This window comes from Wyeomyia smithii, chromosome 2 (assembly GCF_029784165.1).
Source record: "Wyeomyia smithii strain HCP4-BCI-WySm-NY-G18 chromosome 2, ASM2978416v1, whole genome shotgun sequence".
In the NCBI taxonomy this organism is placed as follows: domain Eukaryota; kingdom Metazoa; phylum Arthropoda; class Insecta; order Diptera; family Culicidae; genus Wyeomyia; species Wyeomyia smithii.
The window spans coordinates 167953737-168097915 of NC_073695.1; the positions used below are offsets into that span (position 1 = coordinate 167953737).

General features: G+C 38.1%; 3 protein-coding genes across 9 annotated transcripts in view; 2 read left to right on the top strand and 1 right to left on the bottom strand.

Annotated features, from left to right (window-relative positions):
- LOC129724426 (uncharacterized) overlaps nt 1–6010 on the bottom strand; it is a 48584-nt gene extending 42574 nt beyond the window's left edge. For 2 of the 6 annotated variants that reach the window (XM_055679328.1, XM_055679324.1), the window contains exon 1: nt 5714–5997. The gene's annotated coding sequence lies outside the window, so the exon portion shown is untranslated. The other 4 variants (XM_055679322.1, XM_055679323.1, XM_055679327.1 and 1 more) reach the window with 4 other exon arrangements.
- Nucleotides 6011–27244: 21234 nt separating this feature from the next.
- On the top strand, nt 27245–31149 carry LOC129724428 (lon protease homolog, mitochondrial). 2 transcript variants are annotated; one of them, XM_055679329.1, is made up of 8 exons: nt 27245–27791; nt 27905–28169; nt 28230–28551; nt 28606–28735; nt 28796–29100; nt 29167–29589; nt 29647–29834; nt 30146–31149. In XM_055679329.1, the coding sequence occupies exons 1-8, from the start codon at nt 27393–27395 to the stop codon at nt 31024–31026; spliced, it is 2913 nt and encodes a 970-aa protein (XP_055535304.1). In that variant the 5' UTR covers nt 27245–27392; the 3' UTR covers nt 31027–31149. The 2 variants fall into 2 exon arrangements, with proteins under 2 accessions (XP_055535304.1, XP_055535305.1); XM_055679330.1 differs by having other exon boundaries at nt 28278–28551.
- A 3799-nt stretch (nt 31150–34948) lies between these two features.
- LOC129724431 (uncharacterized) lies at nt 34949–117919 on the top strand. Its single transcript, XM_055679335.1, has 6 exons — nt 34949–35315; nt 35463–35841; nt 115694–116182; nt 116249–116487; nt 117328–117459; nt 117538–117919. Exons 2-6 carry the CDS (start codon nt 35821–35823, stop codon nt 117698–117700), a joined length of 1044 nt encoding a protein of 347 aa, XP_055535310.1. The 5' UTR covers nt 34949–35315; nt 35463–35820; the 3' UTR covers nt 117701–117919.
- The last annotated feature ends 26260 nt before the right edge of the window (nt 117920–144179 follow it).

Consider the following 144179-nt stretch of genomic DNA (forward strand, 5'->3'; position numbering starts at 1 on the left):
GTTGCCATCTTACAATCCAAAATGTTGCCTGAGGTCGATTATGGAACATATTTGTTACCACTAAAAACAATCACCTGCCAAATATGGTTCCATTTAGTTGATTAGTTCGCAAGATGTGCAGAAATTCGTGCAGAAACATGTGCTTCCAGAAGAGGGAGGGGCGTCGAACCATTATGGACATATTTGTTACCTCTAAAAACATTCACATACCAAATTTGGTTGTATTTTCTTGATTGGTTCATGAGCTGTGCAAAATTTGTGTTTCATTTGTATGGGACCCCTCTCTTTCAAAAGAGAGGGGTGTTAAAACATTATGGACATATTTTTTACCACTAAAAACATTCCCCTGCCAAATTCGGTTCCATTTGTGTGGAACCCCTCCCTTTCAGAAGAAAGAGGGGCGTCCAACAATTAGGGACATATTAGTTAACCCTTAGAACATCCACATGCCAAATTCGGTTTCATTTGCTTGGCTTGTTCTTGAGTTGTGCAAAAATTTATGTTTCATTTGTATGGGACGCCTCCCTTCCAGAAGAGGGAGGGGTCTCAAACTATCATACGAACCTTTATCAGGGCTAGTTGCGAACTTGGAGCAAAATAATAGTGACTTTAGTGACTTTTTTCATTAGAGTAGTGACCAAATAAAGACTAAATAGTGACCAAATAATGACCAAAAATATACAAAAGAGGGTTTTGAAATTTATTGTTGAACCATAAATGAATTAAATTTTATCCGAAATTTGTGTCTTTAGAACCTAAAATGTGTCATGATTTGTTCTCGTAGAAAAAAAGTCTAACTAAAATCTGTGTCATAATTTCACATTGAAATGGTTGTAATAACACCTTGTTCAATATACATTCGAATACAAGTTTTCGAGTTATGAGTGTTTATGAAAGTACGTGAACGAATGTATGCACTCTCGAATACGCATTGGTGTGTTGGTGGTCTGTCAGTTGTATTTAGTTCTTGATGTGCGATGTAACAAATTAATCCAGAAAGTCGTAGTAAAACGATTTTTGGTCAGTGACTGCCCTTGCACAAAACGTGTGAAGTACAGCTTTAGTGATGGTCTCGGGAGCAATTTGCAAGCGAGTAAATTTCCTCTGATTTTCATTTACAAAGACGCCGAATTTAATGCTGTTTATTATAAAACGGTAGTTTTGGAAAAAAAACGCTACCCCGTGTCTTCGAAAACTCTTCAGAGCTAATTACTATATGTTCCAGCAAGACGGTGCATCAGCGCATACTGCGAACTTGACTCAAGGTTGGTATAGGGACAATTCGAGGGACTTTTTTAATAGAAATAAATTGCCGTTAAGTTTACTTGATCTCAACTCAATAAACTTTTTTTTACAAAATCTCCAACTTGTAAAGCGATTATCCAGAAAATCTGGGAATCCGTGCCGCCTGTGACAGCTTCAAAAAGCGTTTGAAGTTGGTTAAGCTAACTAAGGGAGGGGTTTTTCAAAATATATTAAAAATAGCATTGTTCGTTCCGAAAATCGGCAAAAACAATACTGAGCCTGTTTGTCCCATCAATGATTTTCCACGCATATTTAACCCACTTGACATTTTCCAATCAAATTCGTCCCACTAAACACTCGTTTGTTTGATCTGGAGCATGGGACAAATATGCGTAGAACGGGTTATCATTATAGAATTTCGAAATGGGTATCTGGTAAACACCGGTAGGTTCGGATGATTGAAAGCAAAATCCTACGAATTGAGACCTAAACACGACTATGCACAATATAAGCTCGAAATTTTTGAATCCACTTTAACCAGGAGAAACAGTTGATTTGAGACAAGAAAATCAAACTACAAACGTAATTTCACGCACAACACTGGTTTAAGACGCGAGTATCTTATAGAATAAACCTTTACATTCCTTTGCAGCTCTTAGACAATTCGTTCGTAACTATTCTGCACTGTTCACTTCGATGAGAAATTTGAAAACATTGCCTGGCATGAAACTTCTATGATGGAAAAGTTAACAAAAATGCCTTACAAACCGAACTGTCCAAATATTCTGTAAATGAGAAGCAAGCTTTCTAAAGTATGTAGCAATACAACAATAGTTAATTTATACATTTAAAGCTAAAAAAGTGACTTAAGTGACCATTTTGTCGTAAAATAGTGACTTTAGTGACTTTTTAGCGTAAATAGTGACTTTTTAGTGACTAGGCTCAAAATAGTGACAAAGTCACTAAAAAGTGACTCGCTAATAGCCCTGCATTATCGACACCAAAAACCCCTACATACAAATTTTTACGTCGATCGGTTCGGTAGTTTTCGAGCCTATATGGATCAGACAGACAGACAGACAGACAGACCGGACTGCATTTTTATATGTATAGATTACAACATCAATGTTTTAGAACCTAGAGAGTGAATATACATTTATTGGATTGAAGCATTTATGTAAATCTATTTTTACAAATATAAGAGTGAATGAGAAAGGCTGGGTCTGACCGCTAGGTGGATTAATTTGGGTTTTTAATTTTCAATGCATCACTCATAATACAAGCATAACAAACACATTTTCCGTTCAAACCATAATTGCAATTTCCGAAGTTTTACTTACACATTTTAATCCAACATTAAACCTGTACACTGGTTCACTTATGTCGTTTTCGTTTTTGCGGTGTAGCTACCCCGCGGACTACACTTTGTCCTATCACTGTTTTTTTACATTTTCCGGACTATTCTTTTTCTGTCCCGGACAGTCCGCGCAAGAAACAGAGTGCAGTTTTGAAGACACCAACACATTCACACGTATGTGTCAAAGTCAAAAAAAAAATGTGTCAAAATCGGTTTGCTTTGATTATCGTTCTTCGCATGTCAAAAAGGTCAAACATCAGGTTGAATTTTATTTATTTTATTTTGTTATTTTGTCATTTTTCAGTAAATTGGCAAATTTTTCGTACAGTAGCACAAACGCGATAAAAGACAATGGCGATAATGACCAAAACAAAAGTGACAGCTACCTCTGGTATTACGCACACCATTGCAACTGCTCGGAGTGTTTTTTTTTTTCAGCTGCAAAGCGTAGTCCGGGACGGGATAGTCCTGTCGTAAAACCGAATTCGACATTAAATTTAACAAAACATCACCGGTGTAATCTTTCAAAACTGTGTACCTTGTGAAGAATTTCAAAGAATGATATACGCTTATGCATGGTGAAAAACAGAACTGTATAGATCTTGGCAACAAACGGCACAAAACTGTGTTGCCGAAACGATAGATTTTCTCTCCGCGCGACTCATACACATAGACTCTGTTTCGGGGTAGTCCAAACTGGCGTGAAGGTCGCAATACATGTTGAATAAATTAACACTCTCGTTTTTCTGACGTGCATAGAAAGCCCTATAGATAGTATGTACATTAAAGACGCTTTTTACGCGGGGAGACGTGTCGCGTAAAAAAAACCGCGTAAATTCCGGAATCTGTGTAAAAAAACCGCGTACATTCCGGAGTCCACGTAAAAAAAAAACAGGAGGGTTGTGTGCAAAGCCACGACCGCAAGGTTCACACTCAAAACTAGACGGCTCACGTTTTGTCAAAATGAGTCAACTTGTCTTTGAAAGCATTCACTAGTGCCCACTATCGCACGAGACTGCATTTCACTAAAGTGCCTCACTGCATCAGCCGCTATCGATACTGAGATCCGCTGCAACTAGTTCGCTATCCATAGACATGCCACAGTTGTGGCCGCTATACGCTGCCATTGGTATCCACTGTCCCTGCATCAGCTGGCCCAGCTGCTATCATTACTGGAATCCGCTGCAACCAGGGCCGGCGGTTGATGTGGGTAGTATGGGTAGTAGTACCCACTCGGAAAACATCCCTGTGGGTACTTACCCACACGGAATTATTGGACAAAACCAACAAAAATTTAATGTTTTCTATGTTCGAAACAATTTTACCGCGCATAATTTTTTTATTAATATCATTAAGCGAGATATGAAGTTACAGATTTCATGCATTTCTTAAAGATTTCGAAAATTTCAAGAACTACTCTTGTGTTTTTTTTTTTGTTAGTCAAAACAGTTAGATTTTCACGATTATAAGTAAAGTCTAACAAGAAAACTGCTTAAGCCTGAGTTATGTATGGGGACTATTTTTGAGAAGATAAAACTGTTATGCCGTAAAGTTTGCATTAAAAAATGCACGAAAACTGTCGTTTTTCGTGGTTTTACCTTTGCACGTACTGACGAAACTACCCATGCAGCATGAACCATAGTAACCCATGAGTCAGCAGAAAAAAATTGACTCGAATTCTTAACGTGATGGCGAAAAAAGTAAAGCTATTTCGTTCAAAACTGTGCGCGTTCAAGGAACGGCACCGTGCCGCGTCCTATACGGACATCTTGCGGCATTTTTTGGACGCCGGATACACCCGTTCCGGCATCTACAAGACCGTATCACTTTTGGACAACTATCAGAGTATCGAAAGAAAGCCCGGTCCCGGTCGGCCGATGATCCTGGGCGACAAAAAACTCTAAAGGATGCTGAAGAGGAAGATCTAGGGAAAAGTGGTTACATCGCTACGTGCGCTTGGCCGGGAGATCGGTGCAACCGGCCAAACAGTAAAAAAATACCTGGCGAACATGAACATACAACGGCAGTCCCGCCCACTAGTTCCGGAGCTGCAGACAATGACGCAGTGGCAGCGGCTTAAAAATATACCAAATCGATTTTCCCGGCTAAACACACCCTGGATGGCAACGACTGGCAGGGCACTTTGTATTTTACTTCCCCCACGAAGGAAGTGAGCTCCGAGGTGAAGTTCATTTCACACACTAAGTTCCCCACAGAGAAGCTGCTGTGGCTGACAATCACCAAGATGGAGATACATTCCTTTGACATCCTATTGATGATGCATAGGTCGCCCCCCCTGGCTACGTCTTTGTCTCCCATGAACCTTTCCTATTCCTTACTACCCACTCGGGAAAATAGTGTGACGCTGGCTGCAACTAGTGCGCTATCCATTGCTACGCCACAGCTGTGGCCGCTTTCCGCCATCGCTGGTATTCACTGCACTGCTAGTGCTGCTGCTAAGGGAAGACGACTACTGTTGTCGCTGTCTAGAACTATTATGAGCGGCTTTCGGCTGAAACAGGCTCTTATATAGGCCAAATAGCATGTTTTAAATTGCAAGGTATATGATTCTGTCGACCGTGCTTGGGAAGCAATCAAATAACGACCAATCGGAGGTCGAATTTTTCGTTTTGACAAGGCTTGACTATTTTCAATAGTACAATAGTGTAAATAATAAAATTACAATTATCTCCTTTTGTGAAGAATCTTAGAAGATTTTCCAATCTATTGCTGCAAGAACGAAGGAAATCCATCGAATACTAACCGATTTATTAGCATTTGAAATTGGACATATTCTTCACTTTTTTCGGTTTTAGATTTTCATTTCACATCCCTATGTAGCCGCACTTCCTGAGAGAAGTATTCTACTTCAAAACCTCCTAAAAGGCGACCTTAGTGTTCCTATGTATAGTGATGATTTGAGATTACAAATTACCACCATATTTTACCCCTGCAAGGTATTTTACAATGATGTTGACAAAAGTACTTACGATTAAATACGAAGCATAAGGGATATATCACAAAATATAATTTCATAACAAACCGACACCAGTTAAAACTTCTAAGAAAGAAGCTCACTCATACATCTAAGGATATGAAACCACTACATACCGTTGCACAAATAATTTGACTTGGTTCACACGCTGCGAAAACCGCGAGAAAACTGGTACAAGAAAAATGTGAGGTTATTTTGTTTCTTCCTAACATTCACTTTACCGCAATTTTTACTTTTAACTTTTTCTGAACTACACAGTTTTATCCTGCAAGTAATCGATTGAACCTCAGGTGAATAATGAACGCAAATAGCTTACATTAACAACCAGAATTCACGGCCAACTAACAAAATATGATACAGCGATTAGACGCAAACACCCGCTCTCGAAGAAAATCGCAATTTATTAACTTTTTAGGTTTAAAAAGATACCGCGTTGCCAGTTGTTTTAAAAATTGGTAGCATGAAACGTTACACGTTTGTTCTACGTAACTCAAAAATGAATAACTATCAACCTGTTTACGCTCGGCCATTTTTACTCTAAATTGAGTAAATTTTGACTCAATTTCGTTGAAAGTAAATCTACCCCTAAGCGCTAAACAACTATATATTCACGAAATATATTTCGATAATATCACTCGATATTGGTTGATATATTTTGATATTCATCGATAATCTGTCAGTTGACAACCCTTCAACGATAAATTAACGTCAATGAGCTAAGATAAAAAGAGAGGGGTGCCCATAAATGCAACGATAAATACTTTGTAATATTGAATATTGAATATATCAATAGTGTCTTGCACCAATATCTACCCTAAACCTAGGGACAGAACGTGACAAAAGAAACCAAAAATCACCCAAAGTTCTGTCGAAGTGAAAGCCCTCTCTGATTGGTCGAGATTATTTAGCGCACTGTTAAATTATATTATTAAGCATGTTCCAAGCGAAGTGAAAAATTTGACAAGTGAAAAAGCGTTAATTTTTGCTTGCGAAATCTGTCGTGAAAACCCGTTTGTGGAACACGCGGGTAGTTCACCAGCCTGCAGTTTACAGTTTAAGTGAAGCGAAATTCACGAGTTTACACTCCGAGCGAAATGAAAATTGGTTGCAACTGACAGAATATAAACGCACGCAAGTTTTCCCCAGTGAAAAAGATGAGATCCACAACCTTCGATTTCGCTGGATCGAATTTTTTTACAGTTCCAAGTGAAGTAACATTTTTGCAGGTTGCATTTTTCACGAGCGTGAAAAAATGAACATTTTGTATGAGATTTTCACTTCGCTTAGAACTCTACACACCAAACTTTTCTATTGAAATTCAGTAAACTATTAATGAATTTTGCCACGCTGAAACTTCAGTAATCCTTTCAGCAATGGAAGATTACTGAACATTTCAGCAATGTGAAATGTCATTCTGTTTGACGATAATTTACTGAATTTTCAGCAATATGAAATGTCATCCATGTTTGACAGACTTTCACGAAATTTTCAGCATTATTTAAAGCATTGCTGAAAACTCAGCAATATCGGATATAATGTATTTTGACAGCATTTTACTGAGAACTTAGCAAACGATTACTGAAATATCAATTAGGCTGGAATTTTTCGTATGGGTCTTAAAACTCGTTTGGAGGGGATTCTGCCTGAAATTTATTCGATTTTAACCTTTATTTTATATTCCGCTGATGTCTATCCGATGGCATTTCGAAATATCCGCCAGCACCCTCTACCGCACATCGAACTGAAAAAAAAACAAGAAAAGGTAAATTTTCCACTAACCAAACAGTTTTAGCACGTCCCAACGATCGGCTTTCTGGTACTGCAGCACTTCTCCGGGCTCTGAATTATTTTTAAACAAAATTCTTCCCTGCATCACAAACTTTAACGTGCACTAAGCACATTGATAACGACTTTTTTTTGACAGCTGCGGTGCACTTTAGTCAACGAAAGATGCCGAATATTCAGCAACCGAAGCTAAAAATACTGAATGTCGGTAAATCAAAACTAAAAGCTGAATACTCAGTACACAGCTAGGTTGCTTAAATTTCAGTACATGGTTTTTATTGTTGAATTTCAGTAATGATTACTGAATTTGGATTCGAGAATTTTGTGTGTAAACCAGAGCTGCCAGATTTCAGAAACATCACAGTTTCACACCGAAACTAAAAAAGTTTCGATTGCTGAAATTCTGTACAAATCTATATAAAATATCAAAATTCTGTATGAATCCTGTATTCTGTATCATTTCTGTATCGTGGTTAAAAATCTGTATAATACAGAAAAATCTGTATACTTGGCAGCCCTGATTGTGACTATTCGTTTCAGTTATTACTTTGCCAACTGGATTTTCTGCTCACTTCTTCAAGCACAGTTGGATCCGTGCACTATTGTTGCCAGAAAAGATTGAGTAACACTAATATACTTCCTTCGGAATCTGGTTGAATCAAACTCTAACTAATTTTTTAAAGTGTTCAACCAAGAGAGGAATTTAGTTAATGTATTGCGTAACATTTATTAGATGTCCGTACATGAATAAATTATAGCATCCACAAACAAGATATTTTAAAATTTCCAATATTTTTAAATTTTTTTTCTAATAATGTATTTTAGCAGCACTGCAGCACACGAATGAATGCAAACTGTCAAAAAGTATGGTGGGTAATGGTAAATTCGTTTTTGCGGTGTAGCTACACTCGTGTTACACTTTTTACCTTGTAACTCTGGGAACGGTGTAGTACCATCGCGAAAACGAATTCATAAGTGTCAATGAGCACTTTGATGCACACTTCTTTGTTGTAGCACTTTCAAACTGTGCAGTATATTTCAATGGGAAGTGCACAATACCAAATCCAAAACCAAATCCATGTACGAATGAGCGAAACAAACAGGGAACTGTTTAATGTCTAGTTTTTGTTTACAGCAAACTGATATAAAATGAACGGTTACCCAAAAGTTACTAAAACTGGAAAATATGAAAACTGAGTGAAAGTTACTCAGTTTTGTTAATCAATGTTTCTCATTTTTTGGCATTTTGAATCAAAATACAAAAGTGAGTACTTCCTACTCAATTTAGAGTTCGCTCTGACGGATTTACGACGGTGCTGCCAACTTCAATTTGTTTACTGTATGAGTGCAGAGGATAGAAATTTTTATCAAGGGTGAATGTGATAGCGACCTGATTACATTGTATTATATTGCACTACACAGTAGGCATGGCCGTTGACAAGAAAAATGTATGGAAACCATTTTTAAAATGGTGGATATCATTTTCCAGGATTCTTTTAAGTACTGGCTGTGTTAGTGTAGACTAGACTAGACTAGACTAGGGTGAATGTGATAGCGAGCATTTTGGTGATTCTCCCTAAAACTCGCTTACGGACAGTTCTATGTGTGTGAAGGAGATGATTTAATTCCGTCAGGGCGAATCAACTCACTAAAAATACTCAAAGCGAATTTCTTTATTCCACAAGCTCACCTCATTTTGACCTGGAAGCAACCTAACTGCTGTCAAAACCCTTCTTTATTCGCTCGATTTTGACCCAGTATTGACCTGGCGTGCTGCCCAAAGCGCAATGTAAAATTTGTCAGTTTCAGCCCACCACCGCACGTGCTTAGTTCGTAAACAATTATCTGGCATCTCTTTCTTACTTGCGTCGTAAGTCCCGTTGTCGTTTTTTTATTTTGCCCTGACGCAGTGGAATAAAGAAATTCGCTAAAAAAGAGAGATATTGGCAGTGAAAAACACCGCCAGTTTGGCAACTAGGTTCTACACGCTCGTGAAAAGTAACACGGCGAATGAATAAGTTTTAATTCAATTTCATAAGTTGCATGGAAACGTCAAAAAATGAATACCGCATTTGGTGATTCTGTGTAATTTTTACACTGATTTTAGATTAATCTAGAATAACTTATTTTTGAATTTACCACTATAACTCAATTTTGAGTACTAAGCATGAAAAAACGACGCCATTATTTGACACGAGTGGAAAGGCGGCACCATGATTCAACATTTGTGCGCCATTATTTAGCCTTTGCGGCCGTGTTATCTGTTCTTGTGGCTGTTTGAGTGATTCCAAAAAATGAGAAAATCGCTGAGAAGGTGGTCACGGACATTTTAAAAAGCTTTAAGGTACACATATAAACTTATTTCATTATTCATTCTAAGGAACCAAAAGTTTTCAGGTTGTTCGTGTCATCAGGAAATTTGTGGGAGAGTTAAATATCAAGTGATTATGCATCACAAAAAAAGAGCAAAATATACTTAAAAAATAAATATAATTAGACACCGTTCAGATAGAATGTAACCTAAGTTTTGTTTTGTTCTGACTGTTACTGGCACAAACCTCCTTTTCTACGCTAACATCACATTTAAAACTGAGTGGTTTTCCATTCTTAAACTGAGTACTTTTAAATTCTGAAAATGGTTAGTCTTAAATTCAAAAATGAATATTTTTCTATTCGAAAATTTGATAGTTTCAAAATCTAAATCGGTGTAGGTTTTAATTTAAAAACTGAGTAGTTTTAAATTCAATAAATGGATAATTTTGTACACATAAATTGATATTTTTTAAGAACTAAATGAGTTTTATTAAACACAAAAAATGAGTTCAATTGTATACATCATTCTGAATAATAAATACACAGTATTTGCCCATACTATGGTTACACAATTTTGAATAACAACAGAGTTACTCAATTTTCGTGTTGTTCCACTTTTTATGGAAATGAATTGTTTTCTAATCATTTTTGAATTCATTTTAGGGAGCGTGTATACACTCTCGTTTTAATAGCGTTAATAGCTAGGACAGGATGTGACAAGAGAAACCATAAATCACCCAAAGTTCTGTCAAAGTGAAAGTCTTCTTTTTTTGTAAGATTTTGACCACTACGACCATTGTTTTGATCTTTTGTGGTAGTGAAAGTCTTCTCTGATTGGTCGATTTTATTTAGCGCACTGTTAAGTTTTATTATTAGTCGGTATGGTTGGCCGTGCTGCAAAAACTTTTGATATTTCTGGTTGACACTGTTTCTGTATACCAAGTGGATGAACTGTGTTTCGTTCAAAAACTTTTCGGAACATTTTCATACACCGAATCTGTGAAAATTAACATTCGAAATATTAATCATTTTTTTAAACTACTCATGGTGAACGATTGCAGATTTAATTTAAGAAAAGCAAGAGGAATAAGTTGGAATTATGACTAGTTTGAATAAATCCAAAATATACCTTCAAATCAATTCAAGATTCACTGAGTAACCATTATCAAGTAACTAATTATAATAGGGTGTTTTAGGGGTATGTATATTATTTTTTCTTTTGATAAGAAATGTCAAAAGTAATACATATTCTAGTGACTTTTCTTAATTGAAACAGCTGATTTCTCGACGGCAGGGTTTGTCTTGAACCAATTACAGTTGTTAAAATCCGAAGTCATTTTTTTTTCAATAGTTACTTACTTTACTTTTATGGCGACAGATCATTAAGATCCTATGCCGAATCCAGAATACGTCTCCACAAAACTCGGTCTTGGGCTGCTACTCTCCAGTCTCACACATGCAGCGCGTGCGCGGTCTGCCTCGAAGTCGTCGGCCTCTATCCGGTTCTCTACTAAATATGATCTTTGTCGGTCGCTCATCCGCCATCCGTGCTACATGGCTAGCCCACTGTAACCTGCCGTGTTTCATCAGCTTGACAATATCAGCGTGTTTGTATACTTCGTACAGCTCGTGATTCATGCGCTTGCGCCACACCCCGTTCTCTAGTTTGCCTCCGAGTATTGATCGCAGGATTATACGCTCGAAGACCCCAAGCGCTCGTCGATCGGCCTCCTTCCACGTCCTCGATTCATGTCCGTAGAGCGCCACCGGGAGAATCAGAGTCCTATAGAGCGCCACCGGGAGAATCAGAGTCCTATAGAGCGCAAATTTCGTACGGATCTGTAGGCTACGGGACCTAAGCTGGCTACGCAATCCGTAATAAGCCCTATTCGCCGCCGCAATTCGCCTCTTCACCTCGCGGCTAACCTCGTCACGAGAGTACGAGAGTCACACGTCACGAAAGTACCAAGATAAACAAATTTGTCGACCACTTCGGAAGTATCCCCATCCATCTCCACCGCAGCACCAACACCCGTAGAACTACCAAGCTCTCTGCCAGCCACCATGTACTTCGTTTTGGCAGTGTTTATGGTGAGTCCAATTCTCGCAGCTTCCATTTTGAGAGCCGTAAAGGCCTCCTCCACTGCTCTACGGTTAACACCAATTATATCAATGTCATCCGCAAAGCCCAGAAGCATGTGAGACTTAGTGATGATGATGCCGCTCCTTTGCACACCTGCCCTTCGTATTGCACCTTCCAAAGCTATGTTGAACAGCAAGTTCGAGAGCCCGTCACCTTGCTTCAGACCATCCAACGTCACAAACGCTTCCGAGAATTCGCCCGCTGTCCTGACGCATGATGTGAAACCGTCAAGCGTCGCACGTAACAGTTTAATTAGTTGTGTAGGGAAACCAGGTTCTAGCATTATTCGCCAAACCTCGTTGCGTTTCACTGTGTCGTACGCCGCCTTAAAGTCTATGAACAGATGATGCGTCTGCAAGTTGTGTTCTCGAAACTTGTCGAGAACCTGTCTCAAGGTGAACATCTGGTCCGTTGTAGATCGCCCCACTCGAAAACTGCATTGATATTCTCCAACAAAGGCTTCCTGCAACGGCCTCAGTCGCTGGAACAGGATACGGGAGAGAATTTTTTAAGCGGAATTGAGGAGGGTTATGCCTCTATAATTACTACAGTCGAGCCTATGTCCCTTCTTATAGTCCGTAGGTAGTTGTTCCTCAGACCATACCCTTAGGATAATTTGGTGAATTGCACTACACAGCCGCTCGCTCCCAACTTTGAAAAGTTCGGCCAGTAAGCCGTCCTTCCCAGCGGCTTTGTGGTTCTTTAGCTCTTTGCAAGCATTCTTCACCTCGTCCAATGTTGGTGGGTCCACAGCTTGTCCGTCCTCCCCAATTTCTATCCTATTTCCTTCGACGGCTCTCCTACCTTCCTAACCGTTCAACACCATTTCAAAATGTTGCTTCCAACGCCTGGCCACCTGCGATTTATCTGTAATCAGGTTCCCCTCCCTGTCAATGCACATGGCTGGTACTGGCACAGTCCGGTTCCTGGTATTTCTCCCGCATCTGACGCGTCACACGATTAGCTGCTACTAACGTGTTGGCGTAGGCTCGGTTCTTCTCCTCCGTCAGCTCTAGGCACTCAGCATCGAACCACCCACTACGCGTGGTTCCCGTTGTCATGCCTATCACTTCTCGCGCTGTTTCGCTGACCGCATCATGGGTGTGCTCCCACTGCTCATTCAGGTCCACTCCAGTTGGTTCACCGATCCGTCCCAACAAACAATTTTGTTGATTTACGGCTTGTTAAGCTGTTGTTGAATAGATTTCAGCTGAACTAAAGATTAATAAGCTGTTAAGCAACGAAATTGTTTGTTGGGGTCTATCAACTTTCCGAGTATACTCTGCAGCAACTCCTTCCGCTGATAACCTCTGGATGTCCAGATGTATCTTCCTCGCCGATTTCGATTTAAATACATTGGACAACTGGGCACGAATCTTGCCTACCACGATATAGTAATCCGAGTCGATGTTTGGCCCTCGAAAAGACCGCACATCTATGACGTCTGAAAAGTGCCGGCCGTCGATCAGCATGTGATCGATCTGGGAGCAGGCCTCTCCATTGGGGTGTCTCCAGGTTTGCTTTCGAATGTTCAGACGTGCAAAATGGGTACTAGAGATGGCCGTTCCCCTGGCCGCGGCGAAGTTCACTAACCTCAAGCCGTTGTCATTGGTGGTAGAGTGAAGGCTTTCCCTACCAATAACGGGATGAAAGAACTCCTCTCGTCCGACTTGTGCGTTCGTATCTCCAATGACGATTTTTATATCGTGCTGTGGGCACTCTCCATACGTTTTCTCGAGGAGCTCATAGAACTCCTCCTTTACGTCATCGGTTTTATCGTTTGTCGGCGCGTACACGTTGATAAGGCTGTAATTGAAGTTTCTGCCCTTGATCTTCAATACTCATAAACGGTCATTAATAGGCCTCCACCTAATAACAGGCTTCATTTGGTTTCCAAGTAGCACGAAACCGACGCCCCGTTCCGCTCTATCGCCGCCACTGTAGTAGATGTGATACTTGAAAGATATGCCCGCGGTCGGATCAAACGCCCGGAATTCACGTTCTCCGGTTTTAGGCCAACGCACCTCTTGTATGGCTGCTACCTCCACATTTGCCTTCCGTAGCTCTCTGGCCAAGATGCCCGCGTGTGCCGGTTCGAGCAGAGTCCTAGCATTCCAAGTACCAAGTTTCCAATCGTTGTCATTTTTCGTTTGCCTAGGTCTATACCGATTGTTCCGATTCGTATCATTCTCTGGATTGTTCGTAGTATGTTTATTTTCAGCATGCTGCCTTACTAGGGCTGCGATGCCTAGTCTCGCGACGGGGCCGCCGTCTTGGTAGCTGGCGAGACACCGCATTTCATAGTTCAGCCGTCCGCTCCGGATCAGTCGCTTTTTTCAATAGTTCTGCTGTTTAAATTAAAAACAAGTCAGTAGAAAATGAATTTCTTTGACATTTCTTATGAAAAGAAATAATATACATACCCCTAAAACACCCTATTAGGTATTCGCATTTTATTAAGCTGTTGCGTTGTTTTCACCAAATTTAGTACGTATTATTTACCTAAATTAGTGAAAACATAGACCTTCCTATCTGCGCTTGTATTAGTGGTCGATTTCACTAATACAGCCGAAATTCGTTGGTTGGAACACGACTGCCACCCAGCTAGCGAACCGTGTTCGTTAGTTGGATGAACTGACAACTTTGCAAATTTTTCAAAGGGGAGCGCCGATTGTTTATTTTCTTCCTGCTTTGAAAAGTTTTTCTAATTTCATTGCGGTAAAACTATGTCAAAGAAAATGAACTTTGCTCATCTGTCTTGCTGCTGTAGTAAATATTTTATGTATTTGGTTATTACTCTTCCATACAAAAAATCCAACGAGAAGCCAAATGATGAAGTGCAAGCACATCACTCTACTTCTTGCTTAAAAAATGGAGGATCGCTACGCTGGATATTTCCGGTGAAGGCGCTGAAGATCATTCCCTGGTCGAAGAAGATCATTCCCTGGTCGACCGTCGAGGCGAATAGTTCGGCTTCTCTTCGATCTGAGTTGGACCCCACCAGTTGGAAGGAATACGGCCCGAAATTGGCACTGGGAGGAAGGGACCATTGGAAGACTTGGAAGCCGTTTGGGTGCTGCCGATAGTGGAGGTATGGTGTATCGTATATTAAGCGTGTCTGTCTGAGTAGCGTGTGGGTGTGTATGTGTGGGTGTGTGAATAGCGTGTGTGTATGTGTGAATGGCGTGTATGTGTGAGTAACGTGTGTGTGTATGTAAAAGTAACGTGTGTGTATGTGTAAGTAACGTGTGTGTATGTGTAAGTAACGTGTATGAGTATGTGTGTGCGGTTTTTGTGTGTGTGTGTGTGTGTGTGTGTAAGTAGCGTGGGTGTGTCTGAGTAGCGTGTGCGTATGAGTAGTGTGTGTGTGAGCAGTGTGTGTGTGTGTGTGTGTGTGTGAGCAGTGTGTGTGTGTGTGAGCAGTGTGTGTGTGTGTGTGTGTGAGCAGTGTGTGTGTGATCAGTGTGTGTGTGTGTGTGAGCAGTGTGTGTGTGTGAGCAGTGTGTGTGTGTGTGTGTGTGAGAGTAGTGTGTGTGTGTGAGTAGTGTGTGTGTGTGTGTATTACGTGTATGTGTGTATAACATGTGTGAGCAAAAATGCTTTTTTCCGACGTAAATATATTTATGACAGAATACTTGTATACTGCCGGTACCCGGATAACTGTCCCATAATGAAAAACAACATGTTGAGAAAACGGCGATTTAATATTACCCGTGAATTTTCTGATTTCCAGCTATTTTAAGCAAATTCACCTAAAACCAATGACCAGAACAGTTTCATGGCACCATAAGTTTAACGTTGAGAACAAAAAACCATGGATGGAATTGGTTTTACGTTACATAATTCGAGAAAAAAAACAATATGGGACAAAATATGCGGGTACATTTCAAAAGTACTCGCATATTTTGTCCCATCACATATAAATTCAACCAGCAACCAGCAGTATCACTAACGTAGACGTATCACTAACAACGTAGATTGTACTACAGTAAAACAACATTAGTATAGTTAATTGAATTATATACTTCTATATGCCTAAAGTTATCCGATATACACTAATCTGGAGCAAAATTATCTGTTCGCGTTTGTACCACTATGCAGTGGGACTGTAATGCGGGTACTTTCAATATGGGACCAACACAACTTGGTATTTTTTCCATGTTTTTCCATACAAAAAGATCAATTTCAGATTTTTTCGGAAAATATGATAACAGTTAAGTCGATTCCCGATGATAACTTAAAAGTGACAAAAATCATTATGGGACAGTTACGCGGGTACCGGCAGTATAGGCAACAAATTATTTATTTTTCCTATTAGTACTTCAATTGGTATTTTATGATAGCGACGTTAATTTTATGCTAGTTATTTTCAGCACTGAGCTCGTTTGGCGTTTATTTGTAATATGGGACTGACCAAAATTCATATTTTTCTAATCAATTTAGCAACAAAAAGCTCTTTCTTGCGATTTTTTGAGAGCACCGGGTATGTGAAGAAGTTTTTGAAGTTTAAGCAAAAAGTGATTAGAAATTACATGGGACTGTTATGCTGTGGTTTATGACAGGTTTATGTGGTATTTGTACGTTTGGTGTGTGTCATATACTATGGCTATGGCAGATTTAAATTTTAACACCCACCATTGGCCCTGACGACTCTGTTTATATTGGTTCGGTTTTTACTTGCGAAAGTAAAGGAAGGAAATATTTTTGCTTTTCTTTTCACACATAAATTAACAATTGCATATGAAAATTCGCGTAGGTGCGAACAGCCTTAAAAATCTCTTTTACTTGTGTCAGCGGCCAGCCTACGTTTGTGCACTCAAGCACATACCCTTTAAATTTTTACTACAGAAACACAAAGTGGTCCTGACAAGTTCAGGGCGTGGCGTTATTGAATGTGAATTGCCAGATGGCTTTACCGCAGAACTTTTTTGCTTTTTAATTATTTTAAAAATAGATATATTAAAAAGACTACACATAGCGCAGGTGAAGCTATAAGAGTTAGAAATGCACGTTTTGAGCCGAAGTTTCAGTTGCTTAGACTCATTACTTCGTGTGAACAAAAAAAAAATTTGGATTCTAAGACAACGTTTCTATTGTAGTTTTCGGGAAAATAGTTTAAGTCAGGTTTTTTACGCGGGGGATGCGTTCCAAATGTGTATGGAACCGCGTGAAAAAAGACTAAATTGAGTTGAAAAACTAACAAGTGGTCATTCTTGAGGCCTAAATGCAATATCATAAATTTTCAGTATTTATACCAAGAATTGTGATTTTTTTTTAAACTAATATATGATTACTTTTGACCCGAAACAAAAAACGTGATTGAAATGAGGTCGATATGTAGTACAGTACCTCTTCGATTTTATCACGGTTAAAAAAAAAATTTACCGTTAATTTGGCAAAACCGTGAACTAAGCGAAATGATAAAAACTGAATTTTTTGTGTTGGATTCAATTGAAATTTATGATATTTTGAGTAAAATGATGCACTTGCATAGTTGGATGGAATAGAAGTTCAAGATACAAATGAATAAACAAGAAAAGGTTAGGTTTTGATATTTTTCTTCATTGAATTTTTACGGACTTTCTCACGGCTATTATACATGCAATATCAATATGATTTGTACTGCTCATTCTTTAGCATAGCCAGCAGAGCCTAATTTGTGGTAATTGTGGAACCGCTAGATTTTATAATTTTTGAAACCACGCTCTATGAGGATCAAACTGTAGGGATTTTTAAGTAGTTAACAGATCTTCTTTCTAAACTGCCCGAATAACATGTAATTTTTGCTTCAAAGTCAATGAAATACGTATTTCACGGTTCATTTTTCTCAAAATTATGACACAAATTATTTGTAACAGATATGACACTTGGTTGCCTCAGAAAATTGATCAAATACATTGAGTTCATAAAACTAAGACACAAAGTACAAATTAAAATGATGTTTCGAATACATTTTCTGCAACTGGAAGTACATTATTCTTGATTTGAAGTTTTTTTTAAAAAACGTGAGAAAATCGAGCGTGAAACCACTGTACCGTTTTTTAGTTATTAAGAAAACCAACCCGCGTAAAAAACCTGACTGTATTCGGGAAAATATTTTCGGAGAATAACTTCCGGGGACTTAGTACATTCTGAAAAAAATCTTCCAGAAAAATGATCTTCAGTGAATCAGTACATTCGGGGAAATATCTTTTGGAGAAACAGGTTTCGGAATAATGGTTTTCAGGGAATTGTTATACAATCATTCAAAATCTAATTTAGAGCGTTTCCATGCCAAATGATCTGGAAATTCGAAAAAAAAATTAAATTTTAATTTACAAAAACAAAGTGTTGATTTTTTTTCAACGAAACTAGAAGTTATAAGGCAACTTTTTATAAAAATGAACTCTTTGATGTCAAAGAATAAATTGTGTTATATCGGTTATATATTTTGATAAATCTATGTTTGTTGCTGGAGAACTACAAATAACTTACGAAAAAGCGTATTTTCATGAAAATCTTATTTTTAAAACTTTATATTAAAATATCTTAAAAACGGATACATGTAAAAAAAATTTGTAAATATGCGTTAAAAAATATATTTTTAATTCATTTTTATTAAATGATCGTGACCAGTATAACATTAAAAGAGTAGATTCTTAAAAATGTAAATTTATAAAAGAGTAAAAGTAATGGACAAAAAATTTTCAAGCATTCGCGGCTTGTGGAATTTTTTGTCCATTTACTAAGGTTTATCCAGAATCTACTTCTATATTTCAATATTGTTAGATGATATTTTTTATTTTTAACTTAACAAATACGTATATTAGCTTTCTTCGTAATATAGTGAATGTAATTGTTGGTAGGTAAATGAAATACCTTTTCAACCAAAAAATCGAAAATGACATTTTATTTTTAGAGAAAGATTCATATAATAAATTTGATTTAATTAGAAATAAATAAGACAAAATCATTCATTATAATAGCGTAGGTATTGTTGAATTTGAGAGATTTTTCTGGGATTTGGTTTTTGAGGAAGTAAAACTACGCTTGTTCTGTGTCAAATGAATGTTTCTAGAACAAAAAAGAGCATTACAGGCACAATATCGCCAAGGAACAATTCCACCAAAAATGTACCAGTTTTCATATATTTTTCAAATTGTCATTTTCGATTTGGCTGAAACTTTTTTTTTTCCTCACAAATATTTGGCTGAAACTTTGCATCGAAGTTTGTATGGGCAAAAGATGCTATTCTGTGCTATTGGTTTATTTTTTTTAACCACGAATCATTTTTGAAATGCTATGTAGGGAAGGTATTGATTACAAATATGTTTAGAACAAAAACGGTTTGTTTGATCGGTGTGACATCTTCGGCAAAGTTGTAGGAAACAATTTTGTCTCTCCAAAAAAAAAATTACTATTAAAAAACAAAGTTGAAACAAACATTCAAAATCAATTATCTAAAAAGCTCATTTTTGAAACATCTGATTTTTTTTTCATAAAAACTACAAAAGACATGCTAAACATTGATGGAGAAATGAGAAACGAAAAAGGTGAAGTTTCCCAAAAAAATGGAAAAAAATTGAAGCCAAAACGGTTTGGTTCATTAGTGCGATATCTCCAGCAAAGTTGTAGATAGTAATTTTGTGCTTCCAGAAAAAATATACACTGTGAGAAAAAAGGGTACGTTTTAGAAAGAAAAAAAAAACAAAAATATAATTAAAAACTGAATATCTCTGAACACTCACTCTCTATGAATCTATTTTTTTCCACAAAAGCTACACGTTATAAGCAAACTCAAAATATATAACTGAACATGGAGAAATAAAAAATAGAAAAACTTAAAGTTGTGAAATAAAACAAAAAAATACCAATCAAACAAACCGTTCAAATGCTAAATATATTTTTCATTGAAAAAAGACTCAGCACAGGAAATAGCAAATAGTAAAAAGGAAATAGTCGCGACGTTTGATTTCTGGCAGCACAAAACCCAGGACATCAAGTTTTGAGACTATGTTCCGCGCGGATTGTCTAATTATGATAAAAATTTTTAGCATCTGAACGGTTTGTTTGATCGGTATAGTTTATTCGGCAAAGTTTTTTTTTATTCTCGCTTATTTTCCGTCGGTCTAGTTCCGCCACTGTTGTGGCCAATCACCGACGCCCAGGGAGGCGACTCCACACCCAGGACCCTAACTCACGACCCGTTTATTAACGGATCGGCGCCAACGGCTTTACTTCCTCATGCGATGGAAGGCGTGATCCCAGAGATTTTTCGCCTCAGAAAATCTCCCGGTGTCGGCTAGGATTGAATCTAGACCAGTTGTGTTGGTTGTGAGTCGATCACGCCACCTCACAACCATCGACACCTATGTCAGCGGTGGGATTCGAACCCAAGCGTCGAGCGTGGTTGGCGGAGACGTTACCAACCACACTAGGCCCCCGCTCCCCATTCGGCAAAGTTGTAAATAATAATTTTGTTCTTAGAAAAATATACACTGTAAAAAAACTGAACTGAAAAAAGACAAAAAAAAAATTAGTTTCATTTGATGTTTCATTTGATTTGATTTTTTTATTTTCATTTTCTCCAAATTTAGTTAAATATTTTTAGTTAGCTTATAACGTGTAGTTTTTGTAGAAAAATTCATATTTATAAAAAGCGAGTGTTTTGAGATACAGTCGAATCCCTCTATAGTGACACTTTTTATAGTGACAAATCTCGCTATAGCGACAAGCTCAACAGTCCCTTCTGTTTTATACTAAAATTCTTCGTTTTATTGCGACATTTCGCTATTACGACCTCCTCCGGCATACCAAAACTAGACCTTGTCATTTTTTATTGCGACAATAGTACAGTCGAATCTCTCGATAACGACATTCTCAACGGTACCTTTTGTTCTACATATGCAAACATTCTTCGTATTATTGCGACATTTCGCTATAACGACAGTCCCTTGCGATGTCGATATAAAGGGATTCGACTGTATATAATTTTTAATTACATTTTTAGGTTTTTCCAAAAGATACCCTTTTTTCTCACAATGTATATTTTCCCGGAAGCACAAAATTACGGTCTACAGCTTTGCTGAAAATATTGTACTAATTGAACAAACCGTTTTGGCTCTAATTTTTTCCATTTTTCTAGTAGTTTTTTTATGAAAAAAAAAACAGATTAAAAAAAGAGCTTTTTTAGTTTGTAAGCAAAGATAATCAACCTCGGCATAAAAAACAGTAATGGCTGCAAGCGTTTTAGGCGAATTTCCTTCGTTGGAAAAACACTACAATTAGCTCTGAAACAATAAAAGAGGTAAATACTTGAATACATTCATTATCAGTAGAGACAGTGGTAATTCGCGGCAAAAAATTAAAAATTCGCGGGTGGCAAAATAGAAAATATTTAAAATTCGCGGTTATTTAGCGGCTACCTACTTTCCTGGAAAACCCAAAGTAAAGTATTTTTTTTGGTAGAAACGAGGAACAACTGTTTTATTTAATTTAATATACGGTAATTTAACCGTACGATTCATGATTTCTTTGCATTACAAAAAGTAAAACTAAACAAAAAGTACAAACTGTGTCAAATTACGTTTAGTCTTATTTTAGTATCGGCAGGTCCGTATTAATTAAGTTTTACTGGCTAACGCTGCGTTCCGTATATACCGAGTTTCAGGGAATCGCTAAATATTTTTCTGCAAGCTACAACAAAATGTCAGCGATTTGAATACCTACCAAATCATCTCACTGTCGAGTATTTTAAAAAAATGCTCGCTGGTTCAGCTTACAACTTCGATTTTAAGGCTGCACACTTTGAAATTCTATAATGCAGTGACCTGCAATCGCCAAAATTATTGCTCGAAGTGGATCTAGTAACCGTACCGTCCGAAGACAATTCAACCCAGGATGACAAAAAGACGACGCGTTGCCATCGAGGTGCCCATTAATTTTTAGCTTTATCCGTGTTGCTGATTTTCATTAATTTCGCTGGTTTTTAAATCGAAATGCGTCGTGATTGACATAGCATGCTGCTATTTTTCATAACTTTCGCGGCATTTCGCGGGTTTTTGTAAAATTCGCGGCCAATGCTGAATTTCGCGGGATTCGCGACTTCCGCGAAATCGCGATCAACCACTGTCCCTAATTATCAGATAACGATTTCCTAAATGATAATTCTAAGGACCTCTGATGAAGTGTTAATTTTAATATATTATTGTAGTTCATTAATTCAACTCGCTATTAAAAAAGCCGCGCTGTACACAGCCGCCATAACAACTTAAATGGTACCGCACTGTTAAGGATGCCCTTAGGGGGCTAAAATCGATACAGCTGTTGCTGAAAAAATCGAAATAGTATATCGACCTACACTTTGTTACGAAACTTTTGAAAGACCCTTCGGATCGAAATAATACAGCACAAGACCTTTCAAATGCAACCGCAAGCTTTCAAACCGGTCCAGGCTTGGCTCACGAAATGAAACTGAGTCGTTTCATATTTATAACAGACTAGCTGACCCGGCAAACTTCGCCCCGTCCATTTGTTTTCTTTATTTGAACATTTTTAAACATTCTAAATTGATTCCTTATACATTTAAAGATTGACCTTGCGATATGTTTATAGTCTGCAAACGCATGACGCATCGGATGTTGGATAGGTTGTAACTAAAAGAACAAATCATTTAAAATGATTGGTTTTATCATATAAAAAAAACATTCACGCGTTTAGGCTTCAGTACATCATATTATTTCTTTGAATACCTATATTGATTGGTATTCGGTAATTTTAAGCTGTTTTCCAGAAACATGAAGTCGTCATCATGTCTTTCAAAATGGGATGTGGAGTAAATATCGAACCTATGGGCGTCATTCTGGTTTTGGGGTTATTGGGTGATAATCGGTCAGTCGACTGTTTTCCAGAAGCCGAAAGTCGCCATCTTAAAATTTAAAATTGTATCTGGGGTCGATTTCTTCAGTATGCAGCATCCCAATTTAGTCATTATCGGCTGTTTCACGAACACTGGAAGTCGCTATCTCAGATTTTGAAACGGTGTTTTAGACCGATTTTTGGTTTTCATGCATCATACCAATTTCGGACATATCCGTATTGGGTATTTGGTAACTTTCGGCTGTTTTTAAGAAATCAGAAGTCGCCATCTTAGAATTTAAAGTAGTGTTGGAGATCAATTTTTCGCTTCTGTGCATCATTCTGGTTCCGTAGATACCCATATTGGGTGGCATTTGATCGATTTTTTTCCATACACCGGAAGTCGCTATCTTAGAACTCAAAATGACACCTGCGGTCGATTTTTTGTTTCTATGTATCATCCCGGAAATTCGGAAACACTCATAATAAGTGATACTTGGTAACTCCCGGCTTCTTCCCAGGAACCGGAATTCGCCGTCTTAATATTCATAATGATGCCTGGGGTCAATTTTTGACTTCTGTGCATTATTCTGGTTTCGGAAATACCCATATTGTGTGGTATATGATCAATTTTTGCTGTTTTCCATCGACTGGAAGTCGCCATCTTAGAATTCAAAATCACGCCTATGGTCGATTTTTGCTGCTATGCATCATTCAGGTTTCAGGAATACCTGTATTGGGTGGTATTTAGTCATTTTGGGCTGTTTTCCAGAAACCGGAAGTTGCCATATTAGACTTCAAAATGATACCTGCGGTTGATGTTTTGCTTATATGTATCATTAAAGTACCGGAAACACCCATATTGGATGGTATTTGGTAATTTTTCGGCAGTTTTCCGAACACCGGAAGCTGCCATCTTAGAATTGAAACGGGATGTAGGGTCGATTTTTTGCTCCTGTGCATCATCCCGATTTCGGAAACACCTATACAGCCGCTCCAAGCATAACTGTCCCAGCGTCCATAAGGTTTGCACAGAATATGGGACAGTTTTGCTTGGAGCGGCAGTATATTGGACGGTATTTGATCATTTTCGGCTGTTTTCCACCCCTCTCTTCCATAAAAAGAAAGGGTGTCAAACAACCATGAAAATATTTCTTGCTCACGAAAACCTCTACATGCCAACTTTAGTTCAATTTGCCTAATTAGTTCTCGAGTTGTGCAGAAAGTTGTTCATTTGTATATGTTCCCTCTTTTTCTGATGAGGGAGGGGTGTCGAATCACCATGGAAATACTTCTTGCTCACAAAAACCTTCACATGCCAAACTTGGTTCCATTTGCTTGATTAGTTCTCGAGATGTGCAAAATTAGTGTTCCATTTTTATGAGACCCCTCCCTTTCAAAAGAGGGAGGGGTGTCGTACCACCATGGAAATATTTCTTGCTTCCAAAAACCTCCTTATGCCAAATTTGGTTTCGTTTGCTTGATTAGTTCTCGAGTTGTGCAGAAATTTGTGTTTCGTTTGTATGAGACCCATCCCTTCAAAAAGAGGGAGGGGTGTCAAACCACCATGGAAATATTTCTTGCTCACAAAAACCTTCAGATGCCAAATTTGGTTCCATTTGCTTGATTCGTTCTCGAGTAGTGCAGATATTTGTGTTTCATTTGAATGAGACCCCTCTCTTTCAAAAGAGGAAGGGGTGTCAATCCACCTCGAAACTATTTCGTGCTTCCAAAAAGTTCCACTCTCCAAATTTGGTTCGATTTGCTTGATTAGTTCTCGAGTTGTGAAGAAATTTAAGTTTTATTTGTATGAGACTCCTCCCTTCAAAAAGAGGGAGGGGTGTCAAACCACCATATTGCTTGCACCACCATATTGCTTGCTTCCAAAAACCTTCACATGACAAATTCAGTTCCATTTGCTTAATTAGTTCTCGAGAAGTGCAGAAATTGTGTGGAGGGGTGTCATACCACCATGGAAATATTTCTTGCTCCCACAAACCTTCAAATGCCAAATATGGTTCCATTTGCTTGATTAGTTCTCGAGTTTTGCAGAAATTTGTGTTTCATTTGTAGGGGACCGCTCCCTTTCAGAAGGGGGAGGGGTCTCAAACTATCTTAGTCACCTTCCCCGGCCCCTAAAATCCTTACATACAAATTTTCACGCCGATCGGTCCAGTAGTTTCCAAGTCTATATGGATCAGACAGACAGACAGAACTGCATTTTTATATGTTTAGATGGTCTGAGAGGTCTGTTTAGAAAGCTGCTTTTTTGTAACGAATATGAATGATTTTATTAAACCTATTGCCTTTTTTTCTTTTTTAGAACATGCACGAGAGGCCCTAAGAAATGGAAAACATCTTACTAACCGAGAAATCAGGATTCAGATTGAACCACGCGATAACGTGGATGCTCGCATTTCCCCTGATAAAATGGATAGAGGTATGTATCGAAAAAACTCACTTTTATTTATCTATCTTTAATTTTTTTTAATAGTATTTCATTTTTAACAGGTTACGATACATTTTCATGTTGAGAAGTTTGCCAACGCCGAACCGCACGTTGTTTGATGCCGAAATGAAATGAAGGGATCATTATCAAAAGCCGCCTGTGCCGGTTCTTGCTCGTCTGATAGTGACGTCAGGGAGTACGATGATGGAGCCAGCCAGATCTAACCGTATTTGGAATTGCTGTTTAAAATTCAAGAGGACAAGTACAATTACGATAACTATGTGAAATCTCTGGTTCATGCTTAGTAAGTGTGTAGTTTTTCTTTACATTCATGCTTTTTAATGATATCCCTACATTCGCAGTTAAATGTCCGGCCTGGATAAAACTCGGCTAAATTGCGGCAATCGGACTCAATCTGGGATACGTTATTCAACGTACGAGTTGCATACCAACAAGGGTCGTGCCATTTAGAACACCTTTTGCGAGGATTATCTGATGAAAACTAAAAAGTAGGACTTACGAGGTTGATAATCTGGCTATTTACTAATTTGTTTTCGTTTTAGATTTTAATGCGTTCAAAAAGATTGGTGCAAATGGTTCAGCAGGTGGTCGAAATTCTTTTAAAGAATATGGAGAATTCGTACAATGAATACAAACTGCTTGGCGAAAAGCACGAAGATGTCGCGAGTGTCGTTCCGTGACTTAAGATTATAAAGGAAGTTGCGACGGTGAAATCTCCGGCTCCGGAACTGGCTGTGAAGGTATGGCTGGAACATTTAACGTACCTGCGTAGACTTGCTTCCTTGCCTTTTGAGTAGGAAAAAAACAGCCCAATACAGTGAAGTGTTTATATTTTATTTAAATTATTATATCGCTGACTCGTTAATAAAAAATGGTATATTTATTATTTTTAATGTTTTGATTTTTATTGGAGAAAAAAAACGAAATTTTTCTATTTTTTCTGTAGAAATTTTCAATGCTTGAGTTGGGTAGTTTGAACTTAATTTTGGGTAATTTTTACTAGAAACCCTGAACTCATCATTGTGTACTTTTAACCCAACTTGTAGTTCATACCGGATTACCCAATTTTGGGTACTCTGCATTCAACCTAATTTTAGGTAGCTGAAGTAATGGTCCGAATTGAGTAAAAAGAACTTAATTTTGGGTAATTTTATTTTTCTGTGTGTTTCATAGCAAAGAAGAAGAGAAAGAAGCCACTTGGCCACTCTTCTCTTAGGCAACGACCGGCGTGAAAACGGGTGAGTGAGCAAAATAGCCGCGCTGTACACAGCCGCCATAACAACTTAAATGGTACCGCACTGTTCCAAGTATGATGACAGCTCTACAAGGTATGCTACATTTTTGTCTATCCACGCACACAAACAAATCTCGTTATGAAAAATTTCGCGTTTTGTATGGAATTCAGAACATTTTTGGAAATTTCTCGTTTTATGTTGTTTTATATCTGATTTTTTTAGTTGGAGAGTGAATCTCCAGTTTAAACACACTAGAAATTGATATTAATTTAGATTTAGTGTGAAAAATTGCGACAATATGTCGAAATGAAATATATAAAAATGCTATATTTCTGATAGTTGTAGCATAATCTTAGTCATTGTCATAGCTCATGACTTTTGTTACTGTATGAAACATAAGCGACTCTATTTAGAAGCGCTATTAGAGTACAAGAAAAAAACGAAAAGTGCAAAAAGGTTACCGGCAAATTGATGAAAAACAACATATTTTACCTAAACCGCAGCATGTTTATGTATTCCCCACAAATAAAACATGTTTCAACATCATTTCTATAACTTTTCAGAAAAGTATGTGTTCAGTTTAGCTTAAAATGCAAAATCATTTCAAATTTCATACAAAATTGGAAAAAGTTCATAACGATCACTAATACTAATGCATCGACGTGAATAGCATACCTTGTAGAACTGTCATCATACTTGGCCGCACTGTTAAGGATGCCCTAAGTATACGACTAAGCCTGTATTGGTGAGATCTGGCGTAGAAAGCTCTATTCAGGTTTACGAATTTAACGTTGTTTGGTAATATATTTTTTGTGTGTAGTTTAATTTTTTCAAAACAAATCTGGCTGCTCTGGTGTCATTTCAGGTTGTTTACAAGGGAAACATGCTGGCTGTTAATCGTTAAACCGACTGACCTTTCTAGTAGTTTCTGATGTAACATTCAAGATTGATCAACTTCGAAAAGAATTATTATTGTTCCGATTGCTATATATATATGAATTATTACTGTAAAAATGAATCGACTTACCTGTGCTTTTACCCGATTTCCGATAAAAAAGGCAAATCGTGCTTTATATTTTAAAATGCTAAAACGATCTTTGGTGTTCTCACCAAATAACGGAACGGCAATAGGCAATGTATCGAAGCGGAGCCTACCTCACGGCTCTTTACCGCAACAGTATCAAAAATGTCTTCTGCGTAGACCAGTTGCGTGCTCAGTTGACATTCTTAGCTTCAGACTATTCTGCAGTAAACGTGACCATGAGGAAATGGAAGATGAGGTAGAACCAGAGCCGGTTTCATTTTCCAGCCAATTACCTGCTACAGTTGCTATCCCAGAAGTTTGGCCTCATTTGCCAGTGATTGCAGCGAAGCGAAATCCGGTATTTCCGAGATTTATGAAAATTTTGGAGGTAAAATATATGTCCATTTCATATTATATAGGTATATATTTATATTTATTATAAGTAAATACACATATAAAGATATATAAGAAAGCAACATATGACTTTTATGATAATTCCAGATTACCAACCCAATGCTAATTGATTTGATCAGAAGGAAGGTAAAACTTAACCAGCCTTACGCAGGAATCTTCTTAAAAAAAGACGATGATAATCCCAGTGAAGTAGTTAATGATCTGTCGGAGATATACAACGTAGGAACTTTTGCCCAAATTCAGGAAATGCAAGATCTTGGAGACAAGCTACGTCTCGTAGTTACCGCCCATCGGCGAATTAAAATAGTTGGACAACTATATGAAAATCTTGATGCCTTTCAGGACGATAAACGTAAGTATCAAAAATCCTATTGCCCGCTTGGTTAGTCTATTCTGTTCCAACATCTCATAGAACTTACAATAAAATATCCGTTATTTAAAACGCAAATTCATGTAACAGTGGAGGAAAGCGATGCAGAGAAACGACGACGAAAACACAAAAATCGGAACAAAAGCACAAGGAACGCTAATAACGATAGTACTACAGATGGGCAACCGATTGCAGAATTACCGAAAGGTCGTTTACTGAAAGCAGGTGAACAACAACCTGTTTTTATGGTAGAAGTTGAAAACATTAAACATGATGCTTTTAAGCATACGGATGAAGTTAAGGCCCTTACCCAGGAAGTAATCAAAACAATTCGGGATATTATAACAATGAATCCCCTTTATAGGTGAAACATTAATAATTGGTTTTATTGTAAGTCAATACACATGTCTGTTTTTAGGGAGAGCTTACAGCAAATGTTACATCAAAACCAGCGTGTTGTTGATAATCCAGTATATTTGTGTGATCTTGGCGCATCTTTATCTGCTGCAGACCCACCAGAGCTACAGGAAATTTTAGAAGAAATGAATGTAAGTGTTGGAATTAATTCATTCGTAATAATATATTCAATTTCATTCAATAAAATGCAGATCCCTAAACGACTAATGCTGTCGCTGTCTCTATTGAAGAAGGAACTAGAGCTGTCAAAGTTACAAGCCAAAATAGGCCGCGAAGTGGAAGAAAAGGTTAAGCAGCAACATCGCAAGTATATTTTACAGGAGCAACTTAAAGTAATCAAAAAAGAATTAGGCATTGAAAAGGAAGACAAAGATGCTATTGGTGAAAAATATCGGGAGCGAATCAAAAATAAACTCGTCCCAAAAGCTGTTGCTGATGTTATTGAAGAAGAGCTAAACAAGTTAAATTTTTTGGAAAGTCATAGTTCAGAGTTCAAGTATGCAAATCTGTTGTTTTCTGTTTCGATAATTTCAACTATTCAATTTTTTTAAACCACCTCCAGTGTTACACGCAACTATCTTGATTGGTTGACCACTTTACCGTGGGGAGTTACCAGTGAAGAAAATTTGGATATCGATCGGGCAACTGAAATCCTTGATGCTGATCATTATGGTATGGAGGATATCAAGAAGCGAATTCTTGAATTTATTGCCGTCAGCCAATTAAAGGGAACCACACAAGGGAAAATAATCTGTTTTCATGGGCCACCTGGTGTAGGAAAAACCAGTATTGCACGATCAATTGCAAGAGCTCTAAATAGAGAATATTTTCGATTTAGTGTCGGTGGTATGACCGATGTGGCAGAAATCAAAGGGCATCGAAGAACTTACGTAGGTGCAATGCCGGGTAAACTTATTCAGTGTTTAAAAAAAACGAAAACCGAAAATCCGTTGGTTTTAATTGATGAAGTTGATAAAATTGGCAAGTAAGTTGAATGGAACGTATGTGAAATGAAAATCTGTGTAATGATTTGTGTTTTCAGAGGTTACCAAGGGGATCCTAGCTCAGCGCTCCTGGAACTTTTAGATCCCGAGCAAAATGCTAATTTCCTGGATCATTACCTCGATGTAGCAGTAGACTTATCAAAAGTTTTGTTTATTTGTACTGCCAATGTTATTGATACAATACCTGAACCGCTAAGAGACCGCATGGAAATGATCGATATGTCAGGTAATTTTGTTATTTGTCGTTTCTAATACATATACTGGAGTCGCTTTTTCGGGGTGGTTGCATACCACGTAAATTGCGAAGCCAGTGTAAATATTGCGTGAATGTCAACATTCGAGATTCTCACTAACAACAAATTGAAACAATACCCACATACCGAGAAATAAACTACTTCTCCGGAAAAACCTCATAAATTTGGAAACCCATATGTGAGTTTCGAAATTTGTGTAAATCCCAAAAAACACGCAAAATGCTGCATAGAAAAAACGCCTAAAAACAATTTTAATTTATTATGATGTTCCAATTTACTTTAGGTTATGTCGCCGAGGAAAAAGTGGCAATTGCCAAACAATATTTAATACCACAGGCGAAAAAAGATTGTGGTTTGAAAGATGAACACATAAGCATTACCGATGACGCATTAAATATGCTTATCCGTAACTATTGCCGAGAATCAGGAGTACGCAACCTACAAAAGCAGATAGAAAAGATTATTCGAAAAGTTACGTTTAAGGTTGTTCGGAAAGAGCTTGAAAGAGCGGAAATAACGGATAATAATGTTGGTGATTTACTGGGGAAACCAATTTTCACTCACGATCGCATGTACGAAACCACACCTCCTGGTGTTGTCATGGGTCTTGCTTGGACTGCTATGGGTGGCTCAGCACTCTACATTGAAACTGCCAAACGTAAATTGGTCGATCCTATCAAAAAAGATGGTTTAGGTGATGGTTCGTTAGAGTTGACAGGGCATTTAGGTGACGTGATGAAAGAATCAGCTCGAATAGCACTCACAGTCGCGCGAAATTTTATAAAGCAAGAGGATAAAGAAAATGACTTCCTTGAATCGAGTCATATCCATCTACACGTCCCCGAAGGAGCTACACCGAAGGATGGTCCCAGCGCTGGAGTGACAATAGTAACCGCGTTACTTTCACTAGCGAAGGGAACTGCCATTCAACAGAATGTGGCGATGACAGGAGAAATTTCTTTGATGGGTAAAGTACTTCCCGTTGGTGGAATAAAAGAAAAAACTATTGCTGCTAAACGTAGTGGTGTGAACTGCATAATTCTGCCGGAGGAAAATAAGAAAGATTATACTGATTTACCCAAATTTATAACCGACGGTTTAGAAGTGCACTTTGTCGATCATTACTCAGATGTGTATTCAATAGTGTTTCCTAAAGGACGGTGAGTTATATTCCTAAGAAAAGTATGTACTGAAGCGGAGTTAATTTAATTTTATTTACAATTTAAACTAGTTCTATGAGCTTAATTGACTGCAGATACACAAATATAAGTATTTTTGTTAAATGATTACCTATGTGTATTATTGATTAATATTGATTATTAAAAAGCGTCTATTTCATTAAGGTGGATTTGTGTTGAAGTCACAAATGGTCGATTTCGAGTCACCACGTGGTCGAGGTAAATATTCGGTAACTAGCTGACCCGGCAAACTTCGTCCCGCCTATTTTAGTGTTTAATTTAATAATTTTAAACATTTCGAATCCATTGATTCCTTGCGATCTGTTTATATCGTTTGAAATGATTGGTTTTATCGGAATGACAACATCCTCGACTTTTGGCTTTTGTACATCACCTCTATTCCGGGAATATATTGGGTGCATTTCAGTTATTTTCGTTGTTTTCCAGAAACTGAAAGTGGTCATCTTCGAATTCAAAATGGTGTCCAAGGTCAATGCTTGGCTTCTTTACATCATTTCTATTACGGACATATCCATATGGTTATTTTCGGCTGTTTCCCAGAAGTTGCCATTTTACAATTCAAAATGGTGTCTGAGGTTAATTTTCAGCTCCTTGTATCATTTTGGTTCCGGTGATACTCATATTGGGTGGTATTTGGTCACTTCAGGCTATTTTTCAGAAACCGTAAGTAGCCATCTTGGATTTTAAAATGGCATTTGGAGACAATTTCTGGCCCCTGAGCGGCATTCTGGTTTAAAAAAAACACCAATATTGGGTGTTATTTGGTCATTTTCGGCTGTTTTCCAGAAACCAGATGTCATCATCTTAGGATTCAAAATAGTGTCTGTGGTCGTTTCTAGTTCCTGTGTATCATTCTGGTTCCGAAGATATTCATATTGTATGGAAATCGGCCATTTTTAGCCGATTTTTAGAAACCGGAAGTTGATATCTTACAATTCATAATGTTGTAAATTTCTGACCTCTGGGTGTCATTCTGGCTTCGAAAACATTCATATGGAATGGTATTTGATCATTTTAGGCTGTTTGCCAGCCACCGGAAGTCGCCATGTTTGAAATCAAAATGGTGTCTGTAATCGATTTTTAGCTTCTGTGTATCATTCTGGTTGCGGAGATACTCATATTGGATGGAAATCGACCTTTTTTGGCTGTTTTCCAGACACCGGAAGTCGCCATTTTACCATTCAAAATATTGTCTGAGGTAAATTTGTGGCTTCAGTGGATCATAAAAATTCCGGAAATACCCATATTGGGTAGTGTTTGGTGATTTTCCGCTGTTTTTCAGAAACCAAAAGTCGCTATCTTGTAATTCAAAATGGCATTCAGAGACAATTTCTGGCCTCTGAGCGTCATTCTGGTTAAAAACACCCATATTGGGGGGTATTTGGTCATTTTCGGCTGTTTTCCAGACACCGAAAGTCGCCATTTTACAATTCAAAATGTTGTCTGAGGTCGATTTGTGGCTTCAGTGCATCATAACACTTCCGGAAACACCCATGTTGGGTGGTATTTGGTCATTTGCCGATGTTTTTCATAAACCGGAAGTCGCCATATTGGATTTCAAAATGGTGTTTGGAGAAATGTCAGAAGAAGGAGGGGTGTCAAAACATTATGGACATGTTTGTTACACCTAAAAACATTCACCTGCCAAATTTGGTTGAATTTGCTTGATTGGTTCTCGAGCTGTGCGAAATTTGTGTTTCATTTGTATGGGACCTCTGCCTTATAGAAGAGGGAGGGGTCGCACCATTATGATATATTTGTTACCCCTAAAAACATCCACCCGCCAAATTTGGCTCCATTTACTTGGTTAGTTCTTGAGATGTGCAGGAATATATGTTTCATTTGTATAGAACCCCTCCCTTCCAGAAAAGGGAAGGGTGTCGAACCAATATGGACACATTTGTCACTCCTTAAAACATCCACATGCCAAATGTGGTTCCATTTGCTTGATTAGTTTTTCGAGATGTTTATGATTTTGTGTTTCATTTGTATGGGACCCCAGGTTAAACAATAGGGTTGGCGCTGGGGTGGCAGGCCCTGGAGTCAGTCTATCAATACCTATGGGAGAGTGGCCAACAGTATTTCAAGCAGAAATACAGGCAATAATTGAATGCGCTACAATATGCTTACGACGTAACTATAGACATACAAATATATGCATTTTTTCGGATAGTCAAGCTGCACTAAAAGCACTGAAATCCGTTTCCTGTTCTTCGAAATTAGTATGGTATTGTATTCAATTGCTACAGCAGGTGGCTAGAAATAGTAAAGTAAACTTATTCTGGGTACCTGGGCATTGCGGCCTTGAAGGGAATGAAAAAGCTGATCTGTTGGCGAGAAATGGATCAATGCAGTTGTTCATAGGGCCAGAACCGTTTTGTGGGATCTCAGAATGTGCCCTCAAAATGGAACTTAAGAAGTGGGAACAATCAATGATAGAAAACATTTGGAAAAACAATAATTCAGCTCGACAATCGAAAAAATTTATTGCACCCCAAAAAACAGTAACACAGCGATTGCTCAGTATCTCAAAAAAAGACCTTTGTACCTACAGTGGCCTTGTAACGGGACACTGCCCAAGTAAATATCACTTTAAACAGATAGGTAAATTGCAAAATGATGCCTGTCGCTTTTGTAACCTAGATAAAGAAACCTCGGAACATTTATTATGTGACTGTGAAGCACTCTCTCAAAAGAGGAAGCAATTCTTTGATAAACACTTAATACAACCATTAGATATCTAGATGACTTCTCCCAATAAGGCAGTGAACTTTATTCGTTCAATAATACCTTATTGGGACGATGCCTATATTCAGCAAGTGGAAACCATTCAACCTAATAGTGGTACGACACCCTGATAAGGCTTACATCAAATAGGGGCCCGCCACAAAAGATCAAATCTCTGGTCGCAGTGTAAAATGTACCCAACAGGAAAAAAAAAATGGGACCCCTCCCTTCCAGAAGAAGGATGGATGTCAAAACATTATGGACATGTTTGTTACCCCTAAAAATATTCACCTGCCGAATTTGGTTCCATTTGTTTGTTTAGTTCTCGAGATGTGCAGAAATTTGTGTGTCATTTGTTTGAAACCCCTCCCTCACATAAGAGGGAGGGTTGTCAAACCATTATGGACATATTTGTTACCTCGAAAAACATTTACATGCCAAATTTGGTTCTATTTGGTTGATTAGTTCTAGAGCTGTGCGAAATTTGTGTTTCATTTGTATGGGACCTCTCCCTTATAGAAGAGGGAGGGGTCAAACCATTATGGATATATTTGTTACCCCTAAAAACATCCACCCGCCAAATTTGGTTCCATTTATTTGTTTAGTTCTTGAGATGTGCAGGAATTTGTGCTTCATTCGTATGGAACCCCTCCCTTCCAGAAAAGGGAAGGGTGTCGAATCAATATGGTTAAATTTGTCACTCCTATAAACATCCGCATGCCAAATTTGGTTCCATTTGCTTGATTAGTTTTCGAGATGTTTATGAATTTGTGTTTCATTTGTATGGGACCCCTCCCTTCCAGAAGAGGGAGGGATATCGAACTATCTTAGTCACCTTTCTCGGCCCCTAAAACCCCTATATTCAAATTTTCACGCCGATCGGTTCAGTAGTTTCCAAGCCTATATGAATCAGACAGACAGACAGAGCTGCATTTTTTATATGTTTAGATAAGCCTGATTCACTAAGGTCCCAGTTGACCAACAATACCCCATTCTACGGTATAGACAAAGCTTTTGCCTCTCATTCTAAAATAACATTTTCTCTCGCCACTCATTCCCTACGTGATTAATTTATCTTTACAGCTTTGGTAATTCTATAAACACGACGCGTTTGCCGCCTCTCAGCTAGTCGCTCGGCTACCTTTACCTAGCATAAGCTTTTATTTATTATAAAGTTGTTTTATTTATCATTCTGTCCATTTTTGCTCTCACCGGAGAGTCCAATGCCTGCGCAAGTTGCTCTTGTAATGCGTAACAGCTTTCCGAAACTCTTCTGCAGACTTGCAACGCGGGAGCCACACTTTCGTTCAACTTTGGATATTGGAGTGCGTGCGTTCAGTATCCGTTGAGCAGTTGAGTAGTGCGGTGTTGGTGTTCCTAAGTTTATCATATCCGGAAAATGATTGACTACGTCATACTTCTCGATCTCATTTAGTTAACCCGGGCCTTTCACTCGCTAGGCGCTTGTGAAACAGTTAATTACATCGAGGGGACGAAACGCTTGAGCGACGTTGCCGTGAATCACCTGTGCGCAGATACCAAACCCGTTGCCGGCTCATTGAAAGAGCCTCATCCGAGCCGGAAATAGAAAAAATAAAACGTACTTTTATTGTTTTTTTTTTGTTTTAATTGATGCAGTTCTTGTTTTTTTTTTTTTGTTTATGTGAATGCAAGAAATTAAGATTTGAGAGTAGAAAAGAGTGCAGTTTAAATGAACAATTGTTCCGACTAAAAACAGGGGGAAGAGAAAACTTAATTGTTCTGAACGTTTTATTAGATGTTTAGATGTGATAGAAATATCTGTTAGCTGACGGTTCAACAACACTGTGTTTCTTATCGGATAGGAATAATTTGATCAGCTGATGTTGATTGGTATAAAAGGAATTGTTAGATAAATAGTGTATTAAAGAAACAATTTAAAAAATATAAAAGGAGTTACGTGCTGATGGCTTATTAGATTCTGGGTCATAAAATCTAACCTAATTAACTACAACCAAGATACATTTTGTAAAGGCTAAAAGTGAATCACAAAATGAGGCAAAATGGTGTAGAGGTAAGTGAAATGTATATTTATTTTTATTTTATTATATTGCTCCAAAAAAATATTGCGAATAATCTTTGCAAGCAAACGTTGACATGAAAGGTAGAGAAGTTTTATCCTATGAATGAATATTCCCAAAAAATGTGTATATTTTATTGAAAATATAGGTCGCGCTCGATTATCCAGAGTCATTTTTCTCTACAATTTCGGATTTTTGTCGTTTGTATTTTTGGTTCTATGGTTCTATGTATCTAGAAATGCCAACTTTGATCAAGTATTTTGCGTTTTATCCTGCGTATATAATGGGTCACTGCGTATATAATGGGACACGGTTATATGGGAAAAAAAGCAATGGTGTTATTTGTTCGCTCTCATGCACTTTTCGTGTTTCTTATGGGTCCTATAACAACTGTATAACTTTTTAGATCGATCGGTGGATCTATATTTTTGCGCCCGATTTTTAAAGTTTCCATGCGATTTTATATGGAAAAATACACTTTTTCAAAACTTAGTCTCCAGAGATGTCCAGTTGGCTTCTAAAAACATATCGATACATGATATTAGTTGGAAATTTTCCTAGGAAAAACTGTTCTAAAGACCGTAAAGAGCAGAATCGCGCCAAATGACCTATGGTCGAATATCGACCATTTTTTATCTGAATGAAACTTTGCACACGTATTTGGCTTAGCAAACTGAGCATTTTTCACAGATGGAGAGATATTTTACACCCATGAGTTATATTCTAAAAAGGCGTATGCTTTTGGTATAGGTTTTATTTGAAACTTTGTAGCCCAGAAACCGTTGTATAGAAAAACTGTCTTAGAATGAGTTGTAGGGAATTAAAAATGCATCATAAAAAATATACACTGTAAAAAAAAATTTCTGACCAAAAAAATCAAAAAATAACATTCAACTTCAGATTGTATTCAATTCAGAATTCTCGGGAATAGTACAAACATCATCTTTCACTTTGATACAATATAATCTACACGAATCACAAATTGATAAAGACGTATTAAAATGAGCTTGACTGTTCAATATTTTTAATTTTGCAACAACGTTTTCGCACTTGGGCTTGGTGTATTTCATTTTCACTTTATTCATCTTCACAACATGCAAACTGCTACTAACACTTTTGGAAAAGTGCAATCGTATTTATATACGAAAATAGATATTATAGGTAAGTGGTTATTGGTAGCGCACTTTATAAACAGTTATTATTAGTAAACAAGTAGGTAAAAACATTCGGCAAGGGGGAACGTGTAGGTAGGCTAAGGTACAGCGCCTGAGTTATTTATCGAAGAGTTTTGTTGTCAAAGGATGAATTTTATATTTTTGATCAAGCATTCCAAATGAACGTATGGTTTTGCTGGAGAAACACGGACAAATAAAGAAAAACGTGTATTTTCCTAAATATTTATAATTTTTCGAGCTTAAATTCAAAATAACTCGAGAACCGATGCTTTTAGAATGTTAACTACCAAGAGCTTTTTGATTGAAAATGACTTTCTGCATCATTTAAAATTATCAGAATACAAATGTTTTGAAAAATGTTTGGATTAGAATTTTTATAAAAAAAATAATGTACCATAAAAAAATATTTTTCATTCCTCCATCCCGGATTTTTTTTTAAAGTTGCGTATTAACCTCAAATTTCTTTAAAAAAAATCAACTCCTTTTTTTTCTTTAAATAGAAATTTAATGTTTATTTTTAATTTTTTTTTTGGTTAGATTTTTTTTTGTACAGTGTATACTTTTTTATGATGCATTTTAATTACCAGAAAGTTTTTCTATACAACCAAATTAAAAAAGGTCGATTAAATTTTCGCGTATTTCCAGATCATTTATCGCGATTCTGCTATAAAGCGTTACGATGCTTGTAGAAAAAGTTATTTACCTCAAACTGATTGAATATCTGACAAACGGCTCATCATTGGATTTTTCTAGCAATACTGCTGCAGCATGCAGCTGTTTCAAATTCAACCATGTGAAAAGAAATGATATCGCGTAAAATTTATCTCGGAGATTTCTCCGAAGAACCTATGAGCAAAAATCACACTTTTAAGCTTAATTCCACGCGAAATTATTTCTCATCCTTGAGCAAGTTTGCAATAGCAGCATGCTGTAGCAGTGTTGCTGGAAAAATTCAAAGGTGAGCCGTTCGTCAGACATTCAATCAGTTTTGGGTGAATAACATTTTCTACAAGCATTGTAGCGCCTTACGGTCTTCAGAAAAGTTTCTCCCAGGAAAATTTCTTGCAAATGTTATGTATCAATATATTTTAAGGAGCCAACTGGACATCTCTAGAGTATAAGTTTTGAAAAAGTTAACTTTCCCATATAAAATCGGGCGCAGAAATATAGTTCAACCGATCGATCTGAAAAGTTATACAGTTGTTATAGGACCCATGAGGAACACGAAAAGTGCATGGGAGTTAAAATTTATTTTTGGTTCCAATCTAGTATCTAACTCAAAGATCTGTAAAGAGATGTGGCAGGATTAAATCATCTCGGTATGATTGAATTTTCTATATTTTAACGATTACCATATCCGTCGCATGCACTTTTTTTCGGAACAAATCTTAGTCTTTTTCTTTGATCCGTAGTTTATGTAGTTGGTTTCAGAAAAACCGGAATGCTGAAAAATTCAGCAAACAGATACTTGTGGATAGGATATCCAAGTGTTCTGGTTAATTCATGTTTCTGTTATGACTAATTCGAAACTTGTTTAGTTTAATACCTATATATCATACAGTCGTTACAGAAATTTCAAAATACATATAAATACATATAAGCAATTCTCGCTGAAACCAGCCTGTTAGGTGCACAAAGTCTTTAGAATTTGATGTAAATGCAAATAGTTGTAAGAAATAGAGAAAAACTGATGCCATTTTTGTTTGATCGAGTTTTGTATCAGAAAAATGCAATTTTGGCACTGTTTGCAAATACCGATTAGCAATCTGAGACAAGAATTGGAAAGCTAAGAAAAAATGCTATAGGATGCAATTGAAAAACTAGGTGAACATCGGTGTTAACCTACCAATTGAACCAATTTTTCTAACGAAGTTTCAAAATATTCAATGCATTCCTCGCAACCAACTTAGTAGCCATATGCTGAGACCAACTGCATGTGCATGTTATAACCCTACCATCAGAGCCGTAGCTACTCCGTTTTGCGTGGGGGGGGGGGGGGGGGCTGAGAACTTTTGTTCAAAAAAACGTTATTTTTTTGTGGAGTATGCAGTTTAAATCCGTTAAGGTGCTCGACAAAAAAGGCTCTTTACGCGTCCAACGGAGTACCCGGATACTCACAAATTAAAATTCTTATACCGTTTGCAGTTTTCGTCCCATTTCGATTGTTTTAGCACCTAAAGATTCAGAGGCTCATTATTTTCAAATAAGCGTTGGCGGTGTCCCGTAAGAATTATTTTATTCCGGTTTTCCGGGTTTATATTCCGAAAAAAAAACGAAACTGCGAATGTGCATATAATTGAAATAAAGCAGAGATATAAACTTTATCATTTCTGTCTTACAGTGGCGAGCCACAGTGGTTAAAAACCTCCTTATTAAAGAAAAAAAAATCTACAAATTTTAATAAGTTTGCTAACCTAAATGAGCAGGTTTACATTGTGTAATTGAGTTTCAGGGGACCAATTGCAGGGTGGCCACCCAACCGGGAAAACCGGGAGAACCGGGAAAAACCTGGAATTGTTTGGAACCGGGAAAAACCGCAAAAAAACCGGGAATTTCACTGAATATTACAAGCCGGGGTGAGATCATCAGCTATCTCATGGCGATCACAAAACCGGAATTTCCTGAATGAGTTTTCTCGAAAACTTGACCAAGAAAGACTGGTCTCTGACCCGGAAAAGATGGCTGATAGGTCACGGGCTGGATGGCACAATCTCACCCCGGCTGACAGTATGTTCAACTTATTTCCTACAGTGCATTTATCAGTTTTGTTTTTATTCATCTTTCTCTTGGAAGCTAACTTGACCATGGTAAGCTTCCCGGAAGTAGCAGTCAAACGGCTCGAATTTTGCCTAGAGCAAATGGTTCACAAAGATAATCTCGCGGGAACTGTAGTTGACAGATTGCATTCGACGAAGACATTGCTGACTTCCTACAGCCGTAGCTGTAGAGATCTGATAGCTGGTTTAGGCAAGAAACTTCATAACTTGACCGTGTTTTTTAAGAAGATTTTGATGTACGATGCTGTACAGGATGCCGGTGGTGGAGACGAAATTGATATCACCAAGTCGTTAATCCATTACGCTCGCGTTTCACACAGCCGATATGTTGAATTGTTGAAGACAAAGAAGAAGGAACATTCAGATCAAGATGAAGAAGCCCGGTAGAAGGCCCGTGCTCTTGAAGCTAATGTGTTTAAGTATAATGTGAATATGATACGAGCTAACAAATCTGAAGGTTATTCCCAGACTTCCTGAAATCTCGCTCGTACAAAAAAGAGACAACGCGCTTTGCGCTACAAGTCTCGTTTCTCATTCAGTCGTTTTGTGCTGTGTGTCACATGCGAGCGAGAGAACTTGTAATACGTACGAGCCATGTCTCGTCGCATGGAATTTCTTTTGCGACATACACGAAGATATCTCGTCTCTCAACGTAACGCGGTGCATGGGCGTTGCGCACACGAGACAGCTTGCGCGCAAATTCTCGTTAGCTCGTCTCGCGAGCTAGTTTCACATATTGCTTTGCGCTGATGGCGCAAGGAAGAAATTGATTTTGCCCAGAGGGATGAAGGCAGGAGATTTTATGTGATTTCTTATTTATGGTGTTATAGGAGCTTTCGTCAGAGCACCGTTTGAATAATGAATGGTGTGTAAACTAATTCATTTGTTTATCAATTCATATGTTGATTAATCCGACTTTTGTTAACAAAAATGAAGAACGTTTTGTTACCATATTTACAGTCAGGTTTTTTTACGCGGTTTTTTTACGAGGTTTTTTTTACGCGGATTTTTGAATTACCGCGGTTTTTTTTACGCGGATTTTCGAATAAACGCGGTTTTTTTACGCGGATTTTTGAATTAACGCGGTTTTTTTTACGCGATACCGCGCTAATTCAAAAAAATTTTCACGAATTTCCGAATTAACGTGGGTTTGGAACCAGAAACGTTTAAGTGTTTATCTAGTAAAAGGCTTAGTCCAAAAAATACTCTCCGCCCACCGAAAGATCCGGAATGACCGTCAAAGAGGACAATTTTAAATACTGGTTCTAGAGCGTCTCGGGTTTTTTCTAAAGCCCTTCTTGCTGGACTACTTTACACGGATTTAAAAAAAACGTGGTTTTTTTACGCGGATTTTTGAATTAACGCGGTTTTTTTACGCGGATTTTTGAATTAGCGCGGTTTTTTTACGCGGATTTTTGAATTAGCGCGTTTTTTTTACGCGGTTTTTTTTTACGAGGTACGTATCCTTCGCGTAAAAAAAAACCTGACTGTATATATTATTATTTTCTTTGCGAACGGTATAAAAATGCATAGTATTTTTAACTGAAACAAATATATTAGATGCAGAGTGTTATGTTGGTTAACGTGGAGATGCTGTGAGTTTCTGTCGTCGTTTAAGATGTCATTAACTATTATATTCCAAATAAAATCATATTCAGTTTTGTACTTATAAGATTAGTTGTGATTTTTAATTCGAGTACAAGTCTTTCGGGAGTTAAAAATAACAGAACCACTAAACCAATATAATCAATTTTATATTTTTCGATACATGTTGGGGTCAAAAGTGTTCGATAGAATTTTCAAATAAGGTATAGATATTGCAAATCAGATATATGATTCTAAAGCCACATTAACTCTAGTGCGACTATATATACTCGTATTTATAGTAATCTGATCTTTTTTTGCTGTTAGGGGAATATTACATTTTGCAACGATGTGAACTTTTGTAATAATATTAGGGGCCATCCACATACCACGTGGACAGCTTTGGGGGGGGGGGGGTCTGGGTTATGTCCACGGTCCATACATTTTTTTTAGAATTTATATGGGAATTTGTCCACGGAGGGGGAGGGGGGGGGGGGTCAAAATCGTTACAAACCTGTCCACGTGGTATGTGGATGGCCCCTTAGTGATATTGTTTTATGAAATTTTCCAACTAATGCACCTCCAGAAGGGTCTAAGGGCTCATACAGTATCGAAGACACAAATCTTTGGGTAACTGTGGGAGACGCGTTGCTCGAATCATGTCGCTGATACATGATGCTTTCGATACCGGAGACGAAAATGCAATTCAATGCTACGGTATTATATTATCTAGTAAATATATGTTTTATAATGTGCAACATGGGATTTATGAATGAATTTCAACCATTTCGACGTTCGATTCGTCAAATGCGGAGTGTTAATTCTAGAAAGATAGTCTGCGTCAATTTGAGTCCTGGGTGTTATCATGCCAAATGACCTATCATCATCGAATATCTACCATTTTTGATTTGGCTGAATCTCAGCACACATACCTGACTTAACAAACTGAATAGGGGTCTTCACATCGAGCTCGTATACGAATACCGAGCCGTAAACTGTGTATCTTCCATTACTCGTCAATGGAGGTGAGTATTTTTACGGCTGGGTATTTCTTTACGAGCTCGACATGAATCCCCCTAATATTTTTCGCGGGCGGGCAGTTTTTTCAGACAGATTTTTTTAAAAGAACATAAGTATTTTGGTATATGTTTGATTCAAAGCATTGTAGCACAGAATCCTTCAGTTGTACAAAATAAACTGTCAGAGAATGAATTGCAGGGAACTAATAAGGGGCCATCCACATACAGATTTTTAATGATTTTAACCCCCTCCCCTCCGTGGACAACTGCTCGTATAAATTCTAAAAAAATTGTGTGGACTGTGGACATTAGCCACCACCTCCCCTCCCCCCACAAAGCTGTCTACGTGGTATATGGATGGCCCCTAATGCTTACAAAAAAAACACACCGCGAAAAAAACTTTTTTGGTTAAAATAAATTATAAACAAACACCTTAATTGACAAACAAAAATTAAAAGTTAATTTTTTTCTCATTTTCTTTTCGAAGAAATCCGAAGTTATAACAAATTTTCTGGTTTAAATTTCAGGATGGTGGAATGAAATGTAAAAATTTTTTTTGAAGGTAAAGTTTTATAAAAAAAAAATCAAATTAAACATTTTGCAAAACATTCATGCTCTCATGAGGCGGGGCGGGCATGAGGTGGAGGCGGGCATCGCACTTTTTGGACTAAAATGTCTATCTAAATAACTTATTTTGAGAAAAAAAGAACTGAGAAAACCGATTTTGTAACCCTTTCCCGTTCACATGTTTTAAAAATACTTTCGGGTTAATTCAAGCAAAATACTTTGTAGACCAGTTAAAGTGAGTGTAAAATATTGCTTTTTAAAGAAAAAAGTTAAATTTGAAATGGTGCTTCAGAGCATCTTTAAGCACGACAGGAACTTTTTTATTCATGACTCAAAATTTTATTCCTAATATTTAACTATGTGAAGTATTTATTAAAAATGATTTAAAAACGGACGAAAACCAGATGTAATTTTCCAAGAAAAAAAAGTTTATGATTTTAAGAGGTTTTAGTAAACATTTTCAATCAAAAAGTTCGACTAGCTTTTGTTGTCAAAGCATTTGTTTATACGGTTTAGCAGAATGAACAAAATCTTAGAACATCTTAGAATCGTCGAAACATTACAGAAAAAGTTATGGACAAAAAACTAATTTTGAGGGGAGTTTTCCTTTCATTCAATACTCGGTTGGATACAACTAGAAACAGTTGAACTCTTATGAGTAATGCATTTCTCTTGACAAACTTTCAAATGCATACAGTTTGGTTTGCTACTATCTGCAACCTTCGGAGAAATATGGACTCAAAATATGGTTATTTTTAGCAAAAAAACTAGAAATATCTTTACAACAAATAAAAATAGCAAACCAATATATTCTACAAAAATGAAAGGTTTAGCAGAATGAACAAAATCTTAGAACTTTTTGAATTGTTTCGTCGATTACAGAAAAAGTTATGGCCGAAAAATTAATTTTGAGGAGTGTTCCTCGTAAAACTCTGCTTCGTCATATCAGACGTACAGTTAGAAGATTACAGTGTTCAGCAATTCTTTTTCTTATATATTTTCCTTCAACTTTGCTGAAGAAAGCAATCTGGTATTTTCAAAATTAGAAAAAACAGTTTTTATATCTAACTACTAGGGGGATTTATAAAAAAACCGGAAATGCCAAAAGAAAGGCCTTGTTATATGGAATAAACTGCTGAAGACACTGGGTACATACAATCAATATTTCACAGTCGAATCTAAAACGATCACGGTTTTTCGAGTTTAGACCACTGTGGGTTGCTTTGAAAAAATTTACTATTTAACTTTATTTTTTGCTAACCAAGATCTAATGTTCATTAACAATTTACTCTGGCCCAAAAAGTTTAAAAGAATACACAGTTTGCCAAGTCTAACACGAGTGCAAAGTTCCATTTAAATCGAATAAAATTGACTTTCCCTAACAGAACAGCACAAAATCAGTATTACTTTGAGTCTGGTACACGAGAAAGTCTCACGAGCTCTGGCGCACGAGCTGTATCATGTATGTACAGTACAGGCGTCTCGCTCAATTCATAGTGCGACGAAACATCGCTTGCGCATCGCAATCCGAACCTAAAGAGAAGCGAAAGAGCAACCTGCAAATCGCATGTGACGTTATCTCGTCTCGTCGCACGTACATGGAAATTCTACGAGCGAGAGAAAGATTTCTCTCGTCGCTTGAGAAAAAAGCGCGTGCACAGGAAGTCTGGTTATTCCACTGGAGCTGCTCTTTTAGACATAGAAAAAGCATTCGACAGTGTTTGGCATAAAGGTTTGATTGCGAAATTGCAAACTTTTAATTTTCCAATTTTCCTAATCAAAATTTTAAAAAATTATCTTACTGATCGAACTCTGCAGGTTGTCTATCAGAATTCAAAATCTGATAGATTTCCTGTCAGAGCAGGTGTACCTCAAGGTTCAGTCTTGGGTCCAGTCCTGTACAACATATTCACTTCAGATCTTCCTGATTTGCCTCCAGGATGCACAAAGTCATTGTTCTGCGATGACACAAGCATTTCCGTAAAAGGAAAAAGTCTTCGTGTCATATGCAGTCGATTGCAGAAAAGTTTAGTTATATTTTCTTCCTACTTGCAAAAGTGGAAAATCTCTCCCAATGCTTCTAAAACTCAAATGATAATTTTTCCGCATAAGCCTAGGATATATATGCGTTTTTTTTTTATTTTTAAGGAGGGGATTTGTTAGTAGCTTAGGTATTTATGATAAATATTAGTAAATAATGAGTATGTGTGTCCAATCACAAATGGTGTCTTCTCAACACTGTTAGTAATTTGTAATTTCAATTGTTAGGATTTGTTTGCTTTCGCAATTAGGACTTATCATTCGTAGGGATTTAAACCTACTTGTCCAGAAAGGAAAGTAAACTTACAACTAACTTAAATGCTAACTTATTGGCTATAAAGAGAGCTTATCGTAGCAATTGAGGATTGCTACGATTTTTGTCAAAAATTGTTAATAATTTTATTTGACATTTGAACATTTGACATTTGACATTTGAAAAAGTCTTCGTGTCATATGCAGTCGATTGCAGAAAAGTTTAGTTATATTTTCTTCCTACTTGCAAAAGTGGAAAATCTCTCCCAATGCTTCTAAAACTCAAATGATAATTTTTCCGCATAAGCCTAGGGCTTCTTTCCCCAAGCCAAACAATAATCACGTTGTCAAGATGAATGGGGTTATTTTAAGTTGGTCTGACAAGGTTAAGTACTCGGGACTAATTTATGATAAAAAACTTATTTTCAAAGAGCACATTGAGAGTATACAAGCCAAGTGCATCAAATATACGAGATGTTTATATCCTCTCATTAACAGGAATTCTAAACTTTGTTTAAAGAACAAACTTTTGATTTACAAACAAATTTTTAGACCAGCAATGCTTTATGCTGAGGCGGGGGCCTAGTGTGGTTGGTAACGTCTCCGCCAACCACGCTCGACGCCTGGGTTCGAATCCCACCGCCGACATAGGTGTCGATGGTTGTGAGGTGGCGTGATCCACTCACAACCAACCCAACTGGTCTAGATTCAATCCTAGTCGACACCGGGAGATTTTCTGAGGCGAAAAATCTCTGGGATCACGCCTTCCATCGCATGAGGAAGTAAAGCCGTTGGCGCCGGTCCGTTAATAAACGGGTCTTGAGTTAGGGACCTGATTGTGGAGTCGCCTCCCTGGGCGTCGGTAATTGGCCACAACAGTGGCGGAAATAGACCGACGGAAAATAAGCGAGAATAAAAAAAAAATGCTTTATGCTGTACCGATCTGGTCAAGTTGCTGTTCAACAAGGAAGAAAACGCTCCAAATAATTCAGAATAAAATTCTGAAAATGATTTTGAAGCGTCCTCCTTTGGTTTGGTACACTCGAATTACATAGACTTACTGGTGTTGAACCATTAGAAGCTATGTCAAATAAAATTATTAACAATTTTCGACAAAAATCGTTGCAATCCTCAATTGCTACGATAAGCTCTCTTTATAGCCAATAAGTTAGCATTTAAGTTAGTTGTAAGTTTACTTTCCTTTCTTGACTGGTAGGTTTAAATCCCTACAAATGATAAGTCCTAATTGCGAAAGCAAACAAATCCTAACAACTAAAATTAGAAATTTCTAACAGTGTTGAGAAGTCACCATTTGTGATTGGACACACATACTCATTATTTACTAATATTTATCATAAATACTTAAGCTACTAACAAATCCCCCCTTAAAAAAAAAATTTAAGTATAATGTGAAGTAATGTGTTTTAGGTGTTGTGAGAATCTGATTGGTCTGATCAATATAAATTTTGTTTTGCAAGAAACGTGTAACATAATTCTTTCATATATTGAATCTTAGGTGGTTGAGGTAAAAACGGTTCCTACAAACTTAATTTGGCCTAGGAGTCCCTGGTAGTGAGTATTATATGCGTTTTTTTTTTATTTTTAAGGAGGGGATTTGTTAGTAGCTTAGGTATTTATGATAAATATTAGTAAATAATGAGTATGTGTGTCCAATCACAAATGGTGACTTCTCAACACTGTTAGTAATTTGTAATTTCAATTGTTAGGATTTGTTTGCTTTCGCAATTAGGACTTATCATTCGTAGGGATTTAAACCTACTTGTCAAGAAAGGAAAGTAAACTTACAACTAACTTAAATGCTAACTTATTGGCTATAAAGAGAGCTTATCGTAGCAATTGAGGATTGCAACGATTTTTGTCGAAAATTGTTGATAATTTTATTTGACATAGCTTCTAATGATTCAACACTAGCAAGTCTATGTAATTCGAGTGTACCAAACCAAGGAGGACGCTTCAAAATCAATTTCAGAATTTTATTCTGAATCCTTTGGAGCGTTTTCTTCCTTGTTGAACAGCAACTTGACCAGATCGGTACAGCATAAAGCATTGCTGGTCTAAAAATTTGTTTGTAAATCAAAAGTTTGTTCTTTAAACAAAGTTTAGAATTCCTGTTAATGAGAGGATATAAACATCTCATATATTTGATGCACTTGGCTTGTATACTCTCAATGTGCTCTTTGAAAATAAGTTTTTTATCATAAATTAGTCCCAAGTACTTAACCTTGTCGGACCAACTTAAAATAACCCCATTCATCTTGACAACGTGATTATTGTTTGGCTTGAGGAAAGAAGCCCTAGGCTTATGCGGAAAAATTATCATTTGAGTTTTAGAAGCATTGGGAGAGATTTTCCACTTTTGCAAGTAGGAAGAAAAAATATCTAAACTTTTCTGCAATCGACTGCATATGACACGAAGACTTTTTCCTTTTACGGAAATGCTTGTGTCATCGCAGAACAATGACTTTGTGCATCCTGGAGGCAAATCAGGAAGATCTGAAGCGAATATGTTGTACAGGACTGGACCCAAGACTGAACCTTGAGGTACACCTGCTCTGACAGGAAATCTATCAGATTTTGAATTCTGATAGACAACCTGCAGAGTTCGATCAGTAAGATAATTTTTCAAAATTTTTATTAGGAAAATTGGAAAATTAAAAGTTTGCAATTTCACAATCAAACCTTTATGCCAAACACTGTCGAATGCTTTTTCTATGTCTAAAAGAGCAGCTCCAGTGGAATAACCTTCAGATTTGTTAGCTCGTATCATATTAGTAACTCTGAGCAATTGATGAGTTGTGGAATGCCCATGGCGAAATCCAAACTGTTCGTTTGCAAAAATTGAATTTTCGTTGATGTGTGACATCATTCGGTTAAGAATAATTCTCTCAAACAGTTTACTTATTGAAGAAAGCAAACTGATTGGTCGGTAACTTGAAACCTCAGCTGGATTCTTATCCGGCTTTAAAATTGGAGTAATTTATGCATTTTTCCATAATTTGGGAAAATATGCAATTTTGAAGCAGCAATTGAAAATTTTCACTAAAAATTCCATTGTGCTCTCAGGGAGATGTTTGATTAGTATATTAAAGATTCCATCGTCACCAGGTGCTTTCAAATTTTTAATAATTGATTTAATCTCATTCAAGTTAGTTTCAATTATTTCTGCAGGTAAAAAATTCTGGGAAGAAATTAAATCAAATTGACGTGTGACTTCATTTTCAATTGGACTCACAAAATTCAAATTTGAGTTATGAACACTCTCAGACTGCTGAGCAAGTCTTTGAGCCTTTTGTTCATTGGATACAAGAAAACGTTCACCATCTTTTAAAACTGGAATAGGCTTTGAAGATTTCTTAAGAATCTTCGACAGCATCCAAAAGGGTTTTGAATATGGTTTCAGTTTTTCAACTTTAGTTTCAAAATTTTGATTTCTCTGAAGAGTAAATCTATGTTTAATCTCTTTCTGTAAATCTTTATAAAGAGTTTTAAAAACAGGGTCACGAGAACGTTGATATTGACGTCTGCGGACATTTTTCAAACGAATTAGAAGTTGAAGATTTTCGTCAATTATTGGTGAATCAAATTTCACTTGAGCCTTTGGAACAGAAAAACTCCTGGCATCAACAATTGCTCATTTTAATGCTTCCAAAGCGGAATCAATATTCACTTCGTTTTGCAAATCAAGCTTATTATTGAAATTTCTCTCAATATGAGTTTTATATCTTTCCCAATTAGCCTTGTTATAATTAAAAACAGAGCTCATAGGGTTTAAAACTGATTCATGTGATAAAGAAAAAGTTATTGGAAGATGGTCAGAATCAAAGTCAGCATGTGTGATCAAATCACTACATACGTGACTTTGATCTGTTAGCACCAAATCAATTGTTGAAGGGTTTCTTACAGAAGAAAAGCATGTAGGACTATTCGGAGACAAAATAGAATAGTATCCTGAAGAACAATCATTGAATAAAATTTTGCCATTGGAATTACTTTGAGAATTATTCCATGACCGATGTTTAGCGTTAAAATCGCCGATTATAAAAAATTTCGAACGATTTCTGGTGAGTTTTTGTAAATCACCTTTAAAATAATTTTTGTGCTCGCGTGTGCATTGAAATGGTAAATATGCTGCGGCAATAAATAAAATCCCATGTTCAGTTTGAACTTCAATTCCCAAAGTTTCAATAACTTTCGTCTCAAGATGGGGAAGAGCACGATGTTTGATTCGGCGATGAATAACAATTGCAACTCCACCGCCGGAACCCTGAATCCTATCATATCTATGAACCACGTAATTGGGATCATATTTTAATTTAATGTTAGGTTTCAAAAATGTTTCAGTAATAATTGCAATATGCACATTATTTACTGTTGAAAAATTAGAAAGCTCATTCTCATTGGCCTTCAATGAGCGAGCATTCCAATTTAAAATTTTGATCGGTTTATTTAAAATCATTGCTAAATTTTAAATTAGAAACAATTTTAATTGTAAAATTGGTACCTATTTGAATGGCTTCAAACATTGATTTTGCCTGCAACATGGCGTTCATGAGATCGAACATTGCCTGTTGCAGAAAAGAAAGCTTACCTGCCGTAATAGGCCCCAGGCAGTTGACATCAGAAAAAATATTTTCGGTAGTAATATTAGCTGGGGTAATGGTGTACAATTATTTTCTAGCGTGTTTTGCTTACCCATATTAACGGTAATTTTCGAACTACCAACATTAGGCGGTAGAATGTTCGAATTACCTGTAACCTGTGCATATGTTAAACGGGTATGCAGAGGAGTAGGTAAACTATGCGTCACTGGTACGCTTGGAGAATTTTGTTTTGAAGCTTGTTTTAATTGGGAAATTGAATTTTGTTTACCTTGCCTTGCCTTAACAATTGCTAAACGGACACTTGATAAAAATTCGACATATGGTTGCCGTTACAATTCGCACAGCGAAAATTTTTACTCTCTTTCACAGGACATGTGTCCTTTTTGTGAGAAGAGTCTCCACAAATCAGGCATTTTTGGTCCATGTTACAGAACTTTGAACCATGACCATAACGTTGGCAAATACGGCATTGGGTGATATGCTTTTCACCTCCACCAAACTTCCTATAAGCTTCCCATTTTACACGCACGTTATATAAAGCATGTGCTTTTTCAAAAAAATTTAAGTTATTAACCTCACTGCGGTTAAAATGAATTGAATAGTTCACAAGGGAAATTCCAGTTCGCTGACTGTTTTCGCCTCGTGATTTTTGTTTCATTAGAATTACTTGGGTAGGGGCTATGCCAAGGAATTCTGTTAAAGTAAGTTTGATCTCATCAACGGTTTGATCGTTGGTGAGACCTTTCAAGACAACCTTGACCGGCTTTGTACATCTTGTCAGTTAAATACTGAACAAGACGATCACGACCCCTTATGGAGTCGGCTAATAAGCGGCATTCACCTCTACGGCCAATTTGATAGGTAACTTTAACGTCAGAAACAAACGTTGAAAGCTCCTTTTTGAATATATTAAATTCAGAAGAAATAGTTACCACAATAGGTGGAACTTTCTCCTTTTTTAAAGATTTTACATTTCGTATAGTTTCATTTCACCAGCTTCTTGCTCAGGCAAAATATCAAAAGGATTGTCACTACAGACACTCGAAGTGTCAGAAAGAGATGCCTCTCTTTTCCTCCCCGCAGCGATGCGTGGTTTCTTTTTTCGTCCAGCCATTTCAGGTGATACGAAAAAAGTTAAAACAAATGTTAAATTCAAAAGTAGGTAGTTTTGAGAAAGACTGATGGGAAATAATTTTCAGGTAGTCTTTAAAAGACACACTGACAAAACACAAACTTTGAAGCTATAGGCAGTCAAAGACCAGTCCACAAGCAACCGAAAACACGTCTGACCTGTAGGACAGCTCAAGACGCACTGTATTATATGCGTTGTTTATAAGTTACTTGTAGACAACATAACGTTTGCGGTAAAAAAATGGACTTTTTTTGCAGATGGTGATGAAAAAAAAAACTAATACGGATAATTGAGTTGGATTAATTTTCCATTAGTGGTAAATATATTATCTTATTTGCAAAAAAAATCTACGCCCTTGCGAGCGACCTTCCGGCAGTTAATCGAAACATTCGCCATGGCGGACGAAAACATGCATGTAGGCATGTTTTTAAACTCTTTCTTCGTTTTTTTTATTAATTCCTCCTCCGTTTTCGCGACAAAATTGTTGGAATAGATCTTGCGCTTCAAGTTTGCCCAAAAATTCTCGATGGGACGCAGCTGGGGGACGTTGGGCGGATTCGCCAACTTCGGTACCACATCGATATTCAGTCGCTCCATCTCCTCCAACGATCGCTTCGAGCAGTGGGCCGACGCCAAATCTGGCCAGAACACCGTGTCTTCGCCCTTATGGTATTTCTTGATGAACGACGCAACTTCTGGCAGGCACTTCGTACTATAAATTTCCCCGCTCACGGCCAGCCCGGAGCGAATGAAGAACGACTTTGACATCCTCTTCTCGCTGATTGTCAGCCACAGCCGCACCTTCTTGGGGATCTTGGTCTGTGAATAAACTTCACCTCGGTGTTCACTTCCTTCGTGGAGAAGTAAAATACGAAGTGCCCTGCTAATCTTTGCCATCCAGGGTGAGATAAGTCTCGTCGTCCATCATCACTGCCACGTCGCGATTTGCCGGGAAAATCGACTTGATCATCTTAATCAACCGCTGTCGCTGCGTCATTGCCTGTAGCTCCGAGACCAGTGAACGGGACTGCCGCTTCCTGACATGTATGTCCATGTTCTCCAGATACTTTTTCATTGTTTTACCGCATGCACCAACCTCCCGGCCAAGTGCACGCAAAGATTTAGCCACTTTTCCCTCGGTCTTCCTCTTCAGCATCCTTTGAAGCTTCTTGTCGCTCAGGGTCGTTGGCCGTCCGGAACCGGGCATTCTTTCGATGTCCAATAGTGTCAAGATGTTGTAGATGCCGGAACGGGCATACCCGGCGTCCACAAAGTGCCGCACGATGTCCGTTTTTGACGCGGCGGGATATTTTTCTTTGAACACACACTTCTAACGGATTTGCTTTACTTTTTTCGCCATCACAGTTATAGTTTGACTGATGGAGCTGTCAATTTTTTTTTGCTAAATCATGGGTTACTATAATTGATGATGCATGAGTAGTGTTTTCAGAACGATTAAAGGTAAACCCATGAAAAATCGACTATTTTTGTCCATATTTTTTACCGCAAACGTTATCCTCTTGGAAAAGATGAAGTCCGTCACATTTTTCGAATTTCTGCAACAATATCTCTAGATTTAAATAAGCCTGAACACGTTTAAAAAGTGACTTTGAGCATATTATAATGTAAATCGAAAATCATGCTTTTTTTATCCTTAACTGTATGGAAACTGCAGAATTCAGAAGTACAAATAACCGGGCAAAATATTTGAACGACCCGGAAAAAACCGGGAAAAAACCGGGAATTTACTTTCGAGTTTTCAGTGGCCACCCTGCAATTGTTTACTAACTGAGTAAGAGCTTCGTACATTTGCTTTGTATTCATATCGAGCTTGTATTCAAATACCCAGCCGTAAAACTACTCACCTCAATTGATGAGTAATGGAAGATATACAGTAGGGCGCCAGTGAGATGTATGAAAAAAGGTCATTCGAATATCGTTTAGCAGTAGGGTTCAACAGTCCCCATGCAAATTTCAGCTAAATCGGCCTTTGGGAACACGTCCCTCAAAGCGATCAATGTTTCAACTTTCTGACTGATGAAATGCACAGGTAAAAGTTCATGAAATCGTCGATATAGAATTTTTTTATGCCAAATGTCTAAAAAATGCATGAAACGTCAAGATCTGGTGTACCTCATCGAAAAAAAAAATTTTGGATGATTTTTTTCGAGAAGACGAAACTTTTGAGCCCTATCGTTAAACGAAATTCGAAAAATTGATTTTCATTGGCACCATAATACACAGATAACGGCTAGGTATTTGTATTCGAGCTCGACATGAAAACCGCTATTGATTAGCGTAACTGTGTATCTTTTGGTTCAAGGAGTAAATGTAGTCATGAAGGTAGAAACTTGAATTAACTGAAAATATGATTGAACCCACAACTTCCAAACTGTGTATCTTCCACTTAATTTTTTCAAATGTCTTGAGGGTGCGATCATGTGCAATCGAAGAATTAAAAACAGAAGAGAGTTTTTAAAAGTTCTACTCTAAAGCAACAAATGCATTGAAGGAAAAACAGCGTTATAAATCCAGCTTCGAGAATCGCCGATCGATGTCAACCAACGATACTGAGAGAATCTATTCGCGAAGAAATACTGAGAGAATGGAGCGAATCAACCGTCAGCCCGAATTCTAAATTTTACGATAGGCTTTGTTTGATCAGTGTTTACCATCAGACCAAGTAGAGTGTGGAATGCCAAGTCCAAAGTGCGGTCAGACTACAATTTTTATAGTTTGATTTTATTTCGGACCGAACCGGAACAGAGTTGTCCGGGCCAGGTAAAATACTGGCTCACCGAAAGATTGAAAAATTTATCTGATATTTATCTGATACCGTTAACATTAAAAAGACTGGTGACTATTCAATAATGCTTATTGCTAATATTTCAGATTTTTCTTTTGGATTTTTTCACCTAGTATCAATCAACTACATGAGAAAATTGCGTGGTGGGGCAATACAAACGCGTGGGGGGGGCTAAGCCCTCCCTAGCCCCCCCGGTACCTACGGGCCTGCCTACTATATCAATATACCAGCTGAATATACCCGGTCTTACTCGTGTTAAAATTTCTCTTTTTCTATAATTCTTTTTATTTTTATATATTGTTAACCAACTTATAATTTCTAATATATTTTTTTCTTTTTTTAGTTATGAACTTGTTTATATACCACATTTTTCAATTCTCCATCAGGAGCTAAAATGCATGAATTTACAAGTGTGTCAACCATTGAGCAAACGACATATAATTGACCGAGGAAAAAACACAATGATCTTAAATCTACTCCGCATTGTTGAATGGATTGTCCCTTTGATTTAATTATAGTAATAGAGAATGCAAATCTTGCAGGGAATTTGAGCCTCTTGAATTTGAACGGGAGAACGAAAGGCATAGGTGGTATCCTTGGTGTTAAAACTGTTTCACCTTCGCCCTTTCTTGTTAAGATTGTTGCTTCAATTATATTTTTGAGCATCTTTATAACTTATAGCGTTCGATAAATTTACTTACGCTTATTTGGAGCCATAGTGTTGACTAAAAACTTAAGTATTTTATTGTTACCTTATTATATTATATTATAATATATACCTTTATGTTTAGTTAGGTGCCACAGAAATTATAGGCTTACAATGTACTCAAATTACACTGAAATTACATAATCAATAGCCTAAGCTCACCTCTGAAAGTAAAAATCAATGCTTGCTATGTCTTCTGGTTTTACTTCTCTATGCAAACAATATCAATATCATCCTTATGGTTGAACATCAGTCTTCATGCATTGATTAAAAGTTTAGAGATAAGGGACTATCTCCACATTTTCCTCAAGTTTTGAATTACTTTCCATGCAGAAAAACAACCTCCACCATGATACAACACGTTCGGACACCTGTTTAGTTGAGGTGAGTCAACTCTGAGCAACAAACTTTATATCAGGGAGTATTTGAATATTTGCTTTTGCTTTTCATAGTGTTCCAGATACCAAAGGAATTTGAAAATAGCGTTGGACACCCGTTGTCATATTTTGAACATAGTTCTCTTTCTAGAAAAGTCTACATTATTTGAACATTTTAGTCAGTTTTACACAGCTTGGCAGAAAGCAGAAATCGCCAAACTGATTTCAAAATAACGTCCAAGTCTTCTTATCTATTTTAGCAAGCCTTCCAGAAAATGTAAGTCGTCATGTGGTATATGAAAATTGGCGCCGGACATGATTATTTGGATCCACAGTTTTATACAGCATCCCAGAAACCGAAAGTCGCCATCTTTGTTTTAGAAAAATATCGGACATTATATACCAGTCCCCAGACATCAACTTCTGGCCATGACCGACGGAGAGCATGAAAATTATCGTACTCAATCAAAATGCTCTCATAGTGCACAAATTGCCTAACATTCTTATCAATTCAGACCCCCTCCCTCTTTAAAAGTTGCCTCTCCCCGTTTTCGACATCATACTCCGGGCTCTGGAAATCAATTTGTTAGGGATGTTACGGATATTCGCCTCCAGACATGACCAGAGGCTTGAACGTTATCGTATTCAATTAAAAAGGTCTCATAATGCATGAAAAAACTTTATTTTCTTATCAATTATTTCACATTAGGGACAAAAAATGGAAGCTAAGTATTGTTTCAATGAACTACTTTCGTGCTTTCGAACTAGTTGATAGTGATTCTTAGCCTGTACCCGATTTCGAACAGAACATTTTTTTATTTTGTTCAGCAATTTATTACTAAACTTATTAATATCCGGAAATTTATCGCATTTCAAAAAATAACACTGGAAGGAAGAGTTTCTACATATGGGTATTACGTTGATTATGCGGAATGCATTGATTATTTCAAAACTTCATTCGTAAAATTTGTTCAATAGGTAGGTTAACACTGATGCTCACCTAATTTTTCAATTGCATCTTATAGCATTTTTTATAAGCTTTCCAATACTTGTCTCAGATTGAAAATCGGTAGTTGCGAACAGGGTCAAAATTTTTCTGGTATAATCCAAGATTGCGGTCAAATTCAAGATGGATGCCCGAATTCTGATCACTCCATATGGAAGCCAAATCATTCTTCTTAACAGAGATGTGCTACTTGTAGTAGGTTCCATAACGAATTTCAGAGATATATAGGGTTACCATTTGGTCAAAGTTTAAAATCAGGACAACTTTTTTCCAGCAAAAATTTGATCTAAGCTATTTTTATTTTTTGAGGTATCAATAAATAAAACACGTGTTTTGAGATTTGCACTTCAAAATATTATATTTAACGTATTTCTCGAACGATTCAATTTTGCAACTTTGATTCATTAGTCGTTAGTAGATACCTAAAAAATGCAACACTAGTAAACTGTTTGAAATAAACCTTAGAATTGTCAAAAAACGTTTAACGGTTTCAACGACTAGACAATTTCTCTCGTCAAGATTCAACCAAAGAAAAAATTCTTTCGAAATAAGTTCGTTTCTTCCCGGAGTAAAGATGTAAATACTGAACAATTTGCTACTTTTTTGAATATCCAGTAGGCTGTCCCAAAAAAAAGTCAAGGTGCTCAGCCCTAAATTGAAAGATAGTGTTATCTATAGCATTTTTGTAGAATATTCGACTTTCTAAAAATCGTTTTCAGGTTGCCCAAACGTGATTCATGAACTTCTGCACTTTTTTCAAATCTGTTCAATTTCTATATTTTTCCATATATTTTTTTATTTTTGTGGGGTTGTTTTTGAATATTTTGCATGGTTTGGTTCAGCATTGCGTTCAATTATTTGACTCACAGAGCCCATTGAACATCACAAAAAAAGTGAATTTTTCTCATAATTTCAGATAAAACCCTTCAAAACACATAGAATTTTTTTTTTAATGAGGAACTGAAATTTTTACTGCAAAGCGGAATTTAAGACGAAAATTTACATGAAAGAAGATCCTTGATATCTTATCGGGGGGCTGAGATATTGGCGTTTTTACATGTGATGGAAAACTATGTATCTTTCAATGTAGAAAGAAGGGTGATCAATCCACCAATAAGTGAGATAAAAAACTTACTTTTCAATCAGAATGAGATAGATGCAAGGTGTCTTCGACAAAGTTTTAGGTTATTTTAAAACAAGAAACTTTACCGAAAACATCATGTTTCTATCTCTCACTTACAACGAGCAACATTGAGTTTTCTTCTAGAAGGCACTAAAAATCACAATTTTAGTTCTAACTTTTTTCGCAGATTTTTACAAATTTTTAAGCCTTCCACTAAGTTATCAGCAATCCAAAAATGCATTTGTTTTCTGAACATTGTTATTTTTCATCTCCTCCCAAAATAAAACAGTTATTTAACATATTTGTCAGAATGCATAGTTTTCCATCACATAGAAAAATGCCAGTATCTCAGCTCCTCGATAAGATATCAAGCATTTTCTTTCATGTAAATTTTCGTCATAACCCGCTTCGCAATGAAAATTTCAGTTCTGGATTAATGTTTTTACTTGTGTTTTGAAGGGTTTTATCTAAAAAATTAAGAAAAATTATTTTTTTGTAATGTTTCATGGGCTCTGGGAGTAAAAAAAACGAATGCAATGCTGAACCAAACCATGCAAAATATTCAAAAACAACCCCTTAAAAATAAAAAAAAATATGGAAAAATTTAGAAATCGAACAGAATTGAAAAAGGTGCAAAAGAATGGTTAAAAAAGTCGTTTTTTCATAAATCATGTTTGGGCAACCTGAAAACATTTTTTTAGAAAGTCGAAATGTTCTTCAAAAATGCTATAAATAACAATATTTTTCAATTTAGGGCTAAGCACCTTGACTTTTTCAACATCGATTTGTTTTGGGACACCCTAATATCCAGCATCATTCAGAAAAATCAGGACAAATGCTAAAATATGAAAAATAAATCAGGACTTTCCAAATGGACATGTCCCGCTAAATCAGGACGGATGGTATCCCTAGAGATATAGCTCGAATAAAACATTAAGAATTGCTAAAATTTCAACTTTTCTTGAAACTATTTCACCCCTTGGTGACCGAGGGATCAACATTGGCATTGTGATTAATGGTTGAAATTATACTGAATTAACGTTTCATTAACACAATCGCAATTTATTAATTTATTTTGTGTTACATTAAAGCGGAAATGCATTTTACGTTCAGTTGCCTTTGTTCGGTGAGATGCATGCGAGTGCATGGCTCCACTAATAAAGTAGATCCGCCATTTGAAGGAGTGTTAGATTATGTTGTAGTAAAACGAAAAAAAACATCGGTGGGAAAATACTTTATATAGTGTATATAAGTTCAAAGCAGAAACCATTGTTTCATGACCGTGGAAGGCAACTCTAAGAAACAGCTTAACAATTCACTGCCATTATACAGTTGCCTAGGCAGTGCGTGAGAAACTTGAGCACCTTCCGAGTTAGTGAACGCTTTTATACTAGAGATTTATTAGCAAAAGTGTCTAACAATCATGCTACTAATCATAATTATTGATACAAAAGATGATATACATGTTCACTTCAATGTGTATGAAGCGGACAATGTTTGGCCACGGAGGGGTTAAAAAACTGCAATTATATTGTGGAGTACCCGATTTGGTCACATTTATATCACAGTAAATAGACTAAAACAAGTCATAAACACATGAATATTTTACGTAAATTGTTAAATTTCAGAAATTGTTGGCCATACATATTAGGGATGTTACGAATATTCGCATCCGTAAATGCTGATGTTACGCATGAACATTGACATCCGTATTCACATCCGCATTAGAGCTCACAGTTACGCATCCGCATCTGCAGATGTCCAAAAAATAACATCCGTAACATCAAACTACCAAAATTTTTATTTGATAACAAATAACTTAACAAAGTACACTATGGACGATTACATGTATAGTATGTCGTATTTATGGATGAGTAAATCAATATTTATTTAAATAGGATTTAATTTTTTTTTCAACGTAGATTATTAGATATGGTTACACTGCCGCTAGATAAATAATACAGGTGAATACAGGTTTTGCCATATAGCTTTGACTGGAAAAAAATTAAAATTATAGCTTTTTAACCATTCCCATAAGCCCAACGTATAAGCGACGAACCTGGCGAGCACTTACTGTGTGGCACTTCTGTATTAGAGATGGTCGAGTTTCGAGTTTTCAAAGCCGAAACCCAAACCCGACCCGTACCCGTCCAGCTCGGATCGGGTTCGGGTTTGAAACATTTTGAAAGTGTCGGGTTCGGTTCGTGTTCGAGTTTGAAAATTTTTGAAAGTGTCGGGTTCGGGTTTGGTGAAAAAAAATTTCGGGTTCATGTTGGGTTCGGGTTTGAAAATGCCGGGTTTGGGTTTGCAAACCCGAAACCCGACTATATCAAATAAGCATTTTTATAAGATAAGGATATCTAATTTCATGCAACTGTAAAAATCACTAACATCTTAATATCATTCGAGACTCAAAGCTTCAGGGCAGCCTCAAATTGGTTAGAAAAATTGACCTCGAAAAAAAAATCTCGGGTTCGGGTCGGGCTCGGGTTTCACAGTTTCAGGTAGGGGTGGGCGAAATGGCAAGAGCGGCTCTGAACCGCTCGCTCACCGTTCTGAACCGACTCATATGAACGGCTTATGGTTCACAATGATTCACAAGCGTTGATAGTTCGTGTTGTTTTGGTAAACTTCGGGTTTGGGATTGGACGCGATTTCAAGGACCCCCATTGCTTAAAGGCATTATACTGCTCTCTGGTTCGTCCCATGTTGGAAAATGCAAGTGTAGTTTGGATTCCGCATCATCTATCGTGGAATTCAAAATTAGAGCGTGTGCAGAGAATATTTGTCCGTTTGGTTTTGAAGGATTTACCTTGGTGTGATCCAGCTAATTTGCCTCCTTATCCGGATCGCTGTCGTTTGCTGGGACTCGATACGCTTGAACGTCGCCACAAGATACAGCAGGCATTATTCGTTGCAAAACTATTAGCTGGTGAAATAGATTCTCCGAAATTGCTATCTATGATTATTTTCCGGGCATCACAATGCATGCTGAGATCATCTTCGATGCTACAAAATATATTCCACCGCACGAATTATGGTTAGGTACTTCGAGCCTGCAGCGTACATGATTCGAATTGTCACAAGTGTTGAACAAGCTTTTAACTTTGGTGAACCTTCACATATATTTAAACAGAAGATTATTAGGCTTAGATCTTTTTAACTATCGATTCATTGAGACAACTGTCAGATGATGTAAACAATAATGAATAAATAAATAAATAAACCGTCAGTTCTAGTGCGCTCAAAGAACCGTGGTTCTTTTTCGTGAGCCGTTCGTTCTTTCGCTCTTCTAAGAACCGGTTCATATGAACGGCTCGAAAGCCGTTCGCCCATCCATCCATTTCGGGTTCCGGTTTCCCAAAAATAAAATTTTCGGGTTCGGGTCGAATTCGGGTTTCATCGAAAAAGAATTTCGCGTTCGGGTTTCAACCGAAAAAAAACTCGGGTACGGGTTAAAAAAAGCCAAACCCGACCATCTCTATTCTGTATACACTAGGGGCTGCAAAGTTCACAGGACTGGATAAAAAGTTATAATCTGTTTAGAACAACTATTTTTAGCTTTAGGGCAACTTTTTTTCGCTTTTGTCAACCAGTGTAATTCTCACATTCAAAGCTACAGTAGACGTTTTGCTGATATGCATCATATACAATTCTGCATAGGGTATCGAACGTCTTCAGCTGGTTTTCTACAGCAGTTTTATTCAAAAACGGGGCGAAGAAAATCATTAATCGGCTCTCTGTAAAACTGTAAAATGTTTTTTCTTTGCGACATACCGACGTTACAATGCGAGAAATATGCATCCATTCTTCACCCGTAATAATACTATGTCAACTTTTAAAATAGTAGGAGGGTGGTAACCATGACACGACCGCATAGTTGACGTAGGACTACAATAATTTTATAATTTTATTTTGAAACTATGTTTGATTTGAGCTCATTTTACTTTTGTAGTTTGCTTGATTTATTTTACCCAATTTAAGCTCAACATCTTCCAAAAGGAAGATGTTTTGGTTCCGGTGGTAATATCAAGTATCTAGGTCGTCAGCCCAAATTCATCAAGCGACACCTCCAACGACTTGGAACTAAAACTAGTTCATTGGTGGCCATTTCTACTGTTAAGGTCGTCTTTGACCATTTAAAAAGTCAAAAAAGTCATAAAAAAACCGTTCATTATTGGCATGGTTCGATTTTGGCAACAGAAAAAAATCTGAGGTGTTGCCAAAATCGAACGGGGTCTGTATTTTGATTATTTCTTTGCAGCACTCTATCTTAGAAGAAAAAATATTCTCTTTAACATTCACAATGGTCCAGAAACCAAATTTAGGAGAAAATTTGGGTCTAGAGCTCTATAGCAATGTTTTAGAAAAAAACTTTATTTTACAAAGTTGCTTAAAATTACTGGAGCTATAAAATTGTAAAACAAGGTTTTCTATCTACAAAAATAAAAAAGTTAGATACTTGATTTTCCCCTAAATTTGGTTTCTGGACCATTGATGAAAACCTTTCATTCTAATACAGCGAATTTTCTTTAATGCGCGAAAAGGCAACCTTCTATAAAATATTTAATTGAGTACGATTTAGTAGAAATTAAACTTTCTTCTATATCTATTTGTCTTGTTGAAGTTGGCTCACTCACCGATCACAAAGCGGCAAAGATGTCACATAAATTTTTTTCCTGTAATTACAAGCTCGTGGAAAAAATATCGATAACGAATTACAGTTTTAGTAGAAAATGTATATTCACAGAAAATTTAAATTGACATAGAATTTTATGAACATGTTAACATTCAATTCAGGTCAATTTAAACATTTTATCAGTATACAGAATCAATCAGAAAAAAATTTGATCAGTTTCAAGATACCAAAGAACAACGAAGATACCATATTTGAAAGTTATATGTCCGTTATCTTCGAAAATAAAATGGGCTAGAGTGATGCACAACATTAGCCTCAGCAATTAATGTTTGCATAGCGTTGTTCAATTACAAGTAAGGTTATGGAAAGTAATATTTTCTTGCAAATGCTAATTCAAAAAAAAATCAATTGAAAAATACAAACACTAACGTCGGAACTCTAATATCAAGATGAAATGAATTTGGTTTTTCTCTAAACCGCCACCGCGTGATGCAACTAGTATTGTCATATTGGACTAAATTCATTTAGCTAGTAAAATATAATCATCAGTACAGCTTTTTTAACTACCTATTCAAAGATCTGTACGGCGCATTTTGGTTTTCTATTGTCTTTTAAATACCCTATATTCAGTTATTTAAATAAATCTAAAAAAAGGCAGAGTGTTAAGTTCAAAAATAAACAACGCATTTTGTTGTCCCCGGCGGCGCAGCCTATTTTGCGACATCCGAAAAATCATACTGAATTCTGATATTTGCTGCTATACGAAACAAGAAGAAGAAGAAGACAATTCAAACGGCAATTCGATTGTGTTCCACGCCCCACTGTGCGTCAACAGTGGCAATGTAGTTTTCACTTGGCTTGACTGCACAAAAATGAATATCAAGTTTTCCTGCACTGATAGACGACGAGGAACCAGCGCTCTGTTCATACATTACTTGGTGCAGTACTGTTGCCTGTGCCATCATACTCTCCTTCAAGACATCAGTTTTATTAACATTAACATATTTGTTAACAGCAGAACGTAAAACTGTCTGGTAGTGGAGGTGGTTACGAACTTTCCGAAAAAGCTTTACCTTCAAGACATCAATTTAGTCTAGGCTGATGGAAGCTAACATTAGTTGACCTATTGGGACGGGGAGATTCTGTCAAATTTTTTTTGCCACTGCTGTACAGGATATCACTGCAGGCAGTTGGTGTCTATTCATGAAGTCTGTGCTAGGCGTGCTCGCATATGATTGGTACATTGTTGGTGAAAATTCGACCTTGAAACTTTTATTCAATTTTCACTGTTTAACAATGAAGTGATTATGAAAATTGAAGAATCACAAAATTGTCCATCATTTTATCAATCCAACGACATATCGATTATTGTGGTCCATCTTGTGGTTACATCAGTATAACCGTTTGAAATCTTTCATTCCGTCGTTACATCTTGGTTTTAGTTTTCGCGGAATGTATCTCGGTATAGTGCGGTTAGACGTAGTCCTACGTCAAAACAACATTGAAACATGATAAATGCAATACCGGTCGGTACATACCGAAATAATGCATCCCCAGGATGTAGGGTAGGGAACGGCTTAGGCAGTAGCGCCTATTTTAATCAGTCGAAGAAAGCAGGCCCTTAACTCCTGGATTTTGATCAATATCGACAATTTCAATGATGGAAACGAAAACTTCGATTGTCTAGCTGTCTTACGAATATAAGAAATGCCGTTAATCACAAAGAAATCACACAGAAATCACCATTCGAAACAAGTCGACCTATATTGCAGCCATTCAGGAGCCACTTCGGGTGCTGAAAAAATACGCCTGCAAAACAGATGGAAACTGCTTAAAATAGGTTCGGGGTGATTGGAATTGTGTCCCTCGATTGGTAACTTCAATTGATTATTGTTAAAGTTTGCTAACTTAGTTTTACAATCTGAAAACAAGTTCTGACAGAGAAAAAGATAGAGAACAGATCGATATACTTCTGTTTGAATTTCACCCAACACATTTCGAGTATTTCATCTCAATACACAGGCGGTTCCTAAAGCTGCTTAGAATATGTTCCCTACCCTACAGTTGATAATACAAAATTAGACAAATCGTTCATGTATGGTAACGAGCCCAAAATTTTTGCGCTTTATCAGGCTTCAATGTTTCCAAATAAATAATATTATATTGGGGAAATGAATACATGCCAAATTGAATGCAATTGGTGCGATTCATGCAATTGGAGTATTAAAAAAAAGACAAAAATCAAATTGTCTAGGTCATCAGTGCTCGGATGAATTTGAAAACCACTGTCTTGAACTAATTAGATGTGTTTAAATCGTTAACCAAAGACTAACAGATAACTCTTTGAACAAATTTTCAATAAATTATCGTTCGGATGATACCAGTACTTCACGTTACAACACTAGCACCATCTGCGCTAGTGCTAGTGATGTCCAATCCAATTTGATTTGCACATATATCCCAGTCAGGCACCACACTTTGAATAAAGTATAGTATCTGAGGAAAGCTTTTGTTTTATATGTCGGAAAGACTTAGGAACTCTTACCAGGGCATAATCTTTCTTGCAAATTTTCAGCAAAAAGAACTTGAAATTGCTAAGGACATCAGTTTGATCAGTGGCTTTATCGAATATTCGCTTGGGAAGCAGCCCATAACCCATCTTTACGTACGTTCTATCTTACAGAATTGTTTGAGGGGGCTGCACACGGACGATCACCGTAATTTGAACGACTTCGCGATTTATGGACCTGACCGGATTTTCTAGCTGGTCAGCTTAAATTAACTTTCGCGGTTTCCATCAATTGGGTCCTGAGGCTATACCAGTTTTATATTTCATTTGAAAAAGACATTTCTTAAACATCACGTTTTGTTCAGAGAATTACACTATTTCAGCTGACACATAAAAATAAGAACAGCGTGTAAAATCTAAGGACCCAATAACTTTACAGTCAAACCTGTTTTTGTGCGAGGGATAGGGACCGCATAAAATAAATCGCATAAAAAAATCATTTGAAACTTCACGTGCAGCTACAAAACAATATATCCCCAGCAATATCGAAAAAAAAAACTTTTTTTATGCGGTGGATAAGGACCGCATAAAAAAAATCTCAGTTAAAAAAAACTCGAAAATTGTTGATTCTGATTTAGAATCCTTATGAGAACAATTTTAAAACATCGGATTGATAAACGAAATTTTTTTTAACATACTATTCCTTTCAACCGTTTTCCTTCGTAGGCAAGCAATTCGTGACTTTTCCAACGTAAAACTGGCTCAAATAGTAATTTTTGGACGCAACACTTCTGTAATGCGTTGGAATTCATTCCAAGAATCGGAAAAATTAAATGGCTGAAAATGTTGTCGGGAGTGGTCCTTTTTCATATACCGCACAAAAAAAAATCGCACAAGAACAGTCGCACAAAAAATAATCGCATAAAAAAAGTCGCACAAAATAAATTTCGCACAAAAACGAGTCGCACAAAAACAGGTTTGACTGTATTAAATCAAAATATATCGTGACAAAAAAGAAAACATTTAAAAAGAAACCGCTGCCTATACAATTAAAATCCGACCACTAGGAGCGCTGCAGTAAACAAAAAGTGTGTCCAGATATTAAATGATTCGAACTTTAAAACATATAAATGCAGTTATATATTTGATACGGTGATAATTAATGTATACAGCAAATGAAAGAAAAAAAAATAAACATAATAAGTTCACCTAACACAATTTTCGATGATTGTTGATGTTTTGAAAATAGTGTCAATTTTTTTTGTATTTTCATTTGTGGCTCAACAAAAAACAAATTTTCAATAAAATAATCGTTCGGATGATAACCAAAGATTACGTAGTTTTTTTTCTGGCGATGGAGCTAGGCTCCAGGTTTACGCATGTTAGCCTGTGTTACTAGTATACATTAAATACCATCGGTTAACAAATAACTCACTATATGAAAAAAACCTAATTGTTCCTCTTAATTTGTATTTCTCAGTGGTTGATAGTCATGAAATCTTGAAAGCAGAAGTTGCGCGTACTGGCAAAAGCCGTTTTGCAATGTTTTTGTTGATTTCTGTTGGTCCATTAGCATCGATCTTAAATGGCTCTTATCTAAAAGCATAACACTCTTTCAGACGTCGAATCAAAAACAAAATGCAATCTTCAAAACGTGCATCACAAGTTTTCGATTCATAACTGCCTATGATTGTGAAGTTTTACCAGCACTTGTTTTATGTACCAACTTGAAAAAGATGCTCCGAAGAAATATGAACAAAGAAAGATATGAATATATAGAGCAATGAAAACCACCGCTGGTATAGGGTTGAGGTTTATACACTACAATGTGCGCTTAGACGATTTTTTAGTGGAGTGTGTTCCTTTCCAACTTATAGACCCACGGGCAATGCTGCAAACTTTCGACATTGCAAACAAAAATGACAAAAAGCGTATTTTCACTGTCTTAAGTTGAAACGACCTTCAGTGTCACCGGTGTCAATTTTTCAATGAAGGTCTGGTCATTGAAAGAAATGAGATGTTTTATTTTAATATCGAAACTATTTGATTTGAGCCAAATCATTGCATGAAGTCAACGAACTATATAAGCATCTACATTCTCAACCGCATAAACATCGCCAAAGCAACACAGCGTATGCGAAATCACAGAAATGCTGCTAGCCAACAATCATTGTCAACTTCATTCAACTCTTATTCTCAGCTCGTTCGTTGAAATTCAAAGATTTCAATGTCAACTGTAAATCCTTTCATGACAGTGAAAGTTTACAGCGCTTACGGGACATTTTGAATAGTAGACTAGAGGGAAAACCCTAGTTCACACTAGAGTTTCCTAAGTGGCGCCAGAGAAAAATCATATGTAGAAACACTCCGCCATTTGTGTCCACTGCCATCAATATTCCTTTAGTTATCTACTGGAAAAACTCTATGTAAATCGTGGGTTTAACAGTGGAAGATAACAGGAGAGGAGAGTGATGTTAAGTGAATGTGATGATTTCCTAACGGATGGTTGAGGCTGCGGGTAGAGAGCGAAAGATTAGAAACTTTTGAGGGTCATGTTATAAGCAAGTGTTACCAACTTAGTCACTATGCTACACACTGCGGGATTTTGAATTAAGGGACAGCGTTATTTGGAAATAATTAACAGTTTTGAATTAAATGGAACGAATTTCCAAAAACGACAGATGGACAGAAATTGTAAGTATTATATTTATAGCTAAACATGTACTAAATAACTAAAGGTATGCTGCAGTTCTACTGATAGTTGTTCCATATTAATAGGTAACTCCCTAGAAACTGGGTAAAGTATGGCTAATTCAGATTTTAAAATCAATGTAAACTTATGCTAGTGTATTACGCCGACTACACTTTATATTTCTATTTTTAGTGTCGAAACAAGAGTGTTACATTAGCATCAAAACATGGCTCTTTGCTCATCTTTCCTGTGTTTTACTCTAAACGCAATGCTTTCGGTAGGAGGTAAAGTAAAAAAACTTTCCTGCACCTGCTAATGCCGGCAGACTTTTGCTACAAAAAGGCGCTGCACGGCAGTTGCCTTTCAATTTCTTGCCATCCATCTCACTTTCGTTCGCTTGATTACACATTCATTTGCGTACGATGCGCGGCTGCACAATCTTTTGCTGTTTTTAAACATTACTAACTATTAAATATGCGATAAAAAGGTACTTTAAGTTCAGATTGAAAGTAAAGCCGAAAATTTTCTCTGTACTTGCTTACTCTTTTATAGACACTAAACATTTTACGGAGTAAACGGTAAGCAAGTAATAATAATAAAAGTTACTCACTAAGTTACTAGTTAATTATTTGTAACTAGTTGACCCGTAGTGGCTAGCCACTTTTAAAAAGCATGTTGGACTATTATTTCGACTCACTACAAATACTGGTATTTATTTTAAAATGATGAAGCTTCTTCGAAAAATCTAGTTTGGAATTAAGATTCAACTATGACAATTCGATACAGATGATTAACGCTAATTTGAAACTCAAATGTTAACCTTAACTGTGAGAAACATCCTTCTTTCAGTGTATCATGGAAATGCTTGGATTGATCGTTTATTTGAAGACGAATGCATATCTTGCCTCCCATACGGAACCACTGCACAGAACTTTTTTTTCCATTATTTAACCATTTTCGAAAAAAAATTTTAATGATTTATTAATTTTCGTTCGACGTTGTATAATAAGAGTTCAATTCAATTCAATTGTATGAGGTTACATTTCAAGTAAAACTTACAAACAAAAACAAATGTGATCGAGAAAAACATAATTTGCAAAACAGTTGCCTACGATAAAATACTGAACTAATCCAGAAATCATTCACTCGTGCAAAAGTTTGACTCCGTACTCTATAATAGTCATGGCAAAGCCTAGAATTCGGATTCCACGCAGATTTTTCAGAGAAGTCGTTTTTGACGCGAAATTTTTTAATGGCATTTCATTTTAAAATCGCTTATTCAGAATGTCTAAGGATCGTTTGTTTTATATTTTTCCGTGATGTTCAGCTCATTTCGTAGGTGGAAAGGAAATAACACTGCTGTTAATCCTTTTTCGAAAGTATTTAGCAGAAATGGTTAAAAACCTTTAGCAAATAACGTTTTCTACGCGAATTTCGGAATTCAAACGGTTTTTTACGTCGATTTCGGAATTTGTCTTGTTCTTTTTTTTAACAAATCAAATGCTTGGTTTTTGTGGGACAGTACCTATGTTGGATTTTAGAAAAATCGAAAACTACATGGCGATATTTCAAACATCTAAAACAAAAACCGTTAATCAAGTTTGACATCATGTTTCAAAATAACGATAAATAGTGTAAGCTTATACTGTATCTGTATTTATAAAGCAATGACATAATATCTTATTATTTAATAACGTATTGACTGGTGATATTTTTATATATCGGCAAATGAATTATCGATTCAACCTTACAGTTTGAACGTCAGAGTATAGTTAAAGGATTACGTTGGAGCTTTTGTTTTAAATAACCCATGATGTACTTGACTTTTTCATAGTCGGATACTGTCTAATGCCATCACTTAACAACCTAATTTTGATGAAGCTGTATGATGTTACAGGACTAATTGTATATGTTACTATAGATTGACGTTCATAATCAACTGATAGTGGTTTGGTCAATTTCAAATCTCTTAGACATGTTGATTATTTACGACACTACGTTCCTTTTACATCCCGAAATCATCTTTCTCTGTCTTCAGCGAAACATTATATTTCTGGCGGTTTTTGTCGATGCAACTGGATCAGAACATTTAGCCATGTGCGAATAATAACACGTGTGTCTAAGAAAGTTAAAACTGAGTTCACTCTGATTTCCTCACGCTTCAATGGGCCCGTATCAGGCGAGAGGAGGTGTGTAGAGGACTAAACGCAATCAATGGTAACTTGTAGTTGCTACACATGAAAAAATAACAAACTTTGGTGTACCTACCTCAGGTTCATAGTTTGCTAGGAAAGAAGACAGTTTTAGTAACTCGCGTTTGGCGTGTGCGTGACCACTGACAGCTTACAAAACTATATATATTCCGATGTAGTTATAGTCTACTAAAATATTACACTGCTTAAACCTACAGCCATTGGATATCTAGTATGTATTGCTAAATGATTTTTAATCTCGTTGCAATAATAACGAAAATCTTCTTTCACTAAGTAAAAGTCTAAAAATCTTTACTACAATAATTCTAGTCTTTACTACAATAATTTATTTTTTATTTTTTTCACACCTATCCGTAATAGTATGCGAACATTATAACTTTTTCAGCAGCCAGCATTAACTTACTAAATCCAAAATTGCCTAGCTTGAGCTGCATCTCTCTGAAACATGTCTCATTTATCGAATAGCTGGTTGTTCTAGACCCGTATTATGTGGATTTGGTGACCGAAGGTTTTTGTTTAGTTATCTATTCGGGGTAAACGAAAATTTTCTAAACGACCTTTATTCTCTCCTTGAACCACTCGCCAATTTCACTGTGCTACAGCGATTTAGAACTTCTGAAGTGACCTAGTGTAGGTTGAAGGTTTTGTTGAGTATAATATTCGCTCATACTAGAAATTTTCCAAACACCCTCAAAATCTGAAGTTATGGTCAAAATACGGTTTTTTGGACCTCTGCGCATATAATATTTTTTAACTCAGTCATTTATCAACCGATTTTCAATATTTAAGCAGTTTTAGGAAGAAGACAAATAGAGTTTTCAAAACATATACAGGTTTTTACTAATATCAATAAAACATTATAAGTTATTTGAGTTTAAATATAATTTTTTAGACTTTTTCACGCAATTTTTCAATTTAATTTTAAATTTGCCGTCTATTTTTGTAAGAAAAAAAAGCAAAGCCTTGGTGCTACATTCCGATTCGGTACTTGACCTTCTGTTTATTTATACACAGACTTCGCAGCCGACTGTTAGTGTACAGGACAATTGCGGGGCTAGCGCTACGATCCTACTGACACTAACAGTCTCTTCCGAGCCGAGACTCGACCCACGACGACTGGCTTGTTAGGCCAGCATCGTACCTCGAGACCATCTGGGAGAATTTTTGTAAGAAACATACCACAAATATACTGTAATTTTGAAAGTATTTTCTAATTCAAATCAATTGAAAGTAGTTTTGTGAAAATCGGTTGATATTTGGCTAAGTTATATATTTTTTAAGAAAACCAGAATTTTTGGCTTCTATCGCACAGTTATTTCACGGAGCTAAAAAAATGCAAGAACTTTTGATGTGACTTAGTGTGAGTTGTAGCTTTAGTCAAATGTTACTTGCGCGTTTACTTGAAGTTTTTCAAATACCCCAAAAATTATTAGTTATGGTCAAAACCCTGTTTTTTTACCTTAGCTCACATTTTTATTAGTTATTATTATTATATTTCATCTTCGACATAAACGTCGTACAGACAATTTAACTTATGTACTAATTCTTAGTCTAAACACATATCTAGAGAAACATTTCAAAAGGTCCTATCTGCTTTGTCGATTTTTTGATCGATCACTTTCATTCAATCGACACAACTTATTAAACACCTTTTATGCCACGTTATTTGCACGAGTTGATAGTGAAGGGATTACTCTAGCCTTCTGAACGAAAACCACGCTTGGGAAAGTTACTAAAGCTGAACCATTACCAAAATAAAAAGACGCTCCGGAAAAGCAGATAGGACCTTTTGAAATGTTTATCTAGATATTTCGACACACCAAATCAAACATGTTTATCACATCATTAAAATAATTGCAACAGACATCCAATGGTTTGTTCATTCCATAGAGAGTGCGGTGATTTGGTCGGAGGGAAAACTCAGGTTGACGTAGCAATCGAAGGGGTGTGTTGAATCGCAATTTTCCAAGAATGTCCGCGCAATCAATTCGATCTGTTAGCACATCAAATACAAACGTTGGAGGAAAACTCGTCTACTCGACAATGTGGGCAAATCGATCAACATACAGCGGCTTTCATACGATGGTAGGTTAGTTCTGTCCCTCCAGTTGAGAGATCGAAGAGCGTATCGGAGAAAGTGTTTCTGAACTTGTTCTAATGTTAATGAACAGCTCTACTTACGGCTGTTCATTAACCTACGGCAAGGCTTTCCTTTCTTTTGGAGGATGTTGAGCTTAAATTGGTTAAAAATCAAGAAAACTAAAACATGTGATTAAACATGATCGCTCGTTTTTGGCACATGTGTGCCAAAATCGAACCGTACCTAAGTAAAACGAGCTCAAACAAATAAAGCCTCGAAAAGAAATATAAAACTATTGTAGTCCTACGTCAACTATGCGGTCGTGTCTTGGATACCACTATCCTACTTTTTTGATACTGAGAATCATTTTCATGCAACTGTGTGAAATGACGATGTTGCACCTATGATAGCAGCAAACAAAGTTTTTTCTCATACTATAATTCAAGTAATGCTGTTTGAAGTAATGATTAATCCATATGAGGTTTATGAAGAACAGGACAGTTCAAATTTAGTTTATATGTATTCTCGCTCAACTATGTAAAGAGATTAGCATTTATCAATTATCGATACTAACTTTTTCGCTTAGCAGGTTAACGATTAGTTACGAGATATATAAAGTAATAATATACTGCCTATAATCGTATATCAGTCTCATATGAATTTTCATCATGTTTTAGTTAAATATTAGATTTCATATATTTCTTGCTTTACTATCGATTATGAATACAAAAATGTTGTTTCATTCCAAAAAGTCAGAAAAAAATGTGAGGTCAAATCGCCCCATCTTAAAAAATAATCGCATATCAGTCCCACAACAAATTTTCCTGAGTACGGCCGTATTTTTTTCTTCAATCCATATAACAAATATTTGGTGTTGTTTTATGTTGCTACTCGGTGGCCTAAAAAATCGCATATCAGTCCCTACCGTGTTTTTTCATTGCAATTTTTTGATAAAAAAGTTATAACAGGTCTTTTTGATTAATCATGACGAAAGCATAGGAACAAACCATCCCAAACAGCTGAATTACCCAAAACAAGAAAAATATCTTCAAGCGCTGTTTTCTCAAATCGATGATTTTTTAGATTGGACTGATTTGGATTATAGGCAGTATATATAATATTTCTCGTTTTTATTACCATGGTTCACTAAACAAACATAACCATGATTCTCTTCATTGCGCCCTAGTTTCGCTGCTCCTATTTTTATTTATAGGGTAATGCCACAAATAGTGCATGTAGGAACGGAATAAAACAGAAATTGAATAGTGGGACCTAAGCATTAGAAACCATGCACCCGAAAATGGGAAATATTCCAGAAAATATTATCACTAGTGTTCGACATCGGCTCGAAAAGTTGGGTCCCGTCCGGTTGAAAATCGCGAGCTCGTTCCGTTCCGATTGGCTCCGTTCCGGTTCCGGTCCGGAGTCTGGTTCAGAAGTTGAGAACAAAAGTTGCCATTTTTTTGAGATCGTTATTTTAGTGAAAGAAACAATCATAGAGTCATTTATGCATGCTGGAAAGTGTTTCATTATACATAAACTTCGATTAAAAAAACTGAGGATTTAAACTGACACATATTCCGAATATTAGATTTATATTTTTGCCAATATTTACAAATCATATTCATTTATACATAAATTTATAAATTACTGTAAAATAAAAAAAAAACAACTGCAAAAAAAATCGAAAAAACGCAATCAATCAATTTTTGAGCTGGGAGACTCTGCCCAAAAATGTTGATACTTAATTTTTTATAACACCTAATTGTTAAATAGATCTTCATGTTTCATACATTTCTGACACATTTAACATAAAAAAAACTTTAAATTATCACAGGTCGGGCTCGATTATCCGGAATTTCAGACTCGATCATCCGGAGTATTTTTTTCAAGTTCAAGTTGAAACATAGTGAACGCCGACGCGAGCGATCAGGCGAGGTTCTTGCCGTAGGTTAATGAACAGCTCTACTTACGGCTGTTCATTAACCTACGGCAGGGCTTTCGCCTGATCGCTCGCGTTGGCGTTCAGCATGGCAAAAGCCTTACTGTGCGTCGACAGCGGCAATGTAGTCTTCACTTGGCTTGGCTGCACAGAAATGAATATGAGTTCATTTGCACTGATCGGCGACGAGTAACCAGCGCTCTATTAATACATTGCTCGGTGCAGTACTGCTGCCTGTGCCAACATGTTATCCTACAAGACATCAGTTTTAATAATATTCTAACAGCAGAAAGTTAAACTGTCTGATAGCGGGGGTGGTTACGAACTTTCCGAAAAAGCTTCACCCACAAGACATCAAAATAGTCTAGACTCACGGAAGCTAACATTAGTTGACCTATTGGGACGGGGAGATTCCGTCCATTTTTTTGCCACTGCTGTACAGGATATCACAGCAGGCAGTTGGTGTCTACACATGAAGTCTGTGCTAGGCGTGCTCGCATGTGATTGGTACATTGTTCGTGAAAATTCGACCTTGAAACTTTTATGAAATTTTCACTGTTTAACAAAGGAGTGACATGATAACTGAAGAATCACAAAATTATCCATCAGTTTATCAATCCAACGACATTTTGATTGTTGTGATCCATCATGTGGTTACATCAGTATAACCGTTTGAAATCTTTCATTCCGACGTTACACTTTGGTTTTAGTTTCCGCAGAATGTATCTCGCTCGATATAGTGCGGATAGACGTAGTCCTACGTCAAAAAGTTTGAACAAATATATGCTTAAACATTTTATTTTTTGGAGGAGCAAAAACTTCACGTGCGTACATATATTATCTGTCGATTTGCATGATTTACTAAGTTGTTATAGACAGTACATCATACAAAGTTTTATTTTTTTCACACAACATTATAGAAGGAGTCAAACATTCTGAAAAAGTTCATACGCAATTTGTGGACTTTTTCTCAATGATTTGAGACAAAGACGAATGAAACATTTTGTATTTATTTTTATTTTTTTACATGCATACCTAAGAAATGTAATTCCCAGATAGTTTTGATGGTAGAATCATTGTTTTATATAATCGAATATCTTATAACACCAGTAGCTCACTTATGTGATACCATGAAGACACACTGGTTGCGACAGGAAAACTAATAACCTTTTACCGCTAGTAGCATCACTTTGAATTTGCTCTACAGGACATAAATGAAGAACTCTTCAAAATAATAATAACCAAATGGATGCACTGAAAATAATGTATATATTATTGTGAAGTAAATTTCATCAAGTATTTTATAATGAGAATACACTCAGGGTGGCTAGCAGATTTCCAATTTCAAATTCCCGGTTACAAATCGATGTTTTTCCCGGTTTTGAAACGCATAAGTATATGAGTTCAACCACGTTTATTCATTGACAAACAAATTTGTAAAAGAATTTTCATTTTAATATCATTATTTCATTTCAAAACTTGGAAAAGAGCTAACTACTTTGGCCAACACCTCTTTGCTGTTGATTTTTCGACTTTTCATGGCCGAGTAATGCAACTTGGTTCATGGTGTAAATCCTTAACGAGGTATTATGTGGTTTAGTACAAAGAGCACACTTGTGGCGTTTCGAAACGTGTAACGTGCAGAAAATATCATTCTCTCAAAATTTCCTTATTTCCCTCAGCTCTACTCAAGATATAATTTAGAATCAATGTGTGCTTCATGTTTTAGATTTTTTTCGGAAACGACAAATCTTTGGAATCATTTTCTATCGTTTCAAGCCTTGAGAAGTTTCATCAATTGTTTTTAAGCTTTATTACAGATATTGACCTTATTCAAAGTGCTTATTTAAAAATAAAATTAAAAAAATCAAAAAAATATTTTTTAAACAATTTAAAATTTCAACCTTTCCTGGGTTTCGTGAGTTTTTGTTGGCAATTTGTAACCATAGATTTATACCATCGAATCTTGTTTTATTTTAAAGAATATTTTTACATCAATTATGAATAAATGTGGTGATTGTTTTGGTGTTTAATCAGCACTTACTGTTGAAGTCCTAATCAGTGCGAATAAGAAAGAAGACAGATTAGAGAAAAACAATCGCAGCCAACCGTTAGTGTATAGAACAATGGCAGGGCTAAGCGCTAGGATCCTATTGACTCTAACAGTCGTCTCTCTTAGCCGAGATTCTAACATATGACGACTGGCTTGTTACTCCAGCATCTTACCCCGAGACCAACTAAATGCTTCCTTGAGTCTTCCAGTGTTTGTGAGATGGCAGAAAATGTATACTCATACAACAGATCCCAAGCATGTAGTAAATGAAAAATAATGTTTAAGATAAACATGATGAATTTCCCGGTTTAGTATTGAAATTCCCGGCTTTTCCCGATTTTCCCGGTTCGTTTTCAAATTCCCGGATTTTTCCCGGTTTGCCAGGTTTTCCCGGTTCGCTGGCCACCCTGAATATACTAATATGAGCTTGAGTTTGGCGACCGCACATCTCGTAGTTGCTTCTCCCTGATCGATCTAAGCTACCATGGAACGGCGTGAAATTGATTAATTTATATAACAATTTCCAATCAACTAGCTTCATGTACATTTTCCCCGAAATAGGGTATCGAACGTTTTCGTTAGTGATTTTCTTCGACCCCTTTTTGCATAAGATCGCTGCAGAAAAACTGCCGAGGAAACCACTGACGAAGACGTTCGATACCCTAGTATCATTTTAAAACAAGTACTGATATGTGCTCCAGTAAACCTCTATGGCTATTAATGAAATTTGTATCGTCTACTTCATGAAATAAATTTGATAATTCTATAAGATACTATGAGGTTAATTGGGGTGAAATTGATCACCATTAAAATCCATACATTCTTTTGGCAATGTGCTTTTTTTCGATATGCTAAAGATAGATGATGATTTCTGTACTGAAAAATATCATTTACAGCTGGTAATGAAAATAACGATATTTCAGGTTGATATTTGTTTATTTTGGTTCACGAGCTGTTTGTTGCTAAATTTGCTCTTATTTGATCGTCGTTAGACCGATTTCAATTCGGTTTGTTGCAAAAGCTCAAAAACTAGCTCTGAAATTAAAATCTTTGTGGTTTCCTGCGTATTCATCAGTATTTCTTCAATGGTATGGAATGATCATTGTTGAAAATTACATATTTTGAGCTTTTATCAAACTTTATTCACTTCTCCAAATTTAACGAAATTAACCCTCAACTAAGATTACTTTAAGTAAATTCAATACTTTTTTTTGTTATTTGGAATCTTGTTCAATCAAATTTGATTGAGTTTTGACTGAGTTAGAAGAATTTATCGAAAATATGAAAAATTGCACCGGGCATGCAAGGGTTAACTTTGACAGATATGTGAATCATGCAAAAATTGCGTTTAAGGACACGTTAACATTGCCTAGTGTTGTAAGAGCAATATCTTTTGATTAGTATTTTTTATCACGAATTTTCAGGTGATCAATTTCACCCCAATGATCAATTTCACTCCATTCCACGGTGGTGAAGTTGCACAAGAAACCACGTCTCGCGAGCAACAAATTCGGAGGGATAAGAAAAAAATAAAACTCAAATTAAGAAAACTAAGCATTAAATATAAATTTTTGCACAGAAGTTGTTTTTACCTTTTTCTTTGTTTTGTTGAATATCTGTCATTATTTGTTTCATTGAAATATTTTTTTCTCCATTCTTATCGATGACTTATAAATTATATGTAATAAAATTTTTCTCCGATTTTCTACTGAACAAATTTTATACGAATTCGTCAATAAGTAATCCATTCGCGTTTTATGCGAAAGTAGAAATTGAGTCAGCTAAGTCCAAAATTGAGTAATTTCAGTTTGATGTGGAAGGATACCGGTTACACGCAGCCATGTCCAAAGCACTTTCTGCACCGAGGGATATATTTGAAACGGCGTGTTTTGCAACTGCCACTCAGTGTTGGTGTTAGACAGACGGCACATAGGGCGACGATTGAAACAACGGAGCCTGTGTCAGTGTTATATATTCGGCACCGGTGTTTCAAGCTTTGGCAAACACCGGAGACGAGGGTTTTAGTTTCGTGTGAGGACCGTAGAGAAATGTTCGGTGAAGCACCTCGATCACTGCCATATGGTTATGCTAGGCTTAAGGCTCTGGTTAAAGTGGACGCGAATAGCGGCGCAAGGTGATTCGCATTACCGTAAGTTAATGAACAGCCGTAAGTAGAGCTATACATTGAAGCACGGCAATGCGAATAGCCTCCCGCCGCTATTCGCGTCCACTATAACCAGAGCCCAAGGCAAAGCAAAGCGTTTTCATTGTTGGTATTATTTACTACGAGAGATCAGTGTTAAAGCCCTCGGTACAGGTGTTCGCCGAAGTTTGAGGCACTGGGGCTGAAATTATAGCATTGACACTGGCTCTGGTGTTTCAAGTTTCACCCTTCGTGACGTCTGTCTAACACTAATAGCGCATTTCTTTATTCCACTGCGTCAAAGAAAATCTTCCGAGAAATAAAGAAACGACATCGCGATTTACGACGCAAGTATGAAAAAGGTGCCAGATAATTATTCACGAACTAAGCACCTACGGTAGTGGGTTGAAACTGACAAACGGTGTTACGGTGCCCTTCGAGCAGCACGGGTCAAAATCAAGCGAATAAAGAAGGATTTTGACAGCAGTTAGGTTGGATCTAGGTCAAAACGAGGTGAGCTGGTGGAAAAAAGAAATTCGCTATAACACTGGGTGGTGGTTGCAAAACACGTCGTATCGTGTGTCTATGCAAAAAGCGCATCCGGGCAGCACAAATCAGTGTTTACACCATGGTTGATTACACGCTCATTCATTTTCAACAATAATGAGTTTGGTTACCTTTTTCACCACGAGATGGGGTGTAGCCTTTCCGACTCTCCGAAAATACAGTCAGTTTTTTTACGCGGGTCGCTATCGTTCTCATTGTAATCACTTCTTACCTTTCTCTTAGAAAGGTATAGCAATCACTGCAAAAACCAAAGGTATAAGTGCTCCAGAGGGTCGAATCTCGTATATCAATCGACTCAGTTCGACGAGCTGAGCATTTTCTGTATGTGTGTGTGAGTGTGTGTGTGTGTATGTGTGTGTATGTGTGTGTATGTGTGTGTATGTGTGTATATGTGTGTGTGTAACGCTCTCCCAATCTCACTCGATTTTCTCAGAGATGGCTGGACCGATTTCAATGAAATTAATTTCAAATGAAAGGTCTATTTGCCCCATAAGACCTTATTGAATTTTATTGTAATCAGATTTCTAGTTTAGAGGTTATGTATCAAAATGTAAAAATCACGAAACAACAATATCTCAGAAACTACGCAACCGAATTGAAAAAAATTGATTTCAAATAAACGGACTACCTAAAAAACCCTTAACTTTCGAATTTCATAAAGATTGAACATGTGGTTCAAAAGCTATGGAAATAAACGTGTTCTCGAGACTATTTAATCTCACTCATGTTTCTCAGAGATGGCTGTACCGATTTTCATAAAATCGGTGTCAAATGGAAGGTCTTGACGCCCTACAAGACTCTATTGATTTTTTTTTGCAAACGGATTATGACTTTGCCTGTTATGTTTAAAAATGTGAAATCCAGCTATGAAAAGAAACATATTCAGAAGATTACATAAACTCACTCACTTTTCTCAGAGATGGCTGAACCGATTTTCACTAAATTAGTGTCAAATGAGAGTTCCAGCTGCCTCATAACACCCTATTGAATTTTTCTGTAATCGGACTGTAACTTCGTCTGTAATTTATCGAAATGTGGAAATCACGAAACATCATTATCTCAGAAACTACACAACCGATTTGAACAATATTGATATCAGATGAACGGGCTAGTTAAGGGTTAACTGATGAATTATGATTGAACAAGTGGTTCCATAATTCAGCTGCTCTATACGTTCTCATTTCATTCGATTATAATCGAACTTAAGCAACCGTTATGTATTAAATTGTAATAACAACGAAAGTCTAATATTTCAAAGATTACACGACTTATTTGAACATAACTAGTGTCATACGAACGAGTTATCCCTCAAACTTACAAATAACAAACTTCATAACAACTTGATATGTGGTTCAAAAGTTATGGAACGAAAAGAAATTCAAAGACTATTTAAAACTAAACCTGCTTTGATCGATATATATGGGCTCAAAATAATTTAAATGTGGTATCGTACTATTTATTTTTTCACAAAAGTTAAAAAAATGGTCGCAGTGATAAAATACCCAACACGGAAAAAAAATCGTGCTATTTGAACGTTCCCGGTATCGCTCGTGATGAAATTGTTCGATATTAAAAGTCATTTCTTTTTGCCTTTTTCCTGGAAAAGTATAGCAATCACTGCAAAAACTAAAGGTATAAAAGTGCTCAAAAGGGCCGAATGTCGTATATCACTCGACTCAGTTCGACGAGCTGAGCATTTTCTGTATGTGTGTGTGTATGTGTGTGTGTAACGCTCTCCCAATCTCACTCGATTTTCTCAGAGGTGGCTGAACCGATTTCAATAAAATTAATTACAAATGAAAGGTATAGTTGCTCCATAAGACCCTATTAAATTTTATTGCAATCGGATTTCCAGTTTAGAGGTTATGTATCAAAATGTAAAAATCACGAAACATCAATATGTCAGAAACTACACAACCGATTTGAATAAAATTAATTTCAAATGAACGGACTACCTAAAAAACCCTTAACTTTCGAATTTTATGAACATTGAACTTGTATTTCAGAAGTTATGGAAAGAAACGTGTTCTGGAGACTATTTAATCTCACTCATGTTTCTCAGAGATGGCTGGACCGATTTTCATAAAATCAGAGTCATATGGAAGGTCTTGACGCCCCACAAGACCCTATTGATTTTTTTTTTGCAAACGGATTATTACTTTGCCTGTTATGTTTAAAAATGTGAAATCCAGCTATGAAAAGAAACATATTCAGAAGATTACATAAACTCACTCACTTTTCTCTTAGATGGTTGAACCGATTTCCACAAAATTAGTGTCAAATGAAAGGTCTAGCTGCCTCATAACACCCCATTGAATTTTGCTGTAATCGGACTGTAACTTCGTCTGTAATGTATCGAAATGTGAAAATCACGAAACTTTATTATCTCAGAAACTACAAAACTGATTTGAATAATATTGATATCAGATGAACGGACTAGTTAAGGGTTAACTGATGAATTAGATGATTGAAGACTTGGTTTCAAAGTTTGGCTGCCCTTTTCATTTGATTATAATCGAACTTAAGCAACCGTTATGTATTAAATTGTAATAACAACGAAAGTCTATTATCAGAGAGATTACACGACTTATTTGAACATAACTAGTGTCATACGAACGAGTCATCTCTCAAACCTACAAATAACAAACTTCATAACAATTTGATATGTGGTTCAAAAGTTATGGAACGAAAAGAAATTCAAAGACTATTTAAAACTATACCTGCTTCATATGGCCTCAACATGATTCAAATGTGGTATCGTCCTATTTGGACGTTCCTGGTATCGCTCGAGATTAAATTGTTCGAAATTAAGAGTCATTACTTTTATTTCGCTATTTCTCAAGCACTAACATTACGTCGAATTTTAAATTTTATACTTCAACTACAACATCAATATTTTAGAACCCAAAGAGTGGATATACCTTTATTGGATTTAAGCATTCATGTAGATTTATTTTTACAAACAATAAGTTTGAATGAGAAAGGCTGAGTCTGACCGCTAGGTGGATTAATTTAGGTTTTTTTGTTTTAGAACAAAAGTAATCATATATCAGTTTAAAATTAAAAAAAAAAATCATTATTTTTGGTGTAAATACTGAAAATTTCTAATATTGCATTTTGGCCTTTAGACTGATTTTAGACTGAGTAGTCAGTCAAAGTTCAAACGTTGTGGGGCAGATTTTAACGTTATATTTCTACTCCATTCAGTCTTTTTTTACGCGGCTCCATAAAAATTTGGAACGTATCTCCCATGTAAAACAAAACCTAACTGTATATGAGAAATACGGGAGTGAGATATATTGATATTACAAGATATTTGATATACAGGCCTCGTTCGAGTTTGGCAACACGTCCAAATTTATTTTTTTTATGATGATTACCGGACTAAAGAGAAAATTCAATAGCCAATTATATAGCCAATCCGAACAGTGTGGTCCGATCCCTACTGTACTGAAGCGAAAATTCAATTCAACGCTTGGATGGTTGCTGGTGACAACACGTTCAAAGTTTCTATGTTGCCAAAACTGAACCGTGCTAAAAACGAAACGCGCTAAAATCGAACGAGGTCTGTAATGTTAAAAATTGTTAATTTTAGAGATACACAATAAATGGGCTCTGCCTAAATATGCCCGGGTCGGATCAACCTAATATTAGTTTAAAATTGAAAATCTAAAATAACAATTATGTTTTAACCCATTATGGCCCAGGTGCTCGTTTTATCGAACAGTACTATAGAATTTTTACGCATATTTGAGATGCGATAAACATATTCCGTTTTCTTGATAGCCGGGAATGTTAGGTATAAACAAAACTATTGGGCATCCCTCCCTTCCAATTCGGTAGGGAGGGGAGCGTTTCGCCCAAATGTGTTCAAAAACACAATTTTTCATGATTTTTTTAATGAAAAAAACATAGTTGAATCTCTAAATTTTCATATAATTTAGTAGCTTATAAATGGAATTATTTTTGTACTATATATCAATATTTTACAAGCGTTACAACAAGCGCGTCACTTGGTTGAAAATGACTGTTCGTTTTATCGAACAGTGGGTCCAATACCTGGTGAATACGCCTTGTAAATCAATTTTAATCGCTATGAAACACGACTGTCCGAAATCCGATTTAGCTGAAATTTTGCATAGGGACTCCTATCTCTAAATAAAATTTGAAGATCAAATTCTTCTCATACATTCCATTGGGATTCTAATTCAGACATTGTCACAAATTCGCACTATTCATATGTAAAAAAGTAATGTTCATGTATATTCTGAATGTTTTAAGCTTTTCGCCACATAAAGAACAAATTTCAATAAATCATATTTTTCAGGATTCATCACAATATTTTTTATTACACATTGGCCCACTGTTCGGTAAAACGAACAGTGAAAAACTCGGTTGTTGAAAGTCGGTAAAAATTTTCTTCGTTATTCTTTCCTGATTAGAACAACAAACCTGTGTCATGAAAATCGCGTTGATGAAAAATCTGGATCTAGGTCCGGGCCATAATGGGTTAAAAGTAGACATATTTATGAACCTAAACTTCATTTCATTGGTGAACAGTAGATAATGTTTCTATCAAACTTCCTTGAATAATCGACCACCATTGATATCCACACATCCTTGCTAAAAGTCGGTTATGAAATCTCGACCCCGGAAAATCGGATCCAAAATAATTATTCGTTGTGACTTTGGTGTATTCAAGATAAAAATGATGCATGCACTGTAATATGTAAGATATATAATAGCAATTTTTAGCGCTTACCTAGTTCCTGATTTGATCATTCAATATACCATCAATTGTAATTAGCTCTTCGATCTTTCTAAAAATCAATCAAACGTTTGGCGTTTTATTACCTAATTCAACGCTTGATATGCAGTTTGCGGATAGTCTGGGAAACGAGTTTGCTATTGCCTGACTTATCTGTTTTAAAGATTCCGGTTACTCCCCTTCAAAAAAGTGAAACACATTGTCCATATTACACGTCCACATTCATGTAAGTTGATTGTGTTTCCTGATAACCACAATGATTCATTTTTATCAGCCACTTAGCTCGCACAAAAATGATAAGTGTTATGTTTTGTATTTATACCCTATTCCATATACCTTTATCGGTTTCGACTATGACTGGTTGCTTTAATGGCTACAAGATATCACATATTTTTGCAACCAATCTAGCAGGAAAAACACCGGCATGTCAAAAATGTCTTATATTCCACGTGATGATAGCGAGACAAGTATTTGACGAATGATCGATTGTTCCGTGCGGTAGATTTTATCTAATATTTACTAAACTCCTTCAAGTCAGTTTAGTGCGAACTTAAAAATTTCAATCGGCTTGTTGCTAGACAAACTAAGCACCTCGACTTATTCACACTGTGTTTTTGGATGCATCGTATACCGACACCCGAAAAATTTTTTAGTTCGAACGAGCGATCTTTGACAGATAAGAAAAAAATATCCATTTCCTTGAATCTTTCCGTATTATTTCAAAGTACATACGTAATTCAGTATCTTTTATCCAAAGACGAAGTGAAGGGAAGTGAAGATTCTGACGGGAGATGAAATAATGAACGGTACACGAATATAAGCTCACTCATCAGACCTTGCAAAATCGTCAATTATAAATGACATCTAGGTACTGCAGTTCTTTTAATATCAAGTATATCAGAATGTTCCTTTTTTTGTTTACAAAACATTTATTAGACACGACACAATAGAATGTTCCTTTTATTGTCGTTATCGAAAAGATAATGGAAGTGGTTGGTTGATTTGTTGATTGGCGCAGGTTGCGTATCACACACTACTAGATAAACGCATCAGCAAAGCTTATAGTACTATCCCAAGTAACAAAATAGGTTATATCTTAGTTTTTAGTGCTAGATACAACCAAAATACAAAACCTTCAATGCCGACCACGCGGCTATAACAACCTACTACATGTGCCATAGCAAGTTGGCCCAGGTTTATTGCAGCCATCAAAACTTCATATGTGCTCCATGATAGGACCAGATATTTTCAACAGGCCGATTTGCTTGCCATAGAATGGCCTCAAAATTTTAACTGAGATGTATTCTCCAAATTGAGTGTGAAGCAATGCATTTTATCTTGGCTTTATTTCTCAATGATACCGTTATATTATGACAGTGTCGTGAAAACAGCATTGTGTGAGTTTTACTGATGAATACAAACATTTTTATAACCAAGAGGCGTCGCGTGGCTGATTTCGTCACATGTGCACCAAACATATATTCAAATTCTTTTTCCTTAAATGAAAGAAGAAAATTAAACCAAATTGTTTGATGCTTTAAAATGAAGGGTTTCGCTAGTATGGTTACTTGTTTTATGATGAGTTATCATAATTCGATAATAGCATATGCTCGGATATTATGGAGTGGGGTACCTGTGCAGTGCAGTGTTTGATCGGTATGACGTCTTCGGCCATGGGCGTAGCCAGATTTTAAATGGGGGGGGGGTGTGGGGGATGCAAGTTCTTCAAAATTTTAGTAGTAAAAAAATGGCATTTTGAAAAACAGAAATAAATACTAATACTTAGTGATCAACACTAAATTTCATCTCTTTATTAACACTTAACTAAACTAAACTGTAATTTAATTTACACGTTTTTTTCTGTAGGAGACTGAACCACTTTGACAATTGATAGTAGTCGTTCCATATTTCGGAAGGACTTAGGAATCCTTTACCGAGGATACGCAGTCTGCGTTGTATTAATACTCTGCATTCGCAAAGTAGGTGTTCCGAGGTTTCATTCTCAAGTCCGCAGAAGCGGCATTTTTCGTCATTGAGTTTGCCTATCTTCTTCAGATGGTACTTACTCGGACAGTGACCAGTGAGAAGTCCTGTTATCGTACTTAGGTCTTTTTTATTGAGCCTAAGTAGCGTCATGGTTTTTGCGTAGTTTGGTTAATAATTTTTTTTTTGATTGCCGTAAACCAGATACAGCATTCCAATTTTTACTTATGACCATCCTTTCCCACTCATCTAGCTCTGTTTTTAAAGCTCTTGATGAGACGCCACAGAAGGGTTCTGTTCTTGAATCTGATCCTAAATTTTCAGAAGAAACTTGTCTTGCTAGTGAGTCGACTTTTTTATTGCCTTCACTGCCGGTACCCGGATAACTGTCCCATAATGAAAGACAACATGTTGAGAAAACGGCGATTTAATATTATCCGTAAATTTTCTGATTTCCAGCTATTGCATCCAAAATCCAATGACCAGAACAGTTTCATGGCACCACAAGTTCAACGTTGAGAACAAAAAACCATGGGTGGAATTGGCTTTACGTTATATAACCTTAGAAAAAAACAGTATGGGATGAAATATGCGAGTACATTTCAAAAGTACTCACCGGCAACGTAGATTGTACTACAGAAAAACAACATTAGTCTAGTTAATTGTATGACATTCTTCTATATGCCTAAAGTTATCCGATATACACTAATCTGGAGCAAGATTATATGTTCTCAGTATGTACCACTATGCAGTGGGACTGTAAACACAACTTGGTATTTTTTCCGTGTTTTTCCATACAAAAGTATCAATGTTACATTTTTTTCGGAAAATATGATAACAATTAAGTCGATTTCTGATGATAACTCAAAAGTGACAAAAATCAGTATGGAACAGTTATGCGGGTACCGGCAGTTCAATTTCGCAGTGTCCTGGTACCCAGTATAGTAAAACCTGTTTTTTTTGTGCTAGCTGCCGAAGTAAAAGAATGCATTCCCACACTAGTTTTGATTTGCAAATAAGTGCTTTAAGCGCTTCGAGTGCTGCCTGACTGTCGGAGAAGATACAGATATTCGCGTGTATTAATTTACACTAAACATACAATGTTCAGACAAATTTTAAAGATAGAGTGTCTCTACAAGTGCTTCATATATGACTTGTTCGAATTCTGCCTCCTCAAGACAGACTAATGAGCATTCAAAGAGCAAAATAGCAAAACCAAGCATGGTGCTGCAATCAGGGTTGATATTTGTTGACACTCTTGAGTGAAAGTTTTTTACAATCCTTTCAGAGTTCTCCCTTCCCGCTTTTTGCATGGAAGTGAACTGTCAAAACACCTCATTATATTTCATGCGATGGAAGCAAGACAACAAAATCAGTTTATCAGTTAACGAAGATTGTCAAGGCATCGGTCAGTGTCAGTGAAAAAGTGTTCCGGTGAGGTTCTTTTGGTTGAGTGGACTGTTTGTTTTTCTCTTTCGCTTGGAAGTGAAGATCATTTGGTTGGATTTGTCGTCAAATTTTATTCCGTAACCGTGAACGATGCGCGCGATCTATTTCATCTGAGTATAACAGCACGTTACTAGGACGAAAATCAAGTGTATGTGAAAGAGTGCTGCGATCATTGGAAGTAAAAATTGAAAATGATTGGCTGTAATTTTCGAAGAATTTTGCTGGGGAAAATGACTTTTATCAGCACTGGCTGCAATGCCAACTTCTTGCTGCTGACTACAGTACGCATGGCAAACTAGACTATTCAGGCGTACCAACGTCACTTTTCGTGCAAAACGTTGAAATGGTTTTGCTATTTTGCAGAAGAAGTGACGTTGGCGTTAGAATCCAATGCAGTTACATAAATAAACATGTTAAAGCAAAGGGATACGTTTTTCAACATATTTACTCAGATTCTATCAGATCAGATTGCGTAATGAAGCGCTTCTATTCATTTGGGAACGATTTAAAACAAATCGCTTCTGAAGCGGACGTAATGTGCTGAACGAGCGTTTAATCGTGCATGTTGTACATGGTAGAGCAAGTGCAATTTGATTTGCTTTCTCAGTCGCAGGGAAGAAATAACGGGATTCAGCAAGCAGGTCTATAAGATCCAGCTCTTCCAAGTTCTTACGGTCTGCTCTCATGCTGCTACAATTTTGATACCAGACTTCCGCCGCTCCAACAAAATTGTCAACTTCGTAATAAACTACGAAAGCGCGCGAACTCTTCTAACGACATGCGTATTACGTTAGCGGGAAAAGCGAGGACAGCGCGTAGGCAGGTGCACTATCTTCACCGAACCGTGTTTCCAGTGAGATTACAAGAGAATAAAGGTAAGGAATTGTCACAGCTCGGTTCCAATACTCTAAGCTAGTTGACGCAGGCGGATTTGCCCGGTACATTTGCCGCTAAAAATTCATTGGTGGATCAACTGAAAGACCTGTGCAATTCCACGCAACATAGGGCAAGCATGTCAGTCAATTATTTTTGATCTGGTTGATACTTTACACAGATGTTTTTATGGACTAAAGATGTCGTTTTGTGCTAGTAGAGTTATTGAAAACAAAATTCTGCACCAGTGTCAACAACTAGCTCCCCCCCCCCCCCTGGCTACGCCTATGTAACTTGCTGACCCGGCAAACTTCGTCCCACTTGATCCTACATATATCCAAAGATTGACCTTGCGGTTTGTTTAAAGTCTGCCAATGCATTACAAATCTGTTATTGAATACGTTCAAACTCAAAAGAATAATTGTTTACAATGATTGGTTTTATCGGAAAGATAACATCCTCGCCTTTTGATTCCCGCACATCCGTATCATCATACATTGTTTCTGGAAATACCTTCAAGTTATGGTCTTAGTGCATCATCTTTTTCCTGAAAAACCTGAATTAATCCACGTAGCGATGAGACCCAGCCTTTCTCATTCGAACTTGTTATTTATTAAAATAGATTCACAGCAACACTTAAAAAATACACCTTGATAATTTCTGCTGGATTTATTATTCATTCTAAACAACAAATTTTTGGTATCCAACAGCACAACTATACCGAACATTTTAAATATAACATTCACACACATATGAACATACATTAACACATATACATGCAAACAGCATTAAATTCTTTCAAATATGTGATTTCGTTTTTGATCGTGATATATTCGATTTGTACTCATATACGGCGTATAAATATTTAAATTGTTTATGTAAACTTTAGTCAGTAGATTTCAAATAATGTATTATCAAATGTTGTTCCTTATACATTAATTTGAATGATCTTATCAGTGGAGTGACTTATACCCAGTGGCCAGAATCCGACCTCAAACCCCATTTTTAATCCAGGTGACCACTTCTGGTTGCCTGATAATCATAAAACCATAAAATCCATATTTGAAATTTGACGTAATATTTGTACTAAATAAATAGTCTTTGTTGCGGAAGACGTTACGCCCGGTAACGGCTAAGGCAACGAATCTCCCACAGGGAATCCAGAATCTCGCTGACGTCTCTATTGTTTTAAGAAACCTCAACGGGTGTGAGTAGATATGTGCAAGAGTAGGCTGTCATCTACAATAAGAATGCTTATTATCAAATCAAATCCATGCGTGCAGTTAATCATAGGATCTGATTGAAGAGTTACCGAATTGTGAGTATTTCTCAATAAACTATTTCGATTAATGGTTAAACAACATTTATTATTATTATTATTATTATTATTATTATTATTATTATTATTATTATTATTATTTATTTTCAGTTCATCCGACTTGTAGTCTTAATGAAGAAATGCTATAATATATGTGTACGTGGCTGGGAAAAGCCGCCTTGAAACGCGCGAGAGGCGGTTTCAAGCCGGCGCAAAAACCCAGCATCTTTTTAGAACAAATACTTAGCACCAATTACAATTCAAGTAGAAACATCATACAATAGGACAACACTTACAATGTATAATAGTAGATTAACATTAAAAATTAAAATTATCGTTTAAATTATAGGTTAGAGCCATTCGACGAACAGGTTCATGCAAGCCATAGTTCGTGCGGTGTGCATTTAATTGCAATAGTCGTTGATGGCGTTGCGGGCGGAGAGGGCAGTGCAGCTGAAGTATAGTCAGAATAGCTGGGCAGTCATAACTACTTGTCAAAATTTTGTGTGCTGTTCTGGCCATAATATCCTTGCGACGTTGTTCAAGAGGTGCGATACCAACCAATAAACAGAGGCTTTCGTAAGGCGGCAAATGATCAGGGTTACTCCAGGGCAATGCGCGGCAAATCCTTCGTATGAAATGCTTTTGAATGCGCTCAATTCGCTGAATCCAATAATCATAATACGGATCCCATACCACACATGCAGATTCCAGAATCGGCCGTACCAAAGAGCAGTAGAGTGTGCGGAAAGTGCCTGGGTCTTCAAATTCCTTTCCGATCCTACAAATCATGCCAAGCTGACGATTGGCTTTATTTATAATCGACGAATAATGCTGTCTAAATGTCATTTGCGTGTCTAATATGATCCCTAGGTCAGTGACAACTTCGCTTCGATGTAGAGTTGTTCCATTAATAGAATAATCATACAACAAGGGCTGTTTTTTACGCTGGAAGCTGATCACGGTACACTTTGGAACGCTTATCAACATGAAGTTGCGAGTACACCAGTCATTGAGCAAATCGATAAGCTTTTGAAGCCTGTAACAATCCTCAAGTGTTTCGATAAGGTAAAATATCTTGGTATCATCAGCGTAAAGCAATCGCGTGCCAGGTGGTAAAATCCTAGTGACATCATTGATGAACAGCGAAAATAGCAGTGGCCCTAGTATGCTGCCTTGAGGCACGCCAGAACTGTTACTGAACCAGGTGGATTGGGATGTACCTAACTTTACAGCAATCTTACGATGGCGTAGATATGAGTTCAACCATTCAACCAACCCAGCAGCAACTCCGAGCTTGTAACATTTGGCACAAAGTAGCCCATGATCCACACGATCAAAAGCAGCTTTCAAATCCGTGTAGATAGCATCGATTTGAAGACTCTGCTCCATGCCACGAAGACAAAATGAAGTGAACTCCAATAAGTTCGTTGATACAGATCTGCCAGGATAAAACCCGTGCTGCGCAGTTGAAATATAACTTTTCACGCAGAACATAAGATGATTATGAACAATAGATTCGAAAACTTTCGAGCAAGCACACAAGCAAGAGATTCCACGGTAATGTTCAACATTTCGTTTGTCGCCTTTCTTAAAAACCGGGAACATGAACGATTCCTTCCAGCGGCGGGGAAATTGATGATTTTGCAACGAAAGATTTAAAATTGCAGCTAGCGGTGACTTTAAATTCACAATGCATTTTTTCAAAAGAACAGCAGGAATGCCATCTGGTCCAGGGGAGAAAGATTGTTTCAGATTGCAGGTAGCGTTAGCAACTTCGTCAGGAGTAATTAAAAACATGTCAACATTAAGTACGTCGTTTATATTTAGCTTTAAAGCTTTTGCGCATAAAGTGATTGCTACGGATCAGTGACTACGAATCTGCGAGTTATGATGTGAGAACTGGCTTTCTATCATAATGACTCTTAATTTCGAACTTTGATCAAAGCAGCTAGTTTTAAACAGCCTTTGGGTTTTGTTTCTTTGTAAGTTTGAGGAACAACCTGTTCGTTCGACACTTGTTTTCTTCGAATAAGTCGTGTAATCTTTGAGAGAATAGACTTTCAATATTTTCACAATTTAACACATAATGGTTAAAATAAAAGTCCGATTACACTGGGCAACACAAGTGTGGCCCCGAAGGCCAAACTGAGAAAATATGAAAAAACCTAGCTTTTTAACCATTCCTGTGATTTTTTTGTTCTAGGGCAACTATTGTGAACTTTAAAGTAGCATTTTTTTCGATTTTGTCAACCAGTGTTATAATAAAATGAAATGGGTACCAATAAAGCAACTAAACCTTCACTGGGCAACACAAGTGTGGCCCCGAAGGCCAAACTGAGAAAATATGAAAAATTCTAGCTTTTTAACCATTCCTGTGATTTTTTTTCTTTCTAGGGCAACTATTGTGAACTTTAAAGTAGCATTTTTTTCGATTTTGTCAACCAGTATTATAATCAAATGAAATGGGTACCAATTAAGCAACTAAACCTTCAATTTGAAACTAAGATTGTTGAAATCAGTCCAGCCATCTGTGAGTTTAAAAAGTGAGTTTAAAAAGTTTTCTGAACACGTTTCTTTTCATAACCTTTGAACTTCATGTTCAATCATCATAAAATTCGTTAGTTAGGGGTTTTGAAGACAGTCCGTTCCTTTGGTATCTATTTTGTTCGAATCGGTTGTGTAGATTCTGAGATGATGAAGTTTCATAACTTTTACATTTTGATTCATAACAGACAAAATTTCAGTCCGGTTATTATACATTCAATAGGTTCTTAGGCGTCGTACACAAATTACGTAACGCTAAAAATCTGGATTTCAAAATGGCATTAGGAGACAGTTTTTGGCCTCTGAGCGTCAACCTTGTTGAAGAAACACTCATATTGGGTGGTATTTTGTCATTTTTGGCTGTTTTCCAGACACCGGCAGTCGCAATCTTATAATTCAAAATGTTGTCTGAGGTCGATTTGTGGCTTCAGTGCATCATAAAAATCCCGGAAATACCCATATTGGGTGGTATTTGGACACTTTCAGCTGTTTTCCAGACACCGGAAGTCGCATGTGGAGTTCATAACTGGCATCTGGGCATTATTCTGATTCCGGAAGTGGTATGGTGATATTGAATCATTTTCAACTGTTTTTCAAAAAACCAGGAGTTCCTATCCAACTCACTGTATTTTTATATATCTTTCCGAAAAAATATTCACCACAAAAAAAATTGCGGAAAAAATAAATGAAATTTACTATTTCAGAAAACATATTTTCATTGCTAACTAAACAATGATTGTTGTTGTTCATGGAGAAAATGAGAAACAAAAAAATTAAGTTAAAATACAAACACAAAATAATCATAAATCAAATATAATAAGCGGTTTCAACACTTTTTGAAAATCTGATTTGTTCTTTTATACGAAAACAACACAATGTTAGATAAACAATCATAGTTGACTGAACTTAGAACAATCAAGAATTAAAAAAAAATTGTCAAAAAAACAATTTTTTGCCCTATTTTTTTTTGAAGGACAAAATTACTATCTACAACTTTGCCGAAGATACTAAACCGAGGCTATACCGGGCTAGTTAAGGATTAACTGATGAATTATGATTGAACACGTGGTTTCAAAGTTTGGCTGCCCTATACGATCCCATTTCATTTGATTATAATCGAACTTAAGCAACCGTTATTATCATTTCAGCAGATTTTCTGGTATCAATCTGACACCGGAAATACCATATTGGGAGGTATTTAGTTGTTTTGGTTGTTTTCCAGAAACTAAAAGTGGTCGTCTTTAAATTCAAAATGGTTTCCAGAGTCAATGTTTGCTTTCTATGCATGATCTCGACTACAGAAATAACCATATTGAGTATTGTTCGATCATTTTCGGCTGTTTCCTAGAAGTTGCCATTTAGCTTTCAAAATGGTGCCTGAAGTCAATTGTTAACCCGTAAAGACCCGGGACGGAACTTTTTTTTTGAAAATGCTCGTTCTCAGCACTGGAACGGCCGATTAGGGAAAACTTGGACTTTTATTCAAGGGGAATAGTTGCTCTAAGTTTTGGTGAAGGTGCCACTCCTCTGGACCCCTCCCCGTTTTTGTGAGACGCAAATATGTCTGTGTTTTTTTCTAATTTTTCAAACAGATTGAGCAAACACTAGTAATTTTCATACGTATCAATTGCTCCATGTATCAAATCATGTCAGGTGTATGAAATATGGTATGTAAGAGTGAATTTTGGAGTTTTAAAATTATTTCAGTACAAAATCACAAAACTACGTATTTTTATAAAAATTCAAACAACAACACCGTTCTTCAAATTTTAAGCTCTACTTTTTTGCGGTAAGGTCTCCTGAATCCATACGGGATGAAATATTTATTTTAGCATGCAAACATTTTGAGAAAAACCAGTTTAAATTCACCAAAGTTCGTATTTTCATGAAAACCTAATTTTCTCAGTCTCCCACGGTAGATTTCAACTTAGCTCTTCAATTTTCAAGCTCTATATTTTTAGAGTAACGTCTTCTGAATCCAAAGATGCTGAAAGATTTATTCTAGCATGCACAGATCTAGAGAAAATCAAGTTTTCATAAGAACTCGTACTTTAGTGAACTCAAATTCGTTTTTCTCTAAATCTGTGAATGCTAGAATAAATCTCTCAGCATCTTTGGATTCAGAAGACGTTACTCTAGAAATATAGAGCTTGAAAATTGAAGAGCCAAGTTGAAACCAACTGTGGGAGATTGAGAAAATCAGGTTTCCATGAAAATACGTACTTTGGAGAATTAAAACTCGTTTTTCTCAAAATATTTGCATGCTAAATTGAATATTTCATCGCTTGATTCAGGAGACCTTACTTCAAAAATGTAGAGCTTAAAATTTGAAGAACGATTTTCTTATTTGATTTTTTATGAAAATACGTAGTTTTGTGATTTTGTACTGAAATAATTTTAAAACTCCAAAATTCACTCTTACATACCATATTTCATCCACCTGACATGATTTAATACATGGAGCAATTGATACGTATGAAAATTACCAGTGTTTGCTCAATCTGTTTGAAAAATTAGAAAAAAACACAGACATATTTGCGTCTCATAAAAACGGAGAGGTGTCCAGAGGGGTGGCACCTTCACCAAAACTTAGAGCAACTATTCCCCTTGAATAAAAGTTCAAGTTTTCCCAAATCGGCCGTTTCAGTGCTGAGAACGAGCATTTTCAAAAAAAAAGTTCCGTCCCGGGTCTTTACGGGTTAACTCATTGCATCATTCTGGTTCCAGAGATACTCATATTGGATGGTCTTTGGTTATTTTATGCTGTTTTTCACAAACCGTAAGTCGCCATCTTGGATTTCAAAATGGCAGTTAAGATAATTTCTGGCCTCTGAGCGTCATTCTGGTTGAGGTAACACCCATATTGGGTGTTATTCGATCATTTTCGGCTGTTTCCCAAGAACCGGAAATCGCCAACCTATAATCTAAAATGGGGTCTGTGGTCGACTTTAGCTGCTGTGTATCATTCTAGATCCGGAGATACTCATGTCAGACGGACATCGGGCATTTTTGGCTGTTTTCCAGAAACCGGAAGTTGCCATCTTACAATCCAAAATGTTGCCTGAGGTCGATTATGGAACATATTTGTTACCACTAAAAACATTCACCTGCCAAATAAGGTTCCATTTAGCTGATTAGTTCGCGAGATGTGCAGAAATTTGTGCAGAAACATGTGCTTCCAGAAGAGGGGGGCGTCGAACCATTACTGCCGTAATCTCGCAGACTGACGTAAGCGCCAAAGTGGCCGATTTTCGTTTTTTTGCGATTAAACGTAGAATACACCAAATCGGACCTATATGCACCGAAATTTGATCGAACGTGTAAAAACTAGCGTCATTAATTCACGAAAACGAAATGACGTAGCCGCCATTTCTACTCAACGTGACATAAATCCAACCCAACTATGTTTACGATGCGTTTATTACATTCAACGACTCGAGAACTAATCGAGCAAATTAAACCAAAGTTGGCATATAGAAGTTTTCGGGAGCAGGAAATATTTCTATGATGGTATGACAGCTCTCTCTTCTCTGCAAGAGAAGGGTTTCGTACAAATGAAAGATATATTTGAAATAATTTTTCCGGAAAACAGCCTAAAATGATCGAAGTGATGCCCAGGAGCTAAGAACCGCCCCCAGAGACTATTTTGAATTCTAAGATGGCAACTTTTGGTTTCTGAATAATAGGCCAAAATGGCAAAATACCACCTAATATGAGAATTTCCGGCACCAGACAGATATCCAGAGGCCAGATATTAAGCCTTTTTGAAATCCAAGATAACGACTGCTGCTTTCTGGAGAACATCCCAAAATTATCGAATACCAATCGGGATGATGTACAGAAGCCTACAATCGACCCTATAAAAGACCGTGTAATCTCCTACCACGGATTCAGCTTAGCGGTGATAAAATCGAGGTAGTTGACAACTGAGTGTACCTAGGTTAACTTGTGATTACAGGATGCCGAGAATGACATCAGCAGAGAAATTCGTCGTGGTTATATGGCAGGAAATCGTACCTTTGTGATTGACTCTAAAGGACGCTCTGCTCGAAAAAAATTCGTCGCGGCACAAAACATTGATCATATTGTAGCCCTTTAAGGCCACGAAGCTTGGTCCATGTTCGTGGGCAACTAAAGCGAATTTTCGTTAGTGACTTATCGCATACTACGATGGACGTACGTCAATCGGTTGTAGAAACAGGGAAAATAAAATCGCTGTTTCTACAACAAAATGACGTTGGTAACATAACTTCTGTTAATGAACCTTTTTCTACAAATCATAGGTTCGATCATGTTTTGTGATTATATTAATGCCTTATGTACCGATCAAATTGTTGACATTCGTCCTAACACTTATTATACAAACGTTTTTGGAAAAAGCTTCGTACTGAAAATTTTACGTCAGTCTGCGAGCCTACGGCAGATTAGGCACATATTTGTTACCTCTAAAAACATTAACCTGCCAAATTTGGTTTCATTTAGCTGGTTAGCTCCCTGCCAGAAAAGGGAGGGGCGTCCAACTATTATGGACATATTTGTCACCCCTTAAAACATCCACATGCCAAATTCGGTTTCATTTGCTTGGTTTGTTCTTGAGTTGTGCAGAAATTTATGTTTCGTTTGTATGGGAGGGGTCTCAAACTATCATAGGAACCTTTATCGGCACCAAAAACCCCTACATACAAATTTTCACGTCGATCGTTTCGGTAGTTTTCGAGCCTATATGGATCAGACAGACCGGACTGCATTTTTATTTGTATAGATTACAACATCAATATTTTAGAACCTAAAGAGTGAATATACATTTACTGGATTGAAGCGTTCATGTAAATCTATTTTTACAAATAAAAGTTTGAATGAGAAAGACTGGGTCTGACCGCTAAGTGGATTAATTTAGGTTTTTCCATAACTTTTGAACCACATGTTCAATCTTTATAAAATTCAAAAGTTAAGGGTTTTTTAGGTAGCCCGTTCATTTTAATTTAATTTTGTGCAAATCGGTTGTATAGTTTTTGTGATAATGATGTTTTGGAATTTTTACATTTTGATACATAACCTCTAAACTATAAATCCGATAGCAAAAATACTATTCGATAGGGCCTCATGGGGCAACTAGTCCTTTCATTTGCAATTAATTTCATGAAAATCGTGAGTGAGAATAAAAATCTGCACATACACACACAAACACATACAAAAATGCTCAGCTCGTCGAACTGAGTCGAGTGATATATGCCATTCGGCCCTTTGGAGCACCTTCATATCTTCGGTTTTGCAAGTGATTGCTATACCTTTCTAGGAGAAAGGTAAAAAAAGTTTTGGGTCCGGTCGGGTTCGGGTTTCAACGAAAAAAAAAATCGGGTACGGGTTTGAAAAAAAAAAAAACAAACCCGACCATCTCTACTCCACAGTGGCAATCATAAAAAAATAGCCTGATATAGTCGGAACATATTTCTTCAAATGTAATTTGTATGTGTGTGTGTATCTGTACATGTTTGTATGTGTGGAAATATGTTCGTATGCGTGTGAATGTTTACTTTAAAATGTTCGGTATAATTGTGCTATTGGCTACCCAATTTATTATTTAAAGTAATCTATGAATCCGGTAGAATTTATCGAGAAGTAATTTTTTTCAGAAAATTTGAAGTTTTTTGGCAAATTTGTTTCAACAAATAGAGGAACTGCTCCATTATTCATCTCATTAAGCCGATATTCACGAAGAATGCACGGATTTTCACGAATCATTGAACAAACAAACAAAATACGCTTACGTGCTCCTATGGAATCGTTCAGCATTGTATATTTAGTAAACTTAGCTAGATTTATCCTGAATTTTGTGAAACAAACCATTTTTCACAACGCTTCCATATCCATCTCAAAACTTGGATCACTGCTCAATTATTCATCTCACGACGCCCTCATATTCATCACACTGTTAATCCTGAATGAATCACACTATCATGAATGAACGTAGCCGCAGCCCGTCGTATTAGGTAACCTAGAGATATCCGCTGTAGTTGTTTACGTACAAAATTGGTAACCTAGGTAACCACTGCAGTGCTCTCGATTTATGTCAATTATGTCGGAATAATTCAACATTTTCAGTATGATTTTTTCGTATTAACAGAAACTGATTTGGCAACTTTTGATTTTCTTCAACGAAGTGAAAACAGATGAAAATAGATAGATACAGTTGAAATTTAGGAATTGCAGAAATTTATCTCATATAGGTTTCTGCTAATTCAAGCTTGTTTTTGGCAATTTGAGGTGAACATTTCAAAGATTAAAGTATTCTTAGTGTAGTCAGTGATTTTGTTTTGTGGTTAAAATAAAAAGTGGTCCGCTAGTGATGAAAGAAACTTTGGTTGGCTGCTGAACGAGTCCCGTTGTAGCCGTATAGAGCAATGCGCGGGTTTTGTTTTCTAAGCTAGGTGATTGAATTAAATTTAGAGCTTTTAAGTGAGTTTTTTAGGATTCTACTCTATGAGAAACTTAAAGTAAACTAAGAAGAATCCATTCCATGGATTAGCAGATTGGTTTAGTTAGAAAATATGCGTTTTTTCCTGTTTTCAATTGTGTTTTCATGTTGTATGAGATGAATATATGGGCTGAGATAAATAATGGAGCAATTCCCCTAATAAAGTTTGAATGCGAAAGGCTGGGTCTCACTGCTAGGTGGATTACTTCGTGTTTTTTTTCTCTTGTTTTTTGCTGGAAGTTGCAGAGTAATAGATGTTACTTCATTTCCTGTTTGCAATACAATTCTCCAGTTTGTACCAATGCTGTGTTTAGTTGAATCAGTTGACTTAGTAATTAATAAATTATTGTATTAATCAAAAAAATGAGAAAATTTGGCTTGTTTACAAATGGCACATGGACCCTTTTCACATGTTTGGCGAGAATTAAAATAATGAATCATAAAACTCATGGCATGCTTAGACTGCAGTGTGAAATCAAAAAAGACGTTTGACCAAACGAAGAAAAAGAATGAAATTATTATCCAGCTTATCACCCTCTAGGGGGTGACACCCATGAGAAAAATTTTCATACGTGTCACCTTCAAAAAGGTGACATCCGTGAGATTAATTATCAATTAAGTGGAGGTCGAGGTGAAACCCCGAAAATTATATTAATTTGCCTCTAAAAGTTTAGTTTCAACCAAATTTTAAAAAACGGGTAGCTTTAGTGCAATTGAAAACGCGCGTGCTAACTCTCACAATTTTTGATAACAAGATGAATCCAGTGCAACCTGGTGGGGGTGACACCCAGGGGAACTGGGGTGACACTCAAATTTTCCGCCCCAGGTGTCACCCTGTCACGCTACGCCACTGGGCGGTCGCTAAAGTCGGTGCGTACGTAATATGCCAACTTACGTCAGTTTTGGTATTTTTGAAGAATTGGCAACACAAATGTTGCCAGATATATTTTTATTTTGATAAAATACATATGAAGATTTCAAACTGACGTGAGAAGAGTTGCCAAAAGGGTGGATAGTTTATTACAAACTGGATAGACTGTCTGCTGCTGACACAGCTTTGATTATCAAGAAGCTTTTTGGTGATTGTCACTTGCCGGAAATAAAAATGCCACAAACTTTAATATACTTCTACTCACTCGAGAACGGGAAAAGCATTTGACAAGTCGAATCGGCCATGAAAAACAATTAGCAATGTGAATCGAACTAACATTGTATTAACGATCCATTCAATTGAAAAAAATTTAATTCAATTGTGCCACTAAATTTGCTTTAGTGCTACACTTGACTTACTACGTGTTTGGAGAAAGACGACTACCAAGCCGGTGCATTTTATCAGTTAGACGGTGTGAGGTAATGTTTGCCAAAACAAAAACAGTTTGCTTATGTTTATTCATGTGGACCTTGAACAATAGTACCGCGGAATAAATAAATAAGTAGCAACAGACGGTACACTTTCGTCTGATAAAAGTAGTATTCCTCAATTGTTATCGTCAGGTTTTGGCACGTTCCAGGCGCACTGAAGATGTGACCGACAAAATTTTACGTGGTTGGAATTCGAAACGTGTCTGCATGTTCTTATTACTTCGATTAGCGACAAAAGAAAGAAAAACTCAGTTACTACATTATATAATAATGAACATTTTCAATATTTCGGAGATTTCATGCATTTGTCTATTCTGTTACTTTCAAACAACTCTTTTACATTCGAGGTATCTGTATTGTGGCGTATCAACTAAACATTTTGTGAACAAAAAAAATCCAGGTATCAATGCAAGACCTACATTTACGAGCAATTTGGATATAGTAGTGTGTTGAACATGGTGTAATGGTTTGATCAAAAATAAAGTGCGGAGAGAAGCAGAAGTATAATAGGTACCTACATGGAAAACAAATGAAACAAAATAATATCACAACTATATATTTTGTTTCGAAAATTCTGTTTGAATTTAAAAAAAAATAATTAAAAATGATTCCTGTTTCAAATAAGCACAAATTTTCTTACATGTGAAAAATATGAGTTCAATTAACTATTCATAAAATAGTCTTATGATGCAATACAGTCCATTCATATACATAGGTCTATCCAAAATGCCAGCAGGTAGAGGGACTACTATACTCTTATTTATGACATTGTTCATAATGATAATCGTTATAACGATCAAATTTACTACTATCGCGTCCGAAGGGTTTTGCCTCTACATAAGGTTACCGTTATTTTCTCTTTCGATGTCCGTGCGTCTTTTTCGGCAGCAGCGTCTTTAAAATATGCATTCAACTTTTCCTCTGTTAGCAACCTGCGATGAGGTAACTTTTAACCTTTATGAATATCTGAAGCTCAAGCGATTGCATGTCGATTTCAGACTATTTGACATTCCAGGCCGTTAGGATCAGCCGAGAAAACTACGATCTCCGGTTTATTTTCCCTTTTAGTAGTAATGTTTTTAACAAATTCAAAAGTCACATAAGGGGCAAACAAGTCCAGTCAGGTTTTTTTACGCGTTTTTTTTTCTGTTTTGGCTCGGATTTTTTCACAAGCTATGTATCCTCGCGTAAAAAACTAACTGTACGCTGAATTCCCGTAAATTCTAAGAGCCGCCTGCTTTTTTCTGCTAATTACTTTCGAAAAATATTCAAAAGTAGTATTATTTCCACTTGCGAATCGAGATGCAAATCAGGAAAATACACTAAAGTCGCTTTTTTTTTTGTAAATTCCCAAATCCGCGTAAAAAACCTCGCAAATTCCGGAATCCACGTGAAAAAACGCGTAAATTTCGGAATCCGCGTGAAAAACCGCGTAATAAGCGACCTTAGTGTAAATAAAAAGCTCAGGTCCAATCAACTCTAAACAAACGATTTTAAAATTTAAAACATACCACGTACAAACGAATTTTTTTGGTAAATCCGCAAAAATTTTTCAATCCGCCTAAAAACGGCGTAAACTTTGAAATCCGTGTGAATTCCAAAATCCACGGAAGACATGTAAATGGAAACCACCACAAACCACAAATCGCGTAAAAAGCCACTTTTGTATTCGCGTTGACGGTGTTGCTGATATTTGTTTGGTTTTTGCATGCGAAAAAGCAGGAAGGAAATATTTTTGCTTTTGTCACCACGCACATTTTGACAATTACATATGAGAGTTCACGTAGGTGCGAACAGCCTTCAAAATCTCTTTCAACGCGAATAACCCGAATAGAGATACAGAGAGAAAGAGAGAGAGAAAGAAGCGATGAAAAAACCCGCCTGCCAAATAGGCAGGCTGATAATGACGGTGGAAGTCCTGGGAAATAATAAAGTGCATCACAAAAACCGCGAAGGTGTTAAATTTCATGTTTATGTTATATTTTATATAATTTCACCATAATTGATCATGATTTTGTTAACCATACAAAAGGTTTGTGGATCATCAGTTTACAATCACTGTGATAAAGCAATTTTGGAGCATTCTCAATTCATTGTTTAGCAATAGAACATGAAAAACGTGTGAGGATAATTATATCCCTTATTGTACCTGATTGCAATACCCCTCAATGTGTTACCTTTCGTGTTCGTTTGGCTCGGCTTTTGCAATGTTCGTTTGGCTCACAACATGAGCATGTTGAGCCCTCTGAGTGTTGTTACTTTTGTAACATAGTACAGTCTAGTTATAACATAGTACAGTACAGTTGCCAAATTCACGATGTTCTCATCGCTTATCTCTCTCTCTCTCTCTCTCTCTCTCTCTCTCTCTCTCTCTCTCTCTCTCTCTCTCTCTCTCTCTCTGTCTCTCTGTCTCTCTATCTCTCTCTCTCTTTCTCTCTCTCTCTCTCTCTCTTTCTCTCTCTGAGTATCTCTAGTACAGACAAGATACACGAGAACTAAACGTGGCTCTCCTATTTGACTAGATGCCAAGTACACAAATTAACATCAGTTTTAGGTTTTTACCTTTTTTTATTGTAAGACAGGTGTTGCTATATTTTTTCGAAAGTTACACAGGAAGTCGATTTTTTTTTATGTCGACAATTCCATGTACTACTACAGTAACTGTTCGCTAACTGGGTGCTGTTTAACTGGGCTGCTTTTTAACTGGGCGTTCGCTAACTGGCCTATAGCCCAGTTAAAAGGAGATGAACGTCAAAAATCAGCGTTTGGCATATTGCTGTCAAAACGAGATAGGGGCACATGAATAGTGAATTGAGATTGATTTTTTCAGTTCAATGGATTTTGGTTGTCATCACACATGCGATCCACTAGATGTTTATCTATTCGTTTCCAGGTCAAATAAATGTTTTATGAAAAGAATATGTTTCCAGGCAACGGTAAGTGCATATAAAGCACACGCAAGGCTAATAATTTATTTTTTCTTATTTTCTGTTCATCATTCAGGATTCTTAGTGTATTGATTTGAAACATTTTCAAATTTTCGCTGAGAGTTTTGCCTAGCGCCATTACATCGAAATCCCCCTCGATATTTGACGACATTTGAAATGTCAGCCCAGTTAGCGAGCGACATTCGTTAACTGGGCTAGGCCCTCAGCCCAGTTAGCGAACGAACAGTGTACCTGTGCTTTTCTTCATCAGTCGAAAAAGTGAAACTTTGACCGCTTTGAGGCACGTGCTCCCGAAGTGCAATTGAGCTGAAATTTTGAATGCGTACTCGTTTCGAAAAGACGAAACTTTTGAGCCCTGATAGCATGGGCGCAACTACGGGGGGGGGGGGGCTAGGGGGGCCCCCCTAGAAAGTGTTTAGCCCCCCCTAGAATTTCCCAGAGAATGATTGTATTCAATATATCTACATTCCATATTACTTATCAGAGCATCAAAATCAACACAAATTGAGATGTCGTCATTCATTGGCTAAGAACTAGTTCTGCACCCAGAATCGATTCTCAACCCTTGCTCTCTTACTCACCTTACCAGTCAGACGAGAGCTGTAATAACTCGTGATGTATCAAGAAGTCGCCATTTTACTTGGTTTTGGGCTGTGTTTCACCTGTTCCCCAGACGTCTCATCACTCGCAAGTCTCTTTCGATCTGGTCGAGCCATCATGCACGCTGCGCCCTTTAATTTCTTGTGCCGGTAGGGTTGCTGAAGAGAAGTGATTTCACAGGGTTGTCGTCCGGCATTCTTACGATGTGACCGGCCCACCGCAACCTGTTGTCTTTCGCCAGGTGTGCAATGGGGTTCTCTCCAAGCAGCGCTTGTAGCTCATGGTTCATGCGCTGTCGCCATTATCCGTCGTCCGCTTGTGCTCCACCGTAGATAGTCACCTTCTGTTCGCCGATAGGCACCTTCTGTTCGAAAACACCAAAAGGACTTCCGTAGAGGACTACCGGTTATATCAGGGTTTTGTAGTTTTTTGTATCGGAGTGGTCATGTCCGATCATCACCGTGATAGGTGCGTACGTTCTTAATGTCTGAGAAGAACGGGCCGTCGTTGAGAACGTGGTCAGTTTGTTTTGCTGCACGTTGGTCGAGGAAAGAAAGGACTTTGGACTGCTAATCCGCGGGAAGCTGCGAAGTTGGTGCATAGCAGGCTGTGCGGGCCGATAACCGGCTTATATAAGTCTTTCCTTCCGTTCATGTCCCCAACGACGATCTTGATGTCTCTACGCGAGCAGCTATCGTGCCTTGCGGCCACAAATCCACCGTACCTTCTCTCCTTTCCGTCAAAGCTCCTGGAGCGCAACGATCCGGGATCCGGGTCGTTAAGCGATCTACTGTTACATGTACTGAGCTTCTAATCGTCGTCCTTAAGCAGGTATTAGACGACGCAAATATTTGCTATTTTTGGTACGATTTTTATTTGCACAAAATAAATTCTGTATTAAAAAATAGCAAATATTCGCTTCGTCTAATGCCTGCTTTATTTCGTCGGCTGGGTTTTGAATTCTTGATTCTCCGTAGTATGTTGATTTTAGTATGCTGCCTTACTAGGGCTGCGATGCCTTGTCTCGCGACGGAGCTGCCGCCATAGATGTAGCTGGCGAGACACCGCATTTCATAGTTCAACCGTCCGGTCCGGATCAGTCGCTGTTTGAGCCGCCCCTAGCCTGTGGGGTAGACGCGCAGACAAGCTGCTCTCTAAGGAGAACAACTACCCCTTCCTGTCAGCATACGACCAAGTTCCCACCGGTTCACCGGTTTTTCCTTGGTTGCTCGTATCCCAGTCGTTACCACGTGGAGGTTGGAATAGGGCATTATGCCTTGAACCACACTGGGCTCTATTTTAATCTAACTAGTACGGGTGAACTGTTAAAAAACACTGCCCAGCCGTTTACCAAATCTGGCTCTCCTCAATAACGAATCAGTGTTGCTGAAAGAGCTTGGCGTTGGCGGTGTGTTCAAGATATTCAGTACATCTTCGGAGATTCTACCCCTAAGTGATTTGTTTCTGCTTTTACGATACTATTTAAAGCGTTATTAAATAAGCATATACAAACTCTTTTTTCTCCTTTTTAAAATGACATACATGAAAACTAGCCCCCCCTAGAAATTTTCCTTAGTTGCGCCCATGCCTGATAGGTTTCCCATCCCTATCCTGCTAGCTGGCATCATGCCATGTTTCAAGGGCTAACATCTTAGCGTGTGTGTGAACGAGATAACATATCACCGCCCCTTTTCATACGTAAACATAGAACCTGTGAGTGGGGCCCGCAAATCGTGGATCCGCTGCGATGAAGCAAAGCAAATAAGATAGAGATGCCAGCTAGCTGTCCTTATCCAGCGCCATAATGGCCGGAGCTATAATGCAAAATTCGTAATATGTTACCTACCCTTTTGACAACTCTGCCGACGTCAGTTTGACTCTTCATGGATTTCGCAACGAAAACAATAAATCTGCAACATTAGTGTTGTCAAAACTCCAGAAATCACGAATCTGACGTAATCAGAGAGGTTCGCAAATTACGATTACGCATTATAGCACCCGCCATTATGGTGCGTAAAAAGCTGGATACGTGTGTTTTTTTCATCGATATTTTTCGTCAAACTTTGACCGCTTCGATTCCCAAAGTCCGATTTTTTGGAGAAGACGGAACTTTTGATCACCACTTCTAAGCGATTTTTTTCATACAACTCATATCCGCCCTATTGTATGAAACAAATATATTGTAATGAATCGTTTCGGAACAGAGTGGTCTAAGTACCTACACCAACCTGGTAAATGACAAATAAAATGGCGTTAACTCGTATAAGACTCGTATGACTAATTTCACATGCTTTATGATACTTATTGTTTTGTTACATGTAACACAACATGTTACCTATTACATGTTATTTCACATGTTACATGTTACATTTTTCATGTTACAATACGTGTACATCACATGTGACATATTACATGTTACATGTTCATATGGTATAAACCAGCTTTGAAGTTTGATTTTTTTTTAATTTCCATGAATTCCTGACTTCAGCTTTTTGAGTAGATGCGGCTTATGCAAAAACTCATTGTTGAAAATATGGTTCATAGACCACTCTGATCCGCAGTTAACTTCAGGCTTCATTCATGAATTGAGAATTTCAGATTGAGATGCAAATGACAAATGCTTTCGATATGTTCAAAAGAGCAGTTTCAATGGAGTTGTCTTAGTTGGAGTTGTAAGCGAGTGATATAATAAAAAGATAAAGATTCAAGTCCCGAAGTTTCCATACCTACCAACGAAACTTTTCCAATGTCCAAGAATTCGATAAATAATCTATAAAAATAGATTGTTGGCAGCAATTGATGCATGAATTAGTAACGACACAAATTGCTTTTGCATTACGTGGGCATTTTTTTTATTGGTTCTACTTGTGGTGCGATAAGGGTGCAATTTCATGTTATCTGGCAGACAACATCGAGCAGTCGCTTTGTTGGGTACTGATAGCGCAGTAATTAGGTTTGCATCCAACAATTCACTCGTATTTGCCCACTGTAAAAGCAAATCCAGTTCTACCGCCATTGCGCAACTTCAAAGGATTAATTTAGTTGGTTTTCAAAAGTAAATACTTCACTGGCTTGAGCATTTCATGGAAACCCATGAGTGCTTTGTTACAATATTTGGTTAAAAATATTTTGGCTAATAGGTTCTAGCCATTAAATTTCAAAAATCATATTATACGACACTTGTTAAATAACAAGTTTACAAGTTAAGTTTAACTACGACGACTCGGTAGTTGTTATGTCAAAACAAAACATCTACCGCCTGATGTAAGCTGCTTCGGCTTTGTATTCAGGATATAAACAAATCCATTTTTTTATTATTTTTCGAACTAAATTTCTATTTTTAACAACGGCTTTTTCCCGTTAACACGCAAGTCCATTAAGCAGACAGTATGTGAAATAGAGAGAACGGAAAATAAGCGAACTGAAAATATGATACAGATTTGGAAAAGACCTTTATTAATTGTTAAAAATTAAGGGGAAGATGTTCTCACGTTACAAGACATCAAAATAAAACAAAACCTCAAAATGAAACGCACTCACTAAATTGTTGGATTTTCCATTCACAATATTTCAATAATGACTATTATCAAAATATCCAATGGTCAAGAATTCAAACTTTATTTACAACTTATAGAAAAAATTAAGCTGAATTCTTTCACCTTAATTATATTTTTTTCTATTTGTAACGAAGATTATTGAAATCGTTTGAGCTATTTTTGAAAAACAGGCATGTTTCAACATTCAACATATCCGCACAGGAAAGAAGAATTTAACGACCTAAGTCCAGTAAAGATGCTCATAGCGATTCGAGAAGATTTGGAACGGTAATCATCGGTCTGCTAGTGCTAATAGAAGAAAATCTCAAGCCGATCAACACAATCAATAACAGAACCTTATATAATGCTCCATTAAAGTTATTGAAACCTCAAATTGTATCTACGATTTAGCAGATGGCAACGACATTACTGTGAAGTAACGTAATAGCAGAGCAAAACTTCGCAAAATCTGAAAAAGAAATCGAAAACCAAAGTGCAGTGGCACGTTTTCTGGGTCACCTAAGGCCGTGCTTAAACATTCGAAAGGAAAGTTGTTATAGACTTACAAATCTTTGTCTTGATGATATAGACAATCGCAATAACTGACACTAACATTGGCAATAGCCAGGTCTAGTTCAGCAGACCAGTATCGAAAAGAAAATCTTCGGGCGCAACGGGTACATATTTTCAACAAACTTGTTACAAAGTAATTATTGCAAATCAAGTCGTACAACTAAAAAGACATATAAGTTGATTTATGTACATATATGAAGACAAACATAACACAGCATCGTTACTCCATTCTGCTGATCTAGTAGTGAAATCCAGATTTTGCCATTACCGGTTTTCTTCGAGCAACAGCATCATCAACCGAGTTTGCATTTAAAAGAAAGTGAAATGAAATGTAGAGATTCAGGTTTTCAATGCCAAATACCATACAGAGAGGCAAGAGTGTATGTTGAAAAGCGTAGATCGTGTACAGGATTAATTGAGGTGTGATTGAAGTACAACGACTTTATATCCGATCAAGTTGTTAAACTTGGAAACAATTGTTTTATTGTTTCAACAACATTTTGGAATTCAAATCTAATCTATCTTGTTAAATTTTTTTTATATAATTAGATATCAAAATCACAGCACATACGAACAGTGTTGTGAATCTTTGTAGTAGAGAATCGGCTCTATTATCGTCAGGTTTTATCTCCTATCGCTAGGGAGGTAAATGATGTCCAAGATCGTTATATTTCTTGCATGATGGTTGTTCATAATGCAGAGTACCGCTCTGTAATAATATTAGTTCTTTATGACATCATTAATCCCCCCTATATGATATATATCAGATTGAATGAATGTTTAGCATCGTTAATGACTAAGATGTTGATTTACAAATAAAGGTATAGTTTGCTGTTTTGGATATATTGACATTATGTCATAATTTCCATGCTGTTTTGGATAGATTGACGTTATATTATAATGAACTATTGTTCATTTGTGTAAGCCATGGGAAATGGGACACCCGAAAAAATGTTCAATGCTGGAAATCGAAATTTCCACGAGTATTTTGCTTAATGACCGGAAAACTGCTATTAGTTAACCTGTTTTATATTATTCTAACTTTCTGGCACTTATTATAAGAATTTTCTGACAAGTGAACGAGGCAAGCGTCTACAGCAATTACGTGAAAGCACCGAAAAATTTTACAAGTAAGGACGCCCCATCTGGCAAGCATTAACGTAAGCATACCTGGACATTTTTCGCATTCTGAAAAGAATGCTGAACTTTCAATTAGACTGACATCCTCTGCTGAAGAAGAAAATATTAATTGTAATCCTAATATTTTTCCAAAAACTTTTGCAAATTCACAACAGCTTCCTCGCGACTGAAATTCTTATCTACTGTCAGAATTTTAACCGCATGAAAAGCCCAAGCAAAATGAAAGAAATTCAGCAAAACCTATTGTCATCATCTTTTAAAATAATTTTAGGAACCGAAAGTATCTGGGACGAAAGCGTAAGAAGCGAAGAAGTATTTGGAAACAATTGTAATGTATTCCGGCACGACCGGAATTTGTCTACCAGTCGAAAAAAGTCAGACGGTGGAGTCCTCATTGCCATTCATGTAGACTTTATTTCTGAAGAAATAGTATCCGACAAATATAAAGAATTTGAACATGTATGGGCCAAAGCATTTATTGCTGGTGAAAAACATATCTTCTGTTCCGTGTACTTTCCACCGGAACATGCTCATAAACATTCATATGAATTATTTTTCAAAACTCTAGAATCTATTATGTCTAACATGAAACCAGAAGTAAAACTGCATATCTATGGCGACTTCAACCAACGTAATGCAGACTTTATTGTAGACATTAAAAATGAATCTATCTTACTCCCAGTCGTAGGCGAAAACGAAACACTGCAGTATCTTTTTGGCAAATCCTCAGAACTCGGTCTATATCAAATCAATCATGTCAAAAACTAACAAAATGCATATTTAGACCTATTATTCACAAACTGCACTGAAGACTTCTGTGTAGATGTATCATTGATTCCCATCTGGAAAAATGAAGCATATCACACAGCAATTGAATATTCAATAAATAACACTTCGTACCCTAGCGACTGCGAGTACGAGGATGTACCGGAATACCACAAAACTGACTTCGAACAAGTCAAACGTAGACTACGCATAATAAATTGGCGTAGTATGATTTGTAAAGAAGGAAGGGTCAACGAAGAAGTACCAAAATTTTATGAAATAATTAATCAAAACATATCAGAAAATGTACCACAAAAAAAAAAGAAGACGAACGAACACCAACAAATATCCAGTGTGGTTTAACCCACAATTGAAGAACCTGTTGTAATCTATACATATAAAAATGCAGTCCGGTCTGTCTGTCTGTCTGTCTGATCCATATAGGCTCGAACCAAACCGATCGACGTGAAAACTTGTATGTAGGGGTTTTTGGTGCCGATAAAGGTTCCTATGATTGTTTGAAACCCCTCCTTCTTCTGAAAGGGAGGGGTCCCATACAAATGAAACATATATTTCTGCACAACTCAAAAACAAACCAAGCAATTTAACCGAATTTGGCATGTGGATGCTTTAACGGGTAACAAATATGTCCATAATGGTTCGACACCACTCCCTTTTCTAGAAGGGAGAGGTTCCATACAAATGAAACACAAATTTCTGCACATCTCGAGAGCTAACCAACTAAATGGAACCATATTTGGCAGGTGAATGTTTTCAGTGGTAAAAAATTTGTTCCATAATCGACCTCAGGCAACATTTTGGATTGTAAGATGACAACTTCCGGTTTCTGGAAAACAACCAAAATGGCCGATTTCCACCCAATATAATAATATCCGGATCTAGAATGATACTCAGGAGCTAAAATCGATCGGAATTGTCTTCAAATGTCATTATGAAATCCAAAATGGCGACTTCCGGTTTCGGAAAAACAGCGGCAAACGAGAAAATACCACCCAATATGGGTATTTCCGGATCCGTAATGATACACTGGAGCCACAAATCGACTTCAGACAACATTTTGAATTGTAAGATGGCAACTTCCGGTTTCTGAAAAATGGTCTGAAATGGACGATTCCCATTAAATATGAGTATCTCCGGAACCAGAAAGATGAACAGAAGATGAAAATTGGCTGATTTCCGTCTAACATGAGTATCTCCGGATAGAATGATACACAGCAGCTGAAATAGACCACAGACCCCGTTTTGGATTCTAGGTTGGCGACTTCCGGTTTCTGGGAAACAGCCGAAAATGATCGTATAACACCCAAAATGGGTTTTCTTCAACCAGAATGACGCTCAGATGCCAGAAATTATCTTAAATACCGTTTTGAAATCCAAGATGGCGACTACCGGTTTGGGAAAAACAGCCTAAAATAAACAAATACTATCCAATATGAGTATCTCTGGAACCAGAATGATGCATGTAGCTAACAATTGACCTAAGGCACCATTTTAAATTGCTAAATTGCAACTTCTAGGAAACAGTCGAAAATGACCGAATAAAGCTCAATATGGATATTTCTGTAATCGAGATGATGCATAGAATGGTCAATGTTTAGTCCTTGGACACCATTTTGAATTTTAAGACGATCACTTTTAGTTACTGTAAAACAACCAAAATAACTAAATACCTCCCAATATGGGTATTTCTGGTGTCAGATTGATGCTAGAAAATCTGCTGAAAATGACCGAATACCACCCAATATGAATATATTCAGAATTAAGGCGATGTACAGAAGCCAAAAGTCGAGAATGTTGTCATTTCGATAAAACCAAATATTTCAAACGATTTGTTATTTGACTTTGATCATATCTTATGGCCGATTCGTCGTGCATTTGCGGATTTTAAACGCATCGCAAGGCATCAATGAATTTGAAACGTTCAAATAGTACGATACCACATTTAAATTATGTTGAGGCCACATATGTCAATCAAAGCAGGTATAGTTTTCAATAGTCTTCGAATTTCTTTTCTTTCCATAACTTTTCAACCACATATCAAATTGTTATGAAGTTTGTTATTTGTAAGTTTGAGAGATGACTCGTTCGTATGACACTAGTTATGTTCGAATAAGTCATGTAATCTTTGAGATAATAGACTTTCGTTGTTTTATTAACAATTTATTTTATTAACAATTTATTTTATTAACAATTTAATACATAACGGTTGCTTAGGTTCGATTATAATCAAATAAAATGGGAACGTATAGGGCAGCCAATATTTGAAACCACTTGTTCAATCATAATTCATCAGTTAACCCTTAACTAGCCCGCTCATCTGATAATAATATTAATCAATTCGGTTGTGTAGTTTCTGAGATAATAAAGTTTCGTGATTTTTACATTTCGGTACATTACAGACGAAGTTACAGTTCGATTAGAGTAAAATTCAATAGGGTGTTATGAGGCAGCTAGACTTTTTATTTGACACTAATTTTGTGGAAATCGGGTCAGCCATCTCTGAGAAAAGTGAGTGAGTCCAAGTAGTCTTCGGAACATAACAGAAAAGTAATACTCCGATTGCAAAACAAATCAATAAGGTCTCATGGGGCAACTAGACCTTCGAATTGACACTGATTTTATGAAAATCGAACCAGCCATCTCTGAGAAACATGAGTGAGATTAAACAGTCTTCAGAACACGTTTCTTTTCATAACTGTTGAACCACAAATTCAATCTTTATAAAATTCAAAAGTTAAGGGTTTTTCGGGAAGCCCGTTCATTTGAAACCAATTTTGTTCAAATCGGTTGTGTGGTTTGTGAGATAATGATGTTTCATGATTTCCACATTTTGATACATAACCTCTAAACTAAGAATCCGATTACAATGAAATTTAATAGGGTCTTATGGGGCAACTAGACCTTTCATTTGCAATCAATTTCATGAAAATCGGTCCAGCCATCTCTGAGAAAAGTGAGTGAGAATAAAAATCTGCACATACACACACACACACACATACACACACACATACACACACACATACACACACACATACAGAAAATGCTCAGCTCGTCGAGCTGAGTCGAGTGATATATGCCATTCGGCCCTTTGGACCACTTTTATACTTTCGGTTTTGCAAGTGATTGCTATACCTTTCTAGGAGAAAGGAAAAAATAGAAAACAAAAAGCATATAAAATATACAAAAAAGACAGCAATAGCGAAAATCTTCAAAATTACCAAGAAATTTGCTGTCAACTTGACGCACCCATTTAAATTGCACTTGAAGAACATAACCGTAAAATCGAACATCAAATCAAGTCTTCCCCTAAGGACTTCTTCAATTACGTAAAAACCAAACTAAAAAGTAACAACTCTCCATTACGAATGCATCTTGACAGTAATGTAGGACATACTAGTAATGAAATATGTAGTCTTTTTGCCACTTTTTTTCAAGAAATATACACCACATTTGAAGAAACAGACCGTGACCGCGAATATTTCCCCTTTTTTTCCTGAATATTCGAATTCTTTATCTATCAATCAAATATCTGAATTCGAAATTCAGAACGCAGTTAAAAATTTAGACGCTACGAAAGGTCCTAGACCTGACAGAAAAGCACCAATTTTTCACAAAAACTTGGCAGAAGAACTATCTACACCTTACTACACCACTTTAATATGTCTCTGAAGAATGGAATTTTTCCAGAACTCTGGAAAACCTCATATTTAGTGCCAATTTTCAAATCTGGCGCTAAATCTGCCATTCGTCATTATCGTGGAATTGCCATTATTTCATGCATTCCAAAATTATTTGAATCAATAATTAATGAAAAAATCTTTCAGCAAGTAAAAAACAAAATTACAACTCAACAACACGGCTTTTATAAAGGCCGATCAACTACCACAAATCTTTTGGAATTCATAACTTTCACTTTGACTGCAATGGACAACGGCAACCACGTAGAAGCTCTTTATACGGACTTTAGCAAGGCAAGGCAAGCTCGAAAAATACGGAATGGAAACAAAATTTTAACATACTCATACTTAACAAAACGAACGCAAATAGTCCGCTTTCAAAATTTCTTTTGAAACCCAATAGAAGTAACTTCAGGGGTTCCTCAAGGTTCTCACCTGGGCCTTGATTTTCCTATACAATTCCATTGAGTCAACAGAATGGGGCTCATCCCTAAAAACACGGTCAGTCAAAACAGCCTCTAGCGTTGTTTTTTGCCATAAAATTGATTAAACTGACCAGTAACGTAGTTAGAACCGAATAGTATTAATAAGACCAGAATCATAGTAGCTTTGAACAAATCTAATGTTTTGAAGTAGAATACTTCTCTCAGGAAGTTCGGCTACATAGGGATGTGAAATGAAAATCTAAAACCGAAAAAAGTTGGAAATATGTCAAATTTCAAATGCTAATAAATCGGTTAGTTTTTGATGGATTTCCTCCGTTTTTGCAGCAATCGATTAGAAAATCTTCTCAGATTCCTACCAAATGCAGGAAATTGCAATTTTATTATTCGAACTATTGTACTATTGAAAATTCTTAAGCCTTGTCAAAACACAAAATTCTACCGCTGATTGGTCGTTATACAATTGCTTTCCCAAGCACGGTCGACAGAGTTATGGACCTAGTAAATTGGGAATGCATTATTTGGCCTATATAAGAGCCTTCATCAGATATTAAACAGACATTTCAACAGATATTAAAATGAACAACTGAAATTTGAAGAACACAAATGAATATTTGAAGAGTTAATATTTTCTCGTTTTGCGCTATAATCCAAAGTTAATTATCTTCATCTACATGCATACTCTGACCATTATTACGTATTTGCGTAGCTTAGTGTTTGGCTACACTTATGCAGAACGCAAATAACGGCGCGATGCGATTCGGCAAGACGAAATGTGTGGAAATGTATAGCTCTACTTCGCCGTAAACAGCTGTACATTTCACCACGGTAAGGTGAATCGCATCGCGCCGTCATTCGCGTTCTGCATAACTATAGCTTTTGTTCCGTTCCCGTTTAATGATGTCATATTTAATGTGCATATTACAATTCGGTAGCACTTCAACTTCTCATTTGCGAAAAATTTTAAAAATATTCAATAAACTTCATTCAAAATATCAAACAAAGTAAAGTTACAATACTGCGAATGAACGGTCAACGTTTATTTACTAGAAAAAATGACTGACACGCAAGCAGCCGGGTTATCTTTCTTGTGAAAGTATTCTACTTCAACCTTGCGGTCGTGGCTTCGCATACAACCTTCCTGTGATTTTTTTCTAATTGTTTGATGTTTTCAAATGACCGGATTGGTGAAAATGCGTAGATCAGTTGATTTTTTTCTAGTCAGCACCCAACTTACCAGTATTAATTGCTGGCTGCACTGCTTCAACGATACCAGCCTGCTGAACATTAATTGATTCTCTATATGTGTAGTAGGCTGGGACACGGGTATATGGGAAACAGCGATGGTATTATTGTTTCGCTCCCATGCACTTTTCGTGTTCCTTATGAGTCCTATAACAACTGTGTAACTTTTCAGATCGATCAGTGGAACGATATTTTTGCGCCCAATTTTTTAATTTTTCAACCCGATTTCATATGGGAAAATCCACTTTTTCCAAACTTATTCTCTAGAGATATCCAGTTGGCTCCTAATAATATATCAAAAATGATACACTGAAGTCGCTTTTTACGCGGGGGATACGTGCCGCGTAAAAAAAAACCACGTAGAAAAAACCGCGTAAATTCCGGAATCCGCGTAAAAAACCAGCGTTAATTCTGCATTTCGAGTGAAAGGAAACCGCGTAAATTTCGGAGTCCGCGTAAAAAAACGCGTGAATTCCGGAATCCGCGCAAAAAAAACCGCGTAAATTCCGGAATCCTCCAAGGTCTTGGTTTTGACAGTTGAAAGATGCGTTAATTGATTTTCACTATTGAAAAATAATAATAACAGTACATCATCAACGACCGAAATGATGGCTCTTGTTTCATATTGCCAAATTATTCTGAAAGAAGGGGTCCTTTTAGAAAAAAAAAGTTTTTCGTTAGAAAAACTGTTTTCCTTCAAGAGAACCCCTTTCTTCAGAAGAACTTTGGGCAACTGAATTGTCTGTCTGAAAAAACAAATTCAGATAAAATCTGAGGAAAAGCCGCGTAAAAAAAACCGCGTAAAAAGCGACCTTAGTGTATTTATAGGAATTTTTTTTGGGAAAAACTCTTCTGAAGTCCGTAAGGCGCTACGATGCTTCTAGAAAAAGTTATTCACCCCAAACTGATTGAATGTCTGACGAACGGCTCACCATTGAATTTTGCATGCTGCTGTTGAAAGGCCACGTAGAAAGGGTATCAAATGAGTCACAGACCCAAGAAGAGTCGCTTGTCAAGCAGACTTCAGATAATTCAACCTGCTTTCGCCCTAGTTATTTTTCTAAGTATCTGTTCGATTTTTGTCACATATACTTACTACTGAATATGAATACTACTAAAGTTATTTTTTTCTGTGATATTCGTTTTCGTTTGAGTTTGCCGTTTACATTTCATGTTTACAAAGTGTGATGTTAAAGTGATATTGCGAATGTTATCACTGAGCGGCTGTGGCTTGTGTATGAAAAAGGCAAATATATCTAATTTCTTTATGCATTCGAACACGAAACCGTAAAATGCGATCGTTGACCGTAAAGGTCTGCTTCGTGACGGATGAAAATGAAGATGAAATTGAACATCGTAGAAAGGGTTAGTACAGCATACGTACACCAACATGGTTCCATTTGAAATTTCTTTCTGTTGTCGGAAGATGATGTAGGTATATAGGCCGTGTGGCTTCAATTTTCTCTGTCACATTAGATTCACTTCGCGGGTGATGATATTATGACCTGAACACCGATGGGAAAATGTGCTGTATTGCCCTTGTTGTTGATTTGCACAAAGTAACGTTTTTCGTGTCATTTCTATTTGTAGCGTCTGTTCAAACCAAATAAAAAACCCCGGCTGAAAAAATTGAGCTTATATTTCATTAAAGTTTTATGTATAGAACCTTCGTGTAGAAGGATAAAAACATTTTCTCGCAACTGGCATTTTTATATTATCCTGTTGTTATTTTCTTCATTCATGTAACCGAATAATTTCGCCAATAAATGTTCCACTAAACATTTTTTGTTCCGTAACTCTATGGATTTACCCTTTTCAATCTATTTCGACCTTAAAATTACTTGATCACCTGATGTTGGTATTTTTTTTAATCATAAATAAGAATTAACAGGGTATTGGACTACTTCGACATGTTTTGCATCAGAATCCTATAGAAATCCTGCCGAAGAAAATTACTGCCCAGGTAGTTCAATACCCTATTTATATTTGTATCATTTGTTCAGATGTATATGTAACTAAATAGTACATTTGGAAAAGCATGACCGTCATTTATCTTTTTTTTTTTATTTGAATTAATATTTTTTATATTACTTTACAGAGTGATGACCCTCTAAAACGAATACAGGAGGAAATAAACGAAGTAGCAAGACGAGAACAGGAGCTTCGGCAAGGTCACCATGGTACAGATAGCCATGAATATTGTTTGTCATCCGCGAATTCGGATGATTCCGGATTGTCGCTATCGCCTAGTCCTATTCATTCGCCATCGGTGTCTAACTTAAAAGATAAAATCGAGGCAGTAAGTAACCAGCTAATGACTACCAATGGACACGACAACACACTGCTCAACGGAAATCTTCAGCTCATTTTACCCCAGTCCAAAGCGTTGACCCGAGCACGTTCCACGCCACAGCTTTTTCAAATTTCTCCGAACCGGCGCTTCAATCCGAACCCAAACCAGCGAGGCATAATGCAAAAATTCATCGCCTCTCGAGGCCGATTGAATAAACTATCCTCGGTGCCCGCCAGTAACGTTAGCAGCAACAGTATCAACAACAATCACACTGCAATATTAGACCAACACGTGGTAAGGGCCATTCATTATGCTTTTATAAATATACACCTCTACACTGCTTTCTGTATAATTCCACAGTCACCCATAGAGCTTAACCGGCCGACATATATTTTGCTTCCACCAACGGCTATCTCTACACCACGAGTAATTGAACGGGACTCTAACGGCAAGCCCATTCGACGTGGATACGTCCCAGTTGAGGAAAAAATTCAAAAAGAGTTACTAGATTTAAAGAATAGAGAAAGCGAGCTTAAACGCTTTCGTAAGCAGAACCGTATTGCATCACAGTCCAACTTGTTGGAATTAAGCTATGAAAGGTAAATTCTGCATGTAATAGAGCTGCGAAACACTATATCCTAGATCGTACATCAATATTTTAAATATAGGTTCAGACATGTTCTGTTTATCTATCTGCGATTAAAGTATGAGAAATACAACAAAAGTAAAAAAAATCACAATAGAAATGACGTTTACTAACAAAATCTTGCACCTAAAAATTAATTAGCTTCTTGCTTGAAAGAAAGCTTCATGCCATTAGAAAATGGTGTCAATTATTGATAGTAGAAATAGTAGTAGAAATTAGAAATGAATTTGGCAAAAATATGCTATATAATCCAACTAATTCTGGATGAAGATTCTATTCTGTCATAAATAGTAGAATGTGGCATCACTTTTCAAAAAAACACACAAACTCAAACTTCGGTAACAAACTCAAGAACGATTCGAAAATTAGCACTTGTGTTGCTTTTTGTTAATCCTCAACTGAATGTTGAGAGTATTTCCTAATTAATCTTAACATTCAGTTAAGCATTAACCTCGGCGAATAATTTTGTTAAATAATAACCTTTTAAATCACTTCAACTAAGCAGCAACTGAAACTTTTATTCAACAGACTTTATTGTGGGAAATTCCGAACATGTTCTTGATAAAACCAGACAACTAAAGATCTAAAACTAATTATATGCACCTAGTTTATATCATTCTTTATAGCAATGTTTCAGTTTCATTATGACATTAGAAGTCATATTGGGTTAATCTGATTCGTTCGAAATCCCTGTTATAACGGAGAGTAACATTATTCTACCCCTTCGGCTATTTCTCCTAAAATTGTAGTAAACCAAACTCTGGACTAATGTTGATGTTACTTTTATTATTAGTGATTCTGGCGAGGAGCTATCGGATGAAGAGATTGCGGAGAGAAATACGTATCCGTTGACCGAGAAGCTGAGATCAACTAAGTCAATTGGCGAACTCTGTGAAGCTCTCAACAATTCTAGTCTATCCCCAAGGTATTGACAAAAATACTAGTTTGCAAGCGAAAATACTAATCATGATTTTATGCATACGATTTTTTTTGTTATTTATAGGGACACTCCGTCACCACAATTTGACAATCGCCAGCGAACTTCCGGTATGCGTCCAGCTATGTCTTTGGCTCAGCTCTGCGATTTGAACCCTGAAGATGCTCCTTCATCACACAAGCTTATTGCACAATGGGAAAATCTTATTCAACAGAAGCTACAACGATAAACTAGTACCAGTAGCAATCTATCTAATTTAGGTTCGAAGGCATAGAAATTTATGTGAAATATCCATCAAATAGAGAGCAACTCAATTTGGCAGGAACATATAGTAAGCTGTATAATCAAACTGAGGATAACACAAACATGTAATTAAAAAACTTGATTTGCAACAATTCTACAGCAGTTTATCAAATATTACGAATGTTTTCAATTTAATCACTATGAATTTACGGCGTTACAGTTTTTTGGTTCGAATGTCTTATTGTTATGAATTTGTACAGTGTCTGCACTGAATCTTTTTATTGTCCTGCTTAATAATAGATTGAGAAGACCAGTAATTATTAGTCATTAACAGTTGCCGTTTATTTGTTTTTTATCGTAAGTCACTTTAGCTCAGAAACAATGTACACAGAGACCAAGCTGAATTTAATCTAAGTATTGGGATAAAGATCATTCAGCCATCCCAATAGTAATTGGTAAACAATAAACACATAACCAAAAATCACGCGGTTGATGCACTGATACAATGGTTAGCCATTCGCGTTCTTTTTAAAGACACTGGTCGACAAAAGTGAGAAAAATGTTGCCCTAAATCTCAAAACAGTTGTTCAAAAAAGATTATAGCTTTTCAACCATTCCTGGGAATTTCGGTGCCCCTAGAGCATCTGCATGCTTAGGTTAGATGTTGGCAGAGCTGCATGCCACCACGGGTCGACGTGTGGCGATCGTCGAGGGCGCACAATACAGGTGTGACCACTGACAGTACCGAACAGTCCCGGACCAGCAGCGGGAGGTCGCCTAGGGGTGGTGAGCGTCGGACCAGGGACAGTCGACTCCTCGCAAAAGCCACAATCACCCGGAAGCACCTCTGACGGAGCGAAGAGAGCCGCTCCCAACACCCAAAAGCACTTACCCGCCCATCGGGACTGATGCCAGTAAGGTCCCGATTATGGCAACTGGCAGCGTAGTGAACGGATATGAGCTAGATTTCGGAATGGTACCGCATCCTCGGGCTGGCACCTGCATCGAGCTCCCTTAGTAAAGTCGTGTGACAACGGCTTGAAATGGCGAGGTGGTACCCGGTGAAGGGGTCTCCGTCCCATGAAACCTGGCAGGCCTTCCAGTACGTTCCGAGTCTATTGCCTGGTGGGAATCAGGCAGGAGTAGGATCAGATGGTTGTTCCTGACTTGCGCCGGTCAGTGGAGTCATAGTTGCCCATAAGGCGCTAGGACTGCTTACCCTAGCCATGACCTCACTGCTTCGGCATAGACCAACATGGGACCACATAGGCGACTACTCCACCATGGACAAGGATAGCGGCTGGAAGGGGGACCCATTTAACATCAAGATGAACACATTCAAAACGAAAGAGACGAGTGCGGAGGGATTACAAAATCCCTTCGCAAGAGGTGGCATCCAGATGTCTCCGCAGAAGAAGGTGGAGACGGATGCGGTGAAGTCTGGAGGTGGAAAAACGGCGAATCCGTCGGTGTCCACACCAGACATCTCGGTAGACGGTCCCTTGCTAGTCAAGGCCGTCGAAAAGTGTATGGACACGCGGCCAAGAGTGGCGGCGCTGTCTGAACAACTCGATGCCATAATCGAGTTCTTGGCGAACAGGCCAAACATCGCTGGCGACCTGAAGCAGAGCATCCTCCTGCTTCGGAGCACCATTGATGAAGCCAGAAAGGAGCACGAAGAACTTGTAGCTCGGGTGAAGGCGGCCGAGAAAGCGGCCAGGACCGGGAGGGCGACTGCATCTAAAGAGGTGCAAACAGACGCCCCCTCGTTCGCGTCGGTCTGCTCCACGGGGCAGGTCGCTAAGCGAACGAGGCAGTCCCCGGGGGAAACGGCCCCCGGCAACACCAAGAAACGATTGGTCGTGCTACTCCCACGGGAACACACGGCAACCGGTTCAAGGTCCACCGCGGAAAAGGCACAGGTGGAGGCTACGGGCAACCCTTGGACTACCGTAGAGGGTAGGAAGCGTCGGGAAGGTGCCCCGCGACATGATGGCGGAGCGGTCAGAGGACCAAAAAAGGTCAAAAAGGCGCGGAGTAGGGGTGATGCCCTCATACTCAAGACGGATGGGTCGAAGTACTCAGAAGTCTTGAAGAAGATGAGGGGGGAAACCCAGCTCAAGGATCTGGGGGCGGATGTGCGGAGTATCCGCCGATCTCGCACTGGCGAGATGATACTTGAGCTCCGGAAGGACGCCAAGAACAAGGGGGCTATCTACAAAACGGTAGCTGCAAAGGTCCTAGGGAAGGAGGTGCAAGTGCGGGCACTCATCTCAGAAGTGACTCTCCAGCTTAAAAACCTGGACGAAATCACTGAGGGGTGCGACATTTCACAAGCCCTAAAAGCGAAGTGCGGGGTGGAGGTGGCTAAGGAGTCAATCCGCCTCCGCAAAGGTCCGGTGGGGACCCAGATAGCTACCTTCCGACTACCGTCGGCGGACGCTAACCTGGCCCTGGAAGAGGGCAAGTTGAAGGTCGGCTGGTCTGTATGTCCTCTGTGCATACTACAGCAACCAGACATTTGCTTCCGGTGCTTCGAGGGCGGACATAAGTCCTGAACCTGCAAGGGGCCCGATAGGAGCCAGCTGTGCAGGCGATGTGGAGATGCAGGCCATAAAGCAAAGGACTGTGGGGAGTCTCCCAAGTGCATGGTATGTTCCGGGAAACGGGACGCCAAACACTTTATGGGAGGCCCCAGGTGCCCAGCCGGTAAGCCGGCTACGAAACCACGGGCGTAAGGGTGACGCAACTGAACCTGAACCATTGCTTTGCGGCTCAGCAGCTGCTACAGCAAGCAGCCACTGAGTCGTTGTCGGACATCGCCGTCATATCGGATCCCTACCGCATCCCTCCCGGAAACGGTAACTGGGTTGCGGATAAGTCCAGTTTGGCGGCCATATGTACGACGAGCAAGTTCCCGGTTCAGGAGGTTGTCTCAACCTCAGAAGAAGGGTACGTAGTTGCTAAGGTGAACGGAGTGTTCTACTGCAGTTGCTATGCTCCGCCACGTTGGTCTACCGAAAGGTTCACCCAGATGGTCGACCTCCATGGAGCTAACGGGCCTAACGCCGTTGGTGGTGGCGGGCGACTTCAACGCTTGGGCTGTTGAGTGGGGAAGTCGCTTCACGAACCAGTGGGGCCAGATCCTGTTGGGGGCTTTTGCAAAGCTCAACCTAGATCTGGCCAACGTTGGGAACAAAAGTACATTTAGCAGAAATGGCGCGGAGTCGATCATCGACGTGACGTTCTCCAGCCCAGGACTGATCAAGAACTGGAGGGTAGACGATGGCTACACTAATAGCGACCACCAGGCGGTCTGTTATAGTGTAGACAACAACGAGAGGCGGCAAGCGACGGGTAGAGCCAACACTCCGACCGTTCGCGGGTGGAAGACATCGCACTTTGATGCCGAGGTATTCGAAGAGGCAATGAGAAGGGAGCGCGAGGGGGCAGTTGGCTCCGCCCGACTGCTGACCAACTAGTTGCTATGCTATCGCGGGCGTGCGACGCCACCATGCCTAGGACTCGCCAACCTAGGAATGGAAAGCCACCGGTTTACTGGTGGACGGACGCGATAGCCGACCTTCGCAGTGCGTGCCTCCGTGCAAGACGGAGAATGCAGCGTGCGCGAAACGAAGAAGAGAAGACGGAGCGTCGCGCAGCATTCAGTTCGGCAAGATCGATGCTGAAGAGCACGATAAAGGCCAGCAAGAGGGCCTGCTTCGATAGGCTATGTGCGAGTGCCAATACAAATCCGTGGGGTGACGCCTACAGGATCGTAATGGCCAAGACTAAATGTGCGCTGGCGCCTGCAGAGCGATCACCAGCGATGCTGGAGCGTATCATCGAGGGAGTCTTTTTTCACGCCACGAGCCAAGTCCTTGGCCTCCGGCGGTCGAGTCTCACGTCCGACGTTCCAGTATCTCAGACATAGACCAGAGATGGTCGGCCAACCTGCCGAGCATCCAATCCGTGAGCGACGACAGCCGTGTCGAGGCAGGGGAGGAGGCAAGGGTTACGAATGAGGAACTCATCGTGATCGCCAAATCCCTAAAGGTGAGCAAGGCACCGGGACCGCATGGTATCCCTAACCTGGCGATCAGGCTGGCGATAAAAACGGCCCCCGGGCTGTTCAGGGCAGTCATGCAGAGGTGCCTGCCTGGTCTCTTTCCGGACAGGTGGAAGCGGCAGAGACTGGTCTTATTGCCGAAGGCTGGGAAACCGCCAGGGGACCCATCGGCATATAGGCCTATCTGCCTGCTGGACACCGCGGGCAAGGTGCTTGAGGGGATCATCCTCAACAGACTGGTGAGGTACACGGAGGGTGTACACGGTCTGGCAAGTAACCAGTTCGGCTTCCGGAAGGGCAGGTCCACGCTGGACGCAATCTCTTCCGTCATCAAGACGGCGGAGGTAGCAATCCAGCGCAAGAGAAGGGGAATACGCTACTGCGCAATCATCACGCTCGACGTGAAGAATGCGTTCAATAGTGCCAGTTGGGACTCCATAGCGCTCGCGCTCAGGAGCATCCGTGTACCGGTGTCGCTGTACAAGATTCTGGAAAATTATTTCCAGAATCGAGTACTTGTTTACGACACGGAAGAGGGTCAGAAATGTGGCCCAATTACCGCAGGAGTTCCGCAAGGTTCTATCCTGGGCCCGGTGTTGTGGAATGTCATGTATGACGGAGTGTTGAAACTCAAGTTCCCTGTAGGGGTTGTGATCGTCGGCTTTGCAGACGACATAACGCTGGAGGTTTACGGCGAGTCTATCGAGGAGGTCGAATTGACGGCCGCACACTGTATACGCAAGGTCGAGGACTGGATGCGCTCCAGGAAACTGGAGCTCGCGCATCATAAGACGGAGGTCACGGTTGTGAACAACCGTAAATCGGAGCAACAGGCGGTGGTCAGAGTCGGAGACTGCACCATCACCTCGAAGGGATCCCTGAAGCTCTTGGGGGTTATGGTGGACGACAAGCTCACGTTTGGGAGTCACGTCGACTATGCCTGTAAGAGGGCCTCATCGGCTATTGCAGCACTATCTCGTATGATGTCCAATAGCTCAGCGGTTTATGGCAGCAAGCGAAGACTTCTTGCCAGCGTGGTTTCGTCCATACTTAGGTATGGTGGGCCAGTGTGGTCCAGAGCGCTAGGTACTAACAGTTACCGTGGTAAACTGGAAAGTGGTAAACTGTGCCTGAGAGTTGCGAGTGCGTATCGTACGGTGTCATACGATGCAATCTGTGTCTTTTCCGGCATGATGCCTATCAGCATCGCCATCAAGGAGGACAGAGAGTGTTTCGACCAACGTGACACAAGGGGCATACGAGGTACCAGAAGGTCATTCTCGATGCTCCGCTGGCAGCGGGAATGGTCCAACTCCACAAAAGGCAGATGGACGCACCGACTCATACCGGGGATATCCGGCTGGGTCGGGAGACGACATGGTGAAGTGAACTTCCACCTGACACAAATCCTGTCAGGCCATGGTTGTTTCAGGCAATATCTGCACAGGTTTGGACACGCGGTGTCCCCCATGTGTCCCGAGTGCGTGGAGGAGGAGGAGACTGCTGAGCATGTCTTCTTCGTATGCCCCCGTTTCGTAAGAGCGAGGAACAACATGATGGCTGTGAGCGGGCCTGGCACTACTCCGGACAATCTAGTCCAGAGGATGTGTGACGACCCGGACATCTGGAACGCGGTCTGTGCGGCCGCCTCTCAGATTTTCCTGGAGCTGCAACGTGTGTGGCGGGTCAACCAACACGCCAGTGGTAGCTAATTACCAGTCTCCAGGTAGTTAGCTAGTAGGTTATAAGAGTAAAGAGGGTGCATCACGCACAAAAGCCACTCCCCGACGTAATACTTAACCGTCGTTCCGGGAAGACCAGGGCTGGAGACTGGAGGGGTTTTAGTGGGTCGGGACAGGGATCAGTAGGTAGGTGCCTGGGCGAGTGTAACTACCCCAGCATCTCTCCCCTAGTCTCATCCCCACACCCTGAGTTCTCTTCTCAGGTGTTTGCAGATTTCCCCGCCACGTTAAAGTTAAAGTAAGGCAGAGTATGGAATGGTCAAAAAGCTAAAATATTTAATTTTGTTATAGTTCGAGGCTCGAGCACTAGGTGCCCTAGTTGCCAGTGTGATAGTTCAAATTTATTTATTTACAAATCAACAACAGGCAGAAATAGCGCTAGTGGTTACTAAAGCATTAATAAACTGATACATCAATACAATAAACTACGGTACATTGAAACAAATTTAGACCTGATGACGCGAGCAGACAGATGAAAATCGTTAAAAGTATGTCCACGTGGTATGTGGACAGCCCCTTGCTGAAAGTGTATCAGCAAACCACTTGTTTACTGAATCACAGCATTTTTTTCAAAAGTTTTCTGTAATTCAGTTCTACATTTTACTGAATTTCGTCCAGTAATTTTATTTTTGCTGTAAACCAGTATTTCATTGATAAATTTACCGAAAACCAGTAATCGATTCAGTGATTCGCGAAAATACAGCAAAACTGTTTGCTGAACAGAAAACAGTAAATGAATGTTTGCTAGAATCCAGCGAAAGAATTGATGTGTCAAAAAATTTTACGTCAAGCTGTCATTAGTAAAACGCGCCAAATCGCTGTGCAGCTAGTACCACGGGATCATCGCTAAGCTCCTGATAGCGGATATGGGACCATAGCTAAGTCACTGTTGGGCTAGATGAACCCAAAAGTTGAAATGATACATCTCTAGTTTAACAGTAATTTGGCTATGATCCGATGCGCGGATGGAAGCTGGTGCCAGAGGGAAACATGGTTCCCTTGAACTAACTGGTTAACCAGCAAATTGATTTATGCTTTGCTGAATGTACAGCAAACTGTCATAGCTGACAACCAGCAAGTTGTATTTTGTTCTACTGATCATGCAGCAAACGATCTGTCACTTTTATGCAATTGAGCATTACTGAATAATCAGCAAATTTCATTTTGGATTGCTGGATTGCTGGAAACACAGCACACCAAAAATCAGCAACATTTTGCTGGTTTCCAGCAATGAAAATTTGGTGTGTACACATGGGTGGAGAACTTGACGGTGATTCGTCAAGCGTATTTCCAAACACAAAGCTTAATTAGAAAAATTATAATATAAATAACATTATAATAATAACATAACAGTAACAATTTATTGAGATCAACACAATAATTGCAATTCGCTTTTTTTTTTTGATTACGCTTGACTTATCACACCGCCGGTTTTAGTTTCGCATGACCTAACAAAACTAAATACTGGCGGGGTCTGTAGGGCTTAATCGAAGTTTATACTAACCCTAAAACCACAAACAAAACCTTGTGACTAACGTCCATCCATTGCACTCTTATCATGTAGCATTACTAACCCCGAAAAAAAATAACATTAAAAAACATTAAAAAAACCTTTAAAATTGCTGTAATTGTACATAGCTATACCATAATTTAACTATGTTTTTCATTGTAGATACATCAATTTTATATTAAATATCATTGTCCAGAACAATAAAAAACATCGTTATTGCCATTTTTACCATGAAAAAGGGGGGTCGTTATGAGCATGAGCATGAGCATGATTGACCGCCCGCGGTTGCTACTCCGTTATTGCCAGATCAGCTGTCATTACACAGAGAACCAATGGATGATGCTTGGGATTAACATTCATCCTCAATGTGTAAAAACTGGTGACCTTAATCTTTATATTAGGCAATACCAGCGCCGGCCGCATCCGAATGCAGGTCAAAGAAGGAGTGTGTATAGGAATATGTTGACGTGATACTCGCTTTATTGGAAGCCGAGAACACCTCTGCACTTCCACGAGAAATCACTGGGATGTTGGAGAAAAGGGTTAGGTTTGCAGCAGATTTCGTTTTGGTAAACGATGCGCTGAGTTCTAATACCGGGATATTTGTTATTATCGCGCGTACGAATTCATTATATCTTTTACGGAAATCATAACGCGATCCGAACTCATTCCGGTTGATGATGTAACACCGCAAAAATAAAGCGCACGCGAGGATACCGGACCTACAACCTAATCAAGACACACTCAAATATTCGAAAATCTGTTTATGAAGTCATTATGCAACTACCGAAACGTATCTCTCATTGATTAATCTCAGCTGACTACACAATGTTACGAAGCAACCAGATATGCATTACCCAAAAATAAGAAAAAAGTAAATATATAGGCCCTCAACACATACTGCAAGCGGTCAGCAAGAGAACTTCAAAAACGGCCTATTTGCTTGGCCATCGCCGTTCGACAGACGAGTCGCGTATAATCCTGATATTAATTGCAAATAATTGCGATATTTGGTGGCGATTAATTACGATGTTTTGTCGCGAATAATTATTTACGATATTTATCGAACGAACGGAACCTATTCCGAATCACTGCGTGCTGGAAAAGAACCTACGGGTGGACAGTCTGCGAATAAATGGTTTGGTACACATCGAAAGTCACAACACACCGAAAATCCATAGTTGAGCAAAGCTCACCTGGGCCGAAAACACGTTTACTTCGGAAAGTTATGCGCGACCGCTCTATTCTCTCTTACCGACGCATACGCGCGGAGACACGGTATTTAGCGTTGATTACCACTTACTTCTTGAATAATAAAGCGAAGATACCTACTGAGTATGAAAAAACTGGCAAAGTTTCATGCATTCATAGCTAGAAAATTTTTTAAAATGCAAATATGCATATCTAACAAGACCGAGTACTAATTAGATTTAACAAAATGCCAAAACAATTGCAGTCAAAATTTATTTGCCATGCTCACCGGCAAGATTTCTACTTAATTAAATTAAAAGTTGTCTATGTGTTTCAGTATTTACTCAAAAGCTAGAAAAATCATAAAACAAGGGCATAAAGTTGCTCAAAATATTCGTAACCGTCCAGTCGGAGCGCGAAAGATAAATTTCTAAATTATGTTGTACTGCTACTCATTCCGTCATGTAAAAACCAGCGTGTTCAAAGGTTTAAAACATCCCTCCTATTGGAGCAATTCTGTCTATTGAGTATAGACTTTGGCAAACAAAGCGACTCCATGAAATCACGCTTTAACAAATCTCCATATACTGAGAGCAATGCAACCAGATATGTATCTTCCAAAATAAAAATAAATAAATAAATAACCCAATTGATTCAGAAACGGCTGACAACGCAAGCAGGGTATGTACAGTATCCCTACCGACGTCAGTCCACTGCGCACACAAATAACGAGACAGCTCGATGAACGCGAAAAAAAGACTATACCTCACACATATATATCATCCTCATATAAACTGCACAAAAACAAAAGAAATCACAAACTCACGACAATCCTACAGTCTGCACCCCTCAAGTCTCAGCACGCACTGCAAGGCCGATGCCATACCGGAGAGGATACGAAGCTAACAGCGCCGTGAAAAGCCGAAAAAAAAACAGTGGTTCCCTTTTGCCATGCAAATCAAACAAAAAACACAGGCAAAACGTTACCAACACTAATACTTATCCTTTAATTCCCGCGTCCTCTGTGAATCATGCTAGTGCGAGAACGTGCCGCACGCAAGTGCAACGGTCATCCTGCACTTGCACTTCTCGCGCTTTTCCTTGTTCACCTTGCACTTACTCACACACACTTATGGCAAGGCAAGGGCTAGCGGGAAACGTGCTCCGCCACCGAAAAAGAACCGAAATTGCACGAATCTTTAACGGATTTCAACATTGACGTCACTCTCACCGATAATACGAAACCGCCACATTTCGTATTAACTTTTACTCCACCCTTTGCACTTAAAATATAACGATTACGCGACGGGAAGGCTAAATAAAATACGTCGACATTATTGCACTATCCTCAACCGTACACGACCCCTCGGAACACTTCATCGCGATTCGAATCAAACACTCGGAATTCACACCAAAACAACAGCGGCCTTCATACAATAAATATAGACACATCCCTTTTCCAGATAGAAAATATATAACTTATAAAAACTTGAAAAAAAAACGATGAAAAATTCCGACGAGAAACATTTTCACGTCCGTTTTTGATCACAGCTTCCATGAAAAAAGGGGGGTCGTTATGTATCTTAACAGCATTTTTTTCAGGCATTTTTCCCATACATTTAGAAGTCACTGACAATGTTTTTCATGGTAATATTATTGTCGGTGGTAGATTCAACAACAAAAAACGTTATTAAAACATGGTAATGACAATAATCGTTTACAAGCTTACAGTAAAAATACCGTGTTTTTTATGGTTAGATCTGCTTGTAGTAAGGCACGACGACGGCAGCATAAAAACCGATTGGTATGCTAAACCAATATCATCAGGTAGAATACTAAACTACCACTCCTTCCACTCTACCGACCAAACCTGGCTGTAGTACGTAATTTCATTGACCGTGTCCGTGGGCTAAGTACCATCAAAACTGACGAAGAGAAGAACCAGGTCATCTACAGTCAGCTCCGTAAAAATGACTATCCGCATAAACTAATTAGCAGACTGCTGATACAGCCAGCGAGGGATGACAGATTAAAAAACCATCCAGTTTCAAATCTATTCCGTTCATCCATGGCCTCTCTACCACCATCAAAAAGATTCTCCAAAACAGCGACCCAACTACGAGCATCTCTTTCAGTAACCAAAACACTGTGGGGCACTTATATCACACAGCTAAAGACCCTGTACCGTACAAAAACAAAAGTGACGTTATATATCAGATTGCTTGCCGAGACTGTCACGGCAAGTACATTGGTATGACGTCGAACAAACTTCGTTGTCGTATGTACGGACACCAGTCACATGTGAATACACTGGACAAACTGCTGTCCAATGGCCACCAAAACAAAGAGCACGAAATCCAACAACTCCGAGGAAAGACAGCAATGATCGATCACTGCATCCAGTACAACCACCGCGTCGACCTCATCACGCCAGCCATCCTCGACAGTGCCTACAAATCACAAGCTCTGCAAGTGTTGGAGATGTGCCACATCGCAACTATAATCAATACGGTCAACCATCGGACTGACACCGACAACCTAAGCTGTGCGTACGCAAATCTCCTACTCTCGATCAAATATCGAAGAGAGATGAGGAATGCGTCGTCAAAAAAGAGTAGAACCGAACACACAACTTTAAATAACACCCCCCCCCCCCCAACACAAACACAGCCCCCCATCATACACCATCTTTTGCGGGAAACAGTTGAACCCAAGTAGGAGCCGCTAATTAGCGAAATAAAACAATTAGGTATATTAAAGTGTAAGAGTAAATTTAAAAAAGTGAGAATAGAGCTAGAATAGATGTTTCAGACGCAGTGCAATTCCCCCCTTTTCGAACCTGACTTCTACACGTAGGAAATTCTCTGTAACTGTACAAGCTGATTAGTGTCGAGTGAGTTTTTTCTGTTTTGTTGTTTGCTCAATGTAATTTATGTACAACTAGCTGACTCTAGATCTTGGAATTATATACGCATATTGGGTGGTATTTGATCATTTGCCGCTGTTTTTCAGAAACCGGAAGTCACCATCTTGAATTTCAAAATGGCATTAGAGGACCCTGAGCGTCATTCTGGTTAAAGAAACACTCATATTAGGTGGTATTTGGTCATTTTCGGCTGTTTTCCAGACACCGGAAGTCGCCATCTTACAATTCAAAATGTTATCTGAGGTCGATAGGTCGATTTGTGGCTTCAGTGCATCAAAACAATTCCGGAAATACCCATATTGGGTGGTATTTGATCATTTGCCGCTGTTTTTCGTAAACCGGAAGTCGCCATCTTAGTTTTTAAAATGGCATTTGGAGACAATTTCTGGCCTCTGTGAGTCATTCTGGTTGAAGACACATCCATATTAGGAGGTATTTGGTCATTTTCGGCTGTTTCCCAGACACCGGAAGTCGCCATCTTACAATTCGAAATGTTGTCTGAGGTTGATTTGTGGCTTCAGTGCATCATAACAATTCCGTAAATACGCATATTGGGTGGTATTTGGTCATTTGCCGCTGTTTTTCGGAAACCGGAAGTCGCCATCTTGGATTTCGAAATGGCATTTGGGAACAATTTATGGCCTCCGTGCGTCAATCTGGTTAAAAAAACGCTCATATTAGGTGGTATTTGGTCATTTTTGGCTGTTTTCCAGACCCCGGAAGTCGCCATCTTACAATTCGAAATGTTGTCTGAGGTCGATTTGTGGCTTCAGTGCATCATAACAATTCCAGAAATACCCATATTGGGTGGTATTTGGTCATTTGCCGCTGTTTTTCAGAAACTGGAAGTCGCCATCTTGGATTTCGAAATGGTATTTGGAGATATGCCAGAAGAAGGAAGGGCGTCGAAACATTATGGACATGTTTGTTACACCTAAAAACATTCACTTGCCAAATTTGGTTATATTTGCTTGATTGGTTCTCGAGCTGTGCGAAATTTGAGTTTCATTTGTATGGGACCCTTTCCTATAGAACAGGGAGGGGTGCCAAACCATATGGATATATTTGTTACCCCTAAAAACATTCTCCTGCCAAATTTGGTTCCATTTACTTGGTTAGTTCTCGAGATAAGCAGAAATTTGTGTTTCATTTGTATGGAACCCCTCCCTCACAGAAGAGGGAGGGGAGTCAAACCATTATGGACATATTTGTTACCTCTGAAAACATTCACATACCAAATTTGGTTGTATTTCGTTGATTGGTTCTCGAGCTGTACGAAATTCGTGTTTCATTTGTATGGGACCCCTCTCTTGTAGGAGGGGGAGGGGTGTCAAACCAATATGGTTATATTTGTTCCCCCTAAAAATATCCACCTACCAAATTTGGTACTGTTTGCTTTGTTAGTTCTCGAGATGTGGAGGAATTTGTGTTTCATTTGTATGGAACCCCTCCCTTCCAGAAGAGGAAGTGGTGTCAAACCAATATGAACATATTTGTTACTCCTAAAAACATCCACACGCAAAACTTGGTTCCATTTGCTTGGTTAGTTTTTGAGATGTGCAGAAATTTGTATTTCGTTTGTATGGGACCCCTCCCTTCCAGAAGAGGGGGGGGTCTCAAACTGTCATAGGAACCTTTCTCGGCCCCTAAAACCCCTACATACAAATTTTCACGTCGATCGGTTCGGTAGTTTCCGAGCCTATATGGATCAGACAGACAGACAGACAGACCGGACTGCATTTTTATAGGTATAGATTTTCTATGTTTTTTATGTAATGGAATAAATTTTTAAAATAGGCCCTGATGAAGATCCCAACCAACCGGATCGAAACGTTGGCGATGACCCCATAGAGATCAGCGCTGTTTTTATTGAGACTGCTAAGCCGAAACAAAATCAAATTTAGTGTCACAGTCGAATCACCGTCTAAAATTTCAACATAGACACATTTTTAGTTTTTCCTCGGTATACTTCCAGCTATATAGGAGCCGACTACAGTCAAGTCTGTTTTTACACGCTTTTTCTTTAATGCGGTTTCCTTTACACGATTCTTTTTTACGACGATTTTCCAAATAACGCGGTTTATTCTACGTCGTTTTCTCAAAAAAACGCGTTTTTTTGCACGATTTTTCGTCTTCGCGTAAAATTGTTACAGCAAGTAACAATAACGGTAACATACTACATTACACTTTTTATCCACTTTCACTATTTAATTCTATCACTATTCACTTGCATATACGTATTTCAACACTTACTTAGTGTCTTCGTCAGTGCTTATTTGGATTGTGGAGAAAATAGTGAAGCCCCAAAATTTTAATACCTAAGTAGGTTATCGAATGGGGCAAATTTTAACTCAGAGAACGTAAACAACTTGAGTTAGGTAGAGAAATGTGCGGCCTGATGATCCATGCCTTGTCGGGTAGTTTAAGGTAGAAATTTAAAAAGCCAAGAGAAATGATTACCCTGATCTTTGTAAAGGAGGGGAGCTGGGTTTTGTTTGAAAATTTCTTAACTTTCTGCGACATGTTGTTTCCAACAGGATGTTACTGATCGAACTAGACTAATGTTGTCGGCAGTCATAGCGTGATTCTTCTTTCTGAGTCTTTTTTAGCCTTTACAAGTTCTAAAGTATGTTCCTTAAACCGGATGTCTGAATTTCTTTTAGTTTGGCCAATGTAAACCTTATCACAATGTGGACATGCAACTTTATAAACACCCGCCCTATGCATTTTGTCAATAGTGTCTTTAGTAGACCCCAACCTTGTTTCAATTTGATTATTTCTACTACTGTAGATAATATCGATACCAAATTTTCTAAATTTTTTACGAAGTTGACGTGTAAAATTGACGTCATATTCAACCCCTACTCTCTTCCGATCTTCTGTTAGCGGTGTGAGTGTTGTGTGAGATTTCCTATGTTGGATTCGTTTTTTTTTATCATAAATGGCTTGTATGGTTCTTCTATTATATACATTCTGCTCACCAATATCAAAAATATATTCTATTTCGTTTTTCTTACCTTCATTACTGAGAGGCAAAGATTCCATACAGTGGATCATATAGTAGAAAGAAGCCGTTTTATGCTGGGAGGAGTGATTAGAAGTGTTAGGTATTACCCGCTTAGTATGTGTGGGTTTCCTAAAGATTTCGAGTTCAAAGTGGTTGGAGTTTTTTACAACGACTACATCTAAAAATGGAAGCCTGTTGTTTTGTTCAATTTCCAAAGTGAACTGGATATTTTCATGAATACCATTCAAAAATCCCAAAAAACTTGTTGTAACCTGTTGTAAAATACAAAAAATATCATCAACATACCTCCACCAACGATCTGGTAAGCAGTCTTTTTCATTCAGTTTATTTTCCAAATGTGCCATAAAAAGCTCACATAAGAAAGGTGAAAGGGGATTCCCCATCGGTGCTCCTTTTGTTTGTTTGTAAAATTTCCCACGAAATGAAAAATAATTGTCTTCCATGAAAAGTCGAGTTAACTTCAAGTAACTGCGTACTTTAGTTTTCCAAGGGTTGTCACATTGTTGGGAGAGAAGCCAATCTTCCAAAAGATTTATAGCTTCTTTTACTGGAACACTCGGAAAAGTACTGTGACATCAAAAGAAACCATTATCTCGCCAGTGTTGATGCCCCCGATGATTTTAAATTTTCAACAAAATCTCCTGTGCTTTTAACAGATCGACTAGGAAATTTGGAAAATAAAGGAGCTGCTGGACTTGATCCAATCTTATTTGGAATATTCCTCCAATGCAGGAGTGCGTAACAGAAGTCTACTCCTGATTTGTTTGCCTTTTAAGGCAACCGCTTGGCAATTTTCACGGCAGCCTCCGATTTACCGCTGGCTTGTTGATAATGGGGAGCTGAAGTTACCAGCTCAAAATCCCATTCGCGAGCGAAGGCCAACATTTTCGCGTTGACAAAGTTCGTACCGTTATCACAAATCACTCGATGAGGTAGTCCATGACGCGCAAAATTTCGTTTGCACGCTTTGATGACGGAGTCCGGTGTCAGGTCTTGTAACTCATCCACTTCAAAAAAATCCGATTAATGGTCAACAGTGACCAGAAGATTAAGTTAGGCATCTTGGTTCTCGGCGAAAAACACATCCATAGAAACCAATTGAAATGGATATACTGGAATGGAATGGCTCATTAGTGGAGGATTCGGCTGCGACGGGGCGAACTTCGAGCAAGTGGCACATTGTTTAAGGACATCTTTAATCTGCGAAGACGTTCCTGGCCAGAACAAATTGGCCCTGGCGAGTTTTAGAGTGGCCTCCAATCTATTATGGCTAACATAACATTTGTCTATCAGCTTCCGCCGCAGAACGTGCGGAACTAAAATACCGCGGAAAATGACACCATCTTGAACAGATAATTTGTTGTGATAGTTGTAGTAAATTTTGACACTGCCGGGGATGAGGTCTGCTGAGGCCGGCCATCCGTGATGTATGTAGTTGCACAGCAACTGCATCGACTGGTCCTTACCGGTCTCCATCGTAATCTCTTTCAAACGACTATCCGAAACGCACAAATATGGACTTATTTTCAGCTTTTCCACCTCCACCATCACTTTGCAAATGTTGAACGAGTTCAGCCCTGAGCTTATCTCTCATAGCGATCGGTACGCGACGTGGTGGTTGTATTATCGGACGAACGTTACAGTCTACTTCAAGAGAAACTTCTCCAGACATTTTTCCATATCCGTTGAATATGTCTGCATTGTAACCCTTGGTTCCAAATCCAAAGTGTTGACTCTGCCAACAATAATAAAAGCTAACGCTGCTCAGATATACCTTTCACTCCCTTAGTACGACTCTGCAAACAGCCCCCTAAGTGAGTGATATCACTCCAAGTCTGGCGCTTTGCGTCTTGGACGGAGGGGTCACTCACGGAGGCAAGCTTTTCTTCACAACCACGACTACACCACTCTGTATGGGTGATATCCCTCCAAGTCTGACGCTTCGCGTCTGGGACGGAGGGGTCGCTCATACCGGTCTGCGAGCAGATGCACTTTGGCAGATTTTGCCACAAGGGTTTCGGGCTATCCTAAGTAACGACCGGGAAGTGTTGCCAAGAGAGAGAAAGACGTCAAAATGCGGGAAACCTGAGAGGGTTTATAAGGCTCAGCTAAAGCTGTGAACGCTCTTTTTACGTTGAACAAGTAGCGAAGTTAGAAGTGCGCGCGAAGTCAGTTTTATTTTAAAAGACGAAACGAAAAGCAAGGGTGTAAATCCGTGTAAATTAAGAAGAAAAGTACAAAAGGAAAAGTCAGGACATAAAAGCTAATTGTGTGAAAAAACAAAAAAAAAACGATTTAAAAGTTAATTGTGTGAAAACCTAAAGAAAAGGTCATTTCAGTAAAAAGTTATTGTATGTAAAAGTTGATTGTGTAAAACAAAGCGATGTCTAAATCTAATCTAAATTCTATTTAAAATGAATATAGTGTACTAGCAACGAATACAAAGAAGAGAGAAGCGCTGAAGAGGGTGTTTTAAAAGTTAAAGAAAAGTCATTTATGTACAAGAAAAAGGTAAAATTTCATATTTATATACTAGAACGCCTGTGTAACATAGTTTTAAGAGAGCCTGAAATCATTGCTAATTGTCCCCGAACAGGTCCTTGGAGGGGCCTTTTTGTGTTTTGTTCTGGTTTTACCCCAGATATTCTTCCCGACAGTGGCTCGTCACCAGGTCGCCATTCGATTTGGCCCAATATTCCCCACCCCGCAGGAGCGGTGCTTTACAATACGCCACAGTCGTGCGGAGTGCACGCGAACGTGATCCCGCCCAGGTTAATCGGCAGAGATACCCTGATACGAGTAGCTGCCAACGCCGGTGTACCCAACCGGTGGTCCGAAGCCGGTGAGCCAAAGCAGGGGAACAGCAAGCAGAAAAAACCGTACAGCGAGGTCGACCCGCGGAAAATTGGAAAGAGTACAATGAGAGTTACACAGGCAGAAAAGCGCAAGTAAACCTAGGTTAAGAGCAATATTGTATCGAATCGGGATGAATATATTATAAGTTAAATGTATGTACGCAAGTTTTATAATCCACACTAATTTACACCCACCACTTAGTCCGGTATTCGTAACTCGAAAGGAGTTTCCACCCCTCGTCGCTACTGATTTAACGAGAAGGTGCTCTGAACAGAAGCTTTTGAGCAAGTAATAGTTACCAAGTACATGTTTGGCAAAGCTTTCCACCATGGTCGAGGTCCGCTAGGTGGTTCACTTTCCCTTAGTTCCTGCTCGCAAGAATAAGAGTTGCGTGGTTGGTATAGAAGCAGCTTGAGGCTTACATTCACTCCCCCATCCGTCATATTTCCTACCAACCCCTGAGCAGCAAGGCTAACAATTGGCGCCCAACTAAAAATTTAAAGTTTGAAAAGTTCCCCTAGAGGGAGGGAAAAAAACAGTACCCTGTTTAAAGGCATTCGTTCTCCTAACGAATATTTTTTTTGCAACTCGTTTTAGTGAGAGTAGCAACATGGATATAGAATTTGATATTCAGTACAAGCATTTATTAGTGCATCACCTGGTGAGGGAAGAATTAGAATACGAACTTGCCATTCGCGATATTGAATTCACGGAAGGAGAAGCACGTGCAGCTCTCGCTAGGCGGTTGAAAGGGAGAATTAAAGAGGAGAGAGAGCAAAACAATGTGGATATTAATATCGTACGATTAAATACGACAGCAGAAACAGAAATCGAACTTATTGATACTAAGCTGAAGGAGATTCAAGATTTTCTGGCGAAGCGCAAACAGTGGGAAGGCACGCGAGAGAGTCTTAAAACCAGATTGGTACATTATTTTACGCGGGTAAAACGAATGTATGAAGCTACAGATAATGAAGATGATTTGAGGGATATTGATGCATTAGAATCTAGCATTCGAGGCACCTTTAATTCATATTTTTCTTGTTTCTCAGCCACGGGTCAACAAGACATTTTTAATAAAATAAACCAATCTTTTTCAAATATGGCTTTAGGTAATTCGAAACCAGCTAGTCAAGAACCCTCAGTTTCAAGCGTGGAGGAAGAAGTATACGTCACGCCGGGAAAACACGTTAAACGAAAACTTAAGTCGGTCGAAGATACAGGGGATCAGCTAGGGACTCAGCAAAATGCGTTAATGCCATTCATGATGTCGCAGGGAGCGTTTCCTTGGATGCTTTACCCACAATATCCACCACCGTGGTGGACACAACTATTAAATAAGCAGCTCGAAACCACAGCCGAACCTTCAGGGTGTACTAAAAACATGCACAGCGGAAATTGCAAGAATAGAAAAAAAATAGAATTCGAACCTAGAAAATCAAAATCAAAGGCAGAAACTACTAGTGGTTCGGAGACCGAATCGGGCTGGTCATCAGACCAGTCGAGGAAAAGTTCACGAAAACAGAATAGACGTAGAATGGAAAGGTGTAAACCAGTATCAGACTGGCGGTTGAAGTACGACGGGGCAGATAACGGTCAATTTTTGATGAAGTTCATTAGAGAAGTTGATTTCTATGCAAAATCAGAAAATATGTCACAGAAAGAATTATTCAGACAAGCTATCCACTTGTTCAGTGGAACTGCGAAGACTTGGTTCATGTCAGGAATAGAAAACGAAGACTTTAAAACATGGAAAGAGCTGAAAGAGGAATTGAAACGAGAATTCTTAAGCCCAGACCATGACCACAATAATGAAAGCCGAGCTATTGCCAGAAAACAAGGGGCAAGGGAAAAGTTTCAGGAATACTTGTTGGAAATGCAGAAAATATTTAACTCTTTAACAAAACCACTTACCGAACGAAAGAAATTTGAAATTGTGTTTAGGAACATGCGCGCCGATTACAAAGGGCATGCGGTGTCATCGCATATAGATAACTTGGCCGATTTAAAAATATTTGGTAGACGTTTGGACGCTGCGTATTGGTTTAAATACCAAACACCAGTGAATGAGCCGAACCTGCGAGGCAAACAGGTGCAGGCCAATGAAATATATACCGGTGCTAAGCCGAAGAGAAATTTTGAAAACGAATCTAACAATTATAAATCGCGCAGCTTTACTAATTCTCGCTTCCATGCAAATGCGTCGGAGGGAGAAGAACATCTTCAAAATTCGGACATTGATGATACCCATAACCAAAATCATCCTCAAGGATTACAAATCCTCGTGGACAATTATAAACCCCCAAAAGAAGGATGTTGTTTTAACTGTCGATTAATGGGACATCATGCTCGAGATTGTAGCCGACCCAAACACAAATATTGCTTGCGGTGCGGTTTCCATAATGTAGACACAGCAAACTGCCCCTTCTGTCGAAAAAACGCCAAAAAGACTGTCTACGAGGGCAGACAAGTCGAGCATATGTGAAGCCCCTCGAAAGCAGGGACGACATTGCGGTCTCCCTGGCAAAATTGGGATTTGAGAAAGTGAAACCTAACGAATATCATCAGTTTCCCTTAGTAGAAACCAATGAAGCAATTATAAATTTATTGAACGACGAAAGGCCCTATGCCAAAGTCACCATGCTAGGAAACTCGATAGTGGCTCCTCTAGATAGTGGGGCACATCTCAGCATTTTGGGGGTGGGAGCATTAGGGTTATTAAAGCAATACGGATTGAAGATATTTCCTTCCGAAGTGTGCCTGAAGACCGCGAACGGGGAAAAACTGGAGGTTTACGGTGTGGCGTACCTGCCCATTACGTTTGAAAGTAAAACTAAAATCATTGAAACTTTAGTCGCACCCGCGTTGAAAAGAAGACTGCTTCTGGGAATGAATTTCTGGAACGCGTTTGAAATCCGACCCACAGTCAGTAACACTGAAATAGAGGAAGTGAATGCTTATGAAAACTACGAAGAATATTCAAAAAATATTATTGCTAATTCGAATAATAAAATAAATCTTACGCCAGAACAGCAGTTGGCGCTTGAAAAAATTAAGGATCAATTCAAAGTGGCCGGGGAGGGAATCTTAGACACCACTGATTGGATAAGTCACCGCGTCGAGCTAACGGACGAAGCTAAAAAGCTACCAGCAGTGCGCCTAAACCCATTCCCAACGTCGCCTACTAGACAGGAACAAATTAACACTGAATTAAATAAAATGCTAGAAAGTAAAATTATCGAAAAGTCCTATAGTGACTGGGCCTTACGGCTAGTTCCAGTGGACAAACCAGATGGGACAGTACGTTTATGTCTCGACGCACGAAAATTGAACGAGCGCACGTTAAGGCTACCCGCTGCCCCTGCGGACCGAATATTAAGTAGGTTGGGAGCAGCTAAATTTATTACCACAATCGACCTGTCAAAGGCTTTTCTACAAGTTCTGTTGCATCCTAAGTCACGGAAGTATACCGCGTTTTCAGTTTTAGGCCGTAGGTTGTTTCAGTTCACGCGTATGCCGTTTGGCTTAATTAACAGTCCAGCCACTTTGTCGCGATTAATGGACCGGGTATTAGGTGGGGGTGAACTAGAGCCCAACGTCTTCGTGTATCTAGATGACATCATTGTCATTAGTGATACCTTCGACGAGCATATCTCCTTACTACAACAAGTCGCAGAAAGACTGAAGGCCGCTAATCTATCTATAAATAATATAAATATAAATATAGAGAAATCGCATTTTTGTGTGCTAGAAGTGGCCTATTTGGGATACATATTGGGTCGAGGGGGACTTAAGCCTAATCCAGACCGTATCTCAGCCATTGTAAATTACGAACGTCCTAGCTCTCTCAAAGCTTTGAGAAGATTTTTAGGGATGAGCAATTACTATCGTAGGTTCCTAACCAACTATAGTGCCGTGACTAAACCGCTTACGGATCTTCTCAGAAGCAAGCCAAAAACGCTGCTTTGGAATGCCAACGCCGAAAAAGCGTTTCTGGAGGTTAAGGAGCGACTGATTTCAGCCCCAATCCTGATAAACCCAGATTTTACCATTCCGTTTGCCATTCATTGCGACGCGAGTGACATAGCCATCGCGGGCGTGTTGACCCAAATTCGTGATGGAACCGAAAATCCAATCGCATACTTTTCTCAGAAGCTGAGTCCAACCCAACAACGTTATTGCGCAACAGAAAAGGAAGGGTTAGCCGTCCTTAAAGCCATTGATAAATTTAGATGCTACGTGGAAGGCACTAAATTTACGGAATTCACGGACGCTTCTGCGTTGGCGTACATAATTAGAAGTAGCTGGCGAACGTCATCTAGACTGTGTCGATGGAGCATTGAGTTACAAGGCCATGACATGCAAATTGTTCACCGTAGAGGGGTAGACAATGTCGTGGCTGACGCATTGTCCCGAGCCGTCGAGGAAGTGGGGGTAAGCCCCCCGAATCAAGAGTGGTATGCCCAACAATTGATAAGGGTGCGGGACAACCCAGAAAAATATAAAGACTTTCGCATTGATAGGGGGATTTTGAAAAAACTTACGGCTGCTCACGACGATAGGCTGGACTACCGATTCGCATGGAAAACATGCCTTCCAGAGTCCATGAGGGAAAAAATCTTAGTTGAGGAACATGATGACCGGATGCACCTAGGTAGAGAGAAAACATTAGCGAGAATAAAGAAAAAATATTTCTGGCCAAAGATGGCCGAGGACGTAGCAAGTCATATTAAAAAATGTTCCATGTGTCTGCAATCCAAACCTACAAATCGATCCCAAATGCCCGAGCCAGGGAACCAAAGAATAACTAGCAAACCATTCCAAATAATTGCTTTAGATTTTATACAGTCATTACCGCGTAGTAAAGAGGGTCATGCACACGTATTGGTTATTTCAGACCTGTTTTCGAAGTGGTGTTTACTTATACCAGTTAAACGAATAACAGTGTCGCTAGTTGTAAAGTTATTGGAACAATCGTGGTTTCGCCGGAACTCGGTTCCAGAATTCATAATTTCCGACAACGCGTCCACGTTTTTATCTCGTGAATTTAAAGATTTTCTCGCGAAATACCAGGTAGGGCACTGGACTAATCCGAGGCATCACAGCCAGTCCAACCCCGTCGAAAGATTGAATCGAACAATAAACGCGTGTATTAGAACCTACGTAAAGGGAAATCAACAACTTTGGGACACCCGGGTGTCAGAGATCGAGTTCTGTTTGAACAACACGCCTCACAATGCCACGGGATTCTCACCATATCGTGTGCTTTTCGGACATGAGATAGTAGAAACGGGAGAGGAACATAGAATAGATAGGGAAAGCGAAGAGGTATCTCATCGCGAAAGGCTAGAAAGGAAGGGGAAAATAGATGAACATATTTATTCACTAGTGGTGAAAAATCTTAAGCGGACCTATGAGAAAGGCATACGATCTTACAATTTAAGGGCAAAAAATTATGCTCCAGTATATAAAGTAGGTCAACAGGTTTTCTGCAGAAACTTTCGGCAGTCCTCAGCCGGGGTTGGTTTCAACGCAAAACTAGACTCGCTCTACGTTCCGTGCGTGGTCCTTGCGAGGGTAGGTACGAGTGCGTACGAACTGGCGAACGACAAAGGGAAATCCATCGGGATCTTTTCCGTCACCGACTTGAAACCAGGCGCCCAGTAGATGATGGCCGTTCTCATAGAGACAACTTGTAGAAAAACAGACCGGGGCGAACATAAGATAGTAGGGGGATAACCTCATTTCCACAGAGGCTCCAATTTGATTGCCACCAACACCTGAAACCACAAAACGATTAAAACACCTTTTTTTCCTACGGTATTATCACCAGAGGAACAAAATTAATATGATTATATCCAAAAAACTCACATTTAGGCAGAAGGACACGAACATGTGAGCTAAAAAAAAAAAACGTGAGTCTGCAAACGTAAAAGGTAAACAACTGAAATCGGAAACATTTGAAAGGTATCTCATTGCGACAGTTGCTATATGTTGGTATGGGTATGAGCTCCTCTGCTTCTTTACTAAAGTAAAGCACAGAGGAAAAAGCGCGAACGAACTAAACAGGGCCCTACTGCCCAGGAATTATAATGTTTTATGAAATAATTAAAATATTTCACAATTCAGACGGGGAGTTAAAGTAGGTAGAAACAAACAAAAAGAGTTAAGATTCTAGGAGGGCGGACGATGGGGTATTGTAACCCTTGGTTCCAAATCCAAAGTGTTGACTCTGCCAACAATAATAAAAGCTAACGCTGCTCAGATATACCTTTCACTCCCTTAGTACGACTCTGCAAAAAGCCCCCTAAGTGAGTGATATCACTCCAAGTCTGGCGCTTTGCGTCTTAGACGGAGGGGTCACTCACGGAGGCAAGCTTTTCTTCACAACCACGACTACACCACTCTGTATGGGTGATATCCCTCCAAGTCTGACGCTTCGCGTCTGGGACGGAGGGGTCGCTCATACCGGTCTGCGAGCAGATGCACTTTGGCAGATTTTGCCACAAGGGTTTCGGGCTATCCTAAGTAACGACCGGGAAGTGTTGCCAAGAGAGAGAAAGACGTCAAAATGCGGGAAACCTGAGAGGGTTTATAAGGCTCAGCTAAAGCTGTGAACGCTCTTTTTACGTTGAACAAGTAGCGAAGTTAGAAGTGCGCGCGAAGTCAGTTTTATTTTAAAAGACGAAACGAAAAGCAAGGGTGTAAATCCGTGTAAATTAAGAAGAAAAGTACAAAAGGAAAAGTCAGGACATAAAAGCTAATTGTGTGAAAAAACAAAAAAAAAAACGATTTAAAAGTTAATTGTGTGAAAACCTAAAGAAAAGGTCATTTCAGTAAAAAGTTATTGTGTGTAAAAGTTGATTGTGTAAAACAAAGCGATGTCTAAATCTAATCTAAATTCTATTTAAAATGAATATAGTGTACTAGCAACGAATACAAAGAAGAGAGAAGCGCTGAAGAGGGTGTTTTAAAAGTTAAAGAAAAGTCATTTATGTACAAGAAAAAGGTAAAATTTCATATTTATATACTAGAACGCCTGTGTAACATAGTTTTAATAGAGCCTGAAATCATTGCTAATTGTCTCCGAACAGGTCCTTGGAGGGGCCTTTTGGTGTTTGGTTCTGGTTTTACCCCAGATATTCTTCCCGACAGTGGCTCGTCACCAGGTCGCCATTCGATTTGGCCCAATATTCCCCACCCCGCAGGAGCGGTGCTTCACAATACGCCACAGTCGTGCGGAGTGCACGCGAACGTGATCCCGCCCAGGTTAATCGGCAGAGATACCCTGATACGAGTAGCTGCCAACGCCGGTGTACCCAACCGGTGGTCCGAAGCCGGTGAGCCAAAGCAGGGGAACAGCAAGCAGAAAAAAACCGTACAGCGAGGTCGACCCGCGGAAAATTGGAAAGAGTACAATGAGAGTTACACAGGCAGAAAAGCGCAAGTAAACCTAGGTTAAGAGCAATATTGTATCGAATCGGGATGAATATATTATAAGTTAAATGTATGTACGCAAGTTTTATAATCCACACTAATTTACACCCGCCACTTAGTCCGGTATTCGTAACTCGAAAGGAGTTTCCACCCCTCGTCGCTACTGATTTAACGAGAAGGTGCTCTGAACAGAAGCTTTTGAGCAAGTAATAGTTACCAAGTACATGTTTGGCAAAGCTTTCCACCATGGTCGAGGTCCGCTAGGTGGTTCACTTTCCCTTAGTTCCTGCTCGCAAGAATAAGAGTTGCGTGGTTGGTATAGAAGCAGCTTGAGGCTTACATTCACTCCCTCATCCGTCATATTTCCTCCCAACCCCTGAGCAGCAAGGCTAACAGCATGGGCTTCGACTATCTTCTGAGCTTGAACACGCTACACATTGAGAAGATTTTCAGTTGAATTCGTTGACTTGTTTCCGCCGAACGATACAGTTTTACAAAATTTTACAAAAACCGAGGATTCGAGATGCCTTTAGAGGGCGATGTTCACCTTCTACTATTTGGAGAACTAGCGAGTATCTTTTGCCTTCGCGGCGACATGGAATTTTAATTTGGCTTTGAAGGCGGAGTTTCGTCGGAAGCATCTGCGGTTGCACTTCTCCGCTAAGTTTAATAAGACACTCACGAGCAATTAGGCTAGTGTTGGCGCCTGTATCTAACTCACACTTTGTTGATTTCCATGTATCACCGAACTTCATATCTAGTTCTGCTAGTACACTTCCACCTTTTTCTGTATTGTCAACAATTTTTCCGATTTCTATTTTTTCGGAAGATGAATTATTTTGCGATAGCTCTTCATCTGATTCACTCGACTCGCCGTTTATTTCTTTCACTCTCTACCTGTTTTGCCTTTCTACTAGTTTTGTATTCTGATTGCGGTTTACTTTGCAAACCTTCTCGAAATGGTTTTTTCCCTTACACTTATGACATCGTTTTCCTAGCGCAGGACATATTACTTTTAAAAACTCATGTCGGTCTCCACAAAATTTACAACGAAGCGATCTTGGATTTCGTTTTATAATTTTGTTCACTTCAGGATTAACCGCAAGGCCTAGTTCTAGCGATCGTTTTTCTGCTATTTATTCTGCTCGGCACATATCGATTGCCTTATTAATAGTTATATCGGTTATCGTGAGCATTTTGGTGCGTAGTTGGGACCATTTATTAGCGGTTACGACTTTGTACGTTAAAAACTCCTCTTCCATTACTCCCAATTGGGTTGTTTAGCTATATCAGTTTTTTACATCATCTGAAAGATCTGAATTTTCTAAGAAAAACGTATTTAAAATTTTTTTCTATCGTTGTCCTTCGCCTTTTAAATCACGATTTAAAACTGCTCGAAATCTGCTTGAAAACGTTACAATGACAGATTGTCCATATACCAACTGTCATTGTAGCAATTTAGAGCGAATTTTTATTCTTCATTTAAAAATCGAATGATAACGATATAAAGTTTTAAAAAATCACGTTTTACTCAGAAAATTACACTCATTCAGATGATATATAGAAATCGGAAATCCGTGAATCGCTAAACAACCCAATTTTGCGATTTTAACTAACATTTTAAGCCTGGATGTAAAGTCATCGATCGTTTCACTAGATATCTGTACTGCGGTGAAAAAATCCAAACGACCAATGATTACACTGTG

Bases quoted from the DNA above. Each gene is read 5' to 3' on its own strand.
- LOC129724428 (XM_055679329.1), top strand. From the start codon at position 27,393: ATGAATCGACTTACCTGTGCTTTTACCCGATTTCCGATAAAAAAGGCA. The intron at 27,792-27,904 runs GTAAAATATATG...TGATAATTCCAG, and splicing joins GATTTATGAAAATTTTGGAG to ATTACCAACCCAATGCTAAT. The intron at 29,101-29,166 runs GTATGCAAATCT...AACCACCTCCAG, and splicing joins AGTCATAGTTCAGAGTTCAA to TGTTACACGCAACTATCTTG.
- LOC129724431 (XM_055679335.1), top strand. From the start codon at position 35,821: ATGAGGCAAAATGGTGTAGAG. The intron at 116,183-116,248 runs GTAAGGGCCATT...ATAATTCCACAG, and splicing joins CAATATTAGACCAACACGTG to TCACCCATAGAGCTTAACCG. The intron at 116,488-117,327 runs GTAAATTCTGCA...TTTTATTATTAG, and splicing joins TTGGAATTAAGCTATGAAAG to TGATTCTGGCGAGGAGCTAT.